Here is a 144179-nt window from a genome sequence, read left to right as displayed (position 1 = left end):
CATTTGAATTAATATATTACAATCGTGTGAATAACCCGCGTTTGAACTTGAGTTAATATGTATTTGAATTGTAGGCACATTAACTTTGAACTTGACTTGGATTGAAAAGGGAAATTTACAAAGGATGCAAATTTTCGTCTCTCAAATTTCGTAACGTCATATTCGTATTGTAATATTTATTTATCTGTATCTTTTGTGTGATTTTGCAATATAAAAAATGTAAAACATCGAATATGATATCATTTGACTTAATTGCGAAATAAAACTGTATATCCGATTTTATTAGTATTACAGTTAATAAAAACTTAAGTCTTCATATAATATTACACGTCAACAACTATATTGTAGGGGAGAGCTATACCGTACACACAAAGGGAGATTCGTAGTTACATCGCAAATTACGAAGTAAAAGTAATGTAAACACAATTAATATATAATTTAATAACTCAGCTACTGATTGTATTAAAACATTTTGGAACTACTGTATTGCATTTTTTACGTGTTTTTGACGAGTTGCAAGCTTTGAAAATTTTGTCTTCGCAACGAAAACTTACACAATATCATTTATTTGACTATTTGACTGAGGTATGTCAAACACCTATTATTGTCTTAACAATATAGACCAGGGGCCGAAAACATGAATTTTAATTTATGAAAAAATAATAAAATTTCATCCCAAAATTAAAAGAAAGAAAAAAATTAGTCCACAAATGTAGTTCTCTGCAGACTCCGAGACTTTTTCCAGACGTGGGTAAGGGTGTTTTTGTATTTCTTTCGTCATGCTATTAGTTCAAGTAGTTGTTCGTTATTGTTTGATAGTTTTAGTGTTTTAGTTAGTTAGTGCTAGTGTAGTTGTTTGTAGTGTTTTTTTCATATACAATTAGTTAGTGTTGTGTTTGTCTGCGCATCATGATTAATCAGCAAATATATCACGTTATATCTAGTCTAGTCACAGGCTAGTCTAGGCAAGGACCGGCCAGCGGTGATAATTGACCGGGGCGTGAACCGAGTAGTTCTCTGTAGTAGAATGTGATTCTCTGCAGACTCCGCAGCACTGCAAGTTAGTAAACTACGATACAAGCTACTTCACTTACATTTATTTAGTTCTGGACGAAAATTAATTTGAAAACTTTGAATTCAAACCTGTTTGAATTAGAGTTCTAACTCGTGGTTTTCCCATGGAAATCCCGGCATTCAGTTCAATTGTATTTGAATTAATATGTTACAACCATGAGAATAACGGGCGTCTGAATTAGACTTAAAATGTGTTTGAATTGTAGGCACATTAACTTTGAACTTTGCTTGGATGGAAAGTGGAGATTTACAAAGGTGACAAATTTTCGGCTCTCAATTTTCATATACATATGTATTATAATAATATTTTACCTGCATCTTTCTTTTGTGTTTCTGCAATATACAAAATATAAACTAATATCGAATATATAATCACAAATATATTCGAATTTTATATAAACCGAGTTAGCGACTTCCGTAAGAGGACGGAATTCACTAACCCGGCTCTAGATCGGGTTAGCGGGTTCCGGAGTTAGCCAATTCCGAAACCGAGCAAGTTAGTGAGTTCCTCTCATTAACCAAATTTTAAGATAGGGCGTTTAACTAGGGCGTCCGAGGACCCGGCCGCGCCATACCGTCCCACGACCGCGCGAAGTGAAGTCGCGTTGTAGGGGATGACACACGCAGTCTTGTGAGAGTGGCCACACGATACGGTTCGACCTCGTGGTAGCCGCGCTTATTATATTTATTCTTCGGACACTTGCAGTGGTTTTTGAGTTTGTTTTGTGTGTTTGTTACCGGTTGTGTGGTGTTCAAACAATGTTTGATACAGAGAAGCTTATAGAACTGGTCAAAGACAAGCCATGTTTGTGGGACATGACTACTCTGAATGACTACTCAGACAGAAGGTGCCGGAAAATACGTGGGTTGAAATTAAGGGATGGACCCAATGATTTCTGTCAACATTTGGTTCCAGATCACCACACACTTCTAATGCACAAACAAACTAACATAAGTGTTTCGTTCATGACTAAAAAGAGTGAACTGAACTATGTTTTAATAGAGTACTGATACTGGGAAAACCCGACTGGAAGCGGTTCATCCGCTCCGTGTGGCCAGGCACTTCGCGCGGCTTAACTTCGTGAGGCTTAAATTCGCCTCGTGTGGCTGGGGCTAAACGGTTACTGTGGAGATTTGTATCTCAACTTTAAAACAGAACATGGCGATAACCATCCTCAACTGATTATGGCAAAAATGAAGGTTTTACCGTTGAAAAGAGTGAGTTCCAAAATTAGAGCTTTGTGGTGCTCATTTGTTGAGCAAAATGTTGAAAATGTTTAGAACATTTTTATGTAATCACTTTTAACTCATAAAGATATATTGCTGGTGTGATTCTCTAACTGTTATATCTTGGATAAAATTGTCTCCTCATCTTTTGAAATTATAGGTAGCCAATAGAATTAATAAAATTTAAGAAACTACTTGTCCGTCTGATTGGCGATATGTTTGCTCTGCTGAAAATCCCGCTGACTGTGGCTTCGGGAACCTGCACTCATTCTGTAGTGAGCTTTGTCTACTACCTCCGTCATCACTGGAAGTGGTGAACTCCATGATTTACTTTTCTTTATCTATTGTTAATTGTTGTTTTTCTGTTTTCTTTATGATTTAAATAGAAAAATGTCCAGACTTAATTTTTTTTATCTAATGTTATTTAATGTTGATGTTTAATGTTTTTTAATGCTACTTAATCACACAGTTTAGGGATTTTTTTCTGTTAGTGTTCTGTTTCTTTAATTAGTCACCAAAATACCACACCAATTACCCTTTAAAATACCCTTTACTTTACCACAGAATTCTTAATTGTTCCTTATTGAAAAGAAAATGTTTCTTTTTGGTGGACGGTATGTTAAGGCCCAATCAATATTCAGTTATATATAATCAATCACAATACACTTCTTATATACTGTATACAAACACAAAGAAGAAATTGAACATATAATGACAAGAAAAAAACAACGACAAAATGACAATAATGGAAATAAAGATCTGAAATGAAGTAAGTAAACTGTTTAAGTTATTTTCAGTTAACACTTTCAAACAATTACATCCAAACAAAACTTCATTGAAATAAACTTATCAAAACCACTAACTAACTGTAGGATTACTTTAACAGTACTAGGTCTTACGAATTTCTTATTTCATTTTACTGTTATACTTATTCTTCACATACCGTGCCAAATTTAATTCTTTACGGATTACATTTACAAAAATATACTTAAAGTGAAATAAAATTGAACAGTAATGTCAAAACTGTTTTTTTAAACTATCGATCCATCTACAAAGTGAACGGCCAAAAACTATCAATACTCTAATAGCTAAACGTTTCCCTTGTATTCTCGAATGAATTAGCATCTCAAAATTTTCTACCGTTTTTTTTTATTTCCAGAGACGATGCACAACAATCTCTCTCCATCTCTGTCACATTAATCTCCAGCTCCACGATTGCTCTTTCGTCACTCCTCCGGCGATTTACGGTTGTCTCCAGCTTAGTTTGGGTTTTAAATTGAAATTGTAAACAATTGTTATAAACTGAAGGGGAAAGTATTTTATCATTCAAACATTGACCTAATTCTCAATAAAACTCCAATTACAGTATTATACTTGAATAGGTCTGTCTTGTCACTAGCTTAGTTCTAGTGATAATCTTTATGTAGTTACTATTGAAAACAAATACAGTAATTGAAGAAAAGTAAAAGGTAATATAATTTATATACGCTTAGACTAAATGTTCTGCTATTATTTAGATTGTGCTATTGGTATTTTCAAATTTAAGACAGTAATTAGAATCTCACACTGTAACACACAAATGGGCAAAGTTGTGAAACAGCTGTGGTCAGAGTAGAATGAAAACTCGTTCACAGTCCTTCCTGAGTCTTGCCTTGTACCGTATTTTGTGTTATTGTAAAAAGTGTCTTTATTCGTAATATTAACATGCAAAGGCTTTACTTTTGGTCAAAATTGATTAGTGATGGCCTTAAAGAAATGTAGATAAGGGATTTACAGAAATTTAAACTATTCTATTAATTTATCTTCTGCACTCATTATTTAGAATTTAAAATTCTGGAATTAAGTTTATCCAAATATTAAGAAGCTTAAGTGTATTCGTATCCGAAAATTTATAATTTGAATTAATTGGTTGTAGCTATTAAATCAAACAACATCCAGGATTATGAGGCATTTAAGTTATATTAAGAAATAAATCTGATAAAAGTTCTTAATTATTAAATATTTCTCATAGTCAAGAAATATTAAGTATCCTTTTTATTCTTTTTTTGTATAAATTTAAAGTTGTCTTCATAGCATTTATGAACATAAAAAACACACTTTGCTTGAGTAATTGACAATTCACCACAGGTTAGTTGAAACCTGACGATTTGTCAGTTAGCAAATGATGCTTTCGCCACCTAAACGACGTGTCAAATACACTGCGGTATAAATTGGCAGTGTGTGGATGAAAACAAAAAAAATCTATCACTAGAAATTAATCCATATTGCGTAAACCTACGGTTAAGTAATATTGTGGAATTGAATAATATCTGTTGCTATTTATAGGTACATTTACTAGGTTTTATTTGTGTAGATTAAAATAAGTATCTTTGTCAATACCGATATGGTACATTATTTTTTAATAATTGCGAAATTTGTATAACTTTACATAAACGTATAAATAGTAGCATTTAAGACAGTATTCATTACGATCATTCCGTAGTCGTAAACAGTTAAGTAACATTTGCAAATTCTAAGACATTTCCTACTCGGAGGTATATCCTTCAGATAACAGAGACAATAAATACTTAATTTGGAGTAGACCGATTGGAAAACAGGCGTGATCAAAGTACAAAAATTTATCAAAGTGCAGCAACGTAAGGGCAACGATTTATCAAAGTGCAGCAACGTAAGGGCAACGATTTATCAAAGTGCAACGATGTATCAAAGTGCAACGAGTTAAGTACAACGATGTATCAAAATGCAACGACGTATGGGCAACTATGTATCAAAAGTGCAACGATGTATCAAAGTACAACGAGTTAAGGACAATGATGTATCAAAGTGCAACGAGTTAAGGACAACGATGTATCAAAATGCAACGACGTAAGGGCAACTATGTATCAAAAGTGCAACGATGTATCAAAGTGCAACGATGTATCAAAGTGCAACGACGTAAGGGCAATGATGTATCGAAGTGCAACGATGTAAGTGCAACTATGTATCAAAGTAAAACAATGTTAGGGCAACGATTTATCAAAGTGCAACAATATGAGTGTAATGATGTATCAAAGTGCAACGATGTAAGTGCAACAATGTATCAAAGTGCAACGATGTAAGTGCAACGATGTATCAAAGTGCAACAATATGAGTGCAGTGATGTATCAAAGTGCAACGATGTAAGTGCAACGATGTATCAACGTGCAACGATGTAAGTGCAACGATGTATCAACGTGCAACGATGTAAGGACAACGATGTATCAACGTTCAACGATGTTAGGGCAACGATGTATCAACGTGCAACGATGTTAGGGCAACGATGTATCAACGTGCAACGATGTAAGTGCAACGATGTATCAACGTGCAACGATGTAAGTGCAACGATGTATCAAAGTGCAACGATGTAAGAGCAAAGATGTATCAACGTGCAACGATGTAAGGTCAACGATGTATCATAGTGCAACCATGCAACGATGTAAGGGCCTATCAATATATCGTTGTAAACCAACGATGAATTGACTGGTTTAATTTATGCGACAGAAAGTAACTGTATTAAAACCAATCTTGAAAATGAAAAAAAACTTGTATCGCTTGATCGGTTCAATCGGTTTAATGTTAAGTTGTTTAACATCTTTTCTGGGAAAATACTTATATTCTTAAACATTGGGTGAAGCTGTTCCTACAAAACACCATGAGTTGTGGCCTCCAATATATTTCCCCTTTGTCGTTATAACTTCTCAACTGTCTTTATAGCAAACTGCGGGATATCAAGGGCTGATTGATTTGACACCAGTGGCTCCATTTATTAAATACTTCTACATAATATTCTATTGCTTAAAAATCTGTTTTAATTGAAGAGCTTAAAAATAAAAAAATGATTGTTTTAAATAGTGAGTGAAATATTTGATAACTATAATTTTTTTTATTATCACTTTACTAGTTGAGTGTAATTAAAAAAAGTGTTATTTTGAAACAAAAATTAGGTTTAATGTTTAATATTTTAGTTCATGAAAATGTACAAATGAACCATCCATATTTAATAGTTTGAATATGTTAAACTTTTTCCAAGTTGTTCCAGTTAGTTGTGAAACTTACTAACATAAATGAAACAGTAAGATACATGTCCTAAATAAAACTTGCAAAACACATTAATAACACCTTGTCAATCATAGTTATTTGCGACAACTATATCAGATTTAAAACCTGGAACTATGAGTACGCAGCCTTAATTAATACAAAACCTTTATTTAAATGCCAATCCCTATCAATAAGTATTGTTAAACATATATCCATCACAACTAAAAGCAAGCTTTTGATAGAGTGGAAAATGGTTATACTTATCACCTTAAATGGTTATTACTACTCACCTTTAACGTTTATTCTGCTAAAATGAGTAGGGTTTTTTTACGATTCTGAGAGGGATAAATTATAAACTAGTTACTATTTGTTATTGCTCAGTAAATTATCACTTGTACCAAAAAATTTTAATTGTTCACTAAAAGGTTGGTGTTTGGGCTTACATAATACCTCATAGTGTCTCATATTTACATACATTTTTCTTGCTTTCAACGCCCTAACACTTTATGCCGCGGAACTCTACACCTTTTACTCGCGTGACTTCCAGTGATTCTTCAAACCACCTCAACAACCTCATTTGTCTTCCTTTCTTTTGTAACGAAACGCTTAGGAGCGAACAATACTCCAGAAACCAAGCAACAAAATGTTGGTGTTAGAAAATATAATATTACATCTTAACAGATTAGAAGCCTTAAGATGTATCCCACATGCCTTTGGAGATCGGGCATGCTTAAATGACTAGATGACTCACGCGCAAAAAGCCATTTCTAAATTAGTCATCTCATATTCTTGTACTTAACTTAATCCAATAATTCATCAACAACAATAGGTCTTGCATATTGTGACAGATAAATTTGTATTCCAAACATAAATTCGAAGTTGGGAATTGTGTATAAACAGATATGATCTGAAAAAAATATATAACTTTTCATAGTTATTTTTTTATTTTTCATTGGTTGTTCTAAAATAAAAATTGAATCACGATGCAGTTAATTGTGAATCAAACTAATTATTATATATGGCCTTGTTGAACATTTAAATTTAGTTATACATTTCATTATTAATTACCAATATCTCCAATATAAGTTATTCATACGAAGACTCATATGAAGACAGTTGTTAATTACTGTTCACAAAGTAATATGACCTTTTGGAACGAATAAAAATGTATAGAAATAAATTGTTATTTGTGCAACTAGTGAGCAAAGTAAGCAATTGCCTCACTCGAGAGAAATCCTTGGTTTCTCGAGTGAGGCGATTGCACTTTGCAATCGAATTGCACATTATATTTTTCCTACAGTTACCATAAAACAAATAAATTGGAGAAGAAACGTGCCTTTCCGTTGCAAATCTGGAGTGAGACAAAGTAATTAGAGTGAGACAATGTTGTCATTGTCTCACTGATGAGCGAATTGGCCACTTTCGTGCCCTCACGTTGCAAATCTGGAGTGAGACAAAGTAATTAGAGTGAGACAATAATGTTAACATTGTCTCACTGATGAGCGAATTGGCCACTTTTCTTTCTCAAATCAGTGAGAGAACATGTACATTGTTAGGTAACTGTGGGAAAAATAATATTAATTAATTTAAGGACGATGTTTGGGTATTAAATTGTAGAAAACGTTCACTCACATTATCCACAAGAAGTTAATTTATATAAGTACACCATCAACCAGTTTTAGACAGTACGATTAACAAGTATAATATAACAAACAAAGGCGATTACCTTACTAACTAATCACTGTTTTTTAACTACAACATTTACAATTAATATACTTTTCATCACGATACGATGTTTTTAGCCGTTTTACAAACGCTAATCGGTTACTGAATTTTACGTATTTCTGTCCATGCCAGTTGTAATCGTCATTTGGGTACCGAGTGGGGTTTTGCGGCCCTAGGGCCGAAAGTCAGCTGTTCGCTTTACGCATTGATGTATATTTAATATACAAGCTGTATCCATAATATCCATTGCAAATACTTGTTTTATTGTCACCACTGAGTAGCAAATATTTATTATTTTTTTACAGATTTCTCCAAATATTTCTTTACATAACCTTAAAGTTGCAGTTGTGTTGACTCTTAGTGTGTATACATTTTCTCAATGTTGTGTAGGTTTGTACAAATACCTTTCGTACCACTAGCCGAAAAGTTTTTGCAGCTCTCGATCGTTTTAAGTTCTCGACTTCGTCTCAAACTTAATAAAAAATATCCCGAGCGGGTAAAATATTATTTTTGGCCCTAGGTACGAAATATACTATTTATTAGTCTAGGTATTTTGTTTGTTATATGGATTACACACGGATAAGTACGACTGAATGACACACATACAAATATACTTCTCTATCTGTAAGTAGATTAAGGTAAATTAAAATAATGGCAAAGCAAAGTAATAATCCTAACCTTCAGTAAATATATTAAAATGGGTTAAACTATCCCAGGGTTGTCGAGAATTCTTTATCCGACGTAACAACGTGAGAATCTGCCTCACTTGTTGCTTCCTTGACATTTGCTGTAATATTGAATCCGCGGGAAATACGAGTATGGAGAATTCAGCTTATAATCTGAATATAGGTTTCATATTCACAAATATGAATGTCATTTCCTCATGTTTTATGTATAAAAATTGTGTTCCATGCGATCAACTTTTGGTCGTGATCTGTGTAAAATTAAAAATTTACCATTTTAAGAAACCTGAACTAATTATTTTGTTAACTCTAGTGTGTGGGACTGTAATGTTGTGTTATTCGGTTTTAGAAGATATAGTGTGTAGACATTTTGTTTATTTATAATGTTTATTAATAATTTTATAATGTTAAAACGCGAGACTGACTCATCTAAAAAGGGATACTTTAAATACACTAAAGAAACACAGAACAAAATATCTTCTAATTTAAATCAGAAATAACTATTCAAGACCAATTATATGTAGAAAACATTGGCCTTAAGTGCGCATAAATTTGATTATAACATATTTTCAATTTATTCAATTTCAATATTCATAATACAGTACATTGTTTACTATGCTAGTGCGTTAACAATATAAAAGCATACACTTAGTTGACATTTAAGACAACAATTTCTTTCTTAAGTACCGACTTTTGTGAAGTGACGATTATGGCTTGAATCAATCAGTTTTTGGTATCTTTTAGTTGGTTAAGACAATTTAAAATTTATAGTAGATGAGATGTATTGGAAACTACATCCTACCTCGTTGGACTGGGTTTTTGACACTTATTGTGAACGTAAGATATTTTATTAAATTAACATTATTCTGTGGCTTATGCAGTATAATTACCTTTATGTATACAGGATAGATTATTTTTTTCATTATTTTTGAATGTTGGTTGGTTTATACAAAAAAATAGGTTACATCAACATAAAACTAGGTTCATCACTCAAACTGGCCAAGTTTACACATTCGCCTCATCCCTCTGCTCTATATCATCTCTTGACATCTCATGTAATAGACTTGTCTGTCCCTTGTAACATACGAGGCAACGGACCTGCAATCAACATGCCTCACTTGGGGTTTGTTCTTTAAAAGATCAAGCGAATTTTGACATTTTAGTTATGAGAGTTTTCAAAACGCATCGTACATAAAATAATTTGTTCAATGGTGTTCACAGATCGATAGCCTACAGATCAAATTAAGGTCGATTAGATTAATTGGTGAGCGATGTAGACTACATCTCCAGAGTAGTTATGTCGATGGTTTGAGTCCCGATGAAGCCGTTTATTTCAATCATTACATTTTATTCTTGTACTGCATCTGCTTTCACCTAGCTTTATGTGATACTTTTAATGGGCCGACCGGATGCCTATGTGGACATTTAAGTACAGGTCAGAAGACCATCAATATCTTTAAAATATATATAAATAGTGTAGGTATTTGCAATACAAATACAGCTTTCATCGCCAGGACAAGCTATAATTTCAACTAAAGGTAAGACACTAAGCTCCAAATTACAGAGTTACTACTTAGCCCAAAATATTGGTGATTAAAGGGCACCTTCCCACACAGATATGAGTCTCGCAATAAATTTATAAAATAAAAATAAAATAAAATCAATACCAGAATGAGAATGATTTCTAAAATATGTTCACGATTTATTAAACGAAAAAGGTAGATATTATCAATAAAAAAAAAACACTACAATTATTTTCATCCTAGGCCTAATTATTATTACTCATCTAAATTAAAACTACCAAAATCAATTTTTTTTAAAGATTTTTAAAATCTGATAATTGCGCTATTTAAAGATGTTTGATTTACTTAATGCCGACGTACTATAAGAATGTGATCGTCTACTCTGTACAGACGGTTGTATGGCGTCATTCATACCGAGTTGCATTTGCCTAATGGCTTTATCGAGTTGTTTGCTAATACAATGATTACCAAGGTAGTTGGGTGGGGTGGGAAGGGACATCCCTTGTTTGGATCTTTTTATGGACATGGAATTGTCTCGGCCCTGCAAAAGGTGAATATTTTGCATTAATTTCTTCTTCATTCTAACAGTAAACATGATTATTTATGGATTGGGTTTCATTTAAGTATTTTTTTATGAGGAAAAGTTTTCATCGCATAGAGTACTGTACCCTTTTATTCCCTAAATATGCGAACCTAAAGAGGAGCTCCGAACTACCAGGTGCCGAAAATAATTAGTTCAAAGCCATTGATGAGGATATTGAACCACGGCTATCATAACAAAAATCCCACGCTAAAAGACTAGCCAGCCTTCAATATGAGTACTGACACATCGTTAATTTGATTTGCAATAACATTATTGTAAGCCATTGAAACCATACTAGACATACATTTTACAATTCTTAATTAGTAAACTGTCACTTTACGATTTAAGGCAAGAATGGTTGAGATTCAGTTGATAAGCACTACATCTACGAGCAAAAATATACGAAATATAACAATGCAAATTACTGATCAAGATTGACCAAGTTTTGATCAACCTTGATCAAACATTTTCATAGGGGAGACGCAATATAACAATGCAAATTATTTGCCTAGTTGTTCAGGGGTTCCGTTCCAATTTGAATTCAGCTGTGCTGGAAATGCGCGGTGGTAGCGGGTTTAGTCCTCTGAGTGCAGGGTCGAGTGCCAATTGCCTAAAAATTTTGAATAGGATCATTTTACAGCCTGAGGTATGGTGGTGCGAGTGCCAAAACGTTAACCATGACCTTTTGACGTTGTCGTTTTTCATGGGGGTAAATATCTTGGTATTAAAAACCGCCGCCCCCTCAAAATTAGTGCACCGTCTCCTCTATGTGCGCTGTTGATGTGTTGATCTCCAATTTTGTGCTTGATTCGAATACGCCCTAACGCCTATTTGTTTATTAATTGGTAAACGCATGTCAACCATAAGCCTGATTTCAAGAAATTATTGTTTAGGTAAACCAGATGTAAAATATATTCTATTAAACTATAAAATATGAGATTAATTATAATAAAATCAAGTTTTATACAATGGCTCAGATAAAAAAAAATACAATACTGTAATGGAGATGCAGATTTGTTTCATGTGACAATAATGTCTGTTTATTACTTAGAACTACAATGGTTTTAATGACTGTTGGCGTAAAGGTCAGGCACAAATCGTACAAATATTACCAATACTTGAGCATACTAAAATTTAATATATCATGTCTTTTATTACATATAATATTGTAAATTGTACGCTTATGTTTATTTATTTAACGCCTCCAACAAAATAAACAGCTAGATCAAAGCTTGGTTTCCCAGGTACTTAATTTGTATTACTTATAATTATCAAATCTAACTTATTATTACTTATTGTTATTAACTAATGTATTACTAAATTATCATTACTAACTTATTATAACTGTTTCAGATAACAACAAAGGATCGTCAACGGAGAAAACACTCAAATCTAACGACAAAACACATACGAGGGAGACAACACCCTTATCGACAATAACAACAACGACAATCCTTTCCAATGGCACGCTTACTAATGATACAAAAAGAAAACCCACTGACAAGCCTACACCGGAGAGAATGCCAATATACAAAGAGACACATACCGAGGAGACTACAACCATGTCTAACGACAAGGCTACAACGGGAACCGGAATTTTGCCAACGGGTGTCAGGTAGATGGGGGGGGATGACTTCGGCCACCTCTTGGTGCGGAGATTTGCCAACGGTGGTGGTGGGAGAAAGAGTGTGAGGGAGGGAGGGAGAGCGATTGTCAGGGTTGTCTACGCTTGGCAGTTATGCGCTTGTCGCAGTGGGTTAGGTTAGGTTAGGTTGGGTTAGGTTAGGTTAGGTTAGGTTAGGTTAGGTTAGGTTAGGTTAAAAATGCAATACATTTCCTTTCACAGTCAGAGGTGTATAACTGCATTACTGTACTTTGAACACAGTCAGCATCCTGCCTGGTTTGTCCAGCCCAAACGGAAGCCATCCTCACGGTCACGTGTTATCTCTCTCTCCCCCCTCCACTCTCGCACAACCCACAACCGATGGCAAAACTCCGCAGTATGAGGAATTCACGGATGGGAACCCTTGCTACCTGATACCCGTTGGCAAAACTCCTACACTAAACATTGCTTTGTTGACACCAACAGCAGCATTGATAATAAAGAACGTGACACGTGTGGAGAAGGAATCCGTCTGAAGAGGTGGCCAAAACCTAGGACTGCTACTGGTGGAAAGCGAAGGGTTGGTCGGGGTATGGCGTCTACACGGAGAGTGTTGAGTGAGAGACAACCGTGTCCCTACTGCGGAAAACGGAGAAGATCCCACCTGAAAAAACACCTTGTGTCCATGCACAAGCAGGAGTTTGGAAACAGTGAGCATAATGCACTTTTAATGCAAAAAAGAATAACTAAAAGTTTTACCAGTCATGGAATACCCGGAATGTTATATCAAGGGCCACTTCGGAATCATTGCAAAAAAGTACTGGTGAGTTAATGTTCAGTTTATTTGACAATTAAAAAACAATTGGATCACGATTATGCGAGCAATTTTGAATGCATATCCATCAATTTCATACATGATACGAGCATGATATACCTTAAGCATGTGTGCATCAATAATATAAGTTAGGAAATAAAAATTAATGTTATGGTTCAAAGAAGAATTGATTTTTAATTTAATCTAGCTTTTTACGACCATGAAAGGTGGATAGTAGTTACATGATCGGGTAACTGATAGACGTATTTATTAGATTTTAAACTGTGTTACAGTTACCTAACTGTTGTATTCACCTTCCACTACAGTAAAGTGAGTAACTTCAAGTTCTAAAAATAAGGTTCCATTAAAAACAAATTCAATGTAGTTCAAACATCGTTGAACCAATAATACAGATGAATTTTACTTAAATTACATGGGTACAAATAAATGTACTATCAATAACTGCAGTTCCATCACCTTGTTATTTAATTTCTGTTAAGGTAAATTAATTGAACTGTAGTTGCTAAAATAAAGTTAGAGTTAAACGAAAATCTAAATATAAACTTGTTTTATCAAACAAGATAATATCTTAGTTATTTTAATGGTTTTCGATATTGGATATATATTTATTGAATATTAAGTTTAACTTTTATTTCTAAACAGCTTAATTTACTTACCAATAAATTAAACTGATAAGTTAAAATGGTATCACTTAATTATCAATAAAATTGGGAGCTAAAAAATAATTAATCTTAATATAAAATAGCCCTATTTTAAATAGTGCTTTCTGTTTTAAATTTAAAATATGTGAGTTTAAATATTTTGTTCATAGCTAAAGCTGGTCAGCTAAATAAATTTAAATTTAAAAATTGTCAGTTTTTGCACTGTTAAACTACAATTGCGGAAAGTAAGCGTAGATATATGTTTTAAGTGTTATAAGACGATTCTTTTATTTACTTTCCTCAAATTTAATAACACGTACAATGCTAATCAATAAGCTATTTAAACTACAATTGTTTGAGTTTTTAGGAAGAAACTGCTGAGTGGACTCGAGAGCTGCTCAATTCAGGTTATTCCTCACGATACTCCCTTCAAGCAGATAATCGAACCTACCATGCCAGTGTATGAGGTGGCGGAGATGACTATCGAGGAAGACGACCATGATAACAACAATGATGACATAGTCGATTCAGAAGTGGTAAGCTTAATAAACCTGTCTCTTGTTTCTTCACCAACTATAGTTGTATTACTTGATCGTTGTCGTAAATCGGAAAAATTGTTTAACGGACAAAGTAACTGAAATATCATCAGGGAACTAAGTCAACCAGTTCAATTTTAATTAAGCTCTAGATACAACCCTCTTTTTAGATTCTCCATTTCATCTTATTGATAGTAAGGTTTAAAACACAGAAATGTTGCACTCAAATTGACAAATATTAGTGAAATGATTTCCGCATTAATACAGTTATAACATATCCTAAGGTTTAAGTTGCAGAAGCACCAGCTGGAGAAAGGTGGAATGGAACGCTCTGAGATGACCAATCTTTCCCCGGTCCAGCTTCAGGACTCATTCGTCCGTTCTCTTCACACCTACCTCACCATGTGTACCTGAACCACAGGTCAATCAACACGATTCGCAATCAACGCTACCATGCTCTTCATCACCGACTGAATCTTCGCCTCAAACGGTTACACAGCACACTAAAAAAAAAGAAACGAGCCGACAATAGTGTACGAACAACTTGCAAACTAAGTCAGAATTGTGCTCCTCAAAAGTCAATATCCGTGTATTATCGTCATCACACCACTCCACAACACTACGATCGCTTCCAAAAACAGCCATGTCATCTCCGTCCCAAATGCTCTTGACCGAGCAACCAATAGAAATAACAGATGAAGAAGAAGAAATCCCAAAAGTTAATTTTCACAAGTCAGTTAAGACCGCACGAGATGCACTAAGATCCGCAAAACTGGACGAAATCGGACCTTTCAATGAGCAACATTATTTTATATCACAATTTAACAGTAAATGGTCAGCGATTATAGGTGAAGGTGGGAAGTTAAAAAATTTGAAAAATCAACTGAAACAAATTCAACGAATGATGTGCTACTCGCACCAACGGAGAAGTGGACACTTGACCGACCCTCACGGCTTGAAATGGAGGTGTTATTTACAAGAAGTTGACTCTCACATTGCATATTGGAACGAATTGAAAGTAAAAGCTGGATTCAGTGCCGAAACAGTAAAGAACTACATCCGGACCCTAGAGAAAGCACTTGAGGTAGGGCTAGAAGAAAGTCTGATGAAGGGCGGGATGACCGAGAGTGACAGAAGATTCTAATCAACCGTCCGGGGTTCCATGATGCCCCTAAAAAGTATCATAATAGAAACAGTAGGGAAATTTCAAAAGAGATTCTTCGTCGAAAATATGATAGAGAAATCTCTTTTTTCAAGGACAGCGATGACGTTAAACGATGTTTGCAATCCATTGTTGACCTCACTTTATCGTTCTGCGTTGACGAAGCAGAAAAGAACTTGCAATATCTGGAAAATTCCGTTAAGGAAACTACGGTTCTTAACACTAAAGTTATGAAAGTTAAAAAAGGAGACGGTACAAGTTCAGTAATACCAGAAACGCTCAAGATACAGACCGCTTGGTTGAAAGTCACTAATTGCCTATCTTCTGTCATAATGGTTTTAAATGGTTAGGTTAGGTTAGGTTAGGTTAGGTTAAGGTAAGGTCCAAGTGTGATAGCCGGTATGACCATAGAAGAGTTTGAAAATGGGGTCGTTGACAAGGAAAAAACATATTTCACCTTCTCGGTTAAGGACCACAAGACTGGCGGAGCATCGTTAGCAGACGTGGCTAACGATGAACAATACACACTTTACAGACGATACAGAAAACTCAGAAAAGTGATTATAAATGACGAGACTAAGGGTAGGTTTTTTATTAACTCTGAGGGAAAAGAATTGAAGGGATCATCTGGCCCTCTGAAAGTTATTAATAAGAAATTAAGAAAAGCCAACATCCAACCACCCCTGACCCCCACCATTTTGAGAATGTGTTATTCCACGATGGCCGGCTCCACCAAGGATAAAGAAGTAAAGCAGAACGTAGCTCGTCAGTTGTGTCACACAGAATCCACTGCCGATAGGTTTTATCGCCACGCCCACACTGCAAGAGCAGTGAAACAGGTGAACATTCTTAAATGTCTGACAGAAAATGATAAAGGCCTAGATGTAGAGGTGGAATAGGAAGTCAATCAGTGGTCACTGGTCAAAGGATAAAAACACAGATTAAAATAACCGAGATATTGTGAATATAACTAAAGTTTTGTTTGTATCTGTATTGCTATAAATAGTATTAGTTGTTTATTTATACACTACCTAAAACCAAATTTATACATTTCTACAATTAACAAAGCTCTCTTTTGTATGTTAGTGTAATGTAAATAGTAATTTATGCTCTTTATCCAATGCCAGCAATCAATATTTACGTTCACAAAAATAACAAGGCTTTGTTTGTTAGCATAATGTGTTGTAAATCATATTAGTTGTTGTTTATCAGACATAAAACATTGATTTTATTGCTTTTTAAATTAACTAAACTTTCTTTTGTATCCTTTTGGAAGCGTAAATATTAGTGTTTGTGTTTCATCAAGTACATTCAATTAATTTTTAAATTTGCGAGACTAACTTGGTTTTTTCTGAATATGTGTTATTGTACTTCGTATTGTGTGTCGCTTTTCTAATGATTTCAATCGATTTTAATGTTTTGAAAATAACTAATCTCTCGTTTGTATAGCTATGTATACAACGTTATGTACAGGTATGATTAGCAAATCATATTGTTTGTCATTTATTTAATAGGTAGGTACCTACTATAGTTTTAAATGTATAGTTTTTTAATATAGCCTATGTTAGCACACATCAATATTTGTTTCAATATTTTGTCAATTTCTAACTTAGTTTCGAATCAAGTTTCACATTACACAGGATCAAACTTGATCAATAATTGATTAATACTTGAAAAACTTTAATAAAAAATTGATCAATAATTGATTAATACTTGATCAACCTTGACCAATTCTTGATCAATTTTGATCTGGAAATGTCCCATAACCGGATCAGACCTGATCAAGTTTTGATATTTTTTTATCAAAATTTGATAAGATATTTTCATAATAATTCCAATGTTTTTTTTTCTCATGTCAACAGTAAAACATCACCTGGCCATTTAACTGCAATAAAAATCCTAAACGGCGAAATAACACTGTTTCAAGCAACACTTATTTACATAGTTACAGACCGTGATATACATTAAGAGCTTTATTACATCTGGTCACGTAATGTAAGTCATAGCACTAACATCGGGAGAGAAATAATATATAGCTCACAGCTGTGACCTTTTATTTAACCAGCTATCTTCTTAATCAACATTGGTGATTGATAATCTTTTCCAAGCAAGTAAAGCGTCTAGTGTAAAGCCTTGTCTCTTTATTATTCCCTCGCACAACAAAACAGTAATTTTTTTTGAGGAATATAGAAAATGTTTATTGAATACTATTTAAAAAGTAAAGCATCAAAATATATCCTCTCTCACAGAGAAAGATACTCTACTGAGAAGTGTTCGTATCTAAAGATAATTAGTCAGCTGGCCTGTTGTTTAAAGATCTAGCTATAGAGTCTAATGGTATAGGATAAAGCCTTACTAAGACACCAGTTGGTCATTCCCACATCTGTATTGCTTTTGTGGAGAGAAACTGCTCTCTTGTGTTTAAAGTGGAACTAAGACTTGTTTTATTGTTGTGTCAGGGTGTTAAATTTATTAATGCAAAGGTAAATTTTAAAATACTTACACACTAACTGCCTGCTATACTAACCAACTTATTTTTAAATATTTATTGATTTGATATTGGATAAATAAAACAAGAACTAAATGTTAGATTTAGCATTCAACCAATAACGTTAAGAATAATAATTAGTTTTACTTTCAAATTATCATATAAACAATTATATGATAACAATTTTTTTCTAACTCCTAAATTTAACTAACATGTGAAACGTTTTGGTGGATCAATTAAACAAAATTCTTAGTTTGGTCGTTAATTCCCTAGACCAGAGTGACAGGTTCAAACCACAAAAAATAATACACTTTTGAGATATTACGTCAATTTTAAGGTTCCTAAAAAATATACTTTTCTTCCATCAAAATTCCCTTTTTAGCGGTCTATTATAAATAGTGTATGATATTTGGTGAAAAAACTACAAAATCATATCCAGTATAAAGTTATGGAAAATGTAGTTCACATCTTTATGTTAGTGACACGTAAATCAAATGGTAAACCTATGTGCATAATGTAGTTTAAAATTGTTATGCCTTAAATACCCTCTAATTTAAGTAGCTGACATTTATTGTCGATTAATTGATAAAACACTAAAATTATTAAAGTTGAACAAAACGCTTCTTCTTATATTTAATTTATATTTTCTGAGACGATGCAATGTACAACAATCTCTCTACACCTCTGACTCATTAATCTCCAGCTCCACGATTGCTCTTTCGTCACTCCTCCGGCGATTTGTTGTTTTCAGCTTTTTGTTTGAAAAAAAAAAACACTAGTTCAGATAACATATAAATAAAGTTAATAAAGTTGGATATCAATTTTAAAAATCTTACAGCACATTTAAAAGCTGCACTAAGTCCCACACAGTGACACCAAAATTGGCAAAGTTGTGGCACAACTGTGGTCAGTGTAATATCAGAACTCTAAAGCAGTGTCTTCTCAATTCTTGACGTCTACCAACATTTACGATAGAAGAAATAATTTTCTGTAACTGCAACCATGCAGTGTTAAAATTGAGTTCGATCCGTAAGGGTCTTTGAGGCAAAGGTGTGTAGTATTAAAGACATCTCTTTAGTTCTATCCATTTTCAGTCGTATGCAGATAAATTAGCAGCATATGTTTCACTCATTGAGGATACGAAGCACCGATTATCTAAAAGAAAAAAAAAATGATTAGACCCAATATATTTTGCTCAACAATACAATATCAATAGTCTGAAACCTATGTTAGGGGTTAAGTATGAATAAATTCTTTCTATTTTTCTTCGTTTAACGTGAACGTTTAACTTAAATTTAAAACTGTAAAATATGAGCTCTAATTTTTAAGTATGATCTTCAATTTCTATGGTTTATTCATTAGTGGTACCTTCATTGAGTGTAAAAATTTTCCTAGCAAAAATATATAATTTCCTATAACTAATCTTTGTAGTTATTAAACTCTTGACTAACTCATAAGTCACAAAAAGTTACTTGCTCCTATCAATTTTTCAGAATGATGCATTTCATCAACCAAATAATGTGTCGGATACACTGCAAGACAATGTTTAACAACGTGAATATTAAACGCTCAATTTCGTCACTAGTATTAATTTAATGTGCTAAAAATGTATACAAAATTTATTTCTGTAAATAGATTTAGATCATATTCTCTTTTATAGTTCTTATATTTTAAGCCAGGTATAAATGAACAATATATTGAAATGCACCACGTGTGAATTAAATTAAAAATTGAATTGCTTACCATACTCGTTATCTCTGCGAATGGACTTTCAAAGCTTCGCTTGAACGAAAAATGTTTTAGGTTTCCTTCTTTTAATCTATAGAGAATATTTTACGCTTGGTTGTATCCATAATGCTACAGCTTAAAAATCTGAATCTAACAGCAAAATCTTGAAAAGAAACCTCACATAATATATTTTATAACAAAGGCTTATAGGAAATTCCCTTTTTAAAATGAATCACATTAAACACTTATTGAGATGCCTCGAGTAAACAAAATGTAAGTATTTTGTATTGAAGTAATTCTTATACTACACGTATTTAACATGAAATGTAAAAAAAGGGTAAAAATACTAAAGTGTAAAATTTGAGTTTTTTTCACTTCTAATAAATAAATGATTTATTTTATAGTAGGGCTATTATAAATTTAATAAACCATAAGATAATTGCCATAGCGTACTCTATCATTATAATACATTACTATGAACAATATGCAAAGTACAGAGCAGTAATGCTGGAGCTATATTACTATAAAAATTAAAAAAACCGAAGACTTTTGCGTTTATCTAGAAGACATACAAACAGCATAATATATATCAGAGAGAGGTTTAGTGACAGACGCGGCTAATGGTAAAGGATAATGGCTCACACTTAAGGACCAGTTGGACTTTCCCACGTCCATCCTGCAGGATATATTGGACCTAGGTGTGGATACGATTCCTTCCGCTTCTCTCACAAATACTCGAAATCCAAAGTAACAATATAAAGACCAATAAATTTCACTTTTCTACAAGGATAAAGACTTTGAGATTCTTTTAACTGACTTTTATAAGGCGTTATTTTTAACCCGCCGCCCAAATTAAAAGTACTGTGAGATACATTTTAATAACAAAACAATCTTATATTTTGGTATTCATGTTTTCTTCACTTCATTGTCAAACAGCTGATATGCGTTGTTGCATAGTTATCTAATGTTATTTGGAATTCGTTGAAAATTAAGACATAACATGGCATTTCCCAAATCTCAAAGAGTTAAAATAATACGTTGGAAGTAAATCATTGGTGTTATGCTAATAAAAGTTTGAAATTAAGTTTCTAGGTTAAATTTTTACATGTAAATAATCATAATATTAAGGAAACAGAATCCGTAGTAAACAAAATAAAGCCCCGACCCTGCAAACTTCCTTACTGAGTGAGATTTTCACTTAAATCTAGATTTTTCTTAAATTCGGTTTGGGTTTCCTTAAATTTGTTTATGTCAATAATAGTTGATTTATTAGGTACTGGAACCACGCGTGGAGTCTTGATTTCAAACCTTTCTTGGTGTAAAACCAATGATTTACTTTCAACGTATTATTCCAACTCTTCGAAATTAGAAAAACGCCAAGATATGTCTTATTTGCAATTAATTAATTCTCAACAATACTAAAGCTCATAGATAGCTATGCAACAACGCATATAAGCTGATTGGCAATGAAGTAAAGAAAACAGGGATACCACAAGGTCAATTTGTTTTCAAAAAATGTCTCGCAGTACTTTTAATTTGGGTTGCACGTTAAAACACCCTGTATTAATTAAAAGTACAAAGTATTGTTTGTGGTCGGGTACTAGTTTATTCAATGACTATTTGTACGTCTAGCATGTTTTTCATTTCAATTCTTTAAAAAAGTGATGGTACATAATATAAGCTGAATATTATTTGATTAAGTTTATCTCTAGCTTTGTTCCTGAATTAAACCATTTTTTTACTAAAAAGAACCATTAACAACATAAGAATGATTAAGAACATGTAGGCCCAGTTTCGAACCGTCAAAAAAATTTGTCACTTTGCTCATCATCATGGAGCCCGGAAAATTATGATAACCAGGCACTTTAATTCTAACTATTTATAGCCTAGTGTACGACTATTGATTTGTTTATGATATTTTACTGGTCATTGGCAAATATACTGTATATTACGTAATTATAAATAATTGAAACTCACACAACATCCTAATCTTATAACATTGAAAATACATGCACAAATGCTGGGAGGGAAAAGGGAGCAACAGCAAACAATCAAACGCTTCGGAAGAAGAAGAAACCTTCGTAGTAGTCTAAAAAAATACAAAAAGTAAACTAAAAAATATACAAACATTTGGAATTCAAGAGAGAAAACAAATTATTGCAATTTAAATTTTAATAAGATAAAAAATGCGGCATTTTCAGTAAATATTTTATAATTAACTGTGAATAAAAGTAACTAGATTTCATGCAATATGGTAGTCAGTCTTTACTACTACTGTTAAGTGTATTAATAATATAGTATGTATATCGTACCTGAAAGTTCTTTATGTACAGCCTACATTTTCATTTAATATTTAAATATTTAAAACAACTACAATAACACTTTTAGTTAGAAATAATCATGTTTACATAACATAGGGTTTTGTAAACAAAATAAACCTGTTTGTTCATGTTGAGTAAACCATTATTTTTCTACAGATACAAAAATGTGGAGAACACTAGTAAAAAAATCAATATTTCAAGAATTAAAATTTTTATTTAATTGAAAAATAACACATTTTCGGGGGAAAAACCTAAATAGATTCAAAAATGTTAACAATAATTGTATGTTTAATATATAATATATTAAATATTGTCATGTTTAATAAAAACTTATTTCAGACCACTATTTTTCATAAAATTTTAAGTGTGATATATTTAAAACAAGTATCGTGCTTCGATGATATTTTAATCAACTTAAATCTAGCCTACTCGAGAGTGTTTGGCATGTAAATGTTGACGATCAGAGTGAACACATTTTTAACTAATTAATTCCACTGGTCGTTCGTTCTGTTATTGCAAACTTTTGCTTTCTAAAATAAAGTAAAATAAAAGAGAGAGAAGTTAACAAGGAACGAGTAATCTCAAGCATAAAGTATGATATCAAACAGACAGATTGAACAGGTGATTATCACGTTATGTATAAATATGTTTACGCCGTAAATAAATCATATTAGGAAGATATTGTAAATTAATGTTGTAATAAAATATAATACGTATTGTATTGCGTATACTTTATAAAAGAATATATTTTAAAAATGTAAAACCATATCATGTAATTTATGATTACCACGGTAAAATTGTAATATTTTGGTTATTGATATACTACAAAGATTCTTTGTTGGAAGTTCATTGTTGGTGATTGTGAGTTGATGTTGTTCATAGGTTTATTGTGGTTATTTTCCATCACGATGGTAAAAAAAAATAACAATGCACAACGTTTTGGGATCTGGAATCTGATCCCGTTCTCAGATCAAAAAAACTTAACTAACACATTACAACTAACAATACACAAATGCCCAACCTAAGTTGGAATACCGTAGCAGTCAAAAGAAAAAGAACAATACGAAGATTATTAGCTACATGAATGTCTTAAGTATAGTTATAACATTTTATAATTTCATAAGAAAATTATTTATTTTAATAACTTGTTAGGATTTTTTCCAGCACAAGATTCAGTATTAATTGTTAGCTTAGGTCAGTAGACTATTACTGTAATATAATATTGGGCCAAACTGTTTTTTTTAGTTTTATTTATAATTTGTAGTAAAAGTAAAAACAATTATCTCTAAGTTCATGGGTATTTATTTGCAATACTGCTAACTTTCTGATATATAACTAGTGAAAGACAAATGCATGACATTAGCTTTAACACAAAGAAAGTTTAACTTTAAGGGCTGAAACTGTATTGGCACAATTTACGGAGCTTTTGACAATTTCAGTGGAAAAAAATCAACAATCACTAGAAAAGACAGTAAATCTCAACAGGAACGACGAAAGTTCAATCCTGGATCCAGAGATTAATGTAAGAGAAATATAGGAAGATTTCTATGCACTGCTTCCTCTAGAACCTCCCCTGTTTAATGGCAGAAAACTGTATTTTACATATAAATATTAGTATATTACTATTATTATAATTTTTACCAAAAATACATCTGTATCCGGCATTGGTATAATAATTGTTTTAGAGAATATTCAACGCCGTTTCAGCTGATCATGATAAATCAGTGGTTATAATATCATACTTTTATGCAGAAAATATGTTCAAAAGATAATGATAAACATAAGACGAATTATATTCAAAATTCTTTATAGCTCATTTTCGTCCTGTCAATTAATAACAAAACGAAAATTTTATCTATTGATACTATTTGTTTAGGATTTTTCTTTTAATTCTAAGAAGTACTATTTTAATTGGAAAGATATTTCTTTTTATTGAAAAACACCAAAGAGCATACAATTAATGTTAACCTACCTACCTAGATTAAACATACTTGCATAAAGTATCAAAAGCGATTTTCTAAAATCGCAATTGATTGCTGTGAATTAACAATAAATTTAAATGCAGTATAACATCCACTGTTTGATTGCAGTCCTGTATCTTTTATTACCTATGTGTTAAAAATAAAGTATAGTAAAAAGTCTGAGAGCTCTTCAGACTACATTTTATTATTCTTTCGATACATTTTTAACAAACGTGTTCATATAAGAGACTTTTCATAACTGTATCTTACATTAGACAAACATATTATTTCAAGTGAAGATAGTTTTGTTGGGGATATAAAATCGATCTTCTTCGCTAAGAAGGCTTTACATCATATCTCAGCCAAAATCTTTGCCCCATCATCCTTTAACAATAGCGCTAAGGGTTACTTGGGATAAAACAAAGCCTTTGCCACCACAGCGTTAGTCTAGTGTAGGGAAAAGGGGTGTAAAGTTATAAAGCTTGATTTTCAAACTATTTTATTTTGTTTTGGTAACGTTAAACAGGATTGCTCAAAATAAAATTTTATGAAATGTTTTTTTTTATTTCTCTCAAATTAGCTGTGACAAAAACTTCATTTTTCCCTCCATCGGAATAAAATGGCAATAGAATTTTAAAGGCGACTGGGACAGAGCCCCAGGGGAATTTTCCCCGTTTCTTTTTTGATGGCTCATCTACAGACCAAGACCTTTCTTTAGACACTACTACCGCATTCCTTTCCCCAGCTGTTCTCTCAAATTAGTGTAGACAAAGAAAACAGTTTCAAATTAATATATAGATAAACTAATGTGACTAATTTAATTTGTATAGTCAGTTAGATAACAGGTAATATCCCATTTGCATGGAGAAAGCCTACATTTTGTTTTAGGTCTCTATAGGGTATTTTCACAGAACACAAGATTCTTTTCTGTGTAGAAGTAGAGAGTAAAAGCATTCACTATCACTGTTGTAAGAGTACGCTTAGCTAGATCGTGATTTGAAAGAATATGACATTGTGCAGTAAAACATGTCATCTCTGAAACAAAACGTACCTACAGTAAAAATGAGTTTAATTCGTCCGAGCCAAGTTATTGCTATTACAACATTACTGCAGACATTAAAGGTACGTGCTCAAGTCAAATGAACTGGGTCATAACAAGTGGTTTATCTTTCATTGCCGTTACAAATCACCACCTTTTAAAACCATTGTGAAAAGACACGTTGTAAACATAGTTCAATAATGGCAATTTATTCCGTATGTGATAGAGTCACTTCCGAAAGTAACCCTGGTAAGAGATATTTAAAGTAGTTTAAAACCGGGACCACTCATCATAAAACAGTAAAAATAGTGAACATTTGTTTTAAGGTTTGCCCTTGCCCGTCCACAGAAGCCTGTGTGTAGAAAGTATCCAGTTAATCAAAGGGTGAGCTGGTAAAGTAGTGGCAGTGACCTGGATCCGAATCAACAACATCGATGACCTGGGCCGGAAGTTGGTAGCCCTACCGACTGAGTTCACCAATAAAAATTGATTTTTATTTTTCTAATATCAGTACAAATATATTCCAAGGTAAATGACAATACTATATGGTATAGTTATGGATATATCGTAGTATTTTTTACTTTAATTTACAGATCTTGGTTTAATTTACAATGCAATTTACGGTAAACTAAACGTGTTGTAAAATTACCCTGGGCTAAACTATGAATTTAGCACGTCGGTTCCTCAGGTTGCCCCTTGAGGGTAAGATAAAATGAATTCGTTTCACTTGCATGTACAATTTATAGTAGTTACATATTAGTAGTTACTATTGGTAATTTCAAACCTACATTTGTGTTAGAAACAAACATACCGCATAACCATAACTATGTAACCATAACCATAACGCATAACTATGTAGCTAAGTTTCTAAAGTAAAATCATATCCATGCCGCTAAGCAATACATATGTAATGCAAAAAACAAGTTTGTAGTCTGAGATTGAGTTAAAAAAATCACTTACTTCAAAAATGAATAATTTATTACGATAAAACTAACACAACCATAATGTGTCTGTCCCCTCTAACGCTTCATTTTTTTAACAATAAACAGTTTGTTGCAAATAGCAAGAAAACATATATTAAGTTTCTTCTTAACTTAATTTACTAACCAAGCATCACAATTTCAGTGTAGCTGCCACTAATAAAAGTGGAGCACCTTACATACGAGTATTGTAAAGTTTTACAGCTTAGAAAGGTTCTGAGGTTGTGGAGGAGACTCCTATAACCAAGATAGCTGTCTTCCGATCCGTGTAATGTGGAATCCAATGGCCGCATTCTTGACCCAAAAGGTAGTAAAAGACTCGGTTAACGCTCTTCTGTATAGATTTTTATAGCTAACAGTGATAAAATAAAGAGATAGATGTTGGGTATGACTGATGAAAATACAAATGGGGTGAATAATACATGTAACTGCATTCAAATGGTAGTTAAAACTTTTAGTTATCTATATATATATAAAATCCAAAATATGTTTGTATATTTGTATGTTTGTCCTTTATGGACTCCAAAACCGCTCGACAGATTGTAATGAAACTTTCAGGCATTATTAAGCATTATTCAAGGATGGTCTGTGTGAAGTTTGGTGCAGATCCGTCAATAGGGCTCCGCCCCAGTGGCTCTGCAGTTTGCCATGTTAACCTTATGAGTACTCATATTTAAATGGAATTAAAGAATCTTAACAGCTGGTGCAACTAAACAATTTGATTCTGTGATGTTCAATAGCATTAAAAAGTTAATAGGTTTACCAACAGGGTGCAGCACTATATTTATTTTTAATTTATGAGAACAGTTAATTTGCAACCAAAAGGTGAGTGAGCGTAGCGAACGAACTTCAACCTGGAGGCGAGTTAGCGTAGCGAACGAGCTAACCTGAAGGCAAGTGAGCTCAGCGAACGAGCTCCAACCTAAAGGTGAGTGAGCGTAGCGAACGAACTTCAACCAGGACGTGATTGAGCCATGCGAACGAGCTCTTCTTGAAAATGAACGAGCATGTGACATAAAACCACAATAGGACAGGACGACGTCTGTCGGGCCAGCTAGTTATGTATAAAAAAGAAACAGCGCTCTTGTAACAAATAAGAAATACGGTATAAAGCTAGATTACATTCTATATAAAGTAACAAGTTGAGTCAATCATAACTTTAATCTACCAAAAATTTAAACCACTTACAATACCGTGCATTAAAAATACAATGAATACATAAGAAATATAAGAGTTTTATGGACAAAATCTCTGAAAAAACAAACCTACCTGTTAAAACAATGCTTGCCGTTACTTCGGTTAAACTATACACAAATAATAGCTAAGTTGATGAAACATTTTCCCAAAAGAAAAAAAAATAGATTTATTAGAGGGATAATATACTTCGCAAATAATCATTTACTTTAAAGGATATTTTCCCTTAAGACTGACTTTATTGGGCTATCAAAATAAAGCTTGAAGTTTAAATTGAGGTTTTCAGGAGCTAAGCAAATCAATATATTGAAGACATTGTATTTTTATAATTAAAAAAGATTTGATTGATAAGAAACAGCAAACTTGAAAAAAAATCTTAAGTTTTTAATTTAAAGACTATATTTGAACTTAGTTGGCGTTAAAGATAATCGTATCCTATAGAGAATAGACAAAAAATGATCACAATTTTCCACAGTACATTGTGAAGGAGGTCTTGGATTCCTGAGAGATTCATTTAAAATCACAGTTCATCTGCAAACATAATTATAGCTAATTTAAATCAAATGCAAAAGTAGACATAAAGACGAGATATTTGGAATCAATTGCTTGACAGGAGCCAACATGTTGGATAAACGTATCGACGGCGGTTGAATGAATGATTGAAAACTTCCGCCTCATTGATATGTGATGAACGATCCGTCAGATTGTCGACTGTCGAGTGATGTTGTATTTTCGTATTTTTGGTAAACATTCGTAAATTCCGTATTTATAGACATAAGGGTTTTTGATACATCGTGTAACTGCATTTTAAGTATAATATACTGTTACATAAATTATTTTTATTATTCGAGGTTAAGTGATAGAATTTCCATTCTTTGCTTGAATCAATTGTACCTGTGTTGAGTAATACAAGTTTATTCAGTGTCTAAAATTAGTAGGCCTATACAGGGTGAATAAAAAGTCAAGACCCCCCCTCTAATATTTTTCCAAGTAAATATACAGAGATATCCTTTTGGTGGTCGTACAATCTTAGCACGAAGTTTCATTTGATGATTTTGAAATTTTTGAGTATTGAAATTAAAGAATGGTGAAAACTAGAGGTTGCTATCTCTTCTCTATCCGAAATGGTAGCCCGTCAAATGTTGTGGAAAATCAATGGTAAAATTGGTTCGTGATGGTAATATTGGCTACCATTTTGGATAGAGAAGAGATAGCGAACTCTGGTTTTCACCATTCTTTAAGTTTTTGTAAACACTTCAAAATGAGGTGTCACTTGATGGGGATTTACATTGTAAAATTTTTAGTTGTCCCCAAATCCCCCCTTTTGGGGGGACACTCAAAAATTTCAAAATCATAAAATGAAACTTCCTGCTAAGATTGCACGACCACCAAAAGAATATCTCTGTATATTTACTTGGAAAAATATTAGAGGGGGTGGGGGTCTTGACTTTTTATTCACCCTGTATGTAAATGATCTCATATCGAAGGTTTTTCAACGGCTTAATTGTTTAAAAGTTTTAAGGTGAGTTTAAAAGTCAAAGAAAATAACTTGTATTAAGCTGTAGAGACAGTCCAAAAGTTGAAATTCAAAATAAACAACTTGCTAACATTTATGTAACAATTCTGTTAATCTCCATGGTATTTCAGAATATTGACATGTAATATTTTGGATTAAGAACTATCAATTGAAAAAAAACTACGTATTTTTTTTTGCCTTTAAGCTCTTTGAATAACGTCAAATATTTACGTGTTATTTACAATCAAGTGATAATAGGATGAAAATACCAAATCACTAAAGTAAATTACTAAATAATAATGTAAATTGTGCATATAATACAGGGTTATTACAAATGATGTTCCTTATTTTGATTATAAATATTACTGGGTTAATTTGTTTCAAGACTATTTTAGTTGGTACCATTGGAAAGAAAAACTCATAAAGTTTCATTTACATTGGTTTGGGTGCATATCAGCTGTTTGTCAAGTCAATTGTTGTAAGTGTTGTGTAATGGCTGAATTTGAAGGCAGGGAATCTTTTTGCCAGTTGGAATATTACATTAACCATTAACCAATCTGTTATTAGTGTGCAACGACACTTTAGAACCAGGTTTAACGATTATCCTCCTAGTAACCACTATATTGGCAAGTGACACTTGAAATTTAAGAGAAATGGCTGCATTTGAATGTTACTTGTAGTAGGGCTGAACTTAACAATGTGCTGCCTGAGATATGGAACGAGCTCGGTGGTCCGAATAATGACACACCCCTGAACTGGCCTACAAGATCTCCGGACATCACCCCCTGATTTTTTTCTTGTGGGGATACATAAAAAATAAGGCGTACACACCACCATTATCAGATAGCATACTTGAGATCCAGCAACGGATTACCAATGCTATCGAAACAATAGACCTAGACACACTTTTCAAAGTCTAGCAAGAGCTTGACTACATTATTGACATCTGTCGTACCACAAGGGGTTCTCGTATCGAGCATTTACAGTTCTGTGTATCTGTGTCGAAACTTTTTGAGTTTTTCAAAAGTTGTAACCATTTTATTTCTTTGTATAACAAATAAAACTATATTTTATGTATGTATGAAATCATGAACATCATTTGTAATAACCCTGTATGTGTGGATTCCATACATTTATCGAGTTACATACCACTTTTTCAATGCTTGTCATTATACGAGTTCTGTTGAATCATACCATATTAAAATATTTCACCAGTGACATCCATATAGTTCATGTTAGGTCTTTAAATATAATTTGAATAAACTTAAACGGGGGTTAAAGAATAATTAATTATGGAAAATAACATATTTAGCGTAGTAAAAATGTTATGTATCTATCTATATATATAAAATCCAATGTATGTACGTTTGTTTGTTTGTCCTTTATGGACTCCGAAACCGCCAGACAGATTGTAATGAAATTTTCAGGCATTATTCAAGGATGGTTTGTGTGAATTTTGGTGCAGATCCGTCAAAAGGGCTCCACCCCAGTGGTTCTGGAGTTTCCCATGTTAACCTTATGAGTACTCATATTTAAATGGGATTAAAGAATCTTAACAGCTGGTGCAACTAAACAATTTGATTCTGTGATGTTTAATAGCATTAAAAAGTTAATAGGTTTACCAACAGGGTGAAGCACTATTATTTCTTTAAATTTATGACAACAGCTAATTTGCAACCAAAAGGTGAGTGAGCGTAGCGAACGAACTTCAACCTGGAGGCGAGTTAGCGTAGCGAACGAGCTAACCTGAAGACAAGTGAGCGCAGCGAATGAGCTAAAACCTAAAGGTGAGTGAGCGTAGCGAACGAACTTCAACCAGGACGTGATTGAGCCATGCGAACGAGCTCATCTTGAAAACGAACGAGAATTTGACATCAAACCACATTAGGACAGGACGAAGTCTGTCGGGCCAGCTAGTAAGCAATAAAAAACGACCATCGTCTTTTGATAAGTCAAAATTGATTTTAATCAAATGCTTTACTAATTTGTAAGTTATATAATTTCACATAAAAGTTTTTTAGTGAAAATGAGATATGCCCTTGAATCAGCTAGGTCTGTGATTATAGCGAATATGGACCTTCTTCTTTCAGTTCCAGGCTTCCATTATTCCACGTTTTAACCTATATAATATAAGTACATCTTGGAAATAAATTGAATGTGTTTATTGGTATCTGTGTAGCTCATGGTCACAAGTAGTACGAATTCCTAAATAAAGCGAACGCTGGGGAAATGAAGCAATGGCGTGTAGACGAGCCATATCTCTTAAGACAGTTGATGTTTCGATGGAAAAGGTCAGACACACCCATATAAATCTACTTTAATGTGCGATTCTTCATGTTTATAGCTCATGGACATCATGTGTGGTATGTGTGAGTAGCTTAAAATAAGTGTCAAAATAAGTTACTGGCTTACTAGATTATATGCCAAATCCATTAAGAACATAAATCCATTAAGAACCTTAAGAACATATTAAAAGGCATTTTACTATACCTGTAACAAATTATATCTTGGAAACCTCTCAAAATAAAATCTATAAAATAAAATATCCATGAAATAGTTTGTTCTGATAGGTTGGTCTTAAATTTGCCAAATATGAACAGTAAAAGGAGGCAAAAAAAATAATTAGCTGATAAAACGTTTGAAGCCGGTTTTGAATTAAGCTGGTTTAAAGCTAGTACAGGTAAAACTTACAAAAAAATGGTCCGTTCATGAAACTTGCAGGAAACGTAGTAATTACCATTAGGTTTTGGAATCTGTAGAGTCCCTAGTGATTGTGGGGGTGGAAGTACCATTTTATGGGGGTTAAAGTTTATGGGGGTAGTGATTTTGAGAACATTTTTATTTTTGGGATCCAAGAAAGTGGGGGGTCGTTTTCTATGTTTATTAGGATGCAGAATAAAAAAAGCATAATAAAATCAATACAACTGGCTGTTTATGAGAAAAAGACTAATTTATTAACGAAAAACTAAATATGACAAATTAATTGAGGTAAAATAATCCAGTTAATATAAATTATTACCAAATAATTGATCATTAGTTTATGTTTTCAACATGTGTTTTAGTATAATTTTACCTGTACTAACCCAGAAATGTTACTTGTTTCTTTTAAAGTAAATAAAGGTTTCATTTTGAGATGATTTTGCTAACTAGGATGTAAGTGCGATAGTTGATAGTAGACAATATATTTTTATGTCCACATAGCTCGCAGTTGTGAAAAGTAGTATACAGACAGTTGACACCAACATACTTTGGCGTTACCAGAACTAAAAGCACAACTGTCATAATGATTAAATTAAATTATTTCTTACTTTAAGATGTTTAACCTGGTTATCCTCTATCTGTTTTAGACTTTGAGTTAATTTAGTTGTATGGAATTCAGTAAATTGTTATAAATTAAAACCTAATACTCCTTTTTTAATTTTCATGAATTTCTAAAGGGTTTTTAAACACATCGAGATGAACAATTCTTCATTTTACTTCAATGTTAAGATGTCAATATTTTTTTTTTTTAATTTGTATTAAAGTTAGCAGTCATTAGAGTCAAAACTAATAAACTTATGGAAACCCACCTCTAAATCTAAGGTTCTTTTGTTCCATTTTTTGTTTCCTTGATGGACAGACATACTATTTAACATAAGGTTCCAAAGCGTTCTTGGTTCATTGCTCATCGGACGATTCATTGGTTACAATACATCATTGCTCCGCTGACTAGCTGACTTCAAAATGTAGAACTTGTCTCCACAATTTTACATGAATCCTAAACAAATTCGAGTTATCTACAAATAAAAGTTATAAAGTCAGCTACATATAATACCCTAAAGTGAACTACCAAACCTAGCCCCTAATCCCTAAATATTTAAACGAGACGAAGTTGATTTAATACCCGGAAAGCGTCAGAGATAAGTTCAAGGGGAAGACGATTGTTAGGAAACCGAGCTCAGTTAATTTACTGCTTAATCAACGGATAATTACGCTACTCGGCGGTGGGCCGGGGGGGGGGCTTGATCTGAGGGCGCCGGCGCCCCACACGCTCCTCCCCTAGAGCCGCCTCTGGCTGGTGCCCTCACACGGCGTCCACGCGCCACCCGGGCTACACGGAACTCTCGTCGCGGGGCGCCTTGAACATCGCGAGTGAGTGTGAGTGTTGGGTCTGGGGAAATTGTTTGTCTTGACTTGTAAGTTTTGGTTTACCTTATTTGTGTATATATTTATTTAGTTTTCTAAGGTGGTTTGCAATTTACAAAAGGCGTTTTTATGATTTTAGATGTTCTTTTGTTAGGCCGTGAATTAAACTCTCTGATCAATTGCTAGGAATTTGGGTAGATTTTTGACAGTTTCCTGAATAACTTGAAAAACTTTAAGTTTTTTTTCTGTTTTTTTTATATGTTATATTTTATAAATTAAAAAAAAAGTTATGGCACAAAGTATGTAGTTTACGAATAAATGTAGGCTAACGATTGTTTTAGGAGTCAGTTTTATGGTAGTTCTTTATTAATCAGAGTTTAATGAGAACTTATAATATTTAAGAATAGTCTAACCAGCGTATGGATTGTTAAAACAAAATAAATTGCACTCTAAGCTTAGCAGATTTAATTCTGGAACGTTTTAAATTAAATAGTAAATTAAAGGGTTAGTTATACAACGTTTTTGTTATAAAAGGAATCAACATTAACGTATTTAAATACAAATATTTAAATCTAATATTCAAATCTATAATCTAAGATAAGTTTCAAAAACATGATAAAATATCATATGTTATCCTTCCTGATGATAAATATATATTTTGAACGATAAATTGATAAAATCATACTAAGCTAACTGCAGTGCTAGACAAATAATTTTTATATTTTACTACTCGGAGATCGGAATGGGCTTTATTTACCTATAAATATATTATATTTCAACAAAAAGTCAATATATCAGTTATACGCTTAATGTAGAGTTTATTAACTTATTGTCCGAACTATGATGAAATGTTATAACAGAAGGTCAATGTGGTGAAAATTAGAGTTTGTCATTTTGTTTTATTTTTGGGGCTTTTTACTAAAACTCACAATGGAATATTAGTCCATAAAGGATATTCTAACAATTTGTAATATGATATTTGTGACATTAAATTATCAAGAATACAAAAATCTAAACTTTAGCTCTAAAAATAAAAACTAATCTTTCATAATTCATTCTTAAACTAAAGATATCAACTTAACGACAAGCCTAATTAATATTTGCATTCGAAAAGTTAACTGTTTCAAATCTGGCCAACTAGTATATTAAAATGTCTAATCAATCACGAAATATAAAATGGCAGATAGATTATATCTTACTCAGCTAGACTGCAACATACGTCATAATATAAAAAGTTATTTTGAATTATTATTAGTTGAAAATGTAATTTATCATTACTAATTAACAAATGTCAATTATTAAACGGTTTTGTATTATTTTGAAAAATTTGCATTTTATATTTCAATAATTCTAAGAATGTCATATAAGTTAAAGGCCATTGATTAAATGTAAACAATAAATAAATAGAAAATAAATAAAACATATACAGTTCCTTTTATTAGTTTTTAGAGAGATATTGACCTTGCATTAAAAAAACTGTTTATTATGTAGATAAAAATATTGACATTATAAAGCTTTAAATTCCTAAGGAATGGCAAACAAAATTGAAAGTTGGTTTTAATTTGTATTCAAATGTTTTTTCCCTTTTCAATCATAGGTTGGTAGCCTTAAGAATTGTTTAAGATAAAATAAATAATCACTTTAGTCATTTTTGCATTAAAACTTGTATGGATCAATGTTGTCATTTTATCAGGTGCCAAACAGGAAGCAGAATTTCGCCTATTTCGTACAAATTTAAAATTAAGTTAAATTATAAAATATAAATTTGTATATAAAATTTAACTCACTCCTGAACATTTGTATTCATATAATTTATATTTATGTGATGTATTAAGTATACTTAAATGTATATTTATGATTTTTAACTGCGTTTTAGGAATATATAGTGATTCACCAAAAGCCATTATATGTTGGTACACTCTTTCATGAAATATATATTACTGTTGCATACATTTCTCTTTAAAAGAACGGGTTTTCTTTTTAAACTGCACTGGATTTTCAATACTTATATTTAATTATTTGTATAAGGTTTTAAATTTGTTTTTACAAGTACTTTTATTAAAGTAGAACTTAAATATATAATTGGAAAGCTTCTTTACTTAGCAAATTTAGATTCATTCACCTAATGGATTTTGGAAAAACATTATAAGTGCTTATGAATGTCAAATTTATCCCCAATGTTTACACATTAGATTTATAATAGCAATATCTATATTTTATACATTAGGGACAAAAACGGCGATTTTTTTAAATAAAACTTTAATAGTTTATCATAAAAAAAGAATTTTTTCAATTTTTCTTCAAAATAGTCAAATAAACATGTAAACCACAGAAGGTTTTTTTGTATTTTTCTTGAGAAAAAATAAGCATAGAATTTTCTCCGTAAGAACAATGGCTTTATTAAAAACAAATATTGGGTTTTTAAGCTCTACGTGGTTGCTGTAATAAAGATCGGACATTTTTCATATTTTAAACACAAAATAAATAAAATAGCAATTATGTAAAGCAAAATGGTAAAATTCATCACCCCCCGTTTTTGTAGCTCGATATTGCTGGTTTTTAAATTCAGTGAAGTTTGTACAGCCCTACACATTTAAACAAGATTTCGACAAAACAGGACCTCAATTCATTTTTCGAATAATAACGTTTACGGACACTCTGGAAACTTTTTCCAAAATAAAATTGACTGTAAAATTAGTCTCACGTACTCATTTGTTTAATACATTTATTAAAAACCGATGACGCTATGCAAAACAAAGTGGGCACAATATGAATAATTCAATTACAATTAAAATATTATTTTATTATTTATTATTTTTTAACCACTCAAATCGTCACCAAGCTAAACAGCACACTGCAGCACTTTGTGGACAACACATTTAAGCACACTGCAACAATAGTAAATAGTTTTAACGATAATTAAAAACTGTTTTTATTCATCTTTAGTCAATCACATTGGTGTAGCTCCTTGAAAAGTTTTCTGTATCATATAAAGCCTAAGTGTATTTCGAGCGTAAGAAAGTTTTGTTTCGAATCATTGAATCAAAGTGGGACGGACCAGAATTAAGACTGGCTTTGTTTTCTGTTAGTTTAAAGTTTGCGGAGCAAAGTGAACAATAAGCAAGGTTTTGTCCCGGATCCGGAAGGAGCAAGAAACCACAATGACTTCAGGAGCAGCCATCTTGCCTGTACTTCTCCACGTCTTGCTTCAACTCTCAGGTAACTCCAGCCTTTTGTGATCTGTTAACGGTTTATAATTTGAGGATGAGAAACTCATTGGAGTCCTAGAATAATAAGTAAAATGTTTAAGTATGGTATACAAAGATGAAAAGTTTAATAATAAATATCTAAAACAGTTCTTTAGATAAAAATTAGATTTTAGAACTACGGGTACTTAAATAGGAACCAAAATATGAACAACAAAAAACTTTTCTACTGAAAGGAGTAACTAGCAAAAATAACATTAAATGGAACCGGTTATTATAATGATAAGAAAGTACTCTTATCACTTGATTCTTAGCTATTTTTTTGCAAACTTTGCCTAAGTTACGGCTGCCAGTGTTTTTATATTTCCAGGAAAATCTACTCGATAAGGCAATTTTTGAAACACTATTTATTATAATCAGTTTATATGCTTATACTGGCAGTTTAAAGTTAAACGTAAAATGTTTTTATTGCAGCTGCTACGAAATATATGGTTTTATGATGAGATGTTTTCTATCATGCTTATAACTTAAACTACCTCTTAGTATTTTCAACTACTAACTATTAAATATGGTAGTTAAACAGATATTTCGTTAATAAGTTCAAAGTTAGCATAAAGAAATAAAATGTAAGAATCACTAATTGCTTGATTTAGTTTGTCTAACCGCCAATAAAAAATTTGCGTTAAATTATTAATTTTATAAACTAAATTAAAATGAATGTGTTTGTATAAAATCAATTCAGAGGGTTGGGTTGTGATTAACCGTGCATCCGGTTCGACGGCTGAACTTAATCTTTTAGGCTGGTTATGTTGAATTATGTTAATATAACTGGTGATTTCATGGTTAGTGTTTTTAAAATGTTATTAGTAGCAAACTTGCTTGTATTATTGGTGACGAAATCTGTGAACCAAACCATTAACATAAGAACAAGCCAGACATGACAAAGATGGGTAGCTTTTTTTCAAAAAAATATACTTGCTATTGAAGTAAACTACGTCTGATTTCCACTGTATTTAATAAGATTATCTAGAAAAAGCGGCACGGTTGTGGTTTTAAAATATTCATCTGCGTACAACCGACTCCAATAATGCCGACCATTTCTAACATCGATTTGTTGGGGAAATGTAAATACATTAAAATATAAAACAAAAATACACCAATATCTTATGAAAATATTTAATTGGTTAAATAATTATCAAAATAATAATGCAAAAGTTTTTCATTGTTTTGAGTTGTAAACTGAAAACCTCCATCTAAGACCAAACAGTTCAGGTTATGTTGTAAATTTGTAAAAAGGTTGTATATTGATTACTTTAAAAGTAAAAAGGAGTAGAATAAAGATATCCCAATTGAACTTAATTGTGATATTAATTAGGCTATAAGATGATACACGATTACTATCACACTGAGATCAAGCAATAGCAGAACTCTATTTCCATTGCATTCAATTAAGGTATGGAAATTCCCGCAATAAAGTATCAGAATGATAGATTGTTATGGCTTATGCATGTGTGTATGTGGGTTATGGTTATTAGAACAGTAATGGTAACATTTTAATTAAGATCCTCAGATCGATATCTGGCCGAGAATAGTGTATACAATGCAACCCACACGAGTATTGTGTAGAGCCAAATCATGTTTACATGTTATTTATACAACAATAAACACCCGTGCCGACTAGCCATGGCCACGGTACCCGCTCAGAGGTAATTGGCGTAACTTTAGTTTACGTTTAACTCTTAAGTTATATTTATTCACCGTATTAATGTGTAATTTACATACGATACAAACAATCTACAATGCTTGCGTATAATACAGGCTAGTTAAGATACATTCACGTTAATAATTATTAAAGCGTTATATAATAGTGACATATTATGGTTATTACTTTACGCCACACTACACTATTTTGACGAACTTTCCACGCAAGGATTTAGTCCAGAAAACAGCTGTTTGCCGCCAGCTTATTCAAATGGGGTTTCATTGCGTACTACTGTGCTGCAATGAGTTTTACCGGACACCAATCAGCTGATTATACTTGTATTTGCGTGGCAATGAGTGGTTATAAACAAAATCATAACCTCTCTTGGAGGTTATGACTAGTGATTTTTAGTCCTTTAGTTGGTGGAAATATATAAGGATTTGTACGGATTGAGTAGTATGGCGTAAACTATCGTACGTAACTCGTCCAAAATGTGTGTACCGGACTCGTATGGTAATCCCGTACTCGACTTCGTCTCGCACGGGAACGACCACACTCGTCCGGTAAACACTTATTTTCAGGACTAGTAACGTAATATACTATTACATTGTATGGGTTGAAAACTGCAGGTTGAAAAAGACCAACTTGCAAGTTGGTCAAATTGTATGAAACATATAGCCTAATGATTTTAAAGACTGGTTTAAAAATAATTTAGAACATGTTGTATTTAACGATGTATATTAAAATAATCTGTAATACAGTATTACCGCATAAATTAATGCATAAACTACTATAGTATTACACATAGTACAAATAAGTAAACCCTACGTATGTCATTTTATTTTTATCCAAATGCTCAATTTGTGTCAGAAACGCTCAAAGCTTACAGCTGTTACGGTATAACATACACATGATGATGATGATAATACAAGAAAATGATACTATAGCAAAAGTTAGTTTAGAATGCTACCGTCGGCTTCTAGACAAAAAAAAATCAAATTTAAATATATTTATTAATTATAGAAATTACAACAGCTTGGCCTCACCAACTTCAAAACACTTCTCGGCGAGGTCCAATTGATGCATAAAGCTAGCAAACAAAAGTTTACATTTTTTTCTAGAACAAAGATTCCTAAATATAATATTTCTACGGTGGTTTGTGGGAGGCACCTTAATTTGAAACAAAATAATAGGCAGCACAATAAAAAATCTAAATGTAATGACATAAATAATAACTTTATAATCTATAGAGTACTATTTGGATTGCTTATATATTTGTTCCTCTTAGTTTTTCATGGTTCGTAGACCATGTTTGAACAGTTTTTTTGCACTGAAAAAGGCAGTGCCGAGCTGAGCGGATTGAGAAATAAATGAAAACATGAGAAGTCGTTTGAACATAAACTCTCCTCACTGTGAAACGCCCTACATGTATGCATTATCACAAAGCAGAGAAAATACAAATAATAATAATAATGATAATGTGTCAAAACTAGTTTTTTTTACTAAATATTTAATTGTGTTGTGTCCTCGACATAGTGGGTTTGATGTGTGTTTTTTAATGTGTTTCATAGTGTTGTGATTGTTTTCCAACAAAGCCTATTTGAAATCCTGGTTATTGTTGATGCTGGTGTACGGAAGTGTATAGGTTAGTGTGATTTTGTGTCGGTGTGTAGTTAGATGCCATCCAGGCCTAGTAATTTCTGCCTGAATCAGATAATTAAAACTTAATAAAAAAAACTGACCCTAAACTAAAATTAGGGCTTCAACATTCCCTAGTTCTCAAAATTATCTTTCTTTCAACACAAACACTATGAAAATCCGTCTAGTGGTTGATTCAGAATAGTGAAAGTCACGTTTTAATATATATGATGATAATATTTTTAAATTCCCCTTAAGGCACTTGTTATGCCTGTGATTTGATGTCCGTTATTAAATATGCTTGGTTTGTTAGGTATCTGATTTTAAATAAATTTAGTAATATTGTTGACGATGTATTATTTGTAAGATACGGTTATACTCATAATCCATATTAGAAAATACACCTTTATAAATAGATAATAGGTGTTTGTAGGGTTATTTTACTTTTTTTTACAAAAGGTTGGGTGAAACTTTGCAGAATTAAAAAGTTTCAAACATTTCCTAGTTATGGAATCGCACAATTTTTATTAGCCATTTATTCTGAAAAAGCAATAGGACAATATTAATCGTGCCTACGGTTTTATACCGTAAATATAAATATTTTCAAGATAAAATATTTAAAAATCAAGAAAAATAACGTGTCCAAAATAAGTTTTATGAAATATTTTAATGACTGGGCAAATGTTTAGCTAAAAGATTGTATTTTATGCTTTTCTTAATTAATTAAGTTCTAAATTAGATCAGTTAGTGTAAACTCCGATACTGCAAAGGTAGGCAAACACTCATGTTGAAACTGCATCATGACGTCATCAACAATGAGTAGTAATTAACAGTTCTCGTCAATAATATAGGACTCTGTGTTTGAGTTTGGTTTACCGGTAAAAGCGCTGATTGTTTTAACCTACTCGAGTAATACAATAAATATAAATTAGTTGGGAGTAAAAGGGATTTTGATGGTTTTTATCATCCTAATGTATAAAAACAGACGGTGAAAACATACATGATTTTTTACATTTAAAGAATATTTTTTCGAAGTAGCTTCAATACATAGTTCATTCAAGAATTTATATTATTTAATATATTTACCCGGAATATTTAACCAACCTAAGTTAATGTTTTTATTCTACCATCAGATAGGCAAATTAACTAATTATTTATTGATTTCAAAATTGCAATGTACTAATATTTTGAATACATTTATTATGACTTTGATAAAGAAGTGTTATTTATGTAATATATAAAAGAATACTTCAAAATAGTTTTAGAATTTAAAAATATTTGCTTTCTCATTACTACTTTTTTCCTGTATTAGTGCGTTTACCTGGACTCACATGTCAAGTAGTGTATGCACTCCTACAACTGGTACATATCACTTGCAACTAATAATGGTTCAGGGCAACCTTTTATAACGTATCTCGTTCTCTAGATCACTATTTTCACTATAAATGTAGATATAAATGAATAACTTATATGTTTTAAATGATGTTTTATACCACACAAATGTGTTGGTGAAATCGAACTCTATATGTCTTGCATACCAATCAGACAACTGAATAGAACTCTAAACTTTCTTGTGTTAAAGTTTGAAAAACCTGTTGTTAAACTTTGCAAATCTTCAAACTCTGGGGATCGGTTCTTCGCCAAATCGCATTTAAATCAGAATGATTTTCTTCCATCAAAGTATTTTGTTGTGGACCTGACGATTTCAAAAGTTGTTTTACGTAGCAATACACTGAAAACTAGTTTTATAAGTAGTTGTATGACGTGTATTTTGAAATATTTAATGCATTATATTGGTGGTAAGGTACCAGAAAGACTATTTCACCATTGAATGCTAGCAGCACTAAATGCTTAGTGTGAAACAATCGATATGATCTAAAAAAAAGGCATGGTTAATAGAATGATTTTGCTCAGGAAACTAACTGTCTAAACCAGGGTCTTTCCCTACTCACACAGCTGTTCGCCAGTCTGCCATTTAGAACAATATTAAGTATTATTTCGATCCTAAGAAAAAAAGGCAAAATAATTTCAAATAAAATAAAGTAAATAAATATTTTTCATTGTAACGTTTAGGATTTTTAATGTAAAATGAGTTTTAAAGCTACTAAACAAATAATAAGCATTTTAGGGAGAAACACTCGAAATGCCAGTGTGTATTTGAAACAAATGTTAATTAGGGGAAACAAAGTAAGGTAATAACAGGTTTTCAACCACCGCTTACAGTCGCTAATAGCATTGTTTACAGAGTTTCCATTTACTGAACCGAAAACCAATACATTGTAATGGATAAAAAATATAACACGATCCCACGCTTTTTGGTTAAATGCGTTACAGTAACTATTATTGCACTAAAATTGTTGGAAATAAAGTGTTTTCAAAAATAATCTGAATGTGTTGGTAACGAGATATTAAAAAGGCTAAAAACAATAAGCCTTGTATTTTAACGTAAAACTTGTACCCCACTAAAATGCAATGTTTCTCATCCAGTCAATAGGGAGATAAGAAACGACAATCGATTGCTAACTAATAAATACTCTAATGTCTATTTTTTCTAGTAGGTGTTTATTAAAACGTGAAAAAATTATGTTATGGGTCTCTCGTAACAGTAAACCTAGGTACCAGAGCTTGCTAAGCCATTTCTACTTACGTTGTGCGTGAAGATTAATTAAATATATGTTTACAGGCCTGTTTGAAAAAAAAGAAATTTACTAACCTTGCAAGCATAGAATGATAGGTTTATTGTTTTATTTTTTGTCTTATATTATAAATAATATTACAATTTATTAGTTTGTCCATTGAAGCAAACAAAAGATAAAACTGGTATGAATTTGGTGGTTATGCAATGTGATAATAGCTTCGTAAAATATTAACGCCGCAATATAAGCTAGAGAAATCCAATTGAAATTAACATAAGTTTAAATCCACTTTTATATACACAATATTATACCTTAACCACTTAATAAAAAATAAATAAATATATCCTGAGAAAAACCACGAACTCATGTTTGAGATAATTTGTATGAATAAATGCAAAGAAAACAGCAAAACCACTAAAAATTTGATATTACAGAGTATACGGCATACCATTAAAAAGACAATAAGTACAATCTGAAGATGAAACGCCGGTATGTTTTAATTTTAGGCGCGAAACTGCTCATTTGGAGGGAAAAGTGGTGTTAAAATCCTCGTCTTAAACACCACTCTGTTTGAAGAGTGCTAATTTCAGCTACAACAATCAACGGTGGATTAATAGCGCGATTACGGTGAGCGCGCCCTATCATGCTTCACTATTATCACGTTGCGGAACATTATATTTTCATCACGTTGTTAACAGGAGTAGGGTTTCGTCAATTTAAACTGTTTCGTAATATTCATGCCGTCAGATGAATATAAAAATATAGTGTTTTTATGTGAATCTAGCGAGAAATTGACAAAATCCTAAAAGTTAAATAAATTGATTATAACATTAATTTATACACCCAAACCCTTTTATCGTTCATGCTTTGTAAAATATGACCGACAAGTCCTCTCAACATCGATATTGTAGTTTTTAATTCGTAAAATTGCGAAAAATTTATTACATCATTTACTACACATTCGTATAATATTATCTCTTTGAATTTGTTATTGAGATTATATTGGTAAAACAAGCCAACGGGTGGTTAACTAACGGGAAACTCTTAGGTTTGTGCTACCAAAATTATATCGTCATAAACCAAAGTTAGTCATGTGAGTATTTATTTTTTGTTATAACAAGTTTTTTCTCGATAAGGTATTTCTAAAGGTTTAATAACAAGAATTAAACCATGATAATTCTATTGGTGTTGTCTGAACTCTGGCTGAAATATGAAAAATATTTTGTAAGTTTAAAAGCAACGAAATAATCCACCTGTATTTTTCGTTCTACCTTGACATTCTAGGATGCTAGAATATTTTCATGTCCCTCTTAAAGGGTTTTGGCACTATGACATCCATTGATGATTTGCGTGATAACCGGGACCTCGGAGACCGAAGCACGCGGTCTAACTCATAAACTATCCCATAACGATCTTCTTAGTTATATATACCTAATATGAATTGCATATAATAATGGATACACCTGGAATGTGTCGAATTACTTACACTATGAAACTTATTATTTTACTTTTAATTTCTTTTACTCTTTAAATACAGAGTCATAAATGTAGTCTAAGTAAATATATATATATTATTTGGTAAACACAAACGAGTCCAAGTTATAACATACAGCAGCCAGTTTAGAGGAGATCGTGAAACCTCTCAGTGGGGAGGGAACAAAAGTTCCGATTCCAGTTTCTAAGTTTACAAATCACAAAACTTGGGGAGTGACACTTGAGGTCAAGAAGGTTTTTGGATTTCTTTCAAAAACTTTTGTTGGCGAAACTAATAATATTGAATTTTCTTTTAGCGATGGCATTGTTAAACATTGTTAAACAAATCCCTCCTTTTGTTCTTGATCTTTACCCATTTTATACTTAAAAGTTATTTCTTATACTCAAGTAATATTAAATGGTTTTGTTTTAATCTGTAATCCTAGTGTAAGATGAATACAAATAAATTCTCTGATGTAATTGATAGTAACTAAAATGTAATAATATTCGTACGATGAAAACTGTGTGAATTATAGTTGCTAGTTAGTCTAATGTAGCGTACTAAATACAACATGCATCAAGTTAATTTATTCCTGCAAAGATTGGATCTAACTTTTTAAATTTACGTTTGATTCAGAATGTTAAAATATTATAATAAATAGTTTTTATAATATTTTAACAAATTATTTAGCTTATATATTTAATATTTTTATTTGTTTATCGAGGTTAGTTTGATGATTGGCTAGAGTATATTATACAAGCGTGCGTTATTTGTATTGACCTGTTTCACTGTATAGCTTGGTTATAATAACAAAGCGTGCCTCTGTGTTATAACATAGCATTGCCGCGAGCTGGACACCAATAAACTAATTGAGGGATGAACCAACCAAGAGACAAAACATATTTTTCGTCATGCTCTAAAATGTTTTGAAAAGTTATTAGGATTGCACTTAAACAAATTATGACTGAGGATAAAATCAATCTAATTAATTAAAGTATTAAATGGATCATCCAACAAATAACGGCAAAACAAAAATTAAGATAAGAAAACCATAGATTATATGGTTAAATTATAGAGATTAGCTGGTCTAGTGGTAGAGTGAGGGACTGCGGCCAGTAATGTGTACAAAGGTTCCGAGCTATAACCTAGTATTTTTATAGAAGGACATAATAAAACTAACTACAGTAATGCTATGCACCAGTATGTAGTATGCTATGTGTTGTATTTTAGTGTGCTAAAAATGTATATCTACAGTCGGGTCTACAATCGTTATCTCTGTTATTTTAGATTCACCGGCAAAATTTTAGAAGATCAAGAATATTTGACTTCCTAACCAGTTTATTAACATATATACAAGGCTTCTGTGATGCTTTACGAAATATAGAATGACACAAAATATAAGTTTCATTTTTAAGTCTGGTTTGATTGGAGGGGTAGATTTCCTTAGTTTTATTTTATATTGTCACTCCAAGTGTTATTTTTAAAAATTTAATGATATTTTTCCATTTTACTGATTTTAATAAGCTCACGTTGCCTTGTTTTTCACTGTTTTTACATAGGTTGTAGGTTAGCGAGTTGATAAAACTATAGCTATTTGCTTAACAAGTACTGTTACAATGACTGTTTGTGTTCGTAATACATCCAAGATTTTTCCTACCACTATATTGACTTATCATAACACAGAGATCAACGTTGTATTTGTATATATTTTCATTTAGTAGTATTTTCATTTATGTGGTTTGCTTACCGGTCATTAAGGTACCGGATCCGCGGCTGTGGTTGGAGTAGAAACACTAACTGTGAAATCAGCTGATTAAGTGAGCGGGAATGATCCATTCCCGCCCTAGAGCGTAAATGAGCTATCCTGCCTACTGTTTGCAGGTTATGATCATGCCCATGTAGGAAAAGATAGTTGTATTTTTAATTCGACCGTTCCAAATACGGTAAACCATGTTCAAAGAGTTATTTTCGATCCGTGTAACGTAAGTTTTCATATGTTAAGCAGCATTGCAGATATGAACGTTCTTTAAAATCACTTCTTTGCACTTTGACGTATTTAGACTTCGAATAAATAAATAACTTACATAAAACAGAGTGGTTTGGTATTTAAAATGAACTCGACAATAAACATTAATTTAAATTCTCTACAATGTCGGTTTGGTTTTGTACTCGGCTGCCAGACAATCAATAGCCCCACAAAGGATATTCCCCGTCATTGTACTGCATATTCATTTGTCATTTCCTCATTTATTCGATTGGAAAATGAATTATTTTGTCACTCATGTTTATTGACGTAATATTTTAGCTTTAAAAATGGTTTGGAAGTTTTTAAATGGTCAAAAAACCCATTTTGGATGGTTTTAAATAAAATGTTAAATAAAAGAGTGTCACAATAATACAAAATTCTAGTTTTTTTTGTTTTTTTTTTGTAATATCGCCCGTCTATATACTGGACTCACCATCACGGTGTTCTTCACACGTCTAATTATAAAACAAATTTGTTTGCCGAACATTGATTATGATCAAAACTTCAAATGGTTTTCTGGTTTAAGGGCGATAAAAATCACGCCATAAACGATCTTTGAGGGTTTCAAAAAACCCTATACTATGTGAGACCAAAATCTAAACAAAAGATCGCTGAACATGTCTGATATTTTTATTTGTCTGTTAGCATATGTAACTTTGTTCTTCAGTATAACATTTAGCTAAGTTATAATCGACAAATTAGTACATATAGGGTGAGTTTTGATTGCTTCCTCTTCCAACTATTTTCTTTTTTTTTAAATATCAATCCCAGATCACTTCCAAACATTGTTGGGTAGTAAATACTTCATTTGAACAAGGTGTAAGTTGAACTCAATGCCGCAATCCTTTTTTTCAAGTTTTCTTTTTGAAATATTGAAAATTTTTTATTTCAAATTTCAATATATAAAAAAAAAGAAAAACTGATTGCGGCATTGAGTTGAGCTTAAAAAAAGTAATTCGAAATAATTGGTCACAACATCACCTTCATATTTAAATTAGTTTATCACATTTAAAAATTGTGGATCCAAGATGGCGGCCGAAAAAAATACATCAGTCATAACCAAGTAAAAATAGGTCGACCATGACTGGTGGTGTATACTTATCTTTATCTAGCACCATTTTGAGATTATGGTCTTAGTTTGTAAATGCACAATGTTAAAATGGGCTTAAAATCAAGTTATAAAAAGCCCTCTTAACTTTTGAATGGATTGACATTTTTTAAACAGATTGTGGCATTGTAATCAGAGTAAACATCTAGTTTGAAATAATGGGTCACAACCCCATTATTTCACAACCCCACCTTTACTTAAAAAAAAAAACATTTTGCATCAAATATGGCAAATCCAATATGGCAATCGAAATGGCCACCTTGTCAAAATGAAGTTCTTACTACCTAACAATGTTTCAAAGTGGTCTGGGATTGATATTTGAAAAAGTGTAAAAAAAGTTGGAGGGGGGGGAGTTAAAACTCACCCTGTATGTTGATGAGCCAAAAACATTTTCCAATAATGTTTATATAGCAGCTCTATGGGACAGTATAATCCTGTTTTCAAAGGCTTTTCAGAATGGTAAAAATAAGATGTATATATATTTTTTATTATTGATAAGTACGTAAAGCTAATGCCTTGTTTTTTTTTTTGTGCCTCCCTACTTGTTGGACCATATAAAGAAGTTAATAATACTACAAACGTGCTCGGTTTTTATTGGTTTAAGCAATAACCTATACGATACAACAGGTATATGATATAATTTGTGTTTCAGTCAATATAGCTCTTATTACATTAAACAAACAGCACTGATCGGTTTTCATTTGCAATGTGATTTCTAGATTGGATACTCTATTTGACGTATAAGTATACACTAGTATATAATCCAAAACTAGGCCACTTGAATATATTAAATATACTTAATATACTAAATGAACTATGAACACACAGCTAATATAAAATGACGCTAATATAAATGGCTGTGTTTGGTCAAATGACTTTAGTATGTTTTTCCAATAAACTTGATATTTAAAATACAAGGTAAAGATGGATTACACTACGCAACATATTGATAAAAATATCAAGAATTATAAAAATAATATTACGAAAATAGGTCCATTTGGAGATATATTTGGGGTAAAAGAAAACAGATGTCTAGTTTTGAATATATTCAACGCTTACTTTGTACTGGAAATAAAAAATGGCTATTATGTAATTTAAACGTTTACAAATAATATTATTTGATATGCTAATGTAAGAAAAATATATGTCTGTACAAAGTCGAGCATAAAAAGGAGAATCATTATAACAACATAACTATAAAATAATACAGCATATTTATGCAGTAATATTAGACTAACTTAACTTGTTTTGACCCCATGATATTGGATTTTAATTACCTCTTAGGGGTTCTCTTCGGGAATATCATAAATGTTAATGCGCATTAAAATCCAATTAGATCAAAAGTAGTTTTACATTATCTGGTCATAGTATGGTTATTATAATTAACCTTAATATATTGTGTTGCTAATTTAACACAATTTATATTGTCTTTATGGATATTATAATATATGATTATGACCATATTTGTGGGTTAAATTACATTAATTAGGAACCCCACACAGCGCAATTGCATTAGTAATTACGTAATTTGTATTTATTAACATAACCAACTATTGAAATATCTGTTAACTTTAGTGTTTAATAGATTTCAAAATACAACACTAGTATATTAGATAACATGTTATTACTCTGTAACAGTGTTATACAACACAATGAGGTGTGTGATATCACTACTGGTAACTCTGACTAGATATGTAATTAGGTATGTAAGTGTTATTTTGTGTGTGAAATAATTGAGTATTTGATCGCCAACTTTTTATGATTTTATTTAATATAAATCAGTAATGAACCAAAGACTTACTTTAAACACGATGATTTTAACAAGGACAACAATATTTTTTGAGCTCACTCACACTCGCTTATGTGGTCATTTAAAAATAAAGATTTATTATATTTTGGATAACTAAGATATTTCAGAAAAAGATATTTTATAGCCTCTGAATTTTATTGTGTGAAACATAAATGCAACCAAAAACAATGGAAAGGAGGGAGAGAACTCGTTTTCTGATTGAATAAATGAACAAATGACAAATGAATATGCAATGCAATGGCACCGACCTTTCTTTGTGGGAATATTGATTGTGTATCGGTTGTGTGCAGAGTTACACTAAGTGTACCCGTTTAGATGCATTGGAGCACTTTTAAATGTATGAAACTATCTCAATACTAAAAATATTTAGTGTCTAAAAATGAGATTATAGTATGTATATAACATTTAATTTTGCTAAGCAAATAAAAGAAAAATTGTTAAGAGTAACAATATATTAATAATATATTTTTTATTGTATAGGCACGTAGGCTGTATAGAGGCATTACAGCCTATAATAGGTTGACGGTAAGAATTATGTAAAAACGTCATCATAAAACCAATAAAAGGGAAAGTATATTTTAGATTTTAGCTAACATTCTTTGGTTTTATTGTAAAAAAGTTGTGACCCGTTTGTTCCTGTATATGTTTGTAACTGTGTACCTTGTTTTTGTCTTGACATCGTAGTTATGTATATAGCAGCCTAGATTGTGCACACTTTATATTTTGATTTGTATTATAAATAAAATTAAAAATAAAACTAATATTAAGAAATATTACATGGTAGACGATAACTTTTAGAAGTCTTTGTAAGTAAATTTATGATTATTATGGGCCAATTACTAATCATAAGGCAACAATTTACTTTTTACATATAACGTAGACAAAGGAATTTGTTTTCCAAACAAAACTTTATTTTCTTGTGTTAAAAAAATGGTTATCCTTAAGTCACTGTTCACAAACCACTTAAGTTTGGCAATTTCACGGTTGTCGATTGGGAAATTTATTCAGCTTCCAAGTTTGTTTTAGGGGATTATAAGGAAAGCGTGACGAACGTGGTTTGTTTGAATTCTAGGGCTTGTTTCCCCAGCAGTATAGTGAAGGGCTTCTGTTTTGATGACAAGAGTTCAAATCCAACTAATCACGTTTAGTCAAAGAGTATAAATTACCCCCGCCGCAGCAAATCTGCAGACCAAGCGAATTTCCATTTACCTGAATTGATATAGCCTACAATTAAATCTATTTAAATAACATTAGGGTAAACGAGAACCTTGGTTTGTTGATTTAGGGAGGCTAACAGGTTTTTTTTGTAAAATATAACTAGTTTAGCATAAAATAAATAAATTTGCCGCATTTGATTAAAATATATCCATAAACAAGCAAACTATATTTTACAATATTCTCCATGAGAATAACATGGGAATTTTAAATTAACATTTTTTATTTTCTTCGTAACCAATAACTGCACTCCAATATACTCAATTATTTGACTTTAAAGCTTTTTAAAATGTTCTAGATATAAATTCGGAAAATTGGTGTTTTGATGGTAAAAAATGAGAAAACCAAATTTTTACTCCATAAGACCCCTTCCGTAAAACCCCGTTCCCTACTACTGTAAGTCTTGTCAATTTAATAAACAAAAAGTGTGAAATATCTACGAGTTGCCGTATCTTTACATACTTATCTTTGCAGAGCTATTATACAATGATTATACATCGATAGATAAATTTGTTAACTTAATCCTATGCATACAATTCCTCTCCCATTGCCGCTATCTCCGGGTCTGGGTGTTCACTGACATCTCCATCTTCTTCTATCCCTTCACAATTATTCCTCTTCCTCCTCATACTGCAACTGTATCCCCTTGTTTCCACATCACCTCTCAATTCGTCGTCAATCCGCCTTCTTCCATGTCTTACTCTTGGCCTTCTTCCGTTCATGGCTCACTCATGTTTTGGGGGATTCTATCATGTTACATTCTTCCAAAGTGGACGAACCATCTCAATCTCGATTTCTCTCCTAGTTCTCTTAAACTTTATGAAAACTGTTCCTCTTCACAACTCTTCATTCCAAATTTTTGTGTAAAGATAATTAATTCCTCTTAGAAACTTCATTACAAATTAGAGAATCTTATATTTGATGAATATGTTTAACAAATAAATATCTTATGGTTCTTGATAGTTCTTATGAAAAAAATGTTGTTGTTTTGAGATTCTAAATGTTTTAAAAGATTATTATTTCATCACCTATTGTACAATAATTTTGTATATTTATACAAGTAACAATTTATCATCGGTTGATTTAGATTTTTTAAATGTTAAGTATTTTAGTAAACTTTAATTTCCTATAACAAAATTAACCTATTAACCTATAAGCAATTAAATAAACGTAATATGATAGCTTTAAACAATACATTCATCATACTGAAAACCAAAAATAGTTAATATTTCAAAAATCTGGAAAGGATGTAGGATTATATGTTTTACATACATACCTGTTGTTAATAAAAACTAAGGGAGAAAGAATCATGTATAGTATATTTCCAAACTCAAAGGTTTTACTTTGAGCCTTTGAAGTAATAGACTCAGGTGTTGTTAAAGGCTACTGTTCAATATTCATGAATATATCTGTCCCTGCCAGTCAAGTTTAGGTTCGACGACTTAAGCTACGTGTGCCACTTGCAATAGTTGAGCTTTAAATCAGCTATGTTTATAGAATTTGCACCATTCCTACAAACACTGTATTTATAGTTATGGGTGATTATATCATTAATTTATTTTGATTTAATATATTTGTGTATAAAAGGCAAGAGGTCAGACATAAAAACTAACAACAAAAACTTAACAATTAAACTTAATACACAACATTCTTTTCACTTCATTAGATTGAATCAACTCTAAAGCTGGGGTTTCCTAGGCGCGGAAGCGGAGAGCGGAGAGAGGAACGCGGAGATCGGAATTGAAATTAACATGGCATTCCGCTCCGCTTCTAGGAAAACAGTAACATTAAATTGCCTAAGACAAGTGGAGTCCTCTCTCCGCGTTCCTCTCTCCGCTCGCCGACTCCGCGCCTAGGAAAACCCGGCTTAAAGCTTTTTACCATGCAGTGGAATACTTAGTTGAAACATTCAAAAGCAAGTAGGCCTATGTATATGATGATATATTGCTCAGTAATGATATTTTGAGTCAAATATCGTACGAAGGACTAAAATTGTATGTTAAATAAAATATATACTAAATTTATAGTACCAATTTGTACTGTTACTTGAACCACACAAATTAAACAAACCATGAAAAGACTTTATGTATGATACCATATAATCCCAAAATACATTACTTACCATAAAAACCTACAATATTTCTTATTAATATCTAATTTATTTTCCGTTGTTTGGTTCTTTATGCATCGTTTAGCTATTTTAGTTACTATGAAAATAACCAACACACTTTGACTGACTCATATTTTAAGCAGTGTTTTGTATTAGTCTATTGTTCGCAAAATGGCCTTTCGGCTCAACGTAATGAGCTGCGGTATCAAATTATAAACACTCAGTGTCAATAAACGTATTATAATTAACTGACCTCTCAGCAAGATGGGTTTGAAACAAATGCTTCATTGTAGCTATGGAAATTAGAACCCTATTATCATTTCTAATTATACAGTGAAAGATGAATTTTAATTTGGAAAAAGTGTACATTAATGCGAATAATAGTTTATATTGGACATTTTAGACCGCTGTTTGGTATAAAATGTCTTCTTTATTAATTTTCGAAAAATAATTTATGTTACATTCTACACTAATCAGGTTAAGCTTAAAACACACACACACACACACGCACTCACACACACAAGCACACACACAAACAGAAGACTCAATATTCTAACAAGTTATTTTTTCTCAAAATTCTACAACCAATCTTATGTACATACGTTATAAACGACACCTATAATAATTCTTCTTCTAAAGAATCAAATATCAATAAATAAAGATTGGACTGTTGTCAAGAGATGTTCACAGAGACTATAAAATTATTAATATATTACAACACCAAGAATAATTGAGCGAAGTTTTATAATAAACTTGTTATAATGTATGAATAGATGGTATTTCAGTTATTGTTATATTTCTGTAATCTCTACCCAAAAAATACTAATCTATTACAAATAAAGTTTTTTTACAGTGCTCGTGGTGATATTAATTAAGTAGAATCATTTTTCATCACTCTGTACCGAAAGTAACTATTTTCGATAACAGCTGATATGAAAGAAAGTATTTGTTTCCCAAGCTCTTATTTAGAACGATGGGAAACCCGTCAGCTGATTTTACCTAGATCCTAATTATTTTCCCTCGCCCTTAATTAGTTATCCATTTATCATCCACTACGTCCACTAGTGTTTTGTTAGGGTTTATTTTAATGATTAAAATAAGATGTTTTCATTGTTGCACAATCTAAATGTATACAGAAACAGGCAGTTGGTTTTGCTGCGTTTGACCATAGTGCGTGTTTGGAATTGCTCAAAATTTGTCTGACATTCCTAAAGATTTAATGAAAACAGCTTCAGAGGTAACAAATCACCTTCCACAAGAAAAATCACGGGAAAGATATGAAGAGGAATACTAAAAGTTTACAAACTGGTGCAAATTACAAAATGTTAAGTCAATTGAAGTAAGTGACAAAGTAGTTTATTATTATATTAATCTTTAAAAAAATCTACGGAAAGTAAATGAAAGATACGTCTTATAACACTTAAAACGTATATTTACGCTTACTGTTACTCACAAGACGGTAAATATACAAAAAAGATGGTAAGTGGAGATCGATTTCGATTGGACACTCCAATCATCATCAGACCCAATAGGCGAATGTCTGATGATGATTGGAGTGTACAATCGAAATCGATCACCACTTACCATCTTTTTTATATATTTACCGTCTTGTGAGTAACAGTATAAGCGTAAATATAATGATTTAAGTGTTATAAGACGTATCTTTCATTTACTTTCCGTAAATTTAATAACATGTACAATGCTGATCAAGAAGTCATTAAAAAATCTAGAATTATGAAACCATGTATGTTGTAAAGTAGATTTTCAAAGATAAAGAGTAGCTAAAACTATTTTAATACTACTGAGGAATATTATTCTGTAGCTTTCGACACTTGCTCCATTATTCCCGTCCTCGGCTTCGCCTCGTACGTGTAAATAATTCTAGCATGCCTCAAATTTGGATTTCCTGTATTAGGCTTTGCCTAACACATGTAACTTGAGCGCGCACAGGAAAATGCCACTTTCGGTCCTAGTAATGAAATATACTATTCTATCTTAATACAGTCTCAATTTCATCCTTTTGAAGTGTCTTGTTTTAATTAAACGTTTTAAAAAGTGCAATATTTATAAATTTTGTTTACAAAAGTAGTTATCCCCGTTTAGTTCAATACTTCAATTATTTAGAAGGGTCTTATGTGATTGATAAAATGTGTAGAAAATTATACATAGGAAATTAAGTAAACAATTATATCAATTCAAGTGAAGGCTATTTATTTTCCAGGTCTTGCTGAAATATTGTGACTCAATCCATAGATTGCAGCTTTATGTTTCGAATCTGCAACTGTTTCATTATCTAAAGTGATGAGCTGTTAAGCAGCCAATACACTAAAAGCAGTGATTGTGAAGTTAATTATGTTTTGCACATTTTCAAACATACAATCAATGATGTTATATTAATACTTTATAAATTTCATCTAAATGCACTCCCATAATTGTATACAAATTTACTTCTGTATTTGTATATAAAAGAAAATAAGTTCCCATTGTCATAAAGATTTTAAGAAACTGCTTGTTATTTCAAGTTATACGATTTATCAGTAAAAAATTATCACAACATTTACCTATGTATTTATAATCCTTTGACTTTGCTTTATAAAATTATTTATTTGTTTAATATTTATTATTTATAAATATTAATAGATATATTTAATAATTTTGGAAAATAAAAGATCTTTTAACAAAGTAGCTTTTAATACCACTTATATGATCATAACTAACTGTAAATTATGCTTGGAACATCCTGCTATTAATCAAAAGTAACTAATATTATAGCCTCAATAAAAGTTATACCAATACCAACTATAATTAGTTGGGTGGTTTAGTATATCACACAAATCATTTTACGTAACCAATACGTGTTTAAATAAGCATAATACCTGTTTGTGATTAAATTTTATAACTTATACGTAATATAAACAAATTTGGTCATTATGGCCCTGCATAAAAACTACAATTTCTATCGGTTAAAAAATTTACATAGCTGTCCTTTATATTGGGCTTTAAATTAATTAAACAAGGTAAGTGAATTAAACATGCACCACTCAGCAAACACTCAGGTCAAAGGAAAATCCAAGCGTATCAATGAGCGTAAGGCCATCCTACTCTCCCCACACTCATCTACCATACAAAGTAAAAAAAAATACATAAACAAGGCCCGTCATCAAATGAACATATTTGTAATTTTTCACCTGGCTAAACTTTGCGTTCAATATCAAAATATATCAAATCGACCCTGCACGCAAGCCGTCTATCAAGGAACACTAGACCGGGATTGACTGACAATGAAACGAAGTGATTCGTGAATATTGACGTATGACCTTTCCCTGCACGTACCTTCTTTTTAATTCACAACATTTCAACCAGTCGAGCGGTCACGTCGATGTACTGATATAGTTTAAGGTCACTGTCTGCTTCTACGTTTATCACGAGATTGAAAACACTCTTTTTCTGGCACATCGTAAAACATAAATTAATTTATAAATTCTCTTTAGAATGTCGTTGACCAATTAAAAGTAGATGTAATTTTCAGTTTTTAACGGTAAGTTCAGTAGTACGATAGAATTAGTTATATTTGGTTAAATACCTAATTCCAACATTTAACACATCATTAAAAAGGACAAAAAAATAAAGAATGCCGACGTAATGATTAGTCTGGATATGAATACAACTGATATCTACATTATATCATCTATTTACTTGTTTTGTTCAAACATATGTTATATCGTAAAATATTGTTAGTATTTAAAGAGAAAGAGAACATTCCAGAATTGTCTTTTTCATCCTGATCAGTTATAGACTAAAATAAAGATTAATGAATCCGTTTTTTACTATTTGGTTGGTATAAACTATGCAATCTTTCGGGATATGGAACCAAAAGATCCTAACATTAAAGATTGTTAGTTATACAAAAAATGTTATTTTTAAACGAATAATTATGATATCCACTTTACAAGTTATTTGTAGGCTTAATGAAGAATCATAGTATTTGGGAAAATTAACTTAATTGGGACTGTATAAGAAGACTAACCGTACGTTGGGAGGAGAAACAGAGAGACGATTTTAAGATAATTAATAAACTGTTCTTACCCCAGCAATCTGTTTAACATCACCCGCCTGGCAGAAAATTACCCAAGTTTGGTTGTGCAACGTAAATAAAGTAGAAACACAATATTAATTTTATCGACTTATATTTCTTAATAACTATATGACTAAACATAAATACACGTTTTTAGACTACTTTACAAACAGGGAATAAGCTATTACTGTAGGTATCATGGCACTACCACAGACTATAGAATATCTTAATGTTTACTCTATAGTCTATAGAGGCCAAAAACGCTCCATTCAAATTCATAAATATATATACTTATTTATATAGGTCTGTTAGCACGATGGAAGTAAAAATGGCCATTTTTTATGAAATTTGGTAAACTCGTGTAAACCTTAATTTGAACAAGTTTGCAAATCAGATTGATTGATGGAGTACTTAATGGGTTAGAATTGGGGGTTTTCACATTGTAGACCCTTAAAACGTACAATTTTTAAATTTATTTTCAAACCATCAAGTAGATCACAAACAAACAAATAATTCAGTATATTGAAGAGTAAGAGTATTGTAAGAGTAACGGTCTTCATGGTAAAGCGTAGGTACATGAGAGCATTGACTAAGGTGATGAGAACTACGGTATAAGCAACTCCCCTGGGAAATTAGCTAAAAATGAGATAAATATTTAGAAACAATTTTAAGCTTTAGTAAATTTGGAATGGAAGTATTTAACAATCCTCAAAAAGTCTTATTTTAAAAGTGTGACTCTTAAACTTGAAAACCAGAATGGAACTGGGGTGAGGTAGTCTTCTTCATGAGACAAAGGAAAGTTTGGAGAAGTTGAGTGTTTTCCCTTTGCTTTATAGTATACTATTAAAGTTTTATAATACTACTTTAAAGATGTTGCGATGGTACTATATCTATGGATATCGAAAAGTTTATATTTTTACTTGGCCACTACATTAATTATTTCACTACTTTTTTTTCCAAATACTGTTTGAATATAATAAAGCTCAGGGTACTTTTCATAACGTATATGTTACCTAGTTGTATAGCAGCGCAGTCTGACTTTAAAATATAACACTATTCGTTTTACCAAGAATTAAGTTGTACCATCAACAAAACTTTTATATACCTCGTTGCTTTTGCTGTTTATGAGTTTTAAAAACAGTTGACGCAGGTAGAAAATAATAATTTTACTTGTTGTCTTAAATAACGACTGTACTATCGTATAGAGTAAACTTAACGAAAGTGTCAGTTCTTGAAACCTTGTAAATTGTAATTTTGTTAGAAACAAAACTTGTCTTTCAAGGACATTGGCTAGACGTTTATAGTATAACTAAGAATTGTAATCTTTCAATTGTCAAATAATCTCTAGAACATGACACAATTTAGCCCGTCGGATAAACTACGTCTTGACCAAAAAAAAAAAAACCAACCGTGTTCACCTACAACAACACGGGCTTCCCAGAGTTCTAAAAAAGGAGCCCGCCACCACCTTGTACACACTCCAATGGTGTCCGAACTATTCTATTTAGCATAACTATAAAAAGCTGCCAATTTTTTTTTTATTTGATGATATTTTACTTAATTAATGTATTTTATTTTCCATTCTAAAAGGATACATCCAACCCCCAAAGGGAGACTCCTTTTCTCTCCTTGTATTATTCGCTTTAAAACGTAATCTTGTTTTATATCAATTTTTACCACAAATGTTATTTCTTTATTATATAACCTATTAACCTTTTTAACACTATATTTGTTCTTTGCAATGCCATACTGCTACCATGACTGATAATAGTTTCCTATGATTCTCTAGTTTCTTGTCGTTAAAAAACCCTTTATCGTTACCTCGTTTTGCCGCTTTTTGTTTTTTCTGTTATGTGTGGTTCTAAACATTTCAATTTTATGAAAATATACTGCATCTGTCGAACAATGAATGTTTTTCATTAGGATAAATAAACAAATACATTTGTATAGCAAACTGTGTAAAATTTCACAAAGTATATCCGTCAAACTTACCCCAACAGGGGAAATGTAACCGTGTTGACTTTGTAGATTGAAAATAAATGATGCAAAACAATTTCGTTCCAGAGCGAAGAAAAGAGCAAATATTCTCTTTATATTACTTTCTACCTTAAGCGTTCTGATGAAATATTAAACGATTTCATTTCTTAAGTAAAATTAGTTTGCTTCATTTTTTATCATTGAATTAACATTTGCTTAGTTACTGTTCTTTAGATGTATATAGAAGCTTTTATTCATTTTAATTTTCCTAAAAAAACTTCTTCCGGTTAATATTGTGAGAACAATGCCTGCCAAGTAAGTGTTACGACCTTAACATGTTTTGAGTTTAAGCTGAATTGAAAATAGTTTTCAGCCATTGAATTTGGCTACTGCATAATTAATCCCTTTCTACATTGAGCACATTTAACGAATATTTCACTTGTAGACAGTTTTATTCTAATCACCCACCCCTCCACATTATTTTAATTTTATTTTTGTAATTTATGAGTGAAATAGACACTTTGCGATACATTAATTTACACTTTTAATTTTGAATGAAAAAAAGATTTGACGTAAACAGAAACAATACACACACAATATTAGCGATTCAATTAATGAAAAGGAATTTTTTTTTTCCTTAGGCTTAATGAAATTTTAGATTTTTGTAATACACCTAAAGCCAAAGTTATAGTTTATATATCCATCAGTCAGCAGTTAAATAATTATAGTCAACCTAAAAATGTACAAACTTGTTTTATGGATAGTACAGTATTGTACATTATTTATTAAGTATACAAGTTTTTTAACATTACATTTTCTCATAATGGCAAGTATCAGTTGCCATATGTATGAGAAGGCAACTTTTTGGAACACTGATTACTTACGATTACTTATTATAAAAAGAAATTTGGCAGCAAACCCTTTGTTTATTTGTAAAAATAGTGTTGGTGAAACATGGCCACTGGCCTGTCTGTTATAAACTGATTATTCAGTGTGGACAGCTCGCCACAGCTTTGTTTACCAATAAGCAAATGAAGTTACCAAAGCACAAAGCAAACCTTGTAAAAGAGTGACGAAGCCGTAGAGTTTAAAATAATTACTTCTACTTCAGCAACCGCTTTGATGACAGCCCGAGGAATAGTTGAGCTCATGCGTTATGTGGTTTATACATTTTATAGAAATGTGTAGCGTAATTGTGGGAAAAAGAAATAAAAGTTTCGTAACAAAACTGTGGTTGACAGGAGCAAGGATTGTTCTAAATGGCGCTTAAATCTTCAGGTTGGAATACTAAAATTACTTTAAAAATGTTTTTAGCAATACATTTCATCTTTATAAGTTCATATGGTGTTCTAGTTGTTCGTTGCTTAAAAACCCCATTTATATTTGCTAATCTACGATGTAAAATCCATAAAATATAAAGTAAAAATTCTAACCTGAAGTAGTTTCTAAAGTTGTATTTCAGCAACATTTAGCAATCCTTTCCTTTAAAGCTAGATTGTATAAAATGATGCTATATTGGCACACCATTCACGTCGGTCGGTGCACCCAAATCTCAAGTTATTGTTTCTGGATCCTCTGTTGTATTATTTATACGAGCGACTGTCGTGGCTGCAGATATTCTGTGCTTGAAATACAAAATGTGGTCAATGTACATGGTACAGTAGCATTAGATAACCTTTACCTTATATGAGTAACATTCGTTAGAAATCTATATTAAAGGGTACTTACAAGATGGGACTAAATTTTATTCGTGTATGGCTGATTAGCCTTTGTTTATTAACAATTATTATTCAGTCATTTTCATAAACCTATACTAAAACTATTGGGTTTAAAGAGTACATTTAAGTTATGGCTCATATTGACATAATCTTATTTCGTTGAATATATATATTAAATTTTCAGTATCTTAGAGCACGCAAGTGTATCTCAAACACTAATTGTAATTAATATAGCTAAATGTATCCAACGTTGGTAAAATAGTTATTCCTCATTAGGTTTTACATTGTTTAGAACATTTACAGCTGGTAGGCTTACATGATAAAAAAGAAATCGGAAAGATAAGTACAAATATTAATTATGAAGCAATAAAAACGAATTTAATATCGTAAGGAAATGTGTGATCATTAAAACTTTAATTGTTTGTAAATTAAGAAAAATCTGTCCTAGTACTATGTCTTTAGAAAGGGGAGCAGAATCAAAAATTCATTAAATTTACAGATAATGCAAAAAATAATTTCATAATGTGTCTACGCTTACATTCTACGCCTTACACAATAAATCTAAACTATTGGACCCTCCTTAAGAATCGAAGCACTAATCTAATAAAATGGTATGTACATGTTACAACAAATAGTTCTAAGATAAAAGACAATTAAATAAAACTAGACTAACCAAGAGATGGTATACAATATTAACTAAGTGTTTAAGTAGGCGTCTTAGTTACTTTGATGGTGGCAAGTTAGCTCGGAGTTAATCGCTCGGTGGCTTTGTAGTGTGGTTTTGTAATGTCTTTAGTTACAGATTCTCAAAGGAGTTACAAAACAACACTTTAGGATTACAAGTTTGTATGTCTTCATTCTTATTATAAATATATTAGTTTGAGATCCTAATATACTTTCTTATATGAGATCGCTAATAGACATAAATACATCGATAAAGAATTTTCTTGGTTGTCAATGCTGTATTCTTATAGATCCTTTTTAGATTTACTAATTATGATACTTTTGATTACTACTTTTTAGCTAACTTTGACGGCATGAGTACGGATAAAAGACAAATTATAATAACTCAATTTTAACAAATTATAATTATAATAACTCCATGTACAGTTCACATAACTGGTGGTCTCTCGTAGTTTTCAAGCTTGATTAAGTCACTAAAGAGTTTGTTTTTAGAAATAAATTATTGCATTCGTGATTTGTAGCTTATAAATAAACCTTGAAAGTTAAAAAGTTAAATTTATTCATTCAATTATCGTTCAAATCTACGCTTTACATAATAAATCTGAACTATTGGATTCTTCTTAAGAATCGAAGCATCCATCTAATCAAATGGTATGTATGTTTTTATAATGGCATTTCATCCATGACTTAGTTATTCAGTGATAGTCAGGTCATTGATTTGCTCCGTGTAACCGTTGTTTAATTTATTTTGTTTAGACATCTTGTACGAAATACTGTACCTTAAAATTGTATATAGTGTAGCTTTAGTTTAAACTTTAAGGTAATCCGATTAAGCATGTTTTTAAAAAGAAAAGGTTATTTGATCATGATTCAGAGAGTTTCACACCCACATGTCTTGACTATTTTAAGTCTTATCTTTGGCCTATAAGAGTTAGGAAAACACTTTCTTTAATAATCCTCTTTTAGTATTTATGAGTTTATGAGTCACTACATGCTAATGTAAGCTAGATAAATATTCAACAATCCACATTTGATTTTGGCATGTTTGTCATATTTTACCGTTTACTAACATAGAGTAAATATGCATAGTCTACGCTAATTTTCTAATGTTTAAATTGACATAACGGTTAGGGATGGTATTCAACAGATTTTACTTCAGTCTTTGGTTGAAACAAAAGGAGAGCCTTAGCAATATTTACCGCATGGCTCATCTAAAACTTGAGTTGTGGCATAATGAGGTATTTATCTCTGGCAGTCTTCCTAAACTTAACTTGTCATTTCATTCACGTGCAACTCTCTACAGTTGAACATGTTCATGCATGTCACCAAACTTGGGATGTTTCAAGTTATCTGATAATAACTGTGTTGGAAATTACTTAAAGTATCAGTACTATTTTGCTTATCTTTGAACGAAACACAGGAATATGCCACTGTCCAACTGCTCATTTATTGCTTATGAAAATTGAATGATTTTGAAGAACTTTAACTATATACTTTTATCAAAACCGTTATCCATTGTTTATCTTCAAACAAATTACGTAACAAAAATACTCGCAATGTTTTAAGTCATGGCTTTAGGGCGTTGCGTAAAAAATATATAGGCAACAATAATAAGTATAAACTGTAATTGATGGTTGAGTAAAGTGAAGTTAGTATTTGATCATAATTTATTCGCACTTTACATGCATTGCACTACAATATCGTTAAACAAAAATTACTCTCTTTATAGTACTCAAGACACATTTACGTAAAAAATTAAACCTAGTTTCAATATAATATAGATACACATCCTATAATCAACGTGTTATACGTTATAAATTTTTTTTTATTGAATTTTTTAGCAAAAAATCATTAAAAATTCTTTTGTATTCCACATGTCATGCACACCGCAGTTTTTGCTTTTGTTGAAAGTAAGCATAACACGCGTTGCGTCAAAGCACGGCGGAGCTGGCTTCACACTAATCAACAAAGGGGTTGGTTGGATTAAGCTAATTTGTTTAATATCTCACAGGATGGGTGCTTTTGTCGAGATATGTGTTGCTGTGTAGTATTTCCTTTTTTCGGGTTTATTCTTTTTTTGTAAAGATACAATTGATTGACATAGTTTCTTAGTTTTATTATAGTTTAAAGTTAGTTGAAGGGTTGTAAGAAAATGTGAAAAAACAAAGCAAATATTGCTGAAATCGTAGAATCACATACTACTTAGGCTGATGACCTTTACTATATCGGTCACTTCCTCATTACAACCAGTTTTGAGATAGCAGATTTACGTATTTTCCGTTGAATATGAGTGTGTAGAATGAAGTCAGATAATTTTCACAAACTAGCATTTTGACACATTGATTATATTATCCTGAACACATTGATTATATTATCCTGACTATAGTTTCGGATTTGAAAATAAGTCCATCTTCAGGTTAACAAAAACGTCAATAGGTCATCTAACCAATATGGTTAGATTCGTCGATACACTTAAAACACATACACGAACACGAAAAACGCAAAAAACGAATATAATACTGTACAAACTGGCCAGTGTAGTTAATCACGGGGGACACGTGTGGCGACGCCGGAAGATGAGTCATGACAAATTTAGATATTTCTTACAAATTTAGTGATCCAGAGGCTACCTCACCATGAGATTATATTCACTTGAAGTAACCTATTGTCAAAAGAGGATAATATTTTACATATGCCTCAGTGATACTTCATATAATTACGATGATACGAAGCTCACCAGGCTTGTTTGTGGCTTTGTTGACAAAAGACTTTGATAATCTTGTATTTAAATAATAAATAAGATTTCCAACATATCTTCATTAGATGGTTACAATGCAGTTTATATGGCTTATACGACGTAGTATACCATTTATTTAGGTGCTCATTGTACGATGAATGACAATTAATTGTTATAGTTTTTTACACTAATAGATATATTCAAATAGATAAAAACAATACAACTCAAAGAGGGAGTATTTTTTAAAACACTAGTCAAATTATATTTAATACAACGTAACCGTTTAAAAATTGCTTGGAATAGGTTTAGTAGCATACTATTCCACAATACTTTTCATTTAAAAATAAAAAAATTAAGACGATAAAAAAAATTATTAGGAAAAAAGTGCTATGGTTTAAAATTATTTATAATTTATTGCTTGAATTTGCTGATTAAACTTGAGCTTTTCCGAAATACATTTATTATGTAATAAATAATTTACTCGTTTCGAATGACAAACTTAACTATCAGTTCAAGCTAGAACACATAGAAAAATATGTCATTGGTGGACAAAGAGAGGGATAACAACAGAGACCAGGGTACGTACACTCGCGGTCTGTTGCACTGATATATGACCGAGGTCTACTTTTTGTTGAAGTGGTCGTATTTCTCGGAACGGATGTGTGGAATATTCATTTGAAGTGGATCATTAAGCCACAAGTATATAATTCACATGTGAAAGTTGTTATTCATACATATTATAACCACCTGTTATTAAAATCATATTCGGTTTGACCTTTGATACACTTACGAATTAAATAACTTCTTGATCAGCATCGTTCGTGTTATTAAATTACCCGAAAGCACAAAAATACGTCAAAAAACACTTATAAAAATATATTTACATTTATACTGTTTACTCACAAGACAGATCACCACTTGCAATCTTTTATATGTATTTACCGTCTGTGAGTAAACAGTATAAGTGTATTTCTTGTGCTTTCAGGCTAAAAATTAAGTATACTACAAATCTTTTTGTGAATCTGGATCTAACACCATAATATTTATGGCAAGACTTATGTAAAGCTAGGTATTACCATAAATATTACGGTGATAGTTCCAAATTCACAATAACCTCAGATATTTTCTTAAACAACATGGATTGTTATTATTCAGAGAAAATGTATAATGAACCTGCAAATAATACTCTAAAATTACCAAAATACATGTTTTACGGTGTGTTTTCTTGATTCGTTAAATTTATGCATGCCTTTACATTTTCCATTGTAGAATCTAAAGATATCTCTTATTAATAGTTTATTTTAAAATTGGTTTAGTTTACATATGGTAAATTCCTTCTGACATTAAGTAGTAAAAGAATAAAAACAATTTTTAAATATTTAGTAAAAACATTTAAAATGCGTAATTATAATGTGTATACGTGCATTTAAATTTTAAAAATTTAGCAGTGGCGTTAAACCAAGTATTTATATTTTTCAGGTATGGCTGCAGTATAGATTTTAACCTTTTGGTAAGTAATGTAATGGCGATACCCAACACTAAATAATCATCTGAACTTTACCTAGCGTAAATAACAATGGAACTACCATACAATGCTTGGCATTATACAATATATATCGTTAATATTAATATATGTTATGATAAATAACATTCCTTTTTGAGATTTTGTATTTTTTGATCATGTACTATAAAATAAATGACACCTCAATGCTCCCAAAAATGCATATCCTTGCACGCTAAGTTTCTTTAAAAAATTTTCATTTCGTATAAATAACAAGTTAACAAATATCTGTCGACAACTCAATAACCTGCCAACTAAAACGATTAGCTTTTCACCAAATTCTAATACGTTATTTTCAAATAATGTTTTAAATATCCAATTAATACTCAGCCATGATACCCATGACTTATATCATTAAATAGGTGCAGCAAAATTTATTTAAGAATAATTAAACAAATATTTTTCGCACAAAACAAATCGCAAGTAGTGCAAAACGCATTGAAGAAGTTTTACATATGTATTTAATACCTGTTCTGTTGCTGTTGGTTTTACTAAGCAAATCATGAAGAAAAAAAAAATGTTGCTTGCGATGTTTTCTTCAGTTTACTTATTTTTTTATTAATTCTGTATTCAACTTACGTCTAGCTACCAATGCATAAATAAATGTTATATATAAAAGCAATAAAAAAACTAAATTACATTTACTATACTACAATATAATGGATTAACAATTTTCGACAAAATTTAATTGTGAATCATAGTCAAAGGGTCGTACTTTTAACTATATTATAAACGAGTTAATATTTACCAATAAATAATTGTTTATCAACTTATCGTTACTGTTAAACAAAGGTTGGGTCAATTCTGGTAAATAAAATATGTAACGCGCGTTAATCATTGAGTTGGACAAGAGTTAACAGAATTAAAGCCGATGTTTCCCTCATGTTTTCAGCGGGTTTTGTCGAGTGTGGTCTGTCTGTAAAGCTGTGCTTTTATCAAACACTGAAATATCTTCTCGTACAGGTTCATTAATTTATTAAAATGAACTTTAGTAGTAACAATAATAGAATATGAATTACTTAACGTGTTTTGAGTAAAGATACTCTTATAATTTCTGACACTTGTATTATCAACAAATACGTTGGAATGCAAATACGAATTTGTAAGATATAAGGGTAAGGAAAACACACGGAACTTTTCTCAAGAGAGTTTCTTAACCGCTTTAGGGCGGTAATTTCATGGTTGTTGAACAACAGATTTATTTTAGCACGAGAACTTTGATTCACCTTGAGAATTCATTATAATTGTAAAATGTTACAGTAAATCATATAAATTATAGTAAACTATATAATTATGTAGTAAAAATACTACATCCTTTATAGTAAATTATAATATTTCATATATAATTGAGTGCTTAATGGAGACATAAAAAACGAAAATAAATAAATATGTCTATTATAAAATATGTAGTATAGAGGTGATTAAAAGAGTGTTTGACATAAAAAGTGTATTTTGTGGTGCAATATTTCACCATCAGATAAAAGGGGTCGTTTAAAATAGAAGATACACATCCAAAAATATTTTCTAAAGATTTTAACACATATCAAAAACTTCAGATGAACCAAGCTAGTAAAAACAATGATGCTTGAAAGATATGAACATTGCACATGTAGAAGATCTACTCGAGCAATACAGACAGTTCCAATCAATTCCATCTGTTTTATGGCTTTAGATTCTTCGCTGCAACTCATGTAGCTAAAGTCGAAACAGCATTTACTAGACTTTAACTGTTCAACTCCTAACATACACGTGCAAAAAAATTAAATTATTAATTGCGACGGTAGGTTTATTCAAAATTTGATAAGGGACAATTTACAAGCAGGAAAGTGGATTATAAAGAAAAAACAAACATTTCCATACGGGCGACCCAGCTGTTTTATTTGAAAGTTATAAGAGATATACATAAAATTTAAATTGTGTAACTGCCTTGGATTTTTAATTTTAAAAAATATGGTTAGGTTGATAAAATCGCCATTTTTCCAATATGGCTGCCAACTATGATTTTTCTTATAAAACACCCTATATCTTATGATTTTTTATAAAACTAAATGCAATTTAAAAACTTTTTATTCTTAGTTTTTTTTTCTTAAACTACTTGTTTAGGAGTTACAGCGTGTTACAACTAAGAAAAGATTACTTGTGGTGTAAATTCGGCATCATGTTGCTCATAAAAGAGTAAGTTTAAAAAGAAAATACTAAGTGTAAATAAGTCTTTAAATTGCATCTTCATTATAAGAAGACCATAAAATACATAAAAAATATAAACTCCATTATTTGAAAAATCGCTGCCATTTTCCACAATATCACGTTCAGCAAATATGAAAATATAAAACTGTGTATTCATGGTCTTCTTAGAATGAAGATGCAATTTTAAGACTTTTTACTCTTAGCATTTTCTCTATAAACTTACTCGTTTAGGAGCTACATGATGCAGAATGTACACCGCAAATCATTTTTACTTAGTTGTAACACGCTGTAACTCCTAAACAGGTAGCTGTATAGAAAAATTCCAAGAGTAAAGACGTTTTAAAATTGCATTTACTTTCTTGAAAATCATAAAAGTAGGGTCTTCTATAAGACAAATCTAAGTTAGCGGCCATATTCGAAAAATGACAGCTAAAATTATTTTATCAACCTAACCATAATTCTTTTTATTTAAAATCCAAGGCAGTTGCACTTTAACATTTGTTTATATCTCTTATAACTGTCGAATAAAACAGCTGGCTCACTCGTACCCCCCAAACCTAACCCCCCTTTTACCCCCCTTTTGTTTTGGCTGGCTATCACCCTGTATAGTCGAGTCTTTTATTTGTAATAAATGCTATGTCTTAGTGTCAAATAAAACTTTGCGTGGTATAGCCATGAAAGTCAAGTGTTTCATCACCCTATTTTATAATAAACAGAACGTGATAATTTACACTCTGTATTACATATCTTAGTTCTCTGAAGGTTGACTGGGTTCAAAAAAACACGCACAAATTTTCCCAGAAGGGCTTCTTAACCGCTTTAGGGCGGTAATTTAACGGTTGTTAAATAACAGATTTTCATTGACACCAAGAACTTGCACTTTTTTATACAGTTATAACATAGAGGTAAATAAATATATATTAAACATAAACCAGATATCCATTGGCCTGCATTACTTTATATAATATTTACCAAAAACATTGTTTCGATCATTTTTAGATAACTATCAGTAACAAACGGCTAAACATGTAAATGAACAAATATAACAAAACAGAGTACATATTTGTAGCCCTGAGTACATTTAAGCACCGATAAACTGTTTATATACAACGTTAACGTGGCTAAGAGAGAAAAACATCGTGTTTAACGCTTAGGGTCAATATTGGAGGGGGATTCACACGATCCGTCTGTTATTTCGTTCGACAGCCGATTAGACAACAACACACGATACTTTAACCTTAAACTTGGACGTAAATATAATGCATACAATAAAAAAATGTATGTTGGGACTAAAATGATATTTTATATTTTATGTCAAACGTAGTACTAAGCCTATTTTGATATTGCAATCAGATTGTATCGTATTAAAACTGTAAAAACTGCTGTAATTCATATTGCAATATTTAGTCATGATATTAAATTAATTCATAAAGCGTTGAAACCGTGTTTACCTACGACCGTTTTTTAAAGTAGCCATTTCAGTTCAGTTCTTAGAATTGAAAAGTTTCACTTAACAGCTGTTTACTTTCATATCAGCATAGTTTCATTTCATATCAGCATAGTTTTTCTCGTATCAACACGGGTAACGGACCAATGAGGTTCAAGGATTGAGAGAAAAGAAGTACAATTGTAATACTTCGAACGTCAACTAATCAGCTGATCAGCTGATCAGTTGACAATTTTAATTGTTGATCCGGCTTGTTCATGTTGATACTCGCGTATTCTTAACCTAAGTTGTTGGAAGTTAAATGAAGGTTGATTTTAAAATATCAGTTAGTGAAAGTGCAATATATAGTCATGATATTAAATTAATTCATAAAGCGTTGAAACCGTGTTTCTCATTTCAGAGACCTATTGTAAAACACCAAAAGAGGGACTGTTTGAAATTCATAATTCTATTATTTAAGTAAAAATATTCTCAATCAATTAGTATACTACTTAAAAAAATAATAATACAGTATTTTTTTTAATAGTACCTTTAGGTACATACAAATATTCTTCATCACTCCATAAAGAAAGCTGCTATTTCGATAACAGCCGACGTCAAAGGAAGTAATATTGTTTCCCAAGCTCTAATTCAGAGCAAGAGATAAACGATCAGCCGATTTCCCCTTGCCCTTAATTTTCTTGCCCTTGCTCTCAATCAGTTATCCATTTGCCCACTTCTTGTGTTTACAATTTATTTCTGTAGTTGAAATCATCCTGTTTACTATAAAAGAACACAAATGGAAAGAGAAGCATGTCTTCGCTAGCTGGTTTTAATGTGATTTACCTTGTATTGCGTGTTTACCGCACAACCTCGAATTTTAAACTATAATTTTCACGTTGATTTGTAGGTTTTGCCTTTTGCTTAAATTTTTAAACATTATGTTAATCAGGAAATAATAGTGATAATTTTACTAAGCACTGTTACTATTTACTTGAAAATATTTGCGCCGTGATTAAAGCATCTTTCACAGCTCGTGGTGACTTTCCGGCATTGCTCTAACTATTACCTCGGTTTTGCCTCGTTCGCGTAATTCGGTATTCTTGTCTTTGGATTTACCTTACACTTAAACCTGAGGGCACACCGGAAAATTATACTTTCAAGACTAGGAATACAATATAATTACATTGTTTTGGAATTTTGATAGGTTGTACCATAGAATAACCGACACAAGTAGACTTTCCATTACATTGTACATTTTTATCTCGTTTACATATCTAGTTCATGTCTGGTGACACCGGTGGCTGGTTTCGACGATATTTTGTTTATATTATATTATAGTTATTTCTTGATTTGTGCTTTACCGTTTGGTTATATAACTAGAGGATGAGTTGTAGTTAATGATTATAAAACTATATATTTGGCTAAACGGATTTTAAATTACTGAAACAACAAGAAAACAATTTTAAACAAAACACGACCTCTACAGTGCACCAGACAGAACTAACGAAAAAATTTGCTTCAGCTGTTCCATAAGGATGGGAAATCTACTATGGGAGTATGTTTTATCGTTGGTTTTATCCATGGTTGTACCTACCATCCCACTTTTATGTCGTATTACTTGTTTATTGTACAAACTGTAAAGACTGTTAACAAATCTTGATTAATAATCCACTTTTAATTAATGTTACACACCCCGTTCTAAGAAATATATCCACTTGAACAAAAAGTTAACCTCTGCCGTACATCAGTGCAACGAACCGTGACTGGTTCATGACCCTCTCGTGTGAAGCGTGTTTTAGTAGTAAAATATTAGGTTTAAATACGCACTTATGTGGCGTCCCCATCTGATATAATAATTGATAATTTATAGTTGAAAGACCATCATGCTGTACGCACTGTTATTTATTGGTTGCAGCCTGTAATCATAGTAGACTTGATCACTTATACTCAGGTAAAAATACATTTATTTGTTTAAAACTTCATATAGTAAAACATTAACAAAAGCAATAATTTGAACGATTTGTGTGGCTAGCGCTAACAAAATTATTTCTTCTATGTAGGAAATAGATATGAAATTGAAAACCAAAATATATCTTAAGAGATCAGTGGGTGGTAGCATAGATAAAACATACTCGCTTAGTCTCGTGTTGCTCAGTCTATGGTAGTAGTATGATACGCTACCAATGCTACACTACTCTCTGGTGATTAACATTTTGTTTATAATTCATCTTTACTTTTTTATTCAAGACCCTTTATCGAGAGGTACACAACAAAAATAAACAAAATGACAATAAAGGGTAAACCATAGTGTATAAAAACATAAACATGAGTCAAATGTAGTATGGCATAAAGTACTTGTATACTAAGCCAATGCAGTTTTTACGTACAGTACATTCAAGAGGTCGGTAGTAGGCTTGTCTATAAATAACATCTGAGAGTAGGACAGTAAATCAACTTGGAACTGAATAATATAATCCGTACAAGACCACTTCCTCGTGAGTTGTACCTCTAGCTCTTGTGGGCTCTTAAAATGTATTTAAATATCTTATCAGTAGACAGAGTATACACACTAATCCTTGATGATACACTTGTAAAAATAATTTAAATTCATGTATCCCTTGATAGAGTTAATAACAGTTTGATCTCAAGACTATACAGTATACAGGTTCAAAATCTATTTGGATTTAATTTGCATACTGCTTAATTTCTTATTGCTAAAATATTTTCCTTTTTTTCTTTGATATCTTACGTTCATTGAGAGGAAGTTAGTTCATTATTACAGTAGAGGTTCTTCCTGCATGAAGGACCAACAAATTAAAGTATTCTTTTTTAAAAAACAGACCTACAGTTTAAGGTCTGTTTTAAGCCACTGGAGCAAAGTGTTTGTGTTAGCTTGCTTATTTGTGGGGCTATTTGTATTTTCCCCCCTATATAAGTAGTTCTACCCTATTTCAGCTTTTAAACGTTAGGATTTCACATAGAGTTGAGAAAAACTTCAACTATTATTCCTTTTGGTCCAGCATCTATAGGGGGTTGAATATGAACTGAAAGTGTAACTCTTTTTGACTTTTGATTGTTGTTGGGGGCATTTTGGAGATGACAAAAACCGATGTTGTCGCCCTCCCAGAAGGTACACAACTTGGGGGAAGGGGGGAAAGTGGTGCTGAGGCGCATTCTAGAACATTGGTTATATCTCGTGAGCTAGACACGATAGAAACATGTTTTAAAGGGCATTGTATTTTAAACTGTCAAATAGCTTTTAAATGGTGAGGAAATCGGCCAAATTAGAAGGTAATATTCCTAAAGAGAATAAGATATCCTACAATTTCTTATTTTTCTATTATGCATTTCTTGAAAATACTCAATAAAGGCAGCCAAAAATTGCCTAAAAAATGGGAAATTTAATGTTTACTATGTCTATTGTCTACATTGAACAAGGTTTTGTATTTTTAAGGCAGTTTTTTGCTACTTTTATTGAGTATTTTCAAGAAATACATAATAGTAAACAGTAGGATTGTTTTCGGAATATTACCTTCCACTTTGTATGGTAATCTCACCATTCAAAAGCTATATGCAAAAACGTTAAGCAACCTCCGAATTTATGGTGGTGAAAAAGTTGGAGATTTCATTTTAACCTGTACAATTAAATCTACAGTTCTACTGGATCGATTTTGTTAAAATTATATTTCGTTGTAAGGCATAAACTTGGAGTTGATTTTTCATTTGATGTGTTATTTAAACTGGTAAGTTTAATAGTATACAATTTTTAAAGCGTTAAAACCCCGATAATCACCCGGTACTAATTGTTTTATAACACAAAGTAAAATTAATTAACCAATTACCAACCATCTTACTTTTCTTGTCATATAACGATTTTTACCGGGTAATTTATTTCGAAAACTTATTTAATTCTAAACTAAAATGTATTCATTTACGAGGACGGAGGTGAGTAAAGCAATGGTGATAACTGGATTGGCGTGCCGAGAGCCATCTATTAATTATCACGAAACTCTCTCCCCACTCCTTACGCTTCCCTTGCCACTCAAACATCAGATTAGATTTACTTTTTCACGATTATGGCTTCTTTTAAGAAATTAAATTCTTTAAAAAGCTTATATATATAAACTGTAATGATTTGTTTACGTTTATCTTAGTTACAATATAAAAAAGAGTAATATTAATTAGCAACGCAGAAAGTGGTTACTTTGTCATACTTACCTCTAAATTAATCATTAGACGTATTAGCACGTACGTACACCTTAGTTGTGCAACATGTTGGTCTTATAACACATAGATGCGCTCTAGTAATGACCAATTTCAGCTTTAATAATGCCTACATCGTCTAAAAACGTTTTCAAAGTATTTATCGTGGTATGTTTTTATCATAGTTTATATCACAATAGACTATATCCATGTCAATTTTTTATGTACAGAGTGAGAAATTTTTTTTTTTGTCCTAAGGACGCTAGGCACGAGCCTGGGATTGTTTTTCACATTACTTCAGGCTAGACCTAGGGGTTGCGGCATTATCACTTAAGATAAAATCCATTGGTGACTTGGCGGGGATCGAACCTGGGACCTCAGGGACTGATGTCCCGCGCTCTAACCACTACGCCAGCTCGCTCCCCGAGAGTGAGACAATGAAAGTGCCACAATTTATAAAAAGTGCAACTTCAATAATATTCACTCTATAGATATAAATAGTACATCAAAACACAGCTTAGCTTTTGCCATTTTAACTTAACAAAGTATTTTTTTTCAGTTTCTTGAAAACAACAACCTGTAAGTGACATCCTAGTCCTACTTTACATTCCTTTTTAGTTACTTGAAAATTCAATCGAATACTCCTCCAGCATTTCTTCAAGAATCATTTTAGTTTTTTGACAATTCTTAGCTTCGGTTCAAGCAAATTTGTAGGATGGCTTTGAAAAACCCTCGAACTTTAAGTAGCTTATCAGAATAACTCCCCCCCCCCCCCACAAAAAAGAGCCAACGTAAAGCCTTCAACAACAAAACTTTCCGAGCAATTTTGGACTTCGAGTTACTGTGACTCGCACTCTTCCAACATTTGCTGGTGTACAAAGAGTTTTGCGGAACCCACCGATAATCTTTAGAGTTTAAGCTGTTACCCTAAATAATTGTACCTAGTTCTCTATTGCTGTTTAATCTGAAGCAGTGCCATGTTGACCAAGGATTGAATGTGGTCCAAAGAATCTCTGGGTTTTTGCACAAGAATCACTATAAAAAAAAAATTGGTATCCAGATCAAAATCTCAGTGTTGATAGAGTCAGGCATAATGTTTACTAAAATGGCATAGTTTAATAGATGTTATAACCACATCTATTCATTCATTGTTGCTTTACTTATAGTGTGACGAGAGAAAATCGGGGTGCTGTCACTGCTTCAAAGTTTAAACATGTAAACTTAGGGGTTTCTATTAGGGCAATTCAGCAAGATATTTATAGATATCGAAATCATTTCATAGAAATAGTTGTGTTTGCGCAGCTGGTGAGCAAAGTGACACTTTCTTTAAACGAGGGGAAAAATGTCACCGCAAGATACTAACCAAGTAAACCAATTAAGTCTATACAATTGTTAAAGGCAAATGTAGAACATTTCTTATTTGGGTTATTTAAATTTTTCCTTTAAAAACTAATGTTTATTTACCTGAGTATAAGTTCAAGGCTACTATTATCAGAGGTTAATATAAATGAATACCAGTTCATACAGCATGGAGGGTTTTAAATATTTTACTACTAAAAACGCTTCACACAAAGAGAGGATCGTGAAACAGACCACGGTACAGTCACGGTTCGTTGCTGATGTACGACCGAGGTCTACTTTTTGTTCAAGTGGATATATTTCTCAGAAAGGGGTACGTAAAACTCATTGGAAGTGGATCATTAAACCAGACTTTTCATAGTCCCTGTTAGTGCTGAATGTTTTAAATTGGAAATAATGTTTCCGGGTTTATTTACAAACTAGTGTACATTAAATGTGATATTTAACGCTAAAAGAATAAAAAAGATGTCCTTATTTTTTGTTGGTTTTACTTTCCATACTTAGTCTTTCAATTATAGATGTATAAAAAAATTGTATTATATTATGAAAACAATATAATATAATAGCGCCGGAACAGTTACAATTATTGCTGTTAACACTTTCTTTTTTAGTTGACTTAAATAATTTGCGATGATATTCTCTTAGTTAAAAAATTAAAAAAAATCAAACCGCTTAACCAGCGTAATAGAAGAGGACGCAGTAGCACTTTATATATGTATTTGTAAATACATATTTAAAATTATAGTTGAAGGCTCTCAACCTAATTACGATTTAAGGAAACAATTATGATTAAGAATGATTGTTCTTTGTAATAGAACTTTAAAACATAAATAAATATAGATAAGGGTATTGTAGAATAAGTTCTTACTATGGTAGTATAAGACTTAATTAAGAAGTAATAAAGAAGAAAAATAAAAAAAATACATAGCTGCTCTCTGTTTATAATACGAGGAATTGTTAATCATCTACACATTGAAAAGTAATATAAAAACTATTGTAATTTTAATCCTGTACTGATATTTTTGCTTGTACGATCGAAATGAAATAATTAGGATGTCAAACGTTGAAAAGTGACATAAAAATGTTAATTATATTATTGATTGTATTTATAGTTTAATAATTAATTGTGTTATTGATCTTGTACTGACATTATTGTTTGTACAGCCAAAATAAAATAATTAAGACGTAAAATATTATAAAACATATGAAAACAAATGTTTATAGTAGGGGCATATAAATATAATAAGCATAAGCTATTTAACGCCTGTCTGAAATTTAACTAAAGACTTTTGATTACAAGGCTCAACATAGAAACATGTCATATTCCGCAATATACGTGGGTACCCCACACATTGCTTGCTTTAAGAGGGAAGTTATGAAACGAAACCAAAGTAATAACGACAATATATTGCAAAGTTCATCTCCTTTTCCGAAAAAATATCCTTCTGCCGAAAAAATCAACAATAAAAATAATTTTTTTTACAATAACATTGTTGAAATTTTCACTGTTATCCTTACTATGAACAGCTGATCAAATGCCAGGTGCCTTTATTTTACTACTCGTTAAATAATGTTTTTAGGAATTTCCGAACGTTTTAAACTGTTCACAAACATTTCCCTAATACACTATTCATAATTATCATTGTTATTATCATTGTTTTAGACCGGAATACAAAGATGCGTTTATAAAAAAGAAAAATTTTAGGGAATGCTGCATTTTAGGGAATATAGGAACAGGACATGAACAGAGTGACATACCTTGTGTAATCTTGTTACTTCCTAAGATATGAAAAATTACCATTGAGTATAGCCATGTCAATTCAATTTAGGCTCAGTAATGACAGTTTTACTTAATGACAATCAAGTCACAAAATCTTGGATGGTGAACCGTTGCCTAGAAAATATAAAGGTACTCTTTCAATAATCATTATTGATACGTTATAGAATTAAGAATACTATAACACTGCGCAAAACATAGCGTGTGCAAAAATAGTGTACTGTAGTGATTTTCACTATGGTGATTTTCGAGACCGTTTAGTGACCACAATGTTATAACGAACTAGTAGGCCAAATGCAACAACTGTAGCAAAAATATTTTTTTTTAACAATTTAAATCGTTTGTGAAAGAGCATACATTTGTTTTTAGGCTACACATACAAAGTATAGATGTACTTTTTAACAAAGAAAATATTTAGACTAATAGTTAGACCCTATAATATTGATGAAGATAATAGTGATATTTTTGTAATCATCTGTTAATATAAAGAGAGAAACGGAATAAGGCACTGAAAGTTAAAATCATTGGAAACAGATTATTCTTTGATGTTTTGGGGTTGTTTTCATCGACTGCGGTCATACAACCCTCTGTGGATTTGTGGTCGTTTCTAACAAATGGTGCTCTCTTCACATTCCGTTAAACTTTAAATATATTAAAAATTCATCTCGTAAAAATGCATTTTATCATAACCCTATTATCAACACATTTTCGAGGATTAGGAATATATTGAGTATTTTTATTACTTTTACTAAGGATACTTGAACGATAACATGTAATCAGTTGAGTTACATATCATAAAAAACACTAATTTATAAAACCAGGTTTTAAGTATGAGAGGAAATAAAGACTCAAGGAATGGCTGATTGTCAGCTATTATCAGTTCCAACTATTTTAACACATTTAGCTTTTTATTTTGTATCAGCAAAATTGAAAAAGGCTTGGCCATCATATTCTTGTTGTATTTTGTCATGAGTAGACCTATAGTTCTCTGAAGACTTAAATATTAAAGCAAAATCACATGGCTTGTATTTTTCAACCTAAAATGTTTACTAGTTTATATTTATTATATTTATTTATAGTTACATTTTATGAGTCTTAAATAACTATTAACTGAATAGTAGGAACGCTATATGGGAAATGGATGTATTAATTTTATATGAGGCTTACTTGTATAAACTATCAATGGATTTGTATCACATAAGTGTTTTAACTCAACGATTCGTCAACAATGTTCAAAAAATATATTTACTTTTCAGGTATGAATGCAGAGATCACCAATATTTCTTGTTTCGTAAGTAGGATATTTTTATGAATACCCAGAAACAATATTTTGGACATAATAGATGGATCGCAACAATGTTTTTACGTAAACTAAATATTTTATGATTTGCATTAGTAGAATGTGTACTTGGTATTTTGAAATTTTTAGATTACTCTAATTGTATTTTAATGTTATATGTCTTTGAACTTAAATAATATTTGTTGCAGTTCTTATAGTATTTTTTAAATCATATCGTCGTTCTATTACAAGTATACTATGAGCTATCCTTAGATATTTTCGATTCTAAGACAAGAATAACTGTAAAGTAACAAGCTATCCACTTGATTGTCAGTACAATGGTGTTGTATCACAACAATAATAGGTAGAACAACATTGTTGCTGAGAACACAACGTCGTAGCAGACTTTCAAAACACGGTGTCACTCGGTAGAATTGACAGGTTTCAGTGAGTATACAAAACAGACTAAAATAAAATATCAATGCAATTTCCCTACAAACAACAGCTCGATTGTGTTCTATGGAAATATTTAAATTTGCATATTTTTGCCAAATTAAGGTTAGGAAAATCTATAGTTACTTTCGTATCAATACCAATTTTAATCTTTCTCTTAGAACCACATTTTAAAACAATATTTTGGAATCATCAATTTAGTTTTGTTTATGACAGGACATTATTATTTAATGTTTATGTTGTATACGAAAAAGAACATGCCAACGTATAAACCAAATAAAGATTCTTAACCAATCTCTATACTTATTCACCCAAACAACTTAACAATCTTTAGAGGATATAAATTGTCACATTTGAATGTATATCAGTAAGCTAAAATTGTAGATACGCAGTGCATAAAAAAACTATATAATTTCCTAATGCAAAGGAATTATTACTCAAGTAAAACAATATAACCTAGTTAAATAAAACGATTGATATTCATTCAAGTGAATTAATGTGTTAGTTGTGCTATTTTTATAAAAAAATGAAACTCGTGGCCAACTAGTAACAACGACGTATATCTAGGATTTGAGGCAAACACGACGAATAAATAGTTTTAGAAGAAATAACATTTCGAATAACAGAAATTCTTATTTAAATAGTGTAATTAATGACTAGAAACTCAAAAATTTTTTTTCTAACTATATGACTTGTAAATCACACTTTACACAAGCGAAGCTACGCAACAGTGCACAGAGTAAGTACACTCTGGTCCGTTGAACTGATATACGACCGTGGTCTACTTTTTGTTGAAGTGGCTATATTTCCGAGAATGTTTTTCATGTTTGTATAGAAGGGCAGTGGTGTCTTGTTTAGGCTTACATAAGTATGCCTTAAATTATAGTTGACAATGTAATTCAATTTTGTTTTCAATTTAAGTAGGAAAGAATTTTAATTTTTTTTGCATGCAAGAATATATTTTAAAACTCTTTAAAATATCAACTCTAATAGTTTACATTCGTTGTATAAACAGATCAAATTAATATCTTAGTTTCAGCTTGTATTGTTGTAAGTACAAAATTATACAATATAATTTTGAAATCCCAAACAACTGACATTTTTAGTTGAAACTAATTGTTGTAGTAACTGTTCCTCGATTCAATCTAATAAGGCCTTATTAAGTCTAAAAGGCATAATAAAGTCATAAGAGAACTTATTTATATATTGTTAGATCCATTTATTATCTAAAATAAAATCTGAATGATAAGAACATGACAACTGTCTTATTAAAAACACATATTCTGGATATTGAGTTTCCCAAAGAAGCACCAACCAAAGGAATGCAACACATTAACAATCATTATATCAGTTTTTAACTTAAAATAGCAGTACGACTTTGAAAATAAAAACGCTATACTAAAAGTAAGGTTTAATGAAATTTAGACGCCGGAGGGAGTAAAGATCGCTGAGGGACCCAAGAGCCCTCGTACGCTGGAGTGTGGAGAGGTCTCATGAATACCTTGTATGCTGTCCAGTGTTGCCACATCTTCGGGGGGAAATAGTCGTACAATCAGAGATACTTGTGTGTGACCACCATGGTTACCAACAATTCATTGACTTGTTATTAAAAACTATTTATAAACAACGCATAGCAATTAAAAAAGAGATCCAGTTAAGAACCCGTCCTTGAGATGCATATCATGCAAATATAAAGGGTTAGAGCTTCAAATAGAAGGCAAAGTTTTGATCCATAAATTAAATACTATTGATCTGAGACTACATAATAATTATTATTTTAATGGCAATGTATCTTGGATTAATCTGCTTAATGATATTCAATTATTCAGATTGACGCAACGACAATAAGATTTTCTTTGAAACTTATAAAAAATCCCAAGACAAAATAATCTATGGAATATGTCAATTATTTTAACGTTGATTTTTTTAGCTCTGTGAGATTCAAAAACATAGTTTTCAAATACGAAATACAGATTTTACTGACCTTTTTGTTAAATATATGACATTTATAACTAACAGTGGTATTTATCTTTAAGTGCCTAGCCTATTTTTTATTAAAAGGCAGAACAACGGTTAATTTTTAGAAGCGAAACCATAACCGTACTACATTATATATATACTTTTAATTATTTTTACAAATAAACAAATCTAAAATAGTTTTTGCAAATGTTCGTGTTGCCAAATGTTGTTTCAGTAGGTAAAATGTAATCTGTACTTATAGCATACTTGGTTAATGTTAAACATATTTGTTTACACTGCGTACACCACTATTTTGCACTATTGAAATATTATTACTACACCTTATAAAATTAAGAGTAACTCATAGTTAATTGAACCCTATTTTATTTTACATTCGTCTAATGAGTTTTAAAAATCCATTCTTAACCTAACACCAATCCTTTTTAATGCATTTTTGTATATATACGCGTAGCTATGTTTGGCTTCCAACCTCATAGTCACGTCGTGTTAACGTAGCTAATGCTTATTGATTGGCGGGATCCAAGCCTCCAAGCTCAGACCTCCAAGCCTGGAATAATAATATACTATATCCATTATACAAGCCACGCCCTATAAAACGTACAAACGTACAGTACGGTTTCTACAATTCACGTTTACTTATCCAGCAAATAACCCGATAGTGAGGCAAATAGGCTGTACGCACATTAGACACAAACAAAGGTCCCTCGACACGTACTGTAGCGATGTGGCCCCACAGCAGTCACATGCTTGCAGAGAAGATGTTCCCAGGTTTTGTATTATTCAACGTTTCGGTTGATTCACTTCACCGCGCTTGAGTTATTCATGTCCAACAAATATCCCAACATGGCTGTTATTCAAGTGAAGTTGACAAAGTTGTTTCTTGAAGAAATCTGTCGGTAGGCCGAACGACTTAAGAATCTCTTACATGTTTTTTCCACAGATGTTTCAAATCGAATCATTTATTTAGCCAGAATTTTAACAAAGCATGTTGCATTACCTAAGTCATATAATTTGTTAAACATGCCTTACATGGATCTACAAATATATACAGGTATTTACAAAATGGCTTACATTATACTTTAAATGATATCAAAGACTTATAAATCATTAATTACAATCGCAGCTCGGTTTGTTTCAGTTATTAAGGAAATTACTGTTTTACGTATTGATTTTGAGACGTTACAAAATGTGTAAGTACCTGTTTATTAGGTACCGTAGTTAAAATATTCTATATTTAATGTGGTTTACTGTCGTTATTGAATAGTTGCATTGGGTATTATTTTAAATTATTACTAAAGTTTATATTTAATTTCACTTAGGGTTGTTATATTTTGCATAAACAAGAATCATGTTCACCACTTCATTTTCTATAAAATTGGATTAATGGCAATAACTTATTAATGCACATACTCTATATACTAGCTCGGTACCTACATCTGGTGTTTTAAAAGATCTATTTCGAGTAAGATAAGAAAACTAGTTAAAAGTTTGGTTTTATAAAACGAGTTTTCGCTCGTGTATTAAGCATCCATTATACAATTGATTTGGCAACGGAAAACTTGTGTGGAAAAACTTTGCACAACTAAGTCACTAGATTTTTATTTTTAGACGGTACTTTACTTAGTTTCACCTACAATTCATTGTCGAAGATTCACCAGCTACTAAATTGGATTGTACAACTGTTTTGAAGAATGTATATTAATTTTGCTAACAGTGATTCTATACTATTTTTCTGATTCAATTAGAGAAACCCATGATTCACTCTATACATCATAAATGCTTTGAACAAAGCTTCTGTACGACGAAAGATCCATTATAACGCTCTACACAACTCAAACACTCACAGAGGCAAAGACCTGTTGTGGGAAGTTTCTAAACAAACTGAAATGTACGGTTGTTTGTGTACGTCAGTGATAAACAAATGTGGGGAACATGGCGGAATTTCACAAAAATGTTTTTATTGCAATCGAACGAAATAGAAAATACGTTTTTGGGTCTCAAGTTTAACATTAGTCAAAATACAATATGTAGTTTGAGCTTGGTAAATAATAATACAAACAAAAGATTTTTGTGTAACAGTTTTAACGTCTTTATTTCATTCTTATTTTACGGGAACGAGGATTGTAAATATAAATATCCGCCTTTTCTTATTGGATTCGCAACGTAAAGGTACACTATTTCTAATGATTCCTTTAATATGATATTTTTGCTAGTGTCAAATTATACATCCAATATTTTAAAGGAGTATGTTAATATTTATAAAATGTTTAATTTATTCATATTCCTGCCGAGGAGATAGATGTGAATTTGTTCTAAAACCTAAATCGTGGCACTCAATATACTCCAGAAACGATATTAGAGTAAGTCACATATCAATACTGTCTAAGTACTTGTTGACACTGCAGAGAGTGAAAATGTCAACAGATTGTTTCATTGCCATCCCAGACAGCATTAAGTGATTAATTAATTGCCTAGCGGCGTTTGTGTAGTTGGGTAGGTTAAGTTTTCAAGCAACAAGCTTCTTAGTTTCATCGTAATGATGGACAAAGCGTCATCATTTCATCCATTATTTATCAAATGGGTGTCTACGTTTTATACTTGTAAATGATATTTTAATTTTTCAACAACATTATAGAATTCAAAAACTGTTCAATAGTTTGATATAAGCAAATTCAATCTCAAATTCTCTGACTTAAGTATGTTTGAATTAAAACGAACCTCTACGTGATTTTAAAATATAATAAATACAAGTAAAATATAAAATATATTTGTAAAAACTAGGGTGGTTTTTGTCGGGGCTTAACATTTAGCCCTAACCAAACCCCAAGCTGTTAATTAATTAACCAAAAACTGTGACACAACACGTTTGCAGCCGGTGCAGTTTGTCATGTAAACAGGTTGTGATTTACATGTTAATGGAAAAGGGTGCAAATGAAGTAAAAATTTTAAACCCATTCCTCTTTAAGCTGGTTCAGAAATTATACACAGCCAATATGAGACGGTTATGGAGAAACGAGTTTATGCTTGTTTTTAATTATGAAATTATTTATCACACAATGAATTTACTCGTAAATCTATAAAAGCTGTGTGCTATATATACACTGTTAATTAGTTAGATGTATGTTTACCAGAAGTGCATGTTCTGTCTGTGATGTGTTTAGCAAGGAAATAAGTAATTTGATAGGGGTATAGCTCACATAAAAATATTAACAGAAAGTGATTTAACGCAACAAAACTAATAAAAAAATATATTTCAAATTTTTATGAAGAAAAATGTAAATAATACTTGAAAAAAAATTTTGATATTTATATGAAAAACCTTTACTAATTAAAAAAGCTCACATCAAATTCAGTCTAAAATAAACATTCATTAGACAAACTTTGGGCACTGCGTATGAAAATAATACAATGTATATTTGTATTGGATCTTTACTAAGATGTAATAAAATTGGGGTTTGTTACTATTCAATTTATTATTCTTTTAAAACTCTTTTTTACCAATATTTGTCCTTCATATTGTACACATGTATATATTGTACGCATTATATACATAACTATAATATCCAAGAGAGCTCTTTTTGTTCCTTGTAAATACCATAGCTAGTGTTTTCAATCTTAATCAGTCAATTCTTAAATGACTCAAAAATTGAACAGTTCATATTGTACATGTATATTTAGGCAAATGCATTAGATACATTCAGTCGTTAAAATATAATGGAAATCAAACTCAATAAAAATCAAACAAAAATGATCATAGCTAACCGGGCTTTGAAATTTGAAGCAGACAAGCCAATCAAATAAATAAATACATTATACAGGATCCAGTAGTGTATTGGACTATTAAACAGTAAATTTTGGTTCATAATCCAGTGATTAGTATTTGCCACAGTACCTGTTCAATACACACAAACTGTTTGGTCAGCCATTTAATTAACAATCTGTCAACTGAAGCAATCAGTAGCTATTGGTTGTCTCAGAACTACTTAATTATAATTATAAAATAGATTACAAATGTATGTATAGTTGGATTAGTTATAAATTTTCTGAAATACATATACATACTCTTGATTATTTTATATAGAATTGCTCGTTTTTGAGACATTTAAGATGGAAAATTGTATATGACCTGGGTTTTAATTTGGAACAAATTACGAGTTTTATATTTTGTGTTAAACATTGTCCCATCCCTCATAGTCATGCTTTTAAATCAATTTTTTAAAGGTGTTCACAAGTTATGGATAAATTTCTAAAAATCACATACAGACCTAAACCTTTCCAAGAAGTTTAATACACTTTGTATGGATTGTATAAAAATGTTTTATTGCAAATATTCCAAGATTTAAAAAAATCCCTACTACTTATAAACCAGTTCTTCCATTGATGTCAGTTTCAATTTTCTAATGTGTTAAAAATTATTTAAATACTAACAGCAAAACACATCGTTTCCCGCGTCAAAATAAAATTCGCACTAATGGTAATAAAATGAGTTTGTTTTTACTAATCAAACTAAGTAATTTATCTTGGACGTAACTAATTCAAACAGTTAACATCTCAAATGAAACTCTTTATTTCTAGGAGCATTTTAAGACCAAGTCATACAAAATAGAGGTATGAACCATTATATAAAAATTATTGATCATTCATGACTATCAGTGTGCTTCAGGTACGTCTGATCTTAGAAATCAATAGCTCTAATTAAAGCTGGTATTTCACTGGATGTGCTTGAAGTAAAATATATAGGATGATGTAATTATAAATGGTGAAATACATATTTAAATAAAGTAAGAATACGAAATAATACAATTAATGTTTTTTGCTAAGTAATCCTGTAGATACACGAATGATGATGCTTGATGGCAAAACTGTGCCTGCATAGCTTACCTTGAATTTGACCGAAACTATGAAAATCGGTCAGGTAGAAGAACCAACCAGACTCAGAAAAAACCCAATATTTTTTAAATATATAAATGAAGTTCATAAACGTGATTAATAATGAGAGCAGTGTCAGTCAGTTATATCAGGTTAACATTTGAACAGACCATGAACAAATGGAGATAATAAATAAATTCGACTCTCAAAAGTTTTGCTGTTACATAACTATAATCGCTATGGCATCCATAAAAAGCCAACAAATCTAGGGCATCTCTCCAATGTTGAAGATATAATAAAGACAATTTAAAATGGATGTACTTTTAACAATCAATTTAAATACTTGGAGGCGTATGTCACAGTAATGGAATAGCTATGTTTGTCAACTTACCAATGTCAGTTCTGTCAACACAGGTAATTCATCAATTAATCTAGTAAAGCCATGCCAATGTTTACTACACTCAGAATATTAATAGACGAGTAAAATGAAATAAGGTGTAAAGAGTATTAAAATGTCCTCTTTTAGTCTAAGTTTTAGAAATAAAATGTTACTCGTATTGTTTGCAAACTCAAGGTTTATTATATTGTATTTATGTGACAACAAAAGTTTAAAATATTATTATTATATATTAGCTCTCAATTTTACTTTTGTAAATATTTATGTCAAGATGTCTTTGAAAATTCTAAGATCAAAATGGTTGAAAGTTTAATTATCAGAACAATAATTGCAGTATGGGTGTTTTAATAATTCTAAAAAAGACAAGTCATACAAATATTTGTTTAAATGCATGTGAAAACACCTTTTTATGTTTTTCTAATCATGATCCATAAATAAATATTGAAATAGCAAAAAAATTGTTTGCAGTTATAATTTACGTTAACTGATTTTCATTAGAACTATCTTCTTTTATTTATTGATATCCTATGACTTGTTTATTTTCGACTACGCCAACTACGGTTATAATGTCATGGTATAGCAGCAGGCTGTGTTTATCATGGACACTATACAAACAGTGCAAGTTACTACCTTACAACGACGCCTTTGTACACAATGGGGAATTGATACACTTAATTGATTGCGTAGCAGGCCGTGCATCAAGTTTGACGAGCTGTTCAGTGGATATATTTTTTAATAATAACATGTTGGGCAGAAAAAATATTTATTTTAGACGTATATTTAACTGCTCAATATATTAAAATTATTTATAATTGATGCTTAACTGATTGCATTGTTTTTGCTACAACAAATTGCTTTTCTTACGGGAAAATGAAACTGATAAATAAAATTGTGCCAGTAAATTTTATTCTATTTTAGCACCAATTTATTATTTTTAATACAGCATTTGTGTTTTCAAATGTTGTGAATAGTGTTTCTTTTATTTAAGTTGATTATACCGATATAAAATTCTTATCCTGTATAACTAAAATTTAACTTTTAATCATTGAATTGAATCGATACAATACTTTTGAATCACCATCCAAAAGAATGATGATGGGTAAAAAACTTCAGGAACAAAAATACATATTACATACGATGTGTTTACGTGTAAGGTCCAAGCATGTAAACATGAAGATATCCTGTTACAGTTTTCATCATGGTTAGGACGAATATAAATCAACATAACTATACATGAAATCAGCCGGTGAACACAATATTTCAAGTATCCATGGTATAGTAGTTTTTATTTACATTTTGTGAGGTAACTAAACAAAAGTAGGTCAAAAGTTGTAAAACATTTAATACAATACACTACCAACAGTCGTGTCTTCCGACGGTTTCCTTTCTCATCCATCAGTTAAATTACCCCGTAAACCATAACAGCTGGGTGTGGTTTCTTATTGCCCTGGTCGAGCTGCAGGGGAAATGCTATCTTCATTTGTTCTGTTTAAGTATTTTTAGGTATAATTGTACAATACCTTTAGTGTGTGTTGTATCACAATAGTATAGGACTATTGTTGAAAGCATCAATAAATAATTGTTGATCACTGAAATCTAACATTCTGTATTAAAATTAATGAAAAGTATTTTACCAAGTGTAAATTGTTATTTTAAGTACGGCATTGATAATCAATTACAAAAGTCTTTGGAAAAAATACATTTTAACATTTTTTTTACCACCCTATATTTCTTTATGTATAGATCTTGCGAATATAAACAGTGGTATTAAAACATATTATCGTTCGTTCTTCGTGACGTTCCAATCCAGAGAGCTGAAACCCTACTGGACTGAGGCTGTTTTAGGTCTTAGTCCTCTTCAGCCAGGGAAAGGATAGCAGCAGTAGCAGATATTAAAACATATATTTAAACTATCTGTTATAATCATGATTTCCTTTTAGTTCGTTCAGTGTCTAATATTGTCCAAACACGTTGAAGTACAGCCTATAAATGTATACGTGATTACAAAAGAACATAATACTTAAACTCTGTATAATTTTCAAACGATAACATTTGTTATTTTACTAGCATACAACAATAACCCGCAGCTCCCCTACTGTTTACACAATCAATGTGCATATGAGTTTGACACGAATCTCCTCCAGGTCTAGTAAAGGGCCGTTTAATGTTAATTTATGAATATACCAGATAATGGAATAATGCATGCAATTACATCAGTAGGACAATACGTCTGTTAAGGTAAATATATTGGCTATAAAATAAGAGTAGAGCAACGCTTATTGTTCTTAATTTTTGTCATTTAGCAAATAGAATAATTTGCAAACAAAAGTCCACAGATATTTACATGTAAATTCTAACAAATGTTGTATTTGAAATAGTTTTTACAAGCTATTTTCAAACGACTCCTGTTTGTTGAAATATAATCTCACTTTCATGCCTTGTAATTTCAATGGTCGATTATTTTCAATAATGTGTGAAATTTAGTGTGATGATTGTCCAAACACTTAAACATTAACTATTTTTTATTCGACTCAAGTCAACCTTAATCCCTTGCACAATTATCAACAACATTAGTTATTAATTTTGTTCAAGATATTCCTACTTTATCCTTACTCAAAGGTTCTGTTTGCTAAGCTATCACCAAGGTCAGGCGTCGACCCTTTACTATTTATTCATGGCCTCTGGCCTGTAGGCTCACAAAAGCCAGTCGTAAATAAGTTACACGGGTTTTCAACCACCTTTTTCACTCGGTTTACTGCTAATCACTTATGTACGAGGGAGGTTTGGTATTTTCTACATACATGAAGTGAGCTTGGGCTGATAAAAAAGTACATACAAAGGCCACATACAAAGTATTAGTTTACATATATCTTACAGTATCAAGAAAAGCATAGATTGCAATGAAATCCGTAAAAGATTAAAATACCTATTTTTCTATTGCATATACCAATGAGGGCTACTTTAAATGTTATTAAGTAAATTAAAATACCAAAGTACCCTAAACACATTTATGTCCTCATGGCATTAATGTCTGAAACACCTGTAATTAATATAGAATAAAATGTTTTTAGGGTACTTTGGTATTTTAATTTACATAATATATATATTGAACAGATGGTGTTTTTGGCCTCTAAGGACCTCAAAACGAAAAAGTAAATCGGTCCCGGGTCCAGGTCTTACCATGCGTACCACGGTAATAGTCTATTCCTCATATGGGAAATTCGCTAAAAAGGTAACTATAATTTATATTATATATCTTTTATTACTTTTTTTATTTCTTGAATGGACAGCGTTCAAGTGGAGAAGGTTTCTAGCTAGTGATTGCTGTCAACATTCTATTTAAGTATACATCTATCCATTTGTATCTTTAATAGGTAAAGCAATTTTTTTGCGAATACTCCTCCCTTATTTGTGGACCAATTATAACAGGTATTAGGATAAAATCCACTTGTACAACGTAAGAATGTGCGGATGCTAGAAAATTGTCTTCAGTTCCACTGTAATAGCCTTTGATGCATCAGTCAACTCTGAGAACAGAAATGTACGCGATCCTTTACGACACAATAGATATTTAAATTCAATTTCTATCAAGTTTTCAGACAAATCCCATTTGAATTCATGCAGCAAGTTTTCCTCAACGTTGTCTATAGCTTGTTATGAGTATTTGTTTTTATTTTGCATCGTGTGGTTTATTACAGTATTTACAAAACAATAATAAATCGTTCAACAGTCCACAAGGAACGTCTGTACTATTTTAAAATGACTTCATCTCTGAAACCTTTTTTTGCGTCTTCACGAATCACATAGCTACTTTGGTAAATCATGGGGTCATCCATTTCTCCTTCGCTATGAACAAAGGGCACAAAGCACTTAATTATGGTAACAGCCAACTGCCCTCCTCTCATACTCGCTTAGAAGCATCACTTCCACAATGGTATCTGTCATTACCCCTTTCTTTCGCAAAGTGATAGCATTTGAAAGAAGTGTGTATATGTATACAATTTAACTATGAACGGAAATATTTTTGTTAAAATCTGTAAAATAGTCTGTTTAGTATTAGGACATGGAAAGAAAAACATGAACGGCAATAAACAAATGTGAATATAAAAACAATTGAATTTTTTTTTAAGTTTAGAAAATTACAAAAATGTAATTTAATTGTTCAAACATTTCATAAATCGACGAAAAAAATTCTAACTTGTTAACCATGTCTTATCTTAAACACCAAATGTACAATTTAAGGATTTATGCATGATTTAAAATGAGACGATTGTAAAACAATTTTTGCTCTTAAAAGTAAAGTACAAGTATTATTTTTCATCAGTACCGTATTACTACTCGTAATATGTATACCAAAGGAGTAGGGTACCTAGAAACCCAATACAGTACACACATAGCCACGCCCTGACGTAAATGTACGTTAACGATCAACGCTGGCTTCTCTTACATTTAGTACAACTATACATCCCATTCCCAAGATTTGTCACCAGTTTTAAATCAAAATCACCTTAGTATATGTGAGCCACCGACAGCTGATTGTACTGATCTAAATTACAAATCTCAAACATTCTGTCGAATAGACGATCTGTTTCATTAAGTCAAAATAATGGAATGATTTACTATGATCTATAGCAGCTCTTATGACCCATCAAGCTGGTCAGCAATAAAAAGAAGGTAGAATATAGAATTTTTAGATACTAGCGCTTATGTTGGTTTTGATAAATATTGGCAACAGCTGGTCCATTTAGAAAGGATTTCTACTTCAGTATTTAACAATTAATAATAAACTAGTAGAACCCCGTCGAAATCGACGGTTAATCTTGAGGTTTTATGTAAATTCAGCTAACTGCGATAGATAGAGTGAAGTCATTAAAATCTTAGTTAAATGAAGGGAGGATAAGCATAAAAATAAATATGACGATTGTGTTCCCTAAAAAACGTGATTGATGAATTCGTTTAACACAATATTTCCTACCTTTTTATCGGTTTTAGGTTGGCCAAAAGGTTTTTTATGAGTCTTATAATTGTTTGTTCATGAGTTTGTTTCATGTCAAAGCCACTTTCACTATATGGGAGAATGAGATCATATAATTAGTCTATCATGTTACGGAAAGAGTCAATATTTATTACTACAACTAATTCAATCTGCTTTAGGGAAATCATTCAGATTGTATCCGGATTAGTAAGTAAATCTTCATCTTTGGTCATAAAAATACAGAATTTTATCAGCATATTAAATCATTTTTTTTATTTGATAAAAATATCTGATTTTCTAGAAAGCAGTAAGATTCTTACTTCGATCTAAGCAATTTTAATTCCTCTCTTGCCACATCGACCCATGTATTAAATCATCCTGTTCTTACTTGATAATTCATTAACTTGTGGGATCAGATTGATAACATAAAGCTGTGCATGTATTTCGTGGATGGAATGAACCATAATTGTAGGAAATTTGATCACAAATCTTGAACATTTGCGGAACCAAATCCATAACCTAGTCCAGCCTTGGTAAATTATGCAAATGCGATGAGATGTGATGACACTGTTGTGTTTCCGAATGCTTTGTATGTAGTGAGGTTTAGATGCGTTGTTCGACCTAGCTACATGTGTACAGCAAAGTAAAAACCCTGTACACATTTTTCTAAATACCTGAATTGACATTAGTTCACCTACTTCACACCAAAACCATAGATGAAACATAATTTGTTGAAACTATAAAAAACTTGCCATGCAGTGGAGAATCAATTTAAAATAATAAATAATAATGTAAACATTAAATTTTGACAGTTTCAGTAAACCTTTGAATACAATTTTAATATTAACAGCTGGTTCATTAAAAGTAGTGTAAAATTATCCATATGGTTGAAATGTAAACAAAATTGCAGAGTGAACTTTAAAGGCCTCTGGGGCAGAGCCCCAAGGAAATTTACATCGTTTCTCTTTTGAGGGCTCACCTACAGACCAATACCTATCTTTAGACACCCCTACCAAGTTTCTACACCCAGCCGCTCTCTCAAATTAGCTGTGACAAAAACCCCGTTTTCCTCCATAAGAATAACATGGGATGGGACTTTAAAGGCCACTGGGGCAGAGCCCCTAGGGAATTTACCACGTTTCTCTTTTGATGGCTCATCTACAGACCAAGATCTTTCTTTAGACACCCCTACCGAGTTTCTACGCCCAGCCGTTCTCTCAAAATAGCTATGACAAAGAAAAACAGTTTCAAATTAATATATAGATACGACTGACTTTTCATTGTTTTTAAAGATTTATCATAAACTGTCTCATAATAATCAAAATAATACATAAATAAAATACATAACATGAGTTAATTTTAACTATATTAATTTGCTATTTCAATACTACCAGTTTTGTCTAAAAGTATATTTTTACCTCATTCAAATTCTAAATAGCATGTCTAAAACAATGTAATTTATGATACATTTAGTTATCATGTAATTTATAATTTTGATGGGGGTTTTTATGTGTATTGTCTTGGTATTATTTTATATTAAACGTTTCTTTTGTACCCCATTATCAGTTATTTGTTGATATTATTTTTTAGAAGTCTTTTCGTTTGATTTATTTTATATAAACAATATTCCAAATTTATACAAATTAAAATATGTTTGAAATTAAACATTTTATAATAGAATAAACAATGACATACACATTTTTACATCCAAAGCAAAAAGGGTACTTGGGTTCTTTTACTTATAGTTTTTTTTTAAGTTCCTAAAGTAAATTTGATAACGAAATTTAAAAATTATGATAAGTTAGTTTATTTTTAATCACATAGAGTGGTCCAATTTATCGAACAGTAGTGTATACATTCTTTTAAGTTGTTTAAGACACTGAAAATTACATAAACATTTATACATATAAATGTATTTATGTAAGTGTACATGCATGCAGAACTGGGCCTTTAAAATCTGAAATCTAATTATTGTAATATTTTCCAGGCAGTTTTGTCCGTGGGTGTGGAAAGTAACCACATTGCTAGCCTAGATTAATTGATGAATTACCCCTGTTGACAGAAATGCCATTACACAGGTGTGGGCTGACAAACCTAACTACTCCATTAGTATGAGATACACTGCCAGCAACATGGACCCATTATTGAAAATTAATTGCCTTTTATTGTTTAATAGGATTGTTATTTCAAAACTATTAATATTCAATAAAAGTCATTAATTAAGTACCTTAACTTGTTATTTTACTGATAATTAATCTACTTAGTTTTGTAGGGATAGTTTGATTTGCTGAGTAGTTATGTTTTGTACAAAGTAGAATAGGTTGTGGAGTAATTATCTAGTAAACGAAATAATAGTCTATAACTTCATGACGAAAACGTACAAATATGTTATTATATAAAGGTTAAAAAACGGTATATTTAAAATGTCTTGGCAACTGAAAGTAGTCGCATACTACTCTCATTTATGACCTATATTATTTTCATATAGGTCATAAATATAGGTCATTATTATAAAAATAATGACTTATATGATTATTTTTAATTTACTTTTAAATTGTAAAAAATTGCGTAAAATAACAGTGTTGACAATTATTATACAGTAAAATTTCTTCTCAATTGTAAACTAAACCTAAACTCCGATGAAATAATGGTAAGAAAAAAAGTTAAATTCGGTAAATTAAAGACGTGTTAGGAGCGCATTTAAGGGCCTAAAACGTTTGAATTTAAATTAAAATATACAACATAAAAGGCATGTATAAACTTACAGCTATTGGTACATCTCAATTGTTTATTAATGGATGAATTATTTGACGGATTGTTATTAAATGACCAGCCAAACAGTTACCGTGATACAGTATAAAGGGAACTGTGTCGAATACTAATCACTCGATGGAGAAATAATGTACGACAAGCTACCCTACGTTACGTCACTATAGTACTTTGTGCGTAACTATGACTTAGTTATACTGTAGTTTGTATCTTTGCATCCCTTAGGGCCGGACTACACGAGCGTATGAAACGCCGCCGACAGTCTGCTTTTTTTGCAGAGCCAATAGCTTTTATGATGTGGACTACATGAGCGTTTTGTCTGCCTGGCGAGGACGCGTAATTCAGGCGTTCGGCAGATCTAACGCATCTGGATGCGTAAAATACGCGTGCAGATCGTCGGCTCGCCGGACTACACGTAGCGGCAACTAGCATTTCTCCTGCGCGTTGGTTGATACATCCCTCCCATCACTTTGGCAAGTCCAATTCTGCACTACTTGTTGTAATTGGAGTAGTTTTTTGATTGTTTTTTGTAACTTCTTGATCAGCATTGTACGTGTTATTAAATTTACGGAAAGTAGCCTAAATAAAAGAAAGTCCTATAACACTTAAAATGGTTTTTTGTGTCTCAATATTTGTATTTGTTTTGCTGAAAAAAAAATTTCTGTGTACATTCTATGGAAACATTACTTGAAACTGCCCTGTTACTAAACAACTTGATAATGTTGGGTGTGACTACCAACGCCTCTTTGCACGACGTTTCTTCTTAACAGCCTGCAACAATATATCATACCAGCTACACATCCGACTTGTACAGTATCGTTTCCATATTGGAACGGTCCAAATGCAATGAATACACAAACTATAGTTACCAAACTACATAGTTACAAACTATAGTTACAAACTATAATAGTTTGTGTATTCATTGCCAAATGTCAGTCACATTGGGCGAGGACAGTCGGCGGCGTTCTATACGCTCGTGTAGTCAATGTTCTCGCGTTCAATCCCCTGCTGATTGTCGGCTTCGTGTAGTCCTAGACATTTTTGCGCGTACTTTCGGCGGCGTTTCATACGCTCGTGTAGTCCGGCCCTTAGCTTTAGATAAATATACTTTTCAAAAAAATTAAATCTTGATAATCACCCTAAATCATAAAATGCAGATACTAATTGATATAATGGCTGTACGACAGAAACTAAATTTAGTAATTAATTAAAAAAATTAACACTAGGTTTTAAGAGATTTTTAATTCGTCTTCGAAATACTACAAAAAGGTTTATTTTCATTTTGTATTTACGACGATCTATACAAATCTAATTAAATACCCATTTCAGTTAACTGCAAAAAAAAAATAAAATTACATTAGAAACTGGATCATCTCATTTAGAAGTAATAATTTAAATAACTTGTATATTCAAAACGTTTAATTTATTAACTGGGAAGGCTCATATTTTAGTCTATTTGGCTATATTCTTAGCCATAAAAGAAATATTTCTTTTTCCGAAGAGGTTATTTTTTCATACATACGAATGATTTTTATAGTATTTTTTTTAAGCTTACCTGCTACGTAAACATGAAGTTAAAGAGATATTTCACTAAAGAGCGTATGCGTAACGTGAGGAAGTATGACGTTTCTAGAACTTGGTTATAAGTCATACAGTTTGTATATTACAGTTACTAGCTGTTACCCACGGGCTCCACCCCATTTTACTACATTAGTATTAATAAAACTATTGATTGGTTAAGTTAAGATGAAATAAACAAACAAATAATAACAGCTGAGGTATTTTCAACATTAGGTAAATGGAAAGTTCCCTTTGGAAAGTAATTACGACCTTATAGGGCAACTTATGAAATAATGGATAATTTTGCGCAAGGTTTCTCGTCATGACGAACATTTTAAGTATATGGTTTATGGGGGGTGACTTGTAGTTTTCTCAAAAGTTCATGGGTATTTTTGGCTTTATATATAGATTATGAACTTATTCTGCTACGTAATGTATAACTAATTAAACGTTTGCGGAACATACATAAGTTTTTTTTTATTTTTAACTGATTTACAAATACCAGATTATACAGACATAATACACCAAACCTCACGAACACCTCTAATCGATCAATTAAACACCTAAGTCTCATTAAAACATTAAAATCTGTTGACGTAATGCTTTTCTCTGCAACTTTGACTAAGATATAAATATAATTACTATGTTAAACTCCATATTGACTCAAAAGTATGATACATTTTCCTTATTGTACTATTAACATTTACAAGCTGGATAGCCTTTTGGTTTACTACTGTCTCTACATAAATATGTATATAACCAAAACGTAGAAAATCAAACAGTGTTTTAGAACTAGAGATATATCCTCATATATATATATATAATCTGATTGAGCTAAACAAAATTCGAAGAATCTCTATGTTTCTATGATTCAGAGGCAGTTGGTAGCACGGCAGGCTCTAAAATAATATATCAATGTAGTGGGTTTGCATCCCGTTTTCACTGGTTAAAATGTATTATGGTGGTCAATTATTTTCTGGTATACAATAAAATTGACTGTAAAAAAGTGCTTATCTTAAACGAAAAATATTAATTTGCCTAAGCAATATTATTTGGGAATATTTGATTGGTCACTCATTGACAAACAACATTTGTTCAGCTCCACCAGACAGGAACGAATCGGTTTTAACTCCCAAGTACTTTGCAACACTGCTGGCAACATTCCGGTAAACTCGCCCCTGCGGTGTATAAATATTGTAAGGGTGGCAATTTACCTCTTCGACCCCAATTTCATCCCTTCCCCTCCCATGCCCCACTGAACTCTACCCCTGATCTCAACGTGTTTGAATCCTGTTTACAAATACATGCTGGGGAAAATTATAATTGTTTTCTCTATAGTATTTTCCAAATACCTTTATGCGTGGCAGCGTGGCGTTCTACAAACGAAGTACTAATGTTCAGCTCAGTGAATAATTTACTGCTGTTTCGATGTAACTTTTTACATTTAAACTAAAATAAACTACTGTTTAATCTAAAATGAATCTTGATGATGCTATATCTTTAAAGGCACGATTTTGGATGGTTAATGTAAGAGTACGATAATTCTCGTAGTATTAGGTAGGTTAGACGAAATATAGGATAAAAATATCTTCTATAAGCAATAACAACGAGTGTTCGTGCTACGTTTGAAATAAACATAACTTCCCAATCAACATTGCGTAGTAAACAGATACGATTAAAATTCATTGTAGTAGCTCCGGAATTGCAATATAGACTAGTTGGATTTACGATATTGTTCTTTATGTTTATTCCTGGACCTAAATGTTTGAAAATACTAGCTCACCGAAACATGTGGTTCTTATGTTAGCCTACAATAGGAAATGATGACAGGTAATTAATAAATTAAGATGCTCTTCCCAAATCGGATTTGTAAATCAGTTACTTTGTAATCCCAATGATGTTATTCCTATGGGGACCCTTAAGGCGCATTTGAATCAAAAATAAACATTAGAAGACATTGGATGAAATGCATTGTAAAGAACCATGCTAAAGCTAAATGGAGCTTCACTAATAACATAAATTGAATGTTAATTTCTGGAAAAGTAATTTATTTGTGATTTGATTTTAAACGTTCAATAGATCCTTTATTCTAGATCCATAAAGACTTGTAATTATTTTTTAACCACACTATGATGTTTTTAGCTGATTTACATATGTTAATAGGTGGCTGAAAGTTATGTCTTGCTGACCATGCCAGCTGGCATCGTCATTTGGGGCCCGAGCAGGATTTTGCATCTCTAGGGCCGCAAAATCAGCTGCCCGCTTACTTTGTAAAAACATGAATACATTTTAAATACTAGACATTCCATCCCCATGTTAAAGTTGTAGCCAGGTTTTTAATAAAATTTGTCTTAGTTGATGTGAGCCACCTACAGATTGCGCTGATCTAAATTACTAATTTCTGCCGATCACATGATGGGTTTTACCAAGTCAAACTGATGGAATGACTTATTATGAGCAATAGCAACTGTTGTGACCGAGCAACTATGTCAGTAACGAAAATAAGGTACAAAATAGAGTTTTAGACACTAGCGCAAACTGTGACTGGCTCACACAACTACATTCTTTTTTAGTAAAAAAAATGGCGACAGCTGATCTATATAGATGGGATGTCTTGTAAATACCCAATCAGTATCCATAGCATTGCAATAGAATTGTATTATTGACACCGCTGCCTAGCAACTATTTATTATTATTTTTGCTGATAAATCAAATTATTTCTTCATATAACCTTAAAGTTGTTGTTGTGTTGACTATCAGTGCGCATTATTATTGTGGTGAAAAGTGGCAATAGGGTATAATGTGGTGAAAAATAGCGTTCGTACCACGGACCGAAATGGTTTTGCAGCTCTCGATCGTTTTAAGTTCGAGTCCAAGTCGAGAACTTAAAAACTATCTAGAGCCGGCAAAACCTAATTTTTGGCCCTAGGTAGATATATACTATTAACAACAATACGTTTAGGATAAAATAATAGATTAACGTAACTTCTTGAAAAAAAAACTCTAATTGATACAAATAAATACATAAATATATTTGGTAACTTGTGAATCAGTAAAAATGTGGCTAGTGCCTTTCGAACCATCACATTGCGTTTATAGAATCTCAGCACACTTGTAAGTCGATAATGTGGTGATTCGGATTCCCTCGAACGCCGCTCACTAAAAGCTGTTCCCCCAAATGGAAGCCCTGAGGTGCTTGACGATATTGCTTCGAACTCATCCACCTTTGAGTTTGCTTTGAATCGTTTTTATTGTGATCATAACAGTTTACTGCAATAAACATTTTAGCCTGGTAAATAAAATAAAATATATTGTTTAGTATAAAAAAATAATAAAATATCTAAGAATTCTTAAAAAATATTGTGTGGAAATTGAAATCTTTTGCTTTAGCTCTCAGAAGAATGGCATAGGGTACCCACGGTTCCCTAATTTAAATCTAGGTTCGGGTAAATTTTCTTTTCAATTCGTAATAAAAATCCATCCATGTGAATACATAGATGGATTTGTATATAAATGTGACCAGTGAGGTATCTAAGCAAAACTTTGGGTTAAAAATTATATAATTTCGATGACCGAATGTATTTAAACAATTGATAATTCCTAACCAGTGAAGGTGTATTCTCAACACTCATTATGTTAAAAGTATTAGAGTGAGTATGGTACCTTGCAATACCCTTCGGTATCCAGTCAAACAATAACATGTTTTGTGGTGACTGCCACGTCCCACATCTCCAGGTTTGTTCTTTTCATTTCCTAGTGACAACACCTCATGGGGCATTGACTCATAGTGTTAGAATCGCCGCTCACAATGAAGCAGAAGGCACTAATACTTTTCACTGGAATTGCAAAATAATTTAACATTTATGACGAATCATAAAATTTAAACTTTTTTGAATTCCAGTGAAAGGTGTTAGTGTCTTCTGAATCACTGTGAGTGGCAAATCTCAATGTTATGAATCAATGCCCCATTAAGTGTTTTCACGTTAAATAGATTTAATAAATGGTTTTAAATCTGCCATTTATTACTTATAGCATTAATTTTGATATTGATTTTGTTGTCACTAATTCAAAAAGCAAAGCAATTAAGTGGTTATTCCTGTGGTTAAATATAGCATAATATTTTGTTGTTGAAACATTTCTCGGGTTTACCCATGTGCCATATTTTACAATAATAAAATTTAGCCTATATTTGCTTTTGAATACATTTAGTCAAATACATCATACCTACATTCAGATTAATTCAAAACTGCCAATTTAACAGCAAAAGGATTAAAACGAAACACTATTAAGTATACATACGACGTAAAATCCACAAAAACCAGATACAGTTGTAAATCATGTAATCAATTGCGGTGGAGCCAATCATGTCAAACAAACAATCTGATACAGACTAACAATCAATGATCTAACAGAGGCCACTGTAATTGCTCTGGAGTCATCGTGTTGGACACTTTCAAAATAATTGTAAAAACGTTTAGTTACAGTGAAACCGTTACATGAACTAGGCCATCATTTTAAACGCCAATGTTTAATACTCAAACAACCTTTGACAATGCGCTAAATGTTATTGTTGGGATGAAAAGAGAACAATGGAACATTATTATGACCAGAGGAAATTAAATTTTAACGAACATACACCAAATTAGTATTTATTTATTTATATATATTTACAAACTAGTTTTAGCAGTGATAATTGATGATAAAAGAAAAAAATGAATCTCTAAATGATATTAAGAGGTTTCTAAGTAAATCTTATAAAATGTACTAGTGTTCCTATTTAAAATCATTACTTGTAAATTTTTGGAACTAAATCAAGTGGTCTGTTGAGATTTTTTTGGATGGGGTATATTAATTAAAAAGGAAATTAAACGGAAATTATAAAAACAAATTAACTATTTTTTTGTTTTTACAATTTACAGTACTGCCCTTAAAACAACAAAAAAATCTTTTATAATCGATAATTTTGTAATTTCAGTGGCTAAACCTATGAACTATTCTGTTTTACTTATTACTCTAGTTGAATCATATTTACACATACATGTGTTCATGATTTAAAACCAACATATGTTACTTTTTACCTTAAATAGGACTATATTTTTAATTACACCTAATTCTTAACATTCTCTCTTATGCTTACTAAACTTTACAACTGAACTATCAGACAATCGGATAATAGTCAATAGTATACAAATATGATATTTGTACACGTCAGTTTAAATTCCCTGAAGCAATCATTGCGTGATTTTATTTCATTTTAGAGGCAAATTCATTTTATGGGGAAAAAATAAAAATGTTATAGTTTAAGCAAAGTCCTCCACAAATATTAGGAGTCAAATGAAAGGAATTTAAAAGTGATTTTAGTATAACATCTTGGATCATGGGTACTATTATACTATTACTAGCTTATTGGTAACACATTTATTGGAATTAGGATAGGGAAAAAACAGTTGGGTATAGAATTGTTATTCACAAAATCTTTATTCTTTAACGACCAAGATAAGTATGCAATGGTGTGCTTATTCTTAAGGTCCAAACAAGAACACATAAAATACACATCGAGCAAGATATGAGACATAAATGATGTCCTTTTATGACTTTTGCTCCGATCTACGACTTTTATTGATACTGTAAGACATATGTGCTCTATATATATGAAAAAGAATATTTATTGGCATATTTCCTACACTAGGTTAGTGGATTAGTTTTGTTTATCATTTTATGTATATACATATTCATAAAACCAATGAACAAATGTTTAATTAAAATAAAACCAATAGAGCGGGTTTAATAAAAAGTAGTGTTACTATGCTGATTGCACAAACCAATAGTTTGCAGCTCGTCCATTTATATTTTACTATAACTGTTGAATTATATAACACAAAGGCCAATCGGCAGTACAATGTAACTGAACACGTTTAAGTGGGTTGCGTTTATAAGTTACAAAAATAAAACGTATAATAAATTAAATGTTTTGTAGAAAATTGATAGATGATTTCGCGCTTCGTATTAATGACATTAACGACGTGAACGACAACAAATACTTTTTTAACTCAATATCTCACCTGCTCCTGTAATGATTTAAGAAACTGATCTTTATAATTAGGGAAGTCTACAGTATTCAAAGTAAGGACCACTTGGTCTAGTAAAGGCGTATTTTACTGATACGCGCATTTTCATCGGATTATGTTATTTATTCTGTGCAGTCATAAAATGCCATACATAACTCAGCCCATACATAACAAATAAATAGTAAACCGAGTGAAAATGATGGTTGACACTGTGTAACTTATTTATTTACTGCTGGCTTGTGTCAGCCTACAGGCCAGAGGCCACTCTTCAACAAAATTAACATAGATGGTTTTACTGAAGCAAGTTACTGTAATATAAGCTTACAATATAAAAGTTTTTTATAACCAACAAAATGTATTAATTTATAAATAATTACAACAACGGTCGTCAGTTACAATTAGGGTGTTGCTTATTTAGGAAAAAATCGCTTTTAAGCATCTTATTCCAGGAAGCTTCTTACATCTAGATATATTTAAATGTTTTTGGAAATATGTATCAAAACATCAAATATTGATACAATTAATATTTCTGAAACCTACTATCAGCCATAATATTATTAAATATATATCTAATGAAACATTTTCTATTCATTTCTATTTTTATAGATTGAAGTTTTAACATTAATAATATTGTAGGGAACGTGGTGTAGGAAAATACTGATACTATAAAATAGACAAGACGTTACATAGCAGCCTATTAAACATATTCGATCACTTTCCCAGAGTTCAAGTTTTAATAATAATAATAATAAGTGTAAACGCTTGTCTTAATTGCGACCAAGAATGACTTCATTCTGACAAACAAAACTCGCATTGAAACCAACAACTTTTAAACAATTAATGACATAACTCTCAAAAAATCATAAATACTCTCATGGTTATCTATATACTAAGGAAAATTTATACTTTCAAACAAGAGCCTAAACAAGATTTTGAATGATAAAGTAGTATTTGATGAGTTCAATCCCATAACCGACTGAAATTAGATAGTAGGCCTACCTCAATAGCTAAACAATCCTATGATGGCAACTAAAAATATACTTGTAATAAAGATTATGTGTAACATCATATACAATAATTACAGTTACAAACACAGGTAGAAAAATACAATTTTTAGTAATGTACGACAGTGATTTAGAAATAATGGGGGCAGCATTGGAAGAGGCAGATGAAAGAGAAAGATGTAGAGCAGTTGTTGGTGAGGCAACATCCCACCTTGGGTATAAATGGTCATGGGAGTAAGTAAGTATGTTAGTTAGAATTTTAAAATAAACTGTTTTTCTGTACTAGTGTAAAATTTAAATTAGCTTAGTTAGTTATTGAAAACTCACCCTCAAATTTCATTTAGGTTTTTTTGTGCATATACTAAGTTACTGGTAGTATTATATATTTTATTTCAAACGAACAAATGAATATATTATTTCCCCAGCAGCTCGACAAGGGCAATAAGAAACCACACCCAGCTGTTATGGTTTACGGGGTAATTTAACTGATGGATGAGAAAGGAAACCGTCGGAAGACACGATTGTTGGTAGTGTATTGTATTATGTTGTACAAATATCCTATCAAAGCTACCTTTAAAATACCAATATCATAATATAAAAATGTACAATTATTTCTGGATTTTAAGTACATTGTATTCAGAGAGAAAACTTACTTTATGTGTAAGGTGTGCAAATTAAGGTGCAATTAACTTTCAGTTAGTAAATATTTAGTGGTACATATCAGCTTAATGGAATTCGATAGTTTTTTTTATGACAAGCTTATCAAGCTGTAAGAATCACTTATCTAGCCTAACCATGAAATGATAGGGACAGGAAATAGTGTGGCAATATTCATGTACATATTAATTTGGGTCGAAAAAGGTCGAAAAACTTTGAAGCTGTTTTGTACTCAAGCATTAGATTTTCCGCTCATAAAGCATTTGGGCGGATTTTATGATTACTATAAATTATTTTAGAATTTTTTCACTGTCAAAAAAATATTTTTAGTTTTAGACGATAGCTTCATGAAGATAAACATATATTAATATGAGTATTATGAAATTCTTTTTGAAAAGGTTTATTATACAATATAAAAAAAAAAAAAAAACACTCTATTTATACTCGTTCCTTCATTAAAAATAAAAGATGTAAGAATGATTGTCTCAACCATACACAATAAACAAACTCCGGCAACTGGTATGATAAAAAGTTATTTTAATTTTCCACACCTTTTGCCAGAATAATTAGTAAAGCATGAATGTTTTTGATTAGGTATTGTTTCAATATATCCACTGAACAGCTCGTCAAACTTGATGCACGGCCTGCTACGCAATCAATTAAGTGTATCAATTCCCCATTGTGTACAAAGGCGTCGTTGTAAGGTAGTAACTTGCACTGTTTGTATAGTGTCCATGATAAACACAGCCCGCTGCTATACCAGGTCACTCTACTACTAATAACTGTAGTTGGTTGTTTTTACATTATACAAAAGTGCGAACAGATTCTTATTCAGCTAACGTATAACATGACTAAGCTTCTTTAGACGTAAGCCTAAGAGGTAATATATTGGTAGAACTACCAATATATTACCTGACACACACTACTACACCCTATATAAGACTACACTCTATATAAGAGTATTTATCAAATATGAATTTCAACTGTTCATTAGGGTGATACCTTTAACCTTATTTAAGTACAAGGTTTAACGGGCTTGTTTCTATACATATACAGCAGCTTCGTGCGACCAACAAAACACCATAAATGTGGTGTAATTTTATTTAGGAAATATATAACAGTTTTATAAATATAATGTACACTACATATAATAATATCAAACTAGGTCCCTGCAAAGCAATGCTTGTGTGCAGGAACAGAGTCACAACATTGAAAGAATGTTACATAGTTAGGACCTTACGAAATGCTTACTTCGCACATCGGGAATAGGCGATGTTTGTATTACAAAATATAAACAATTACACGTTAAATATTTAGTGTAATACGATGGCCAATTTATCTTTACTATTCCTTACAAAAACATTAAGGCTGGAACATAATAAATGGCCAAGAATTAAGTGTAAGGTACACAATGTTTGTATAACAATTAACATTTTCTTAAGTATAAATATTATATTTTTTCAGTAAATAAATAAATAAAAGAACAGTTTACCTGCCACCTTATAGAAGAGCTCTGAAATAGTTTGTTCATTCAATAATATTTATGAACAGTTTTGTCAAATCAAAAGTTACAAAATAAGGTTAGGGTTATGGATTGCTTGTTTTTCTTATACTTGAATTTGGTTTTATATCAAATGAAATCTAAGGTGATGACTCCACAGCAATTACAATTACCTCTGTGAGATCATTGATTGTTAGTCTGTATCAGATTGTTTGTTTGACATGATTGGCTCCACCGCAATTGATTTCATGATTTACAACTGTATCTGGTTTTTATGAACACCATACAGTTTATACACCGCATTCAGTGCCTTCCATTACTGGATGGTAATTATAGGTAGTGTATTTTAATTTTATTTCTGTTTTTTACGCTTTTTAATGCATTGTTGTTTACAAACAAAGATTTGAGATTTAAAGAGGTATAAACTATATTAATCGTCATACATTAGTACCTAAGAGTGCAGTTATACACAGTATAATAGGTTTCAAATTGGGTATTTTATTATTTATATTAATAAAGGTATGGATAGGGAAATATTGAAGGTTAAAGGTTCGACGCAATACCATCAAGCATTTTATCAGAGTTTTTAAGAAAACAGCTATATAAGACATTGTGTTTGAAGGAATCCGAATCACTTCCGGAACTAGTGCCAACATTATACACATTCATACGTAAGAAAAGAGCCTAGTGGAAACTTTGAACCAACCCTAATCTACTAAAGGGTTAATTTCAACCTTTAACATTTTTATTTTCAGTTTATTTACTTAATTGCTCCAAAGAAATAAGGAATTTCCATAAAAATTACTACAAATGCACAGCAAATGAACTGAACAATAACAAACTTGAGATAAAACATTTGATTTGTATTTGAATTTCTTGATTAAAGTTTGATAGTTTTAACACACATCTTAACTTTCTAAATAATAATTGTGTGTTTTTAGTAAGTAGAATGACCAGGCCAGGTACTTAGAATGGTTAAATAAATTTATTAATATTATAATTTTTTTTATTGAAATCCTATAGTGTACGTAGGCTCTATGATGTGTTTGTACATTTTTTATTTATTATAATGGTATCCCTTTAGTAATATATTCTACATGTCATAAAGTCCAAAACAAAGGAACCAGTAACATTATTTAAACTTCGCAGGCTAAATTAATATCTAAGAAAACTTAATAATATAAGAATTACACATCCATATTTTTTTCTTAACAATTTTACACAAACTATCTAATTTATAGTATCAATTATAAATTATAATTGATAACCAGCCATCGATTAGAATGAAAGGTTATTATACAGAATGTATTTTGATTTCTTTGACAGTTCAGGATTTTATGTTCTCTCAAAACTAAATAATTGGTTCTGCAATGTAAAAGAACCATCGTTGAATAAGGCCATAATACATTTGGCACACCACAGGATCGAGTTTACTGGAATGCTATTAACAAGGTTGCAAAATATTTATGGACAATTCGTTCTCATGTGGCGAAGGGTCAAAAATGTTAATAGTTCATTATACCCAACAAAACTATCATTATACATACTTTTGTTTAAAAATGGGAGTTGATTTTACTTTTGTGATATTATATCAATATTACAAATTACTATTAGCAATTTGTTCAACTATGCTTTTTTTATATGAATACAGTAATGTAGGGAACAATACCCAGACATGGTAATGTTTTGGTGTTCACTTCAAACAAATCATTGCGCCAGCAGAGTTACCAAGAAGATACAAATACGATCTAGTGTTCCCACATGCAATACCACTTTAGTCAGTACACACACTCTATTCTACCTATTACAATGATTTGCTTACAATCTCCATTAAGAGATTACGAGCAACACGCCAGCTCAGCTGTCGCCGATGCTTGGTTAAGAACGTTTGCTGTGTTAACTGTTATATTCAATCACTATGAGCATCAATCAATCAGTATAAGAATCCAATAAGCATTTTTTAACGTTATTCTTCCCAACCCTAACAGTTTTTAGGTGTCAAACCTAAAAATACGTTTTACCTATGCCCGTTTTTTTTTTTTAAGTAGCCGTTTCAGTTAGATTCTTAGCATTGACAAGTTTCACATAACAGCATTTTTTACTTTTTTACTACTGGTTATACTATAATATTCAATAAATAAAATCTTTGTGTTTTTTTTTCAAAATCCAAAATTGGTGGACAAATATTTGTATTGTTGTAACCCATGGGTTAAAGGCGGAAATATCTTTAACTTCTTAAAAATTAAAATTAAATTAAATTAACCTAGTTGATTTTGTTACACACTTATAAAAGGGCAGCCGCTGATTTAGCAAATAAATTAAAATAGGCTAATGAATGTTCAATATTCCGTAATTTTGAAAATGAAGAGACAGACAAAAAGTATTTTCTTCCAAAACTTTAAAAATATATATTAAATTGATTTTTTCTTCCCTTGTTGGTGAACTATTATAGTATACAATTGTAATCTTTGAGTGTAACAAAATCTCTACTATAATAATTTACATAATTTTTTTTTCCTTAAAAACTAATAAATTGCATACTGTAACCTTTAATTTTAGTAATATACTTGAGTAAAGTCCCAATTAATCCAATACAAATACCCATGGAAACTGGTAGGGTGTTGAACATAATGATTTGCTGCTAAACACGAAATCCCTGCTTTGATAGTCACTAAACAATACTAAATGCAGAACAATGAACAATGCGTTCTATTGTGGAACACTGCGGCTTCAAGTGATCACTCCACATAGGCTGAGTTCCTAACCGGGTTTGAGTTAAGTATGTATATGCATGATGGGTCTTCCCACAACGGCTTAGTTATCGTTCTCATTACTTTTTACGATAATGTAAATTTTTGTGAGAAAATAAAGTACATTACAAATTCATATCAAGGTAAACTTTGAGTTAAATAAGACATACACTTTAAAAGTAGACATTATTATTCAAGTAAACAAATTTAAAAGATGAATAGTGAACCTTATTTTTTTCGTAGAGCAAGGTCCCTTTTAAATTACATTTTACCAGAAATTTTTTACAATTGGATAATATTCCCTATAGAATAAGAATAGGCTGTAATTTGAATTTTAAATCAGTCAGCATTAGCCACTAATTCGAAACGATACAGAAAACTTTAATAGTATCTACTCCATAGTCGAATAAGTTTTAATATTTAAATCCATCATGGCCTAAATAATGCTTGCTGTAGTTTACTACTACAACACACACCAAAAATTGTTATCATAGTAAAATTAATTTTGTATCGTTCTATATCAAATAGGGTCATTTGCCAAATTTTATATTGACTAATTTCTCAAAGATTAATCTAGTAAATTGACTAATTTACCACAAAGATATATTGATGATACTTTGTGTACTCAACTTTAATATTGTTTGGTGGGGGAGCGAGCTGGTGTAGTTGTTAGAGTGCGGTACTTCGGTCCCTGAGGTCCCGGGTTCAAATCCCACCAGGTTACCAATGGATTTTATCTGAGTGATAATGTCGCAACCCCTAGGAATATTCTGAAGTAATGTGAAAAACAATCGCGGGCTCGTGTCTAGCGTCGTAGGGAAAAAGTATTGTTTGGTGATATCCAGGATTCGTCAGATAGAATAATACACACGATCGTTCTATAAATAAATAAAGTCCGACGTAACACGGAACCCAAAACGTACCTCATTGTTGGGAAAACATATTTTTCCCGCCAAAGGTTCAAACGCGTAACCATAACCGAGTAAGTTTTCTTATTAATTGTACGCAATTTTTACTTAAATGTAGAGTAAAAAATTAATTCTTTATTATTAATTTCATATTCTAACTTTTGAAGGAATGTTTATGATTATTTTAGACGTACTACACAACAATCTTCCACTTTCATGCCCCAAATAGCACTCATTATCTACATAATATTAGAGATAGACGTGGTGTTTAGGCCTACTTTATCGATACACAAGTTTATGGTTACACAATTAAAATTATCACCTGATACAATGCGATCAAATATAAACATTGAAACTAAAACCATTGAACAGGAAAAATAGTTTATAAACAATACAACAGTTTTAATCAACTAAAAACACGGGTAAAATTGTTTCAATGAAATGGAAAACCCGGTATCATTTTAGAGGTGGAATGAAACCCAATCAGTTTTATCAGAATGGTATTTACAAACGAAGCGCGGTCACATGTCAGGGGTTGTGTGGGTGGGGGGGGGGGGTATGTGGAGTGGGGTAAATTGTCCCCCTTACAATATTTATACACCGCAGGGCGAGTTTACAGGCTTGGCGTGCCGCTTGCTGCAATGTTTATGCCCAAAGTCTCTCCGACAAAGGACAAATGTAGCTTGACGAATGTATTGTCCGTCCAATATTCGAATCGATATGTATTGAATTGAATTTCATTTTAATTTCATAAATATCTGGCTATAAAACTATAAATCCCGATGTGTAACTCACTCACTGATCAGGTGTATAAATGTGTACATACTTCTAGTCAGAATGAAATCTTAAAAAGAGAGCATAGGTTGATTTTTACATTGAATTAAAACCTTATAACAGAATTAAATTGTGGCCTTAATTAATTGTGGAATTATTGTGGCCTTAAAACAGAATACACAAATTTGAACTCAAACGGACTACCGAGTCAAAGCGGTTCAAAAATTCATTGAATTTGCTATGCTTATACGGGACCTCCTATTTCCGGATTATAGGGGCAGCCGCTAGGAATCGAAAGAAAATCTTAAACGTAAGCATAGGTCGATATGCACTTCAATTTAAAGGTCTTTATTGGTAGATTACAATGCCACGAATTTGAGCCTAAAAGAACATCTGAGTAAAAAATTGTACCCGTTTAAAGATTCAAAATGGTAGAAACAAGAAATCTTTTAATGGCTGTCATTTTTTACTAGGTTGTCCGTTTGAGTTCAAATTTGCGGCATTGTTTCCTGCTATTAGAGACCTTTAATTCAATGTACAAATCAACCTATGCTCCTATTTAAGACTTCCTTCTGGCTATTTGCGGGACGTCCCCATGATATAACAGAAAATCGATAGTTCCGTAAAAAAGTAGATTTTTAGGTGTTGTGTTGATTTACCAAATCTTATAGATTTAACTGTTGTCGTTTATGAAATATTAAGCCCGTGCGGGAATTCATATACACCCTGTATATAGTCTTCCTAGGTAGTTATATAAACATATGATAAACTAGATACTACTTACTGTATTGATAACATTAAAAAGTATTAACATAGTGTTTGATTTCAGTAACTTCTGGAGTCAGTTGGGAGGAGTGGTGGACGTATGATGGGATTTCAGGTAAGAAAAAAAGTAAATAAAATCATTATATAATATATGCAACTTTAATAAATATGTATTTTCCTGATTATAAACACTGCCTAAAAACTAAGTATTGGCCCAGAAAAAATGAATAAATTAAAATGTTAAACAAAAGCGCAGCAGTATATCAATCAAAGATACTCTTTGCTTGGAGTGATAATGGATTCCCTACACAAGATATGTATGCTGGTTTTTACTTTCTCCCCCTATACCTCTCCTATACCTCTCTATACCTTTCTCCCCTCCTCTTTGTATATGGAGAAAGTATTGTTTTCGTCAAAATTTTCGAGATTGAGTTTTGAGTGGATATAATCGTTTTGGGTCCCCCTGGACCAAAAAAAGTGGTTTTCGAAGTGATGTCTGTGTGCGTGTGTGTGTGCGTGTCTGGATGTGTACAGAGCTAGAGACTACACCTGTGGTCCGATTTCGATGAAATTTGGTATGTAGGTTCTAATCCATGGTATCTCCAAGTGTTTTTTTCCATTTTTTTGAAATTTTGATTTTTAATATGATTTTTGATATGACTAAAACTTAGATCATGTAAAGAACTTTTTTATCTTTTATAGTCAATTATTAGATTCATAAATTCAAATAAAGAAATAAATTTTTAGTGTTACCGACGGTGACATGCTATAAAAAATTCCTAATGCATGTATATTTTGGTATAAATCATATTGTAATTTAACATTAATCGACAATTAATTATTTTAATTGTATTAATTAATAATCAATTATTTATCGTCAAATTATTTTGACGATACACAATTTTTGTTTACGTTACCCGTCTTGTTCATGGTTGTATACATTTGGTATAAAAGTATATTTTCTTTACTGTAGCAAATATTATTCTTATGAATATATGTATCCTGTTTAAAAAACTATTATTAAACTGTGAAATCAAAAAGAAATATATACGACTACATTTGGATACGCTGGTATTACATACTGCATATATTTATTACAAATATAGGACCGGAATAAAATGTTACGAAGATAATGGTAAGTATAATTGTTATTGTTTCAAATATGAATTATTTTCTCTTTAAGCCATTTATAACGTACACAAAACCCACAGGGAGTGGAGAAGGCAAGGAGTGATGGCTGGGTGGTAACTAACCAAAGAGCAATGTTTGTGGTTTAGCGGGAGTTCTGAGGATCACCAACAACTGAGGTTGTTGGAAATATACGTTGTTGCACGTGGGTTTTAAATTTAATAAAATCTTTGAGTTCAAATTCAAACTCAAATTCAAATATATTTATTCAAGATATTACATGCAAGGCCTAGCCAAGTTTACAAAACTTATCAGCGAGGACTAATAGAAAAAAATGACAGACAAAGTTTACAGTATTTTTTAAAGTCTTAATACTAGTTCTAAGGCGGTTTTTGGTAGGCACTTGTTTACAACAAGAGTACTTTGGCAGCAAGACTTAATTCTAAAAGCATTAAAAAGAAGTGTAACATTAAACAATAACAATAACATATAAAGAAGTAGGAACGAAACTCCTATAACCAACGGAATTCTTCCTATATTGATGACTGTAATCTTTCGTTGTCATTGGATTTGAGTTTATGTTGTGTGGTAGTGGTAGTGGAGTGAGTGACAGTGTCTTTTAGCCTGATAGAAAAAAAGAGTTGCTCTTGTCGTGATTGTGGCTTGTATATAATGGACTTAGTCAATGGTTGAACATAACCTCGCACTGAAAATGCACATTTTTTTTTCATAAGCATAATAAATACAATTGTAAAAACGCTTTCTTTCTCCTATTCTACCCCAAAAAATAATTATTTGTGAATTGTGGCCTTGTCGGATTGGTGTGTGTTTTAGAGTGTTGTAATAGTGCTAGCAAACAAAGTTGTATGTATTATATTGTGTGGTTTTTGTCCTAATCTAATTGAAGAAACAAAGTTATGAGTATGTAATGTGTCTTTGTTTGTATATGTTGTGTTCTATGTAGTTAAATGTCACTTTGGCCTAGAATCAGTTAGTACAAAATCCTTAAATAAACATAATAAAATTTGTTTATATACTTCTGCTGGTTTGAATAAACAATCCTTTTTTGGAATAAGAGTATAATTACTCGTGGGACCAGCATATTTTAGTAATACCTCTCCAACAGTCTACCTTTATCTGCAAAGCAAGGAAATGAGTTTAAGAAACGATTGCAACCATTATACCCAGTCCTTACTAAATCAAATTTAGATGTAAGAAAAAATGGAAAATTTGTGAGTTAAACCCTCATCGTGTGGTTTGATTTGCAACACCTTATTATTTGAATCTGAAAGTAGACTGTCGGAACAATACAGCAGAGTGCTCAAGTTTGTCTGAGGTCCACAAACAAGTATCAGAACGGGTCACGTACAGTACGGTACTTTGCTGGTTTACGGTCGAACAGGAAACTTTGTAAATTACAAATAAGGTCTAAAACACATGTTTGTGTGTTGTGTAAAGAGGAACTACAAAATAACTTCGGGCATTGGTTTTAAAGAAGGATGGGATGATCTGTGAAGGAGCTGAACAAATTCATGTTTAAAATTAATAGAAAGTATGGTCAGAAAATTAATTTAGGTATATATATATTTGTGTATATAGTGTTTAGTGAGTAATTTCTAAACATGTTTCTAAACATATGAGCAAAAATTGTACCTATTCTATCAAAAAATATATATATTTTGATTATTTTAATTATTGTCTTGATAATACTAAACGAGTTTATTTGAAAGCCCTAAGTTTACTTGGTTGTGAAGTAATAATAAAATAATATATATTAAAATCAATATATAAAATATGATATCAAAACTCCTTTAGTTAAAAAAATATCAAACTAGTTTACAAATATTTTACATTTTTTATTACTAAATTGCTGTTACACAACCACTAGATGAAGAAAAATTGTAGGATTTAAAAAAGATTTTGCGTATTATTTTAATTAAATTTATAAGAAGTCATTATTTATAAAAGGAAGATATTTATTAGGGTTATAGTTTTAAAATCACTTACGTTTACCATGAGCTTTAAAATACGTTTGTTATTTTTATCGGTCTTCATTTATATAAGACTTGTAAAAATGTTACAGATTTAAAACTGATGACGCGATATCACTTACATAAAAGATCTAATTCATTAAGAAGTTTCCAGTTCCTTTGGGGCGAGAGCAGTTAAATAAATAATTCCACACTTCTACCGCTTCAATCACCTTAGAAAGCTTTAAAACCTATGGTTTCAAATTATTTTAATCAAGAGCCAATTTAAAACATTGATATGTGTATTAAAGGTGCTCTTTTTTTGTACCCTGAGCGTTTTACTAAGATTTATAAAGTAAATCCAATACTTATCTTCGTGTAATTATGAAATACATGTTAATTTTGAGAAGGATCTTCTCTTGAATCAAATAGTTGTAAATGTAATTGATGAGTTTTTATGAAATATGTATCATACTAAATCGCTATTGACATTTAATTTGTTTCGTAACTGTATCATTACAAGACCTAAATGATCGGTTATATAATTTAAAAGTCAAATTAAGCTGAATTACATAGACTAACATTCATAAGTTATTTTCGTGAATTTATTGTGTTTCAAACAAATCAAAACTTTTCAGAAATCTTATTTCATGTAGGATACTGATATTATTTTATCAGCTGTTTTACCACCATCTACTTTGTATGAGAAGTGTTCGCTAACTAAAGGAAACTAGAAAAATAACACTCCAGGGTGTCCCAATGAGTGTAAGTAAAAGGCAAAAGATATCTAAACAGAAGAAGAGGTCTCAAGACACCAACTTTTCTCTATCACGTCCAATGTTGGAGTCGCTCTGTTCTGCCTTGGACTCGTCTTCAGTAAAAAATATCTGAAAATACGTTAACATTTATAGTTGAATTCAATTGCACATTTTAAACGATCGTACGTTATATCATACACTATCTTTGATTGTATTATTAAGATTACGTAGCTTTTTCAGAGTTTTTTCATAGCATCCCAAGTAGTCTAGGCCCGAGATCGACTCACTTAAGTGATTAGATGTTTAATAATTCAAGGTCTCTACTGATTCCATCGGACTTGTGAAGTTTATCCAAACTTACCGAACTTATATATGTGGTCATAATATTGTTAACTGCATAGCCTACCCCGTTAGTTTTCCTCTAAAAATTGCCGTTCAATTGACATATTGTACTTTAGCTCCAGACAGTTTTGACCATTTTTACAGTATACAGAAGAGAAAAAATACCTGGGGTGGTTAAATATAAACGTCCATTACATGTACAGTTTTCTCTTTTTGTATTTACTTGTCTCCATGCTTATTCACTTCAAATATTTATAATTGTTACTGTTATTAAATTCATTGTTTTCATAAAAATATTTATCATCATTATTGTTTTTCATTATTGATTCAACTATTTACTTTTTATATCGCGTTACTCTTAGTCCTTTCATTGTCCAAGTATTCGCATGTACTATATTCTTATTATAGTTACTTTTGATATTCCTCTCATTATTATCATCTATAGGCTATTTATTCACAGCTAGTGTACATGTTGCTCGAAATCGAGCAATTGCAAAGTATTTCAGCTTGAAAACAAATGACAGTCATAATTTCCAATGAGTTTAAAAGAGTCAACTCAAATTACTCAATGATTATTTAACTAATGGAAATACTCACGATGTTCATAAAAGGTTAATGTAATCAACTTTTTTTGTAAATACTGTATCTTATATTTTTTTTAAAGCTGATCTCGTTTTTAGTGTTTTCCAAAAGATTTTCCCACATACAGCCGCATTAAGTTGTCCATGTTTATCTTCTAGATAATTTACACAATGACTGTTAATTAACATGTGTTCTTCTTCTCACTTTATATTTCTGACATCAACTAGAGTTTCATAACTATGTTTGTTTCCCATGTTAATCTTATGGAGAAATACGAAACTTTAAAGGGCCAAGGGCCTCACTCTCAAATTATTTCCCAAATAAGAAAGTTTCCTGCACAGCTTCACGTTACGCTCTTTCCAATGACACCAAAAACATGTCAATCGGTTCAGTAGTTTTGGAGGAGTATGTCACAAAAATCCCGCTTGCGTATTAAATAGGTAATATGGATGAGCAATTCACAACAACTTGTAATCAAGCTGTTAAATTTGCGTAAATCCGTTGGCTAATAAATATATAAAAAGCTTATAAAGATGTTGTTACAAAACATGGAACAAAATTACTGGTCATAAGAAAACGTTAATTAGTAATACACTACTTCCTAATGAGGGTGGCCTGCTAGTAGTCAGTAGAAAATCTTGTTATTAAAACACAATGCCCCAAATTTAATCTAAAAAACTCCGTCAATATTGACGTTGTTCAAAGATTTATTTTATTTACAACCTTGAGTATTTGAACGGCTCCCATTTTTCACTTGGTTCTCCGGTTATGTTCGATTTTGGGATATTTTACTCTACAAACAAATGTTCTGTTGTAAATGCATAGAACTTGGTACACTTGAAAGTATAGGATCTATTATGTTAGGTAAAAACTTCTCAAGATAACTAAAGTAATGCAGTACTTTATATAAGAGTCTACTACAGATAGAACGACTCCAACATTGGACATGATAGAGAGTAGTTGGTATCTTGAGACCTCTACTTCTTTATTTAGATGTCTTTTGGCTTTTACTTACACTTATTGAGTCGTCTTCAAGTTCTACTTTTACAAAACCCAGCATTAAGACCAAGTAATTTAGATTTACTAATAGTAATGTATAGAAATCCAAATAATAGTAAACCTTTATTAAGCAAGAATTTCAAAAACTGTTTTTGGTCACGTAGGGTGGTAAGCTTTTTTAAATTGCATGTTATTAATAACAATTAGTTTCATTTTCTATTTTGCATTCAATCCATTTGTTTATCTGTTTAAATCCAAGGTAACAGTAGTTTAAAATAAGATTAGAAATGTTGTACCAAAATGGTTCAGTATCAAAACATACTAAATATTTACCAGGAATCGAGTAGAAGATATTTCATTACAACGCATACATTACAATTACAAATGATGCACAAGTGTCCCCTCGCTGAATTAACATTCATATATGCAGCCAGAAACATATGACTATAAAGTGAAATGACCTGCCAGGCAAACGTGTAACCGTGTTGCTTAGTGTTGACTTTTGAATTAACAACTCCCGTCGTTTTGTGATGTTATTTATTTATTACAATGATCTGTGTTGCAACAGATTTTTTATGTTTTGAAAAAGTAATTATATTGTTACTCAAGTGGTTTAAAAGTAAACAAATTCAACCATTGTAAGAACATTTTTGGAAGTATACAGAGTTAGTAAAAAGTGTGGAGACCACCTGTTTTTTTTTAACGGCCCATACTAGAAAACCTAAACTCGGCACACCTTTATGGCATGTTATGAAGTACTTTTTGTGCATAACCGCCACTTGGTGAACCAAAATGGGGGATTTTGGGTAAAACTCAAAAATTTCAATTGGAAAGAAGAAAACTAACAACACCCCTTGTTTGGTTGTATCTTGAATCACCCTAAAATGCTGGTATGTAGTACCATTTTACATTCTACTTTATGTTTTACTATAAATATGATTGAGCTTTGTTTCTATGATCTTTAGTAAATGTGTTGTAACTGTTTCTTATAGTAGTTTTGTTTACCGAATTATACTCTCCTGTATTCTCACCCCGTAGCGAAGCACGGGCAGAGCAACTAGTTTAATATAAGGGTAACCATTATTATATTAACTGTTGGTTGAATTTAGAAATCCGCTTATTACTACAGGTTACATATTCATTGCAAACATGTAAGTGACCTCACAGCAATCAGTGCATTCTGTATTCATATATGCGAGCTCTACATATGATCACGAAGCAGAACCACCGGTGGTGTCAGGTCTTTTATGTACAGGGATATTAATTATGAATTCACACCAAGAGTTTACATTGAAAAAGAATGGAAATACATATTTCTCTTCAGTGCCAACTCTTATTTTGCTTTTTAACCTGTATTGGATTTATTTACATTTCATAAGTAACCAGATTATTCTTTTAAAGACTATAACTTTTTAAATTTAAAACAACTAATATGGTCTAAAAAAATAAACAGGTAAGAAATTAATTTATGGAGAATAAAACGAATAAATTAATCGTCTTAAGTTTGACGTTTTAAGTTTGATTTTAAAAAGCCTCTGAAACATGCTTGCTTGCTAGAAGATAGTTCTATTTTCCAATTGAGAAAAAATTTATGTAAAATCTATTACTAAAATCTATTGTACAGTCTCAATGTAAAACAATATATACGTCGAAACTATAATCACTTTGAATGTTTATGAAGCTGATACTTCATCTTCGTTTACACAACGCTTATAAATATATTACTAAATATACTATATCCATTGAATAATATCTGTCAAAATCAATCAAATTAATCCATCGTTAATGAAAACTGTAAAGTAGCGTACGTCCAGTTAAATATGTAATTAAATATAATATAATCGCAAGTGTGTAACACTTTATACAGTGTAAAAGGAGAAGTCTTAAGCTTCACGAGTCCAATTGGATCAGTAGAGAGGCTGAATTATTAAACATCTCATCTCTTAAGTGAGTCGGGTAACCTGTGAAAACTTTGCCTGGATTAGGCTATTTAGGAGACTATAAAAGTAACTCTTAAAAAGTGTTGAAACTTTAAGTAATGTAGATTTAAGACATTTGGACTGGGCCGAATTTTTATTTTAACATTCCTTTTAACGGCTTTAAATAACCAAGGTCTTTTATTTGGAATTTATTTTTCTCGCCAGTGGAACGTTTTAAGTTTTAACATAAAGGGAACGGTCCAAACCTCGGTCTTGGTACTATCCAACCTTTGTAGCGAAGTACGAGCAGAGCAACTAGTTTAATATAAGGGTAAACATTATTATTTAAAACTGTTGGTTTGTACACAAACTCCATACACCACTCCATATAAAACACCCTATAACATTGACTCTACTAAGAATTAATTCGGCTACCTTTTCATTAGTTGAAAACTATAGCTACTCCTCTACTTAGCTATATGTCAGTACGGTTGGCACCCTAGACGTTGATCAGGTATCAAAACTCATCTAACGGGTCGGTCAAAATGCTATCAATAACTTGTTGGTACTTCAAAATGTTTTACTCCAGATGTTATATCAAGATTTGGAGATAATGCTAAATCGTTACTTCGATGTTACATAGGTTGATGTTACAAGGTTTAAGGAAGACCTGGATTCAAAGGTTGTGTAGGCTTATAAGAAATGTATTAGATTTATATACCACAGCCTAAACTAGGTGTTAAACAGCATTATTTAGCAATGAGATCACATCATATCAAACATTAGACAACAGATGAAATACATACTTGCACATATGGAATATTTGATAACTTAATGCGGTACTTTCGAATTATACCGACCACAATTATAAGGGTTTTATTTTACCAATAAAGGTGTGGTCGTTATAATACCCAAGACAAAACTAATAACCTAAACTCTACAGTACCCTAAATGCTCTAAGGGCATAGTAAATGCATTCGGCACGAATGATTTTTTTTAGGTTTAATTGATAACATTTTTCTAAAACATTATGCGTTATTAATAAGGATGCTTTAAACATGAATTGTATTTGCAAATTATTGTCCCCTCGCTGAATTAACATTCATATATTCAGTCCGAAACGTATGACCATAAACTCAAATGACCCGTCAGACAAAACGTGTGACCCTGTTACTTGGTGTGGACCTTTAAATAAACACCAACAACGTAGCTGTATTGTCATTTTATTCTTGTTTTGAAAGGTTTTCTATTTTAGTCCTTGACTTTTACATCATCTCAAACAGCATGCAGCCTTTTTTGTCCTAAAAATGTCCACCTACAAACTGTAACTTAATAATAAATAAGTTGGTCTCCAGATAACAAAGCGTTACATCCCTTACGATCACAAACTGAACTGAATAAAACATTTTTATAACATCACTAATATATTAGTGACCAACGGCTTCTGTGCAAATATGATTACCATAAATGTTTTTTAATTAATTCTTATCTCTAAATTGTATCGTGAAAAATCCATAGAGTGGCTTAATTGATCTCAATGGTAAATGTATCAACAACAATGACAAGTATTTGTTTTGCACTACACACTACTTTTGCTAGAACTTATTTCTAATTTACAAAGTTTCCTGTTCGACCGTAAACCAGCAAGGTATCGTACAGAACGTGACTGGTTCTGTTGTTGGAGCACCTAGAAACTTAAGTCCGACAATCCCTACACTGTACCCTCTTTTCTAAAACCAATTTAAGAATATAAAGCTCTAGTAAATAGAATGAACTTTTTACTATCTTTTAATATTTATCTTATTTGATCCGTACAATCAGATTAACGCAAGTTTTGCCATAGACCATTGAAGATGTAGGCTCGTGTCTCATGTTATTTAGTCAACGGTAGTAAGTAAGTGAGCTTTGCCTTCTCGTTGAAAATCTAGATACTGTCCTATGATATAAATTCTATAAAGTACTGTATTAAGAAGTTTGATTAAATGTTGCGTTGATAATGTTTTGTGTTTAATAGTTGATTACATGTTAGACGAATAGTTTTGTATACTTTGGATACATGATTTTCTTCTTATTTATTGTTTGAGTTTCTCATGTTTTTAAAATAGCTTTCATTACATTTGAGATTTGGAAGTTTAAAATGATCTCATTAATCAACTATTATGTTATTTTTATTAATTGCAAATTTAAAGTTGGTTATGAAAAAAAAACACGTTTCCAAAACAAAGCTGTATAGAAACAAAACAACACGTATAATCTTTTTGATGAAAGGTTTTAATGTTTAAAAAAGGCAATGTTATTATATTATAATTATACTTTGTTATAATTTATCAATACAGAAAATACACAGTAAAAGACAAAGGTTAAATTACTGTACAGAACACATAAAGGTACCTTACACACTTGAATTGAACATATGTCAGGAAAAAAGAAATAAATGTCGCAAAATCAATATATTTCGTACCTAGGGCCGAAAATGATGCCGGCTAGAGATATTTTTAAAGTTAAAGACGAAGTCAAGAACTTAAAATGATCGAGAGCTGCAAAACCAATTCGGTCCGTGGTACGAAAGCTATTTTTCACCACACTATACCATATTACCACTATTTACCACAATAATAATGCACACTGATAGTCAACGCAACTCCAACTTTATGATTATGTGAAGAAATAATTTGAGGAATCAGAAAAAATAATGATAATTAGTTGCTAGGCAGAGGTGACAATAAAACAATTCTATTGCAATGCTATGGATACTGATTGTGTATTTAATATGCATTCATGGTTTAAGAAAGTAAGTGGACAGCTGGTTTTGTGGTCCTAGGGATGTAAAAACCCACTCGGTCCCCAAATGATGATGACAGCTCGCATGACCAGCAAAACGTAACTTTCAGCCACCAATTAACGTATAACGTAAAACAGCTAAAATAAACATAATAGTGTGGTGAAAATATATTTCCAACTATTTTAATCCAACCAACGCTACCCAAAAAGTCTTTACAGAAAAGCTAAGACGCAGCAAGAATGAGCCCGTTGTACCGGCACAACTCAGGTGTTATGCTGAGACACTGTGGTACAGTGAACACTGTTTGTGGCCCATTTACACCCTGCAATAACCCCAGACTTAACCATTGCGCTTTCCTCTGACCTTCAACCTTTCAACTTCGCTTCAGTTAAGTTTTTTTACGTGTTTATAAGTTTATTTCGTATGATAGACCATACTAGTTACGTATCATTTCATTGAACGCACTCTTGCGATCATGTTTGTAATGTAGTCACAATATCTTACTTTTGATATGGATAAAAAAACCGTTTACTAGACAAAAATTATTATTTTACAATACCAGAATTAATTTCAAATATGTAGGGACTTTTCAGCCACCCTGTATATGTATGGCAATGAGGTAGGATGATAATTTAAAAAATAAACTACACCTTAGCTCCTTGTATTTTATATATATGCTTAGCAAGGTTATTAACCAGACAAACAATGAAAAAAAATTACTCTCTCCTCCACACAATATGTCAAGCCCATCTCAATGTCCTGTTTTTTCCGCGCTACAACATATGGATGGTGATACATTAATTCTCCAAACTTCTTCTTCTTGAATCGGTCCATATATTTTTCTCAGAATCTTTTTTTTTTCAAAAAAAATACGTTTTTTCAATTATTTTGTTAGCAACCTAGTTTATATAGCACTTAATATATATAACCAACCTATACAAACCAAAAGCCCTGGACAGAATCATGCCATCAGAAGAAGTCATAAGACGGATAGCTGGATTTAAATACAATACGGCTCATGGCTTAAATAAACGAACAGTTCCCATTCCATTCCGTGCTATCACTTGTGATTCACGTAAAACAATTACAAAAGTTATTCATCTCATTTCGACTGTTTTTATAATATTATTAAAGATAACAATATTGCATTGTTTTACAAGGCAATAATAATTTCTAAAATTGTATTAATCATCTTTAACTCAAACTACTGTTAAGCAACACATTTGTTAAGATAAAATCCTAAATCAGTTAACAGCTACAAGCCAAATATTCATTCACCAAGTGACCTCGCAGCAGCTCAGTACAGTATTCATATATGCCAACTCAACATATGATCGCGAGGCAGAACCACCAGTGGTGTTCGGTCCTTTCTTTGCTGTGAAACTAATTAGGACATTATGCAAAAGGATAACAAAATAGACAAATAAACAAACACATTTGTAAACAATCTGAATCTAAATATTTACAAAACTTATTATGACTATAACTGACATTAAGATTAAAAATAAAGTATTTTCAACACTAAATGTATATGTTACTTATTTTAATTTGGTATTTATGCTCATAGGAAATATATTCCTAAAATATTCATTCAACATATTAATTCAATATTATAGAATATAATTTTTTTGCCTGCATAAAAAAAATCAATGATAAATAAAAAACTATTTTTTACAAATGGGCTGTTTTTTTTAAAACACATAAAACTTTCTGTTCCATTGATTCCAACCATTTATTTGTGATACTTTTTTGGAGTTATTTAATAGTTTTAAATTTTATCAGCATTTATTTATTTTTTACCAATACCCCTGTAAAAGAGTATCTTCTGGTAAATACCAGCCTATCAAACAATTTTTGTCTCTAATCGTGGAAGCAAAGAGTAAAAAAATTGATATTCTAATTTAAACCTTTTAAAAGTAACAGAAAAATGATACGTCAAATAAACGTGTACAGAGTATTCAAAGATCATTATTGTTATGAATCTTTTTTTAATAATGCGCTTCTGCTTATTTGCATTTTATTTTATTTTGAATGCAGGTTTGTAGTTTCGTACATATTTTAACGTAAACAAGGTAGTAGGTAGGCTTCGTAAGTTCAATTTTGGATCAGTAGAAACTCCAAATTATTAAACATCTCATCTTTCGAATTTTTTTGCGAGTTGGTCAACTCGTATAAATGCGTAAAGTTAGGAAATTTAAACAATCTTCATTTAAACATGAATGAAGATTTCGGCAAAATACTTTATTCTAGCACTTTTTTTTCTACTTATTTTCATTAGGTTTAAACAACAGTCATTTTGAGATTTTAATGAAGTTTTAGTATAAGCAGATCGGCTCAAAAAAAACTCTTGTGCTTATTTGTATTACATGATAAAAGAAAATATGGCAATTCTTATTTATAACTAAGGAGTTTACAATGCTAAATCACTATGTAAAATTATTTTCAGTGTGGCAATGAGGATTATGAAATCAATTATTATGATACATTGTAACCAATGGTTTTAAGCAATGGACATTCTTACTAGCAAACTGTTTGACTATATTCAGATTACAATGTTAAGAAATCCTAAAAATATAAAATCTGTTCAAAAAAGTCACCCTAGGCAGAGTAAACAAGAACTTAGGGAAGCAGTTTTCAACCCTCCCACAGCCATCAAGGTTGTTGTTTACATTCTACTGCCCACACAACACCTTACACACCACAACATTGCTCCTAGGTGGGTTGACTCACTCTTGCCCACTCAGGTTTCCGCTCTGCTTTGAAATCCTCTTGTATTGAAATTAATGTGAATAATTCCAGATATTTTAATATTTAATTTCAATGTATGTAAATACATTATACTGTTCAGTTTTTTGCTGTAACGATCTTGTAAATGCCAAGGGACACCAGAGATTTATTATATTGTGAGCTACTCATATATATGCCTGTTTACTACTTTTGAATTTTCTTAGTTAAATTATGTTAGTTAAATTGAATGTCTAGATTGAAAATCTGTTTTCAAACCCAATTGTAAAGTATTTGTATTTTACTTCATAAGGTTTAAGGCAATTTTTCGAATATTGTTTGAAAACAGCCATCAATACGATTTTGTTAAAGCTATTGAAATATAAAGTCAAGATTTTAAAAATGCAACGAAGTTTTCTAAATAACTCTCCTTAGTCCTATGATATTGGTTGAAACAGAGTGAACCCTGTGAGTATAGGCAAACTCGGCCTGGTTTTTGATAAATGCGAAAAGTATTCAAGATTGGAAGATTTTTGTCGGCAATCTGTTTGTCTTAAATCCGTACTCGTCTCACACTACAGGCTACTTGAGTGCGTAAACGCATTTTCCTACCTACCATTCATTTTATAAGGTTCTACAATCATAACTGTATTCATGTTATAATTTTAAGGCATTACAAAACATTCATTTGTACCTAACTAAGTATTTTTAGCATAAAATTCAAAAATTTTCATAGCTCAAAGTATTTGATAGTTCTATAATCCAATTTGCATCCCCTGACTACGAAACTTCATTAAAGTTTTTATGTTTTCATGTACGAATTATATTTACAATAGGTAATTTAAATGTTAAACTCTGCCCTATAATAGGCCTATGTGTCTTTAGGGTATAAGTTTGTTTGCTACTACATTAAGATTTGGTCTGCGGAAACGCGATCATATATCTGAATTTGAAAAAAAACTGCCGGTCTTTTGCCCTCAGCAGCTGTATGCAGGATGCAAACCTGCACTCTGGTTCATCGGGTACTGGTCAAAAAAGAACCAGCTTACCTGATGGAAAGACTGGTCTCCCGCGATCTTGCAAAAAATGTGTCTCGGTGCAATACTCGACAGGAAAAGCTGTTTCATTTCCCGAGAGTGAGGCTGGAGATTGGCAGGAGAGGCTTTTCATACTTTGGGCCCAAGTTGTATAACGACCTCCCCTGTGATCTTAAGTTGCTGGGTGTTCCAGCTTTTAGAAACAAGCTAAAAGAAATGTATAGAAAGGACCTCAAATTTTGTAAATAGATTATGTACTTTTTGTTATTAGTTTTATTTAGTATTAGTAATTAAATTGACAAGAGTTATCCTGTAAAGCAGTATGTACTGAGGAACGCTTGCTAAATAAAGACATTTTTATTTATTTATTTATTTATTTACATCTGTGTAACCTTATTCCTTTTCCCAGGTCCAGCATTCTGGGGACTGATCAACCCAGAATGGAGCTTGTGCAACAAAGGACGTCGACAATCTCCTGTTAATCTGGAACCCAACAAACTGTTATTCGACCCCAACCTTCGTCTGCTGCACCTCGATAAACACAGGGTATGAAATTTAACAAACGAGCTTAATAAAATAAATTATCAGATATAGATTATAAAGTGTTTTGCACATTTTAAATTTTCCCCTACTGAAATCAATCTGAAAGTTAATTGTTCCAAATAGGTTCCGAAACATGGTTGATATCAATCTGTTTCGAATGTTTTAGTAGTATTACAGGATTTAAAAAGAAATATATCATAATTAACTATTCGTTAACATAGTACTAAGCAAACCTTACATGCAGATAAAACAGTGCATAATTCCGTTTTGTAAAATAAAATGCTAAATATTTACCATCCACTTAATAACAATTTTGAAAGTAACCATCTCCGTATACTCTAGTTAACTTTTGCCCATTACAATGGTCTTTTTGTAAAAACCCACATTTCTCGTACGTGAAATGGTTGTCAACGATAATAAGTTGGAATAATCAATAAAGTGCGAGCTGAAGAAACGGAATCACTCTTGCATCATACATATTATTTCTTTTTTTATTATACAGGGTGTTCATTTGAAAACTTTCCATATCTGTTGTGTGCAAAGGTAAGGCTTTTAACACTTGTTTGTTCTCATTTCCCCCTAATTTGGACATGCCAAATCCAATAAAATTATTTTCAATTTCGAAAAATGCCCCAAAAGGGCCCAATTTGGGGGGTAGGGGTGCTTTTTGAGAAATTTTCAAATGTAAACATGGGTTGTGTGATACATCAATTTAAAGGTCTAATCACCCCGACTGTTTTGGTGCAATAAAAATTTAATTATCTTTAACCGTATTTACAGGGTGGGTCAAAATGTTTTAAAAAAGGACTTTGAAGTTAAGTACCGTATTACCCGAACTACTGAACGGAACAGCGCCAAATTTCTTTCCAAGCTTATTCTTGATCTACTCTTTAAGATAACTTGTAATAAGGGCATTTTCCGTGTTATTTTCTAATTTTTTTAAAATCTCAAATTTGAAGAATAAAAGAAAGCTGAAAACTCAAAATTCTTAAATAGCAAGGTATAGCAAATTTCATACCACGTGAAAGGTCCTTTTTTAACAAACATTTTACGTATTTAAGTTTTCTTTCTATCTCTTACCGTTAAAAAATTGCAGTAGAAAAACTGAATTTTCTATGGTAAAATTTTAACTAGTTTTCTAACAAAACACATTGCACTTTGCTCAACGATGTATTATGATTAATTACAAATTGATCAACTACTTTTACTTGTGTCAGTTCATCTTGAACTCTTCATCCTGTTCTTTTCTCATTGGTAACTGAGCCAGTTTCAGAAATTTCTTAACTAAATCATTTACAGCTTTATGACTTAAGGTCTTACCTGGATATTTATTGTTAAACACTTTGCAGTTATCCTGAAACACTTTTGTTCTGTCCAATAAGTAAAAATAAAGTCAATTTTTTTTTAAGTGTACACCATATTCGATTAGATACTACAGAAAATAGTACTTTTTGAAATTAGTACTACCATTGACTAGTCAATGGTACTACGGAAAGCGGCCCACATGTAGGTTGTCCTCATCAGCTATAAGACTTGTTTTTCACAAAGTAAAACGTGATGACTTGTTTGTCAATCAGGGTATCAATAATTATGAATTGTTTCCTTCAGTTAATGCACCATTAAATGTGTCTAGAGACGAATTTTGGCTGTTTTATTAGAAAACTAGTTACAATATTACTATGGAAAATTCAGTTTTTCTACTGCAATTTTTAAACGGTAAGAGATAGAAAGAAAACTTAAATACGTAAAATGTTTGTTAAAAAAGGACCTTTCACGTGGTATGAAATTTGCTATACCTTGCTATTTAAGAATTTTGAGTTTTCAGCTTTCTTTTATTCTTCAACTTTGATATTTAAAAAAAATAGAAAATAACACTGAAAATGCTCTTATTACAAGTTATCTTAAAGAGTAAATCAAGAATAAGCTTGGAAAGAAATTTGGCGCTATTCCGTTCAGTAGTTCGGGTAATACGGTACTTAACTTCAAAGTCCTTTTTTAAAACATTTTGACCCACCCTGTAAATACGGTTAAAGATAATTAAATTTTTATTGCACCAAAATAGTTGGGGTGATTAGACCTTTAAATTGATGTATCACACAACCCATGTTTACATTAGAAAATTTCTCAAAAAGCACCCCTACCCCCCAAATTGGGCCCTTTTGGGGCATTTTTCGAAATTGAAAATAATTTTATTGGATTTGGCATGTCCAAATTAGGGGAAAATGAGAACAAACAAGGGTAAAAAGCCTTACCTTTGCACACAACAGATATGGAAAGTTTTCAAATGAACACCCTGTATACACATACTAAGTAATCTATAGAAAAGGCGAACACTACTGACTCACCAACCCCTATATCTCAAAAACTATAAGCCATAAAACTGGAATTTGATGGAGGACTAATACTAATTCAATGCTATCCTAAGCTATATGTGTGCTCCATCAGGGCTCTGCCCCAGTGGCCTTCTAAGTTTCAATGTTATTAACATGAATAAAAGATTTGTTTGCATTTGAACAGATGAATGCTTATAAATTTAGACTATTGATAATGGGACAACTAGTATATTTAAATTGTTGTGTTTTAGGGGCTAAACTAGAAATATTAAATTAAGACTTCGTGATCAACTCCTAGATCCTAGTGTGCTGATCCTAGAGAACTGAAAGTTTAACCAACCAATCTTTGCGGTATTATACATAAGTGCGTATTCCTTTGTTTTACGCATTACATCTCGAATTGTTATCCTGAGGTTTGGATGTATATTTTATACAATAATTCTCAAGTGTTTGGGGGATTTTCTATAACCTAGGAAATTAGAACAATTTAATAACAACTTTGAGCTAGATTTCTCAGTGGTCTTCACAGTTTTATCTAGTGAAAAGTAGCTTCTTCATGACAAGTAGACTTTCTCCTCTTTTACGTTTAAGTATAGTGCCATTAAGTAAAAATGCCAGTCAATGTATCTCAACTCCATTATTAATACTCTATTATATTTTAGATATATTATTCTATGCATAGGTAAACGGTGTGATCACCAACACTGGACACAGCATCGTTTTTACTGTAGAGAATACTACAAGACATCATATCAACGTGACTGGAGGTCCTCTCAGCTACAAATACCAGTTCCATCAGATCCACATACACTACGGGTTACAGGATGAGACTGGGTCCGAGCATTCAATCAACGGATACACCTTCCCAGCTGAGGTAAGTGGATTTTCCCATCAAATACAAAAGTATTTTATATTGCTGAATTTTATTATTTGAATATCCATTTTTTAAGTTATCTAAATTTTTAGCAGAGTAAGTTTGCCAGTTCAATGTAAAAACACATTTCACCGGATAAATATTTTTTACCTCTATGACATTTTTGTGACATATAAGCATAATATATATTCATTCAATGGTAAATAACACAAATTATGTTTTACCGTATGATCACAAAAAAATTAGGGATGCTTAAACTAAGGTTTGCAAAATTCTAATTTTGTTATTGTGAATAGAATTTCAAAAGAAAAAAGAATCGAGTAATTATTTATTTTTTTTTTATATATTAAGATATGTATTATTTGTAGATGTCATCCATTTACATACAAATGTAGCATTTTTGCATTGCTATATTTAATTGAATCATGTAAAACATTAGGGCAGTGTTTAGCTACCTATAGCAAAAGCTATAAATCACGAACGTTTGAAATGTGACACCAGACAGTTTGCCAAAGTGCACTCAGACTATAAGTATATCCGGCGAGACAATGCGGTGTATTGGGGACGATGCGGGTTATTGTTGAGGACAAAGGTGAGGTAAGTGGCTGGCAGGCTACCAACACTTCACCTTCACACCGTCTCACCACTACAATACTACACTTATACACTACTACACTAATACGAGACAATGCGGTGTATTGGGGACGATGCGGGTTATTGTTGAGGACAAAGGTGAGGTAAGTGGCTGGCAGGCTACCAACACTTCACCTTCACACCGTCTCACCACTACAATACTACACTTCTACACTACTACACTAATACATGATAAATACACACAATTGCGTGATCTAGTACCTTCAACTGCACTGCTTCGCCACCACACTACAACTTATCTGCTCTACTACAGAAATAAGTTATACCCTTACAAACACTATAGAATACGCTTTTACAGCACTAACAGATAGAATTTACCTCATACCACGCTGTACTATCCTACTTTGGCTACCGACCACTTGTCTGTTGCTCTAGCTACAACACATTGTACTCTAATTTCGCTAAATTAATACGTATCTGTCACACTACTACTATTACACCATTGCACACCATATTCCGTTCCATACACAAATACGTTTACTTTACAACCTCGTGAACTAGTATCTAACATCATAATATGTTACGTCTACACTAATATTCTCCTACCCCGTACACGTCCTCTATACAAACCATGCCACCATGCCACCATACAGCCATAATCTAGAATCATTTGTAGTAAATAATTTCTTTATAAATTTCCCTACTGCCAGCTAGATGGTCACTTAGTTATTATATGAAAACCCCTTTCAGCTGAAAGCCGATACATCCTTAAGAATTAGCGAGACTTTTACCCACCAATGAATAGTTCATAGAAGTGGTATTTTCCTAAACGTTTTTTTCAGAAAACTTCACTGTATAATATCGAATACTCCACCAATAATGAGAAGTGATGACATAGCAAACACTAAATATACGTAAACTCTCTCACTATAATCTATAGGAAGGTGTCATTATATATCATATCCCCACGCTTATTATAATTACGTGATTTGCCGGTGACTAAAGACGTTTCCTCTGCCACTCGACCCTCGCCCCTACAGATCGATAGCTTCCCTCCCTTACCGTGCGCTCTGAGTGGCAATAAACTGATACCTCATGTTTGACGGGAAATGAATTCAGTGCCACAATATTTTAGTCTTTTTGCCATTGATTAAAATCTAGTTTTTTTAATGTAATTTTTCGTGGATAATAATCAGATTGGATAGAGAACGTGGGCCTTTATCACTTTAATAAAGTGTTTTAACTTTATTGTTTTAAGTTTTTTTTTGTATTTTTTTATTGAGTAAGCCTACTTGTGTTTAAAGAGTTAAATAAATATTATCAAGACCTAAGCCAAACTTAATCGTCCTGTTTCCAGGAGCCTATTAAATCCATTCCTCATCGAACTTGTTTATTGTGAAAACCTTTGATTCAAAACAATAATCAATCATAAAAGGAAATATTAAGTCATAATCATTGATTTGACAACAATCTAAACATATTATTGATTACGTGCTTGGTTAAAACATACAAACTTGTAGAACTTAAAGCTCACATTAACCTTACATACCCACGTAAACAATAGCAAGGAATATATATTTTTATCTATAACCATCCAAAGAATACTAACCTAAGCATACATCCATCAACCTGTTAATATAAAGTATATAAATTTAGCATCATAATTGGTTTTATAAAAGAACAACATTTTCTTTTAAAATAGTTATACAGTTTTATTAGTTTAACTGCTCTATGGTAGCGTACTTGGCGGGAATGAGCAGTACCTCTCTGTTAGACGAGTTAGCGGCAACTGAACACTGTGTCGTCTGCAGTGTGACGTCACAAAGATCGGCGCATGCGTCAGCTGTTAATAAATTGGGGTTCTTGCTTGGATGTAACCGTACTGTTTTTTTCCATCAATAAATGTATGGAGAAGAGGGTTCTATACTTATATTTTGAATCGTTAAGTTCTTCTTACAAATATGCAATTTTATTAAAAACGTTTTATTTTCTGTTAGAATATTTGGTGGCATGGTCGTGTTCAGTACATTTATTATGAAATAAATTTTTTTAGAAACCGTTTTGAATGAGTTAGTGTCAAAGAATAAGAATAAGAATAAGAATATATTTATTTCCAAAATTACAAATTACAAAAATTACAATCGTGGCTGTAAAGCAAAGTACAAAGGAAAAAAATCCCCACAAAGACTGTACATCTGCGTGTGGGGAGAGTCTTCTCCGTCGCTCACCACTTCACAGACAAGATAACAAAATAAACAAATAATTACTTAAATAAAAAGAAGTATTTTTTTTGCCATATTGTTGGCAAAAAAAAGACTGAACATGAACAATATTTGAAGTACTTGAATGAGGGTGCTAGTACTGAAGTAGTTTGGTGTTATTAGCCTAATTTAGTTTTAGAATTGTCATCGACTTTCATTATGCCCTGTACTGGGATCTGATGAGCTCTTCGGCAGCATCATCGCTCAGACCGAGAAGCCAGCGCCCGATCTTTCTGCTGAAAACCGTGACACTGTCTCCCTCCCATTCTCTTATCTGTATGGGGAGATTAGTGTGTATAATGTGGGCTAGATAGTGAGGGGTAAGAAGCTGTGCTTTATTGTTCAATTTGGGAACGGAGATGCCTATGTGTGTTCTAGATCTAGTGTCATAAGAATGTAGCGAATCGGAGAAAATTTTGCTTTTATTATTTTTTGAAAAGGTTATAACTGTTTTTAGGAATAGTTTCCTGATGTTAAGGACTGGAAAATTTTGAAAAAGTAGGTAGGTGGGGTATCTTTGGTCTTTTTTTAGTATGTGTTTAATTATTGATTTCTGGGTAACAGCAAGAGGAGCCAAGACAGAGGCAGACGCAGCCCCCCACGCAAGTATCCCGTACTGTAACAGTGACTGGACATACGCAAAGTATACACACCTGCAATGGTCCACAGACAGCACACAACCAAGCTGTGAAAAAGCGAAGATCATTTTTCTTAATCTGTTGTTGACGTAATCAACATGTGGAGCCCAGCTAAGTTTGTAGTCAATTATGACCCTAAGGTATTTGTAATTTTCGACTTGCTCAATGATTTCACAATGGCACGGCGCTGTCCATGGACCCCCGCAGCCGTGCAACCTGAGTACTCTATGGCCCGGACCACTGTCGCATCTAAAGTAAATGGGCAGACATTTGGTCTTGGACACATTTAAGGATAGTATGTTGTGGTCAAACCATAGTTTGAGCTTGCCCAAGTCGGAGGACGCCCTGTCAAGAAGGTCCAAACAAAGTAGTAACTGGCAGTTACAAAGTTGGTCGTAACAAAAATCAGTAGTTTTATAAAGCTCATTGGTGTTGATCAATTAATACATAAAGATAATTAAGTTTATTCCAGAAAATGTAATGTTTTAATTTTTAAGGTTTGAGAGTTTTGAAAAAGATCTGGATTATAACTATTTTGTAAACAGCACAGTAATTTTTGCAGTGACGTAATTATTTTTATATTCATATTCATTTTATGAGTTATTGACAAGTGTTTAAGTTATTATAGTTTACAAATATAAAATTTTGTTGGAACGAGATTTTTATCAACTGCTTAACACGTATTTAAAATATTCACTTTCCAAAGTTTAGGAAGCTTATACGTTCAATCGGTGGATTAAAATTATTGGCTATACAAAACAGATCTTGAACCACCGAACCCAATATATTTTTACTTTAAATTACACTTGGTTATCTACATATCCACTGGAACGGTTACAGGAAATACTAAAACAATTAAACCACTTTAGTTCCAAACGAACTGTGTTTGGCACCTGAGTGGGTCTACTATAATGGGACCCTAAGCACTCTGCGTTGAACCAATGCCCACAATCCGTGCTGAGCTCTTTATTACGATCTTGGCACGGCACCAAAATATTGTTGTTAAGTGAAATGCGTTTGAGCCTCAGCCAGAACAAAGGGCTGCTCCTTAGCGAACCTTTATAGAGTTATAAAGGAAAACTGATGGAAATACATGCATTCGAGGGATTGTATACATCCATAATCATCACACGAGTAAAGTTAAGATATAATTTAAAAATTCGCATTCAAGCACATCAAATGTAAAAGCACCTATAAGGGAATATTTATGGACATTATGCATGATTGCATGTGTAAAAATAAATATAGGTTGATAGCAAAGTGACACCCAACACAGATTTGATCCTGCAAAACGTCAGTAACTTTTTCGTGGTTAAGTTTGGAGCAAATAATTAATGTTCATAACATGGCCAAGCTGACTGATATGAACACTTTAAATGTATCGAACTGGCTACCGAAACTGCTGATAAGCTAGTATAGTAACATATAGCTAGTAACAAGGATGCACAAATAATGTCACAATATTCTACAATAATCTTGAATTTTTATGCACCTAGGTGCACACCAATGGTGGTATATTTTTGGTGGTGACTGTGGGTATGTATTATAAAATGTACAATGCACATTATAACAATTGATGTTTCAGATACAAATATTTGGATTCAATTCCCAACTATACTCGAACTTCAGTGAGGCACTTCACAGAGCTCAAGGAATTGTAGCGATCTCACTTTTAATGCAGGTACCAAAATAGATTACTACATAACTAAAAACTAATGAAACTTTTTAAAGTTAAAATGCTTTTAACTGGAAAATAAATTCGTGCTTGGTTAATAGTTTGGATAGAACACAATTTACAGAATAAATAAACTATTGGTAAGTCAATGCAAATAAAATCACACGAACAAAAGCCATGACAAGTTGGAAGAACTGTGTCGAAAAAAAACTATGAATTGTAATTGGTCAAATATATTTAGACACTTCCATCTTTATAAGTATTACGGGTGTGCTACATGGAAGCGTTGATAGCACATACAGCGGATAATAAAACTTAATTTATCTATCCTAATTTGAAAAACAAAAAAATTTCAATAAAAAAGCAGTACAATGAAGATATTGAAAGAAACCCATGAAAAGCATGGATGTCCTAATATAATTTCATTGATGTAATAAAGGGTTTCAATTGTTTCAGCTCGGTGATCTTTCTAATCCTGAACTAAGGATACTAACAGATCAGCTAGACAAGATCAGATATGGAGGTAAAGGTTTTGCTTTTATAAGAGAACATTAAATCGTAAAAACGTTTATAAAACAGCCGTACATTACATATTTAACTGTTAAATTTAAAAATGTAAATGCATTATTTATTTTTTATATAATAATACTGTAAGTATTTTCTTAGATTTAGACTAGTTTATAAATGAAATTATTATATACTCCATATAAAAGGCTTTAAATAATATGCATGAACTTAATTTAAAAAATTAAAAATTCCCGAAATCACACATCTTTATCCCACACGTTACTTCTTAAATCTATAAAATTTATTTAAAATTTCTATGTACCAAACTGTTCCTCCTAACTTAAAGAATTCGTAAATAGCTGTCACAGGTATATAGATACACAAGAAATTTTTATATTTGCTTTATACACAGCCATTTTTTTAAATTCTGAGGCACTTCTGCCAGTATCATGAAAAAGATACTTTGGTGAGAGTAACTCCCACTATATGTAAATATCCATGAATTTTCATACATCAATCATGTTCTCTGTCACAATGTTTAATTGTCTTGGACAGTCAATATAGTTAGCAAGTAAAGGCATATATTCTTCTGATAACTAAACATTAACTAAGACATTTCTCACCACAAGCAATAAATTGAATCTAAAAACTACTGTTTTAATAAAGATCCTCAATTTCAAAACACCTGATATATTATTTTATAATGTAATCGAAGGTATTTTTTTACATTAATATGTTTCAATATATAGGTTACCACATTGATCTCAATATGCCTGAAGATTTTAGAATAGTTCAAACGTAAACTCAACTGACTTTGATTGTTGGCTACAGATGAAAATACTCCCTAGCTACCAGTAACAAATTGATAATTTCATTAGTTTTAACCCGTAAATCTTCACTTTAATAAACTAATCCTAGTGTCTCGGCATCGTATAAATCAAATAAAATGGGTTAAAAAGTTGTACAATAATGCTCTAAGCTGTTATTGATTCTCATATCTTTATTGTATCAGGTGATGAAGTGGAAGTGAAGCGGTTGTCCATCATGGGTCTCCTCCCAGATACGGAGTACTACATGACCTATGATGGGTCCACTACAATGCCTGCCTGTCATGAGACTGTCACCTGGGTCATACTGAACAAGCCCATCTACATCACCAAGCAGCAGGTTTGTAATCTTCAAGTCAATACAAAATTATTAGCCAAAGTCTATTCTTTCGATATTTAAACTGGATGTCATATTGTAACAACAATTGCAAAGATTGATTAGGAGTGGTTTTAATTTAAAGGATTTTCCGCAAAATAATGGCTCCATCAAGCTCCCCCCCAGAGCCGAGCAGGCTAGTTTAAATCCAAGACCAATATTGCATTTCTTAATTCATCCACTACTATTCTGGACAGACCCCCCCTCCCACCATAGGACGATTAGTCTTATCATAGCATTCGAAAACGACGTGAACAATTTATGCTCTATTCATAAATAAATCGCGTTATGTGATTTTCGGGGTTTCAGTCACCAACCACTTTTAAATTCTATTGTCAGTTTGGTTGTAAAAAATGTGCAAAACTGGTTGAGAGAGTTCGGCAGTGGCCTTAAACATTTGAACGATATTTTTCATGGTATTTAAAACTGGGTTTCCTTATCAGTTTTTGTTTATATCAGTTCATGCTAATGGAATTTCGTATGTGGATAGTGTTGTGACTAAACAAAATTGTTGAACTGATAGTGCCTTTACAAGATTATCAATGGCTATGGTCTACTCTGGCATTCTTAAGGAATGCCAGAGTAGTAGTAATAATCAGCAAGAAACCTTTCTTATGCTAACTGTCTATTTTGATGGGAACACACAGCCTGTTGTGTGAATGTTTGCGGCATTTTATGAACTCCTTTAGCCTTTAACGCACATTTTGAAAAACTTCTCTGCACATGCATTTGCTAACTGGCAAAAGGAATCAAATAACTGTAACAGTTTTAAGAAACCGCGATTCAGACTTGGCAGGAACTTCAACTTTCTTTAATTACATTTCAAATACTATTTCGAGACAAATTTTTCCATAGGAACTGAATCTGGGTGGAATAGTATTTATGAAGTAAAGAACACTACTTTTCTCAGATTTGTACTGACAGCTTGATTACGGACAGCCCTTGTAGTTACGAGTATATGTTTGCTTTCCATCCTCAATCATACTACATAGTCTCTAACAGTGTGATAGCTATTTTTAAGATTAACTAAGTCTCTTCGGTATTTCGTTTTATTTTTAAACTACATAAAACAGTAATTTTATGAATTGGATTTGGTTAGCTAAAACACGATAGGCAAATATATTAACCATCCGTCTGTGGGGTTTGTCCATTGCAATAACAAAACTTGGGTGTAAACCTACTTTTTACTCGATAACAGATATTCATGATGAACAGGTAATTTGTAATAAGCTTCCCTGTTACTCTTGATAAATTTACAACATTAAAGCTATGTTATTTTATTTATTTTCACAGTGGCAAGAACTAAAAAGTTAAATTATTCGGTACCCTGTTTGATAGCCTTTGTTCTTGCAGGAATTAGTTTGCTCCAATATAATTTAATGTTGGAGGAAACTTCCAAAATCCTACAAGAACAAAGGATATCAAACAAGGTAACGAATAATTTAATTAAGGTTATGTTTGTTTGTCACACCAGTAGTATTAACAAGTATTAATGTTATACTGGTATATTAAAAAAAAATCCTTAGTAAAGTATGAAACGTGAATAAAATATGCACGTGGTTTATCTTTCGCAGCTCTTTGGGCTACGGAGACTCATGCAGGGAGATGGAAAGTATCCAAAAGCGCCTCTGGGTAACAACTACCGACCCCCGCAGCCATTACACCACCGCCCCCTGCGGACCAACATCGACTTTAACGTGAAACAGGTGAATCAGGTTGGAGCAAATGTTCTTTATGGAGATGTTGAAAAGTTAAATAACAAAGAAATTCATGTTAATATAATACACTATTTACGTAAACACTAGGTCAGGAAATATGTTTTAGTTTTGATATAAATGCAGATTAATTCGATGCCACCTTTCACTATTAGTAACCGGTCATGTGTGCGGAATAAAAATTTAAATGACAAACAAATTATAGTCTAAAGACTAAAGAGCTATTATCCCACAGAACATTCTGATAAATGTTTAATAGTTTATCGACCTGTCTATCCTAGTATAACCTAACAATCCTAATATGACCTATAAAGTAGTGATTATGTATTGTTTTTATTTCATAAACACAATCTTTGTCTCAGAAAATCTTATTTCTTTCATCACATTATTTGTTTAGTAACGAAATTTGATAAAGATTCAATTTGGCATCGTAGAGTATGCATTTAAATTGGATTTAAAATTAAAATATCTATGTAAAAAGGTTGAGGACATTAATACAATTGTATTGTTGTAGACTGGAGCCAAATACTGCCCAAGCATGTACAAGGAGGTGTATTACAAAGGTGAGGACAACATTATAAATTAGTAGTATTAAGAATAGCCTACTTATAACCAAACTAGAACGTATAGTAGAGTATTGAATATTTATCAAGTATTCGTTTTCAACACCTATTAAACATTCAAAAATATATATGTAGCTATTTAATTGGCCAACTTAATCACCTGCCAAATTGGCCTAGCTAGCCTATTTTGTGGGTAAAAATGCCAAAGATCTTTTAAACCAAACATTTTTACAAAATCCAAAACGTTTGATAACTTAGCGTTGGGCTATTTTTGGTTGGGTTAGTTACGCTCTATTAGTTCTGGGTATAATAGTTATGCTAAAATTACTCTTGGTTTCAGGAATAGCTACACATTTTTAACGTATTATAGCTTATAACAGTTAACTGTATTTTCCAGCAAACAGTTGGAAGCCCCACTGAGGTTTGCTGCAAGGTCTGGGTGACGAAGAGTTCATGCGCTTCGAGAGATGGGGCAAACCAGCAAACGTTACCTAAACCACCCTCAATGTATCACGATAATCCAAAACGCTTCTTAGCTAAGTAAAACGACGATGTTAGAGTATACGTGTTTAAAAATAGAATAAATTCCCTGAATATCTTAAACTTTCCAGAAGCATTAAAGCAGACTGAATACACAGCGTATTTAAAACTATAAATAAGAATTCTGAAAAAATATGGTTTTACTGTTGGTTAAAATATTCTACATTTTAACATGGTTTGGTTCTAAAACGCATACATTTTCACTGTAATGAAAGAATGCTTATGAATTTTAAAGTATTTCTAAATCGTTATAAAATTATGTTTATTTTAAGTCTGAACTGCATTAAGTTTTCGTAACAAGCTAAACTTCAATTAGATCAGATTCTGATAATACTATATTGAAAAATGCGATAAGCAAATTGGCCAAAGAAACGAAACAAATGTTTTGTGTAATCATTTTTTATCTGTTAGCTTGAACTTTAAACTCAAACGCTTCTAAAAACCTTGTATATTAAAGTGGTTTAATATTTGTGTATCATAAGAAGTGTATTCTTTGTTAACAACACAAGTTTTACATACAGTATATTAAGTATGTTATTTTGATTTTTATAGTTAAACTGCTACGTGTTGGTGTGACGCTTTTACCTAACTGTTGCTTAACTCTAACTCAAAACACACATATCATAGCCCATACCGAGCAACATGACGCAGTCTATAGCTTTAATTACTACTTAAGATTGACACTGTAAGGTATGTTTTCTACCTTCAAGGTTAAAGTAACTATTAGGTATATTGATAGTACAATATATATTTTATAGGTGTTGTTGAGCTGTTAACAATTTAGGGTGTATCTTTAATTATCTATTAACATAGGCTGGGTACTCAAACGTGTTATTCAAAGTTGTACTTTATACTTTACAATTTAAAAATATCTAAATTAAGTTTATGATATTAGTTTATTTCACTAAAGAATTTGTTATATTCCACCTCCTAATCTGTGAACATTATTCATTTTAGACCATATTTTAAAATCTTGTATATAGTTCTTTTCGGTTTGTAAGCAATCCTATACAATTTTGTAGTCAAATGAAAACATGTTTAAAACTATGGATAAGTGATGTACATATGTACATAGTACTTTAGATATGATGTATAAATACAACACATATCCCAATGTACATATCCCGCCATGTTATCGCTTGGTGGTCAAACCAAATATTGTAAACAAAGTAGAGAGAATAAACTTTGTGTTTGTTGTACGATGTCGTTGTTTTCTATGTTTTTTAGCTTCCAACTTAATATTTTTCAACATAATGGGTTTTATGTTAACCCTGACTGGAATTGTATTTTCTAGCTACAAGTAATAACTACAAAATTACTTTATATTCAACGGAACTAGGTTGGTCCATGCCTATGTTGATTCTAGGGCTATTAACAGTGGCATAGTTTTCATTCCACTTTTGCTTGCCATCATGAGAAGCTCTGTATTCATTAGCAAAGTTCTCAAGTCTTGTGGGAAACTTAGCTAAAGTTTCAGCAATAATTCAACACCCACGTCACAATAACGTACGCAGTTTATCTTTGAAATAGAGAGTAGTAAAATGGAGAATAAATTGCTAAATATTTTAAATTATTTCAGTAAGTTTAACCCTTTTATGCCGCTGTAGAGTTACATAATATTTACCAATGTTATATTTCTTCGTAAGAGGATTACCCACAGAATATATTATGGTTCATCACAAGTTTGTCCAATTCACCTTAAGGTAAAAACCTACTGTTTTCAGTGTGACATACAGTGTGGAATATACAGTCTGATTCTCGATCTTAACTACGGGCCGAAAGAAAAACATTCATATATTTATATAAATTTATATATATAGATAAAATAAGGATTAACTTGATCAAACTATATTCTTTTGGATTTATAAAAAGGATCTGAAACTATCTGCTCTATTACAACAATACGATGATTACTTCTGATAACTAACATACAAAGTTTACAATTTTTCTACTGAAGAAGATAAGCACATAAAATATTTTTTTTTTTAAGAAGGACAATTTAGGTTCCCTACTTTAGTTTTCATAATCCAAATAAGTAAATATATAAGAATATATAATATGTAAGGATATATAATATAGGCCTATATAAGTGCATTATCTATTGATGTTCTTTAAATTTATAACTTTAGGAATATTTCATAACAGGCTATGGCAAATCAACTGAGAAAAAATCCATTAATCACTGATTAAATTATCATTAGCAAGGGCACCTTTGTCCAAGAAAGAAAATCAATAAATATTTCCTCGAATACTGTTGTATCGCATACAATCACTGCTTTTAGAAAAGCAAATTTTAAAAAGGTTTTCAGTGAAACCATTGAGTCACAATGAAAATAAATAATACATTACAAAGAGTTGAATCGAAGAGGCTTAATTAAATTACAAAGTTAAATGTTAATAAGATTAATAAATTTGTAAAAAATGAAAGGGCAGTAAATTACAGTGAAAGAAAAATAATATTTTGAACCTAATTAAATACAAGGCATACATTGTTTCCCTAACTATTTTTAACTAACTATTTGTACAACTATGTATAAATCAATTTAATACATTACTTTCGGAAAACTAATAATACCGAATAACCCCCCCCCCCCCCGCTCACTACCCCGTTAACGTAATAATTTGTTTTAAAACCAAGATTTTCCAAGACTGTACTTAAACTTAATAGAATTTTTTTTGTATTTTTATATTTATATTATTGGTATGTTTATGTTATGAATAAAGGTTGAAAAAACAACAATTCATTTTTTGCAAACACATCAAACTGTGTAGTTCTTTATTAAAGTGTATTTAAAAAAAAACTTTTGTTACAACACAGTTATAAAAATACTATTAGAGGATTTTCTTTTAGGTACAGAAGTATTGGACTGGAAAAGAGTAATTTATTCTTGAAAATGCAAATAATTAATATTCCTTTGGGGGAGAGGAATAATTCAATAAACTCAATCATTTCTGCTTTCTGCAAATCAGATGAACGGAACGACGCGACGTCGGAAGATTTAGCTTATTAAATTATTGGCTGAAATGTAAATGCGGTTTCTTTTCTGTTCTCATTACAAGTAGAATTTACTTTAAGCCACTTTAATTAAATGTATTGTTATGTTGATCCGCCAAGCCTTTTAAATATTATAACTGAATAACAAAGTAAAGTTGAAGTAATTGGCCATAAATTCACAGAATATATTAAAGGCGGTTACATCAATTTGTCGTATCTACCATATAAAATGTTTTCCTTCGATTAGGATTCCAATATTAACTTAACGTTTCGGTGACGGTTATCTACATTTTACAGAATTGTTTTGTTTCATATTTCAATTTATGATTTTTTAATTTATAATTTTTCATTAATTTTGTTAAAACATAGATTTAATTATTATTGGAAAATATGATTTTGTTTTTTAATTACTATACAAAATATTCAAAATGTGGACGGTTTCAATTAAAAGTAGAAACCGAAAAACTTCATTCTAATTATTAATTATAAATGTGTGGTACAAGAATGTAAACATAATGAATCATTGGATTGAGCTTATAAACGCAGTCAAATTAACTTAGTTGCTCACAGTCAAACAATCTCCAGAGACAAAGTTAGCAAGTTTTGCGCTTAGAAATCCAACTTGGTTTTTAGTTGACTTAGAGCTTAGGCAACTGTCCCAAAATCGATTATGTAAGAGGCCCTACTACCGCATGGTAGGCTACTTGTATATTCTATGTGTCCACCTTTTTATGTACTGCTAATATTATTTGTTAACTATATTTGACCTAAAAATTAAATGATGTAGCAATTTTCAAATACTTCATACAATAGCTATCTTGATATTCATAATTATTCATCATTTTTGGTGCTAGTTACAGAATTATAAAAGTAAGAGGTCCAAGGTTCTACATTTGATTTGTGGAAATCAATTAGTTTTTGTCTGAATCACGTCACTGATATATAAACCAAGCTGTTATTATATTTCGATGAATCACCCTATATTTCAATTAGTTTTAAATACCTTAAATTGTGAAGATTATTCTTTTGAAAGAAAGATCAGCTATTACAAAGTTCGGTTCAAGTTCTAGATTTTGCCTGTAAAATACAAATATGTTGATTCGTCCAAAAATAATCCTACTATGGATTTTAATTGATAAAAAGTACCTATACGATGGTTTTTGCTCCAATAGTTATATTTCCCAATTTAATTTTTTATACTCATTTCTCTCCGGTTAACATTAAACTTATAGTAAATTTAATTGGTTCTTCTTATTCTTATGGTGATTGATAATGTCACCATACACTTGTTTAAACGGCTCCCTCCAGCAAACGTTAACAGTACACTTCCTCTTACAAGGTCATGCATGTTTAAGTGTTTTATTTACTTTAGAACAAAAAAGAAGAAAAAAACTGGTTGTTTCAAGGAATATCAATTGGAAACTGTGTTGTTTATACGCAAACAACTGAATTTTAAAGATTTGTATAGGATTGTAAATAGCGAAGACCATCGAAAGACCATTCTGTTTGATAAAGTCGGTTAAACTTAAGTGTTACGTTAAGAAAATTATCATTTCATTTAATTATGATTTAAAAGAAAATACAGAAAATAAAAAGGAAAATGTGAGAAATTATTTATCAAATATATTGCAGAGTTGTCAGTAAGAGTAGGCTAAGGCTTTTAGTTTTAATATGGTTTATTTTATTTTTATGATTCTTAATTTTCCTTGAAAATGATAATATACGAAAAGATTGTTTAGTACGATTAAATACAGAAGTGCCATTTAGATAAGTGTGTACATTTGTTGCTACTTTTGCTATCTGATAACACCAATGCAATGTAACAGTAAGGAGAAAACACGCACACTTAAAATCTTAAATACACGAAGTGTTACTAGCCTAGTAGCTTACACTTGTAGCCTATCCACAAACATTAGGAAGATTAAACTGTCTTCATTTCGAATAGAATTAATAACAAAAGCATTTGTTCTTTAGGACACCAATATATCAACATGTTATTTATATATTAAAATAACAATTTTAAATCCATAAAAAATTTCTTGGGTTCTGAAAAAGCTAGCAGTGATCTTAAACAAGTTTATAATGGTCCTGTAAATAAGCATAGATTCGTTAGCAATGGTTCAATAACTAAAATGTCTATAGTTATCAAACACCTAATGCATGACATTGTTCAATGAAATAAACCAGTAGATTTGATGTACCCTTTTGCATTTTTGAACAAATGACGCAAATAATATAATTTTCTTAACGAAAAGACCTGAGTTTCTACATTCAGTAATTGGCAATTGCGAGACTACTTTGGTTTTATAGTGGGCTGAGCAGACCTAACAATAAAGACATTGTTTGGTTGCAGCAGAGTGTACTTCACCATTTTGATTATTACAAAATATTTTCTGATTATTGTGTCAGTTATGATATATTTACCTACTATGACTTCAAATAATATTGATGGATTAGCTAAATAGATTGGTGGATAGTTAAATTGATTTAAAACTAAATATTACCTAGATAAATTGGTATGAAATCAATTAATCAAGGTTTTCTTGTATCAACTAAAAGGTAACTAAAAGCGTATATTTCTACCCAAAGCGTAATGACGACATTTTTAACAAAAATGATACTTTCTCCAAATAGGCCAAATATATGTATAGGGGGAGAAAGTAAAATGTATTCTCCGAAAACAATGCTTTAACATTTTCCAATTTCAAAACGAAAATTGCAGCACACTAAATTGAGTATTGTTTTTGTTAGATTGGCAGGAACACAAATTCGAAGAGTTTAATTTTTCTGCTGACTCGAATGTTTCAATACAAAAGCTTGTCACGAGGGCTAAATTGTTCTTTTGTCAGGTACATGATGAATGGTTGTTTCAATCCTTGCCAATTGTAGCGTTAGTTTTTTTTATGCGCAGTGTTAGAACTTATATTACGCACAAGAGCTATCCAAATATAGATAGCAGATATAAAAAAACGTTGATGCTTTGAAAAAGTAATACATCTTTGTAGTAGGACATTTTTTAATTATAGGCATAACATAAAAAAATAAAAATACAGTAACAACATTTTTAAAATTAGGTTAGTATATTTACCTAGGTTAATATTTACCTCAAATTCTTAAAGCACGTTTAAATACTTCAGCGTCGCCGATCTTTTTGTGTAGCGACTGGCCTACTCAGCGGAATTTACAAACTACTAACAAACTCAGGGTTAAACCATGCCAATCATCAATGCATTTTTTACCTCTTTGATTATGCTAATATTCCGATGATTGGACCCACCTAAAAAGTATGACCATCTACAGAAACCCAAAAATGTAGATATTAAAAGAGAGAATAATGTTTTTTGTCTATTCTGAAACACCCACAAATAACAAGCAAATGATAGACCAAAGTTTCCATACTTTTTACTTTTATACTTTTTTATGAAATGGCGACCATACATAGTAGGTATTTTAAGCCAAGTATGAATGGAGATGAGTGTAGGATGAGTGGCGCGATCTTGTAGTCTTGTTAGTGACTTAGGCCGACATTCCTTAGACACAGCTGTTAATAGCCCATACAGCTAATGGCAACTAAGGGACCTACAGTTTATAGTGGAATCCGAACCACATTTTCCTTGGTATATACGAATTGAATGAAGAATCATGTTCACTCTGATAAGTTCGTTGAGTGCAAATAAAGTTATTTTATCGTCAGGTGCTAAGAAATGTTAACTGAAGTTTAAAGAGTTTGTTTCTTACAAGGTTATTTTAGATAATAATACTTGTAAATTCACATGCATACAGTTTTCAATTACCATTGTATTCCAAAGAAACTTAATTTGGCTCTTTGGACTACAGCAGAGCTATTTTTGGTATCATAATATTACACTTTAAAATTATCAAATAAAAATTGTAATTTAAAACATTATTTTTGTAATTGTGTTTAACTTAGATTGTTCCTTTATTGCGCATTGCCTTTTATTGAGATGAATTTAGTTAGCTATTTACATCCTTGCTAAAACCTGTAACGTGTTATAATTGCTTCTCTGTGGAAATAGAATCCAATGAAGAATACTTGAGGGTTGGAAGGTAATATTAAACTTGGATATAAACAAACAGCCGTTCAAGTTATGAGATTTTCCGAGATTAAACCAGAAAATTGACTTTAAGATGTAATAACCTCACGGGATGACATAGCAAAGTGTTTTGGGGTTGAAAAATCCAGGAAAAACTATTACTAATCAGACTGGTCGGTTGGTTTGTAGCTCAAAAACCATAATCTTAGCTTCAAGTATAATACCTCTGTTTTACTTGCTTTAAGGTCCTTGATTAAGGGTTTGTACATAAATTTAAATAAGCTAATACAATTTTCACTCGCAACCATTGTTATTTATTTTTATAGATTACTACGGCAATTAATAAAGACCGATTTGATATAATGTAGAATGGTAATGAAAATCAATGGCCAATATATATTTAGGGCGATATTACTATTATGACCAAACGTAGTAGTATTAGCTATATTTTATAACGGACATAAGTTGTTTTAAGCTCTTTGGTTAGCAAAGAACAGGTTTTTTTTTACCTCAACTAATATCTGTTTACAACGTTTCAAAAGGTGGCAAAACCAGATATAGGATTTACCTCTGACATATTTTTGTAACCCTAAAATTGTGTTATAAAGCTATTACTTATTACTAAAATACTTTTTGGTGCTATGCAGTTTTTTTATAATATAAAACGTATAGCCTGTATTAACAGTTACTTCGTTCTATTTCTCCTTTTCTTTGAGAGTTAGAGAAATGTTGGATTTTTCTACCCTTAATCACGGCGCCTTGAGTGTTTACACAACTGATTCGACAGTGGCTGTATTTGTATTCACTTCAGGCGTTCTCAAAATGCCATTTTCCAGTGATTTACGATAAATTCTTCAAACTTTTGCATTTGTTTCTCTTTATTTTAATTCTGTTATTACTATACAATACGAGCCAATGGCTGGTAACATTTATCAAAGTAACTAATATAGCTATGAATATGATATAAATAATACTGATTACATTAATTGTGGCTTTTTATTCAAGGCTCCTTATTCAAACCCTGTATAGCTTGATCCATCAATGAATAAGTACGCAATTTGGAAATCAAGTGTTTGAGGTTAGGTAAGGTAAGGATAAGAA

General features: G+C 31.5%; 1 protein-coding gene across 1 annotated transcript; it reads left to right on the top strand.

Annotated features, from left to right (window-relative positions):
• Positions 1 to 32949: 32949 nt before the first annotated feature.
• Positions 32950 to 137230, top strand: LOC128989941 (carbonic anhydrase-related protein 10-like). The gene is made up of 11 exons (XM_054412106.1): positions 32950 to 33050; positions 36090 to 36219; positions 108406 to 108456; positions 122992 to 123128; positions 126141 to 126332; positions 131411 to 131506; positions 131957 to 132023; positions 133020 to 133174; positions 134785 to 134916; positions 135440 to 135488; positions 135886 to 137230. Exons 2-11 carry the CDS (start codon positions 36162 to 36164, stop codon positions 135906 to 135908), a joined length of 960 nt encoding a protein of 319 aa, XP_054268081.1. The 5' UTR covers positions 32950 to 33050; positions 36090 to 36161; the 3' UTR covers positions 135909 to 137230.
• The last annotated feature ends 6949 nt before the right edge of the window (positions 137231 to 144179 follow it).

The sequence above is a fragment of the Macrosteles quadrilineatus genome, unplaced genomic scaffold, assembly GCF_028750875.1.
Source record: "Macrosteles quadrilineatus isolate MER2022 unplaced genomic scaffold, UCM_ALF_1.0 Scaffold_3__2_contigs__length_128488019, whole genome shotgun sequence".
Lineage (NCBI taxonomy): Eukaryota > Metazoa > Arthropoda > Insecta > Hemiptera > Cicadellidae > Macrosteles > Macrosteles quadrilineatus.
The sequence above is the reverse complement of the archived record's forward strand: the minus strand, read 5'-3'. Positions and strand labels throughout refer to the sequence as shown.

Excerpts from the sequence above, each read along its gene's own strand:
- LOC128989941 (XM_054412106.1), top strand. The coding sequence starts at position 36,162 with ATGACTTCAGGAGCAGCCATCTTGCCTGTACTTCTCCACGTCTTGCTT. Across the intron at positions 123,129-126,140 it reads TGCACCTCGATAAACACAGG|GTAAACGGTGTGATCACCAA; the intron begins GTATGAAATTTA and ends TTCTATGCATAG. Across the intron at positions 131,507-131,956 it reads CGATCTCACTTTTAATGCAG|CTCGGTGATCTTTCTAATCC; the intron begins GTACCAAAATAG and ends CAATTGTTTCAG.